Below are 143381 nucleotides of genomic sequence, written 5' to 3'. Positions count from 1 at the left end.
CAATTTACAATTACACAACAAAATCCCAGGACGGCAGAATAATGAGTGATTCATTTGAAGTGTAAAATAAATAGGCAGCTCTCTGGTGAGGAGGAAGGCTAAATGGCATTTGGCGATTAAATTAAATAATAATGGGCTGGTGGATAAGATGCTGCGGGACTGAATTTTGGAGGGTGATATTTTCATGGCACTCGAGGCTGCTAAAGAAGGTGGGGGAGAATTAAAAATAGCCACGTGCTAAAAATGTACCATTTACCAACACCCCCTGCACACCTGCTCCAAACCCAGTCTTCCCTTTGTCACAATGCAGGGCAAATGCATCTGTACTTCCCCTCTGTGGTACAGCAAGGGCAGCCACTCTAGACTCCAGGCTCCCGTGGCCATCGCCTCTCTTGAGTGGAGACCAGCAAGACACTCTACCTACGCAGGCCTGCTCACTTACTCTTCAGAGACTAACAACAGTAATTGGCCATGGTCACTGCCCATTTCCAGTCACCACACTTGCCAAGGAGATCAGCGTGGTCCGTTTTTAAATAGCTCCTTCTCGAGGGGGGAGTTTTCTAACTAGCACAGAACCAGTGCCTGCAGCCAGCCCAGATTAGACGGGGGCTGACCTAGAGAGGGCTTTGGGCATCTCCTTTGCTGGACAAAGTGACAGACACGACACATGGGATTCAGCAGGCCAGGGAAATCCCAGCACAAAAGGTGAACCCCCAAAACACCACAATGCGTCAGAACCAGAACGATCCTCCTAATTTCAGGGATTCCCTTTTGGAGCATTCCCCACCCACCCCCAAAACTCTGATTCCTGACATGCCTCCAGCCACCCATCAGGACCTTCACTCCTTGAACCTCTTCTCTCCCACCCCCATTTCAGGGCTTAGGATTTCCCAGCTCCCTCACTCCCCACAGCCGCTGGTATTATGCTGGTATTACTAGAGGATTATGTTATCAGGCCTTCCCGGGTACTGACAGCTGTTGTCTCTTGACCTGCAATTCTGAGCTTGTTCTTTCACTTATCAGCTACAAACAGAGCTGTCAGCGACTTCTGCTGTCATTACCAGCTAAATCCAGCTGTGTCCCAAGATGCCCTGATCTCATACTCCACCATCACTGCAGCCTGTCGGCCACTGTGCTGGAAAGCAGATCACTGGAGATGGTGGTGCTGCTGGACCCGGCCAGGGGTGAAGTGTGGGCCCCTCCCTCCACCAGTCCCCATAGAACTTGCCCATTAGTGCCTTGTAAAGAGACCCTTCTCCTACCCTAGAGATCCTCAGTAATTTAGCCGGGCTTTCTTGAGACTGTGTCATACCTAAGACACGAGCGAGCCACCTCCTCTCCTGTATTTAGACCATTGTGCAATGTCATCGAGAAGACACTGTTCATAAGAATCTGGCTGCGAATAGGTCTTTGCACCAGAAAGAAATGAGCGAAGCGGGGAGATTGCAGAGAACAGCCGTGAAACTGACTACGCTCTGGAGCAGTAGAGTCTGAGGAGGTATTCAGAGAAATAAATATATAGAGCTTGGTCCCATTGTTATTACCTTTAGTGTGGTAGTGCCCGGAGGCCCCCACTCAGATCAAGGCCCCGATTGCGCTAGGTGCTGTATAGACACAGAGTAAGACATTCCCTGCCCTGAAGAACTTACAGTCTAAACAGACCAGCCAGTCAAAGGGTGGGAAAGTTAATGCACTGCTATCCCAGTAGCGGACTGAGATACAGGGAAGTTAAGGGACTGAATGGGAGCCTATTATTTCTATTGAGTAAGTCGGTAATATTTCTTGACACCGAAGGGTTCATGCAATCTGGCCCTCTGTGACTGACCCAAAGGTCACGCAGGGAGCCGGTGGCAGTCAGGAACTGACTCCAGATCTCAAGTGCCTTAGCCCCAAGGCCATCCGTCCTCTCTCAGATATCTAGAGGAGGAGGAAGTGGGGGGTATTCAGAGGGGTGAAGGGGAGTATAAATAACCCAGAGCACCAGGAAAAATGTCTAATATACTGGGGAACCATCTCCTGTAAGGAGTGTGGGATCCCCAAGCCCTGAATCGGTTTAAGCCTGGAGCACTCCAGACACAGGGGAGAATACACTGCAGGGACCAGGGACACAAACTAGCTGCCTAATAATTCTTTCCCATCTCAGATTAGAAGGCAAGCGGAAATGTTACCATGGGCTGATATACACAGTGCTGGGGAATAAAGCATCACTCAAGGTTTATGGAGACTGAATTTTTAAATGACAAAGCCCATTAAAAGAAAATATATATGGAAAAGGCCCTTAAAAAGATAAGTAGCCTTAATAAGTTTATCGTAGAAATTGATTTGGTTTTTTATGCTTGTGCTACTCTGAGGCGCCATTGTATTTCTATCGTACACGAGGGCCCTGGATCTGCACTGCTGAGCACAATCCAGCGTCGTGCCGCTGATTTCAGTGGAGTTATTCTGTGACTGATGCTCCTCTGGGCTGATTCTCCTTTCCCTCAGCACCGCGTCGGTCAGGAGGAACTCCATGGGATCAGTGGGGTGCAAGCGCGGCTCAAGACAGAGTCAGAGCGCTTTTTAAAGGCACACAGCTGGTCATCAGCAGACCGAGGTTCTATTTCTGGTTGTTCTACAAGTTTCCAGTATGACCTTGGGTGAGTTAAGGCCCAAAGATAGAAGTGAATGGGGAGTTGAGAGTGCTTGGCCTTTATTAAGACAATAATCAGACCCTAAATATCTCGAGCTGGGCATCCCAAAAGTTTCACAGATGCTTCTGAAAGCTGTGACCTTAGCCTCCCCGGGCCTTATCTCCCTCATCTGTGAGCTGGGGATTATGTTACTGCTCAGGGATGTGCGAGGTTCAGGTCATTCAAGTTTGTAAAGTGCTTTGAGACTCCGATGGAGGATGCTGTACAGATGCAAAGGGTCCTCACTGCTGCAGATACAATATTTTGTTTGTTCGGCACGGACACACCATGCGCTTCAGTCACCAGCTTGGGTCTGAGTTAGCCCTGTGGACTGTGATGGCTTTAATCCTGGTTTACACTGGTGTAAATGAAAGGCGCAGCAGGTCTCTCAATTCTGAATCCCTTCCCATCCTGAAGGATCCCAAAGCACTTTGAAAAACTTTCCAGTCCACCTATACAAGAATTAGCTCTCCCACTACTAAAATGCAGCCACTTCTGGGCTGAGACATGGCAGCTGTTCAGCACCTCAGAAGCAAGTATATGAAAGGGGTTTGGATTCGTTTGCTGACTGAGCGTTCTATTTAAACACACCGCTGTCCAGAACCCACCTGCTGTATTTTTATCCAATACTATTTCATTCTCAATCGGGTTGAGATGTATTTTAAAAATCCCTTCTAATTATCCAGCATGTTACCCAGCTCATATGTATCTGCTTTCTCCAGGTAACACTACACTCGCTCCCTTTCCTGACCAGACAGACTGCCTTTCCATAGCTTTTTAATTGTTCTTTTAGGGTAAACTGAGAATACCTGCCCTGCTTGGCTGACTTGCTTAACGAGGCTTAGCTGCATCTCCTCAGACCCAGACCAGCTAGGCAGGAGGCATTTCTGAGCCCAGGGGAGTTCAGAACAAGTTCCCAGGCAAACACCCTGTGCCGTACAGCTGCTAGCAGCCTACGGTCATAGGAACATAAGAACAGTCATACTGGGTTAGACCATACTGGGCCCGTCTAGCCCAGTATCCTGTCTTCCGACAGTGGCCAATGCCAGGTGCTTCAGAGGGAATGAACAGAATAGGTGATCATCAAGTGATCCATCCCGTCGCCCATTCCCAGCCTCTGGCAGACAGAGCCTAGGGACACTTCAAAGCATGGCTTGCATCCCTGGCTAGTAGCCATTGATGGACCTATCTTCCATGAACTCATCTAGTTCTTTTTTAAACCCTGTTCTAGTGTTGGCCTTCACAACATCCTCTGGCAAGGAGTTCCACAGGTTGACTGTGCGCTGTGTGAAGAAATATTTCCTTTTGTTCATTTTAAACCTGCTGCCTGTTCATGGCATTGGGTGACCCCTCATTCTTGTGTTATGAGATGAAGTAAATAACATTTCCTTATTTACTTTCTCCACACTGGTCATGAGTTCATAGATCTCTATCATATCCCCCCTTAGCTGGCTCTTCTCCCAGCTGAAAAGTCCCAGTCTGCTTAATCTCTCTTCCTACGGAAGCTGTTCCATACCCCAACCCCACAGCGAGGGTACTGAGGATGGAGACATACCCATGGTGGAGGAAGAAGAGCAGTACAGGCGTCAGTTTCCAAGGGATTCCCCAGTAGGGTTTATGCAGATCCTCACAGCTATGCAGATTTGGATACTAGAAAACAAAGGTAATGGGCCAAACTGTGCTCACAATTTCACTGGTGCAAAGCCAGTGAAGTCTAACTGGAAGCAGACGACTTTTACACTAAAAGAATCCTAATTCAAGCATTTATTCAGCAGGAGGGCCCATAATATACAGCAACACTTTGGGCCCTTCTTCTCCTCATCTGAATACCCTGGACCAGAGCTGGTTATGACCAGAGTGGAGGTAACTTGACATGACCGGCTGCACATCTGCAAAGCAGCGGAAGGGGATTTAGCTATAGAATTCCCGACAAAGTTAAATCCCTGCAACACTCAGTGTAAAGCAAAAACCAGCCCCGTGGCTGCATCCCAGGGCATCTCCTGTAAAGCCAGGCTGAGGAAACGTTCCCAGGGGTCTCTCAGTAAAGCCGAGCCAAGCTGCAGGGCTAAATCGCATCACAACGCACTGGACAGAAAGCGAACATGAGGCACGTGGCTAAATCCTCTCAGCCCATTTTGTGACTCTCCTGCTGACAAATCCAAAGCCTTTGCTCGCTACAATCCAATAAGCACGAAGATGGCTATTCCCCAGAGGCAGCCGGGCCTCTCTCTGTACAGCCTGAATGGGAAGCTCTCCCCAGCTCTGCGGGAGGGAGGCATTCAACAGCCTTCTGGAAGGTGGGGGCTCCTCGTCCCTTCCCTCGATTTCCTAGGGCCACCACTGCGCAATGCCACGCACCAGTCAGAGGTCTCCCTCGGAGATGCAAATGCACCACAGAACTTTTGAGCCAATGGGTTGAATCCCAGCCAGTCATGGGGGGGTGCGGGGAGGAATAACTGGATTAGGCGGCAATTTGTAGGTATCTGTCTTTAACCCTGGATTGCACCTGCACGCTCATGCAGCCACCCGTCCCCCGCGGCCGTACTCCATTCCTTCTCTGCCACCTTCTTCCTCCCTCACCTGCTGACCCCCTTTTTCATTCATTCTCCCTCTCCGGCTGTCAGGCTTCTTTCTTTCTTCATCCCCACCTCCCACCAAACTCCTCCAGTCTCTCTGAGTCTCTCTCTCTCTGCCCTGGTGCACTATGGTTTCCCAGCACAGCCCAGGAGATTAAAATCCCTGACAAGAAGCACCTCTCATCATGATGAGTTAAACAAACCAACCAACCTTTATCCATGCAACAGAATGAAAGAGATGAAAAACAAAGCCATTGTTAAGGCTGGATTCTAAATCCAGGGCTTTCTCCCTTTGAAAGGTGACTGTGGGAGCTCCCTCGAGACCCTGCTGCTTTCTGATTTAGCAGCTCCTCCTGCAGTAAGACCTGAAGAGTCAGTAGCTAGAGAGAACCTGGACTGATGGCACCGGCTGCATTTTGTGGGAGTTGCAGACCACAGCGCACCAGAGCAGGGAGGTTGGTTGTTGCCCCATTGGCTCTAGGCTTGGCACAATGCCCCATGCCATGCACCAGCAAAGTGCAAGCAGAGAAAGCTTCCAGCAACCATCCTAGCAAAAGGCTTGCAAGCTCTGACTCACAAGCAGCCCCGACAACAAATAATAATTATCCTAATAAAATAAAGAGGCTAAAATCGCCTGAGCCAACATCTAGCGGGGAAGGGAAATTTAACTGGAAACGTCGCCTTCAATTTAAATATCAAAGGAGAAATCATTTCCGTGCTTCCTGCTGTCTGCAGCTAGAAACTGGCAATCTCAGGGGCTGAGGAGAGGAGAGAAGGAAATGTCAAGGAGGTGTTTTGCAGATCTGCTGCCTTTCAGCCCCTTGATCCTGGCTCCAGGAAGTGAGGAGACACGCCCTGCTCAGGACTGGTTGAGAGGGACGGAGGGAAGAAGAGCACAAGGCAGGGGGTCAGATCTGAAACAGGGGATCGTGCTTCCCTGGCTGCTTCTGTCTGGGCAGGTTTGCGTGTGAACGTGGCGGCGCCTCACCCTGAGCCTTCACTCCACCTGCTGGTTTCATTCTACCGCCTAGGAGCGAGACGGACATTTGTCAGCATCCTGGGAGGGTGAAACGGAGGGCTCAAGGCAGCAGTAACCGGCTGCAGAGCCCATCACCCATACGCCACCAGTTCCCATCCATCTGAGTGGGTCATGGCATAGAGCTGTTGCTAGTCATCAGGTTTGACAAGTCCCAGGCCTGTTCCTAGCACTCGGGCGTTTACACCATAGCAAGCGGGTTGGTCTCACTCATTCATTCCTGTCGATGGCCAGGGACGAGGCACATCGCTAGGGGGCCAAGCAGGGTCAGTTGCTCTGCTTGGACTGGACACACCGAGGACGTCAGTCTCCAGGGCTGTCAACGCCTTTCCTCAGCAACAAAAAGGTGCTTGTTTCTTTCTGCCCCCCTCCGGCCACCCTCCAAGCAACGCCGCTCTCTGCTGTTTCACTATCCGGCCTGCCCACAAGAAATGCAGAGGTAAGTGCCACGCCGGAGCGAATAATTCCCAGCAAGTCACGTCGGCTGGATCTTGCCTCTTGATCTGCTCACAAAACATCCCCAAAGTTGCTTGGGGGCTGGGTCATGGCTTTAGCCATTCACCCAGCACTGGCTGCCGTGCAGAGCTGCACCCCCGCCGAGAATCACAGAGGAGACGGCACTGCAGACAAGCACGGCGTTCCCCAGCGCAGGATCCCATGCAATTCTCCCTCTTCCAGCACACTCTCTATGCTCTGCAAGCCAGTCTGGGAGAGAGGGGTGAGGCCATCGCCCCATTTTAACCATGCTTGCTCCCCCATGCTGCCCCAGGAGCAGCACCCAGCCGGGCCCTTCACGCCACTTGCCCAGCTTTTGTGAGCAGGAACCACAAGCCAGCTAGCAGCATGATTTTTCACTCCCCCTTCTTCCAGCAGGGTCCCTTTAATAAGAGCCACCATTCTTCTGCCCGTGAGAGCCCCACTGCAGTCAATGGACTCACCCGGGCTGTAAGTCAGCACAGACGCTGGCCTTGCACCTGCCAAAGAGCTAAATGAAGTAGTAAATAAAACCACGAACGTGGCCCTGTAGAAGCGTCACATCCTGAGAAGCTTTTGATTTACTTGTCAGTGTGTTGCTGGGTATTTCGACAGAGGCTGACTATTTGTTCCCCTTTTGAATGCTGATGACAATTACATTAAACCTCCTTTCTTTCAATGCCTCCTCTAGCTTCGGTGTACAGTGTCTGGCATTTGTTCCTTCAAAGCGGAGGCAGGTGCAGAGTGAATTCGATTTTGTGACCTTGGTAGATGAGAGGGAGCAAGTGTGTTACCCACCCACGGATTTCTGCCATCCGAGGATAAACCCCAAAACTATGTGAGGTGTCGAGGCCTCAACACAGTTCAGCCAAGCATTTAAACAGGTGCTTGTAGGTACTTATTCCATGATCATCAAAGCCAGGTGGGAATGGATGTGAGGAATGGGGTGGGGGCGTCATTGATCAAAGTCACAAAACCAAGTTCATTTAAAAACCTGGCTCTATTTGTACTGATTGACGTCATTAAGTCAATGGGACGCACGCACGCACTTCATTTTAAGCACATATTTAAATATACTTTGCAGAACTTGGGATATAATTTGGCCTTTGCACATGTTCTCCCCACGCACTGCCCACTCAGGACCGGGCTACACAGCAAGAGTTTTATTGGCATAACTATGTGAATGAGGCATTTTTAACCAACAAATTTATGCCAATAAAACCCCCTAGCGTGGGTGCAGATACAGGGTACAAGTGGGTTGCAGCCCACGAAAGCTTATGCCTGCAGAAATGTGTTAGTCTTTAAAGGGCTCCAGGACTCTCCTTGTTTTTGCTGTACACAGACTAACACGGCTACCCCTCTGGAACATTACTCACCGGTGATGAGGCCACAAGTGTTACGGAATAGTCAGGCTGTGTGAAAGACGAGTTTCAACCGTAGGCCAGTGGTGCGGAAGCCTGGGTTCTAAGGTTGTATAGAATTGTTTGTAAAATTCAGCAAAACCAGCCTTGTTCATTCCAGTCTAAGCTCAAGGACTTGAGCTAAGGGGTTGTCAGGGCGCCTAGTTTACAGTCCTGGGAAGCACAGCAACAAGCGGAGAGATGCTGGAAGTGCGAGGAAATGATTTTGGCTGCATTTTGACTGGTGAACGTTGGTGGGATGAGGCTGAACATTCCTTTTGGAGCATTGTTTGGGGGGGGTTGTCACTGAACAGGAGCAGTGGGGGCAGAGTAGACTGAAAAAAGGGAGCTTTATCATCAAGGCTGCCACCTCCACATCTTCCAGGACCCGCAGTGCCACTGTTGGACCTCCATTGTCCTGATTCTAGGCATCCAGACCAGAGCAAGCCAGAGAGCGAGGCGAGATCATCTGGGTCCCCTCTCCATCCGCTTTGGCTACATCCTGACCGCCACCTGGGATGGGAGATTTGGGTTCCTGCTGTCACCCCCTCCTTCATGTGGGTTTTTCCCTTCCCAGTCTTACTTCTCTTGTTTCCTCTCTCCCCCCTTTACATTTCAAAGGCTGGAAGTGTTTTTAAAACGGTTAAATAGATTTTAATGGTGGCGGTTACCAGGGGAGTCATTAGCAATAACTGAACATGAAACCCCAACGCACGCAACTGCTGGACTTTGCAACAGTGACCAATGGATTCATTAACCTCTTCTTCCACACTGGGTCACAGACACCCCCTTAGCCGCACAAGAGGCCCCAACTCAGCAGTCCATCACCGTTCAGCACATGTACTTCAGGCACATGCTTAGGTCCCTGGACTTCAGTGGAAACGAAGCACGTATTTGAAGGCCTGGCTGAAATGGAGTCTTCATGATCATGATATTAATGGCTGATGCGGATTGATTTACTAAAATGGTCAGGTGTGTGATGGATTACATTCCCCTCCTCACCCTTCAGATTTTACTTCTTTCCTTGGGCCCCAGTCTTGTGGGGGGAGGGCGGGGGGACGGGGACGGACGGACACGACACACAGCTTAAAAAAAGATTACTTACACACCTCCAGTTAAACGTGTGCGTAAGGCACTTTGCTTGCCAGATCGTTGGGGCAGGGACAACGTGATTTAGGAGCTCAGGTCCCCTTTCAGTACTCACATCGCTTTTGAAAATAGGGTTTAGACACAGGGCAACGTTTTAAAGAAAACCTTCTTGCGCTAGGCATGCTCTAAACAGATTGTGGGCATTGCTGGTCAGGAATTTTAGCACTCACTCAGCTACTCCATACAAGTGCGCCGTGCATGGGTCCAACGTGCTCTGAACACAACGCAGTGGCTAAGCGTTATAACTATTACTAATCAGGGTCATATTTAGTCCACTAGGATGTTTTCTTACATTGCTTTTGATCCAGGCAAGTTCTGAGGTGCCTCTCACCCCGGAATCCAAGCCCCTGTTACCATCCCCCCTTGTCAGAGCCATATCTGCTGAATTCAGAGTCAGCCCATCATCCGCTCGCAAAGCAACGCCGGAGGCTACTGAACCGAAGCAAAGCCAAAGACCAAACACTAGATCAAGTTCCGTCACAACCAACCTTTTCAACTATTGTAACGTGGAAACAAATTGTGCACACTCAGCGACGATGTGCGCCAGTGAAGGTTAGTTATTAAAATGCACAACTGAATTACAATGCTATTGAAAATCCTGAGGAAAACCACAGCCTCGAAGATTTGACATAAGTGACCTGATTCTGATCTGAGTGACGCCTGTGTAAAAGCAGGAACAGTTCCATCAACTTGGGTGGAATTATTCCCCCAATTTGCACCCAAGCAACTGAGATCAGAGCCTGGCCAGTAGAGAGTATAAAATAGAGGAGTTTTATTCATAAAGCCACCTGCCCTGCTAAATCATTGCACACTAAAAACAGAATTAAAATACAATCTATCATCATAATAAACCACCCCCATTCAAATTCAGCAGATCAAACCAATCGAGTGCAGGAAATTCAAGTAGACAAAAAAGGAGGGAGGGTGATAAATAGGGGACCCAGAGACACTGCACCAAACATGCCCTTTAAATGATTTGATCTCAAGGTTGGGTGGGGAGGGGCATCCAGAAGGCGGGGAGGGAGGAGATGGGATTTCCACACCCTACAGCAGAGTCCTCCTCACCTTCTGACGTCACGTAAAACGTTTCGACTCCAAAACATTGCATGAGTGCGGGTAGCTGCCAAGAGGTGGCTAGAAGAGGAGGATTAAAACCTAGACAAAGCCTTGTGAGGGCTATAGGAGCTGATGCACCACCATTGAACTCAGCGGGTGCTTTACCATGCATCGCCAGGAGTGTAGGATGGAGCCCTGGTGGGAGCAGAATGGTCTAGTTCTTCAGGCACTAGACTGGGACTCTGGAGATGTGGGTTCAAGTCACAAAGCAGGCGGTGTTCGGAGGTCAGCTGGAAGGGCTCAGAGGTTGCTGGAAGGGGCTCCAGTGGATTCTTCCAAATGGCACCGTAAGTGCCCATGAGAAGTTAACCACAACTGCCCCTGTTTTTCTCGCTCTGGCGGGATTCACCCGCCTCCCCCGCACACCCTGAATAAATAGTCTTTTGCTCAACAGGACATCAGTGTGTTTACAGATTTAAACGAACATCTCCTCTGTAAGACAACAATTAGCAGTGCTCCAAATTTATGAGTGTAATCTGCAGTGCTATTAAAGCATGAGCGCCACGGCTTTCACACGACATAGCTGTCTGCATCTCTATAAACGAGCAAGGCAGGACACACTGCTGAGCTGGGAAGATTTCTCAGGGGGCGGGGGAAGGAGACTGTTGTCCTTCGCCTTCCATCTGGAAGAGCCTCCCCAAGTGGGAAATGGTACTAGAATCATAGAACTGCAACCTTAGCTGATGCAAATCACCAAAGCTGATCTGAACGCAATAGAACCACCTGCATTTCCAGCAGCTGAGAGTCCAGCCCACGATGCGTCAGTGTGCGCCCATACACACACGTGCACATATACACACATTCGCACGCATGCCCCCCAAAGCCTCTTTTGTGGGGCTAAAATGAAGTGTAGCTATAAGTCAGCATTTGCCATTTGCACTGTTTGTACAGCACCTAGCGCAACGGGGCTCCGACCTGCATGAGGTTTCCTGACTGTGGCCAACGTATGGCAGCCAGGCAGGGCCAAATCTGCAACCTGGGGACTTTATTTTAGCATTTGCACCCAGAACTGTTGTGCCTCTCCCGTGGCAGAGATCAGACGGTGCTTCCAGTCATTTAGATAACGAGGCCAACGAAGCAAGGCAGGAAGGCACTCACTGCATAGCACGTCTCCCCGGGCTGACCATAACAAGGCTGCACTCTGTGCAGAGAGAAAGGAGCAGTACACGGAAAACAAGACACCAAACAGTTGCATAGCAAAACGTGTCACAAGAGCTTAATCCACTGGGCCTCCCTTGGCATACCCTGCACATGTGGGGCAGGGGGGTGTGAGTTCTGCGCTTTGGGGTCTAAGGGATGGGGCGCGAGAACACGTTACATGTGGAGTCAGACTTGCGTTGCTGCCCAAAGCTTCTCATCTTCTCTTCCCATTACAATGGCAGCAGCCTGGCCCAGGCTCACCTCCCGCCGGGAGATGGATGTAAAGCCCCTGGCAGCACATCCTGCCATCTGACATCAGCTGCTGAATTAGCCAGGGTCACCTTCTCTCTACCCGGGCCATCTTCTACCATTTGGCCCAGCAGCCTCCTGTCCTCTAGCCGGGGCTAGCACAGCTACACCCAGGCCCATTGCACCCGGCAAGGGCGGTCTGCAGTGAAGACGGCCTGGCAGCCTGCTATGACTGCAGCAGAGATGCCAGTGGATCTATCAGGAAGGAGGAGGAAGCAGCAGCAGCAAGTCTGAGCCCCTGGGAGCTGGGGGGGCACTGATGATTTGGCACAGAATCCTTCAAGGTGGCACCAGGCCAGGAGAGAGATAGGGAGGCCAAGGTCAATGGGGTCCCAAGGAACTATTAATGACAGCGGCTCCAGCCGACTGCCCTCCCCTCCATTTTTTTTAAGAACAAAACAAACGTTGTTTAGGTCTCCGGCTTTTTAACGGCACCTAGGCTGCCGTCACCAAGGTTACAGCCAGGCAGCAACGGAGGCATTCCAGGAAGGGGGCGTCAAGGGTGAGCCTGGCTTTCTGGATAGGACAGTGGCAGAGAGAGGCCGAGGTCAGGTTCCCTTGCGGGCGTCTCCTTTCCTTACCGCCACTGAGTGGGCAGCAGGAGTAACCCTGGGAGAGGGGGGCAGAATTCGGTGGGGCTCCATGGAGGGCAGGCAGCCCCCCTGCAGTGCAGGGCCAAGCCGGTACCTGCGGGGCTGGTGGCCACCGACCTTCCCCACCTATTAGCCTGAAGTTGCGTCTGTGGATCGTAGAGGGAAGATTCCTTCCAGTGACCAGCAGAGATGCTTGTGCTGGAGAAAGAACTTGCCCTGCAGCCTAGCGTTTCTCCAGGAGCATTCTTGCCCCCCCTCTTCCCTTTTCTTCTCCCTCCCCCTTTTTCTTCACCTTCTTTCCTCATCTCCCCATGCACATCTTCCTCTTTGCCCTCTCATGGTCTCCCTCCTTTCACGGTCTGTCTTGCGTCTCCTCTGACTCCATTTCCCCAATCACACGCTCCACCTTGGCCTCTCCCCCACCACCTTTTCCTCCTCCCCCCATTTAGCCTCCCCATTTTCTCCATCCACCGCTCTCCCTCCCTCCTGACTGTGACGGGCACCACAGCTATAAAAAGGAAGGGGGCTGCACATTGTCTAATTTCTCTTCCCTTCTTTCCAAGGGGACCAGCCATTCCCGCCGCTCCCTGCCTCCGATCGGCAGATAACACCCCTCATTTCAGGAAAGCCATTCGTCGCCTTTTTGGCTGATTCAGAAAACAGCGTCGGCCTAGCTCAGCGTTTCCATGAAACAACACCAATTCACTGCGAGCGCTAGCACATTATCCTACCAAGGGCTGGAGCGCCCGCTGGTGTCAATCAGCATAATTGGACGGAAGGCAACAGACAATAGTAACCCCCCAGTTCTTACGCAGCACTTCTCATCCGTAGATCTCAAAGTGCTTTACAAAGGAGGTATTGTTTATCCCCATTTCGCTGAGGGGGAAACTGAGGCACGGACAAGTTGCAATTTGTCCACGATCACCTAGCAGACCAGTGGCAGAGCAAGAAACAGCTCCCATTTCTCCCACTGCCATACTCACTCGCCACACTGCCGCCTGCAGATTTGCTCCCTCTGACATCTGGCCCATGGAACCGGATTTTGTATTTCACTACACTCATGCAGCCCCACCAGATTTCAGGGTGGGGGGGGGTGAAGGAAGAGAACTGGTCTTTGTATTTTCACTGCTATGTTAGTCAACCTGGGTTATATTAACATGAATTAACAGAGGCAGCTGCACGCCAAGAGCAGAGCAAAAATGGACTTTTCATTTAGAAGGAGGAAGAGGAAAAAAGTGACATTTGAATTTGAACATGAAAGAAAATGTTTGGAAATGGTCCCCCCCAGCACAGTTCTTAAGTGAAAGTCACTGGGGTTTTAGAAGAACCGATTAGCTGTTCTCCTGAGAGGAGCTGGGTATTAAGAGAGAGAAGCCTTGATGGAGTTCATGGTTTTTTCTTGTTACCCAGATGCTTGATGAAAATGACAGTTAATTGACACATCCAACCACTCAGCACCAGTCCTGCATCAACTAACCATCAGTCCTGACCTGAGAGAGAGACAGGGAAACAAACAGGCAGAAAGGGAGTTGAAGTAAAATAAAAGTTTCCTTCCCATATATAAAGGCTGCACTGCTGCATACTGTTCCCTGAGCCAGACAACACGGATATGCATGTGGTACTTCTTCACATTTCCACAGGTTGCCTGTGTGTTCTCGTTACCGGGGACATTGTGAAGGTCAAAAGTATAACCGGGTTAAAAAAAGAACGAGACAGTTCATGAAGGATTGGTTCAACCATGGCTATTAGCCAAGATGGCTAAGCCTCTGACTACCAGAGGCTGCAACCAGACCTGATCACTAATGGACTCGTAGACTTTAAGGTCAGAAGGGACCATTGTGATTATCTAGTCTGACCTCCTGCACAGCGCAGGCCACAGAACCACACCCACCCGCTCCTGTACTAGACCCCTAACCTATGACTGAGTTACTGAAGTCCTCAGATCATGGTTTAAAGACTTCAAGGTACAGAGAATCCACCAGCAAGTGCCCCGTGCTGCAGAGGAAGGCAAAAATCGATAATTGCCCTGTTCTGTTCATTCCCTCAGAAGCACCTGGAACTGGCCAGTGTCGGAAGACAGGATACTGGCCTAGCTGGACCTCTGGTCTGACCCAGCATGGCCGTTCTCATGTATTAAATCTGGTACTTTAACACTTTGGCTTGGGTAGTGGAATATGGAAGGGACAGCTGGAAAAGTGGTGAAACCAAAGGGCGTTTGTTTGTTTTGGTTTTTTTTAAGGCATGTGATCTCTCTGGCTCTGTCTTGTTCATAGCGGCAAGGTATTTATCTTCATATTATATGTCAAGTGCTTGCCAGATACTCGTATAACAGGAGCTACCCAGAGGCCCTAACCACTGGACCATGCGCTTCCTCTCTTCTACCTCCATGTAGACCCAACTCTTTGGAATGCACACTTCCAATGGCATGGCTGAGCCAAAAATCCCTGGGAGACTCCCCCATTTGGTTTTGGATCAGGACGCAACCACTCACGATGGAAAAAGCTCGATTACCCCACGCAGGCTGTTCGGAGGTCAATATTCCCATCTTTGTCCCAGAGCATTTTCACATGAGCCTCCCCAGCCTCCTCAGATCCCAGCATTACAGTTGTTGGAACAGGGCCGTGCTGTAAAGGAAGCACCTCTGATGCAGCTTTCGGGAAGCGGTCCTTCTCCCATCTTCTCCACCCCAGAGGAGAAAATCAATCTGGCTAACCCAAAAAGTCAGTCTTTACATATTAAGAAGGCAAATAAATCTCAGCAACGGTAGCCTCCAGTGGCTGCAATCCATCTCTCTCTGCATTCAGCCACACAGCCTGCCAGAGACTGCACTGGGCTGAAGACAGATGGTCCTATCAGGTCACAATTCCTGTGGACTTGGAGTTTATGTCTGAAGCCAAAAAGGCAGAAATAAATCCAATGCATTTTAATGGGAGAAGGAATTTACATCAGCATGGCCAGAGAAACCACTCAGTCACCTCCAAGGGCTTGCAGGATGCACAGGCACAATTTCACACAGAAACTCAGACATTTATATCTGCAATGCATGGCAAATTCTCCTCTCAGCTACACCAGGTCAACCCCGCTGACCTCTCAGCCCTTGGAATCAGTGGTTGTTATGTCAGTGGCTTCTCTAGAACAGGGCTGAGCCATTAGGAAGACTATGGAGGTCAATAAAAAGACTCCAATGGCATTCAAGGGCCTGCTCCAAAGCCCATCACATGCTACCTGCGCAGGGTGAGAAGCACTGCAGCTGGACTGCTCTGGCTGGGGGAAGTGGAAGAATGAAACTGATACGGCCCCTCACCAGCTTCGGAAAGGGATCAAAATCCATATTTCACAGGCTCCATCTTGCCTCTCTTTGCTCAAATGCAGCCACTAACCTCAGACCCAAGCCTGCTCTCAGATGCAGCTGCTAATAGTAACACGGCAACTCCCCTTACCCCTCACGCTATAGAAAACTCACCCCCTGTGCACAGCACCAGCATCTGGTCTATGGGCCACTTACGACTTATATAGCATTCAGACAGTGCCCAGCTCGCCTTTGTGCTGAGCCTCTGCTCTGAGGTCAGTTCTATCTTCTGCTCTTGGAGACTCACCGCCCTGCCGGCCCCGCTCCCCTGGGCTCTCTGCACCTCAGGGTTCTCCTGCCGCTGCATCTCATCTCCAGCACCCACATCTTCCCCTGGCACCATGCCACTTCTCTTTCATTTCCCCATCATAATCCCCCTCCCCCAACCTCTCCCTGCTGCTTTAATGGACTCTCACCGTATAAAACACATTGTTCTCTTTCGCACAAAGATATAGCTATATAAATAAATAAATAAACTGTATTTTCCTGTGCTGAGATGGGGCATTAAATCATTAAGCTCCTCTTCATACACATCTAAAGGCATCATTTTTAAATGGTAGGAGCATGTCTCCAGATTTATGTGCATCGTTAAGGTCTAATTCACATTAAAAAAACCACATGTGCAGTGCATTCCTTATGCCCTGGAGGTACAACAGACACAAAGAGGACATCTAATAAATTAAGAATGTTTGGATAAAACTTATATAAAAACTCTTACATATGCTAATAAGATGAGAGACTATAATTATGAGCTGAATTGTGTACTCACAGCAGTGGCTCTGTGCAATCAGCGATAGAATTTTTCAGGGTCCTTGAAGCCTAAACATATTGTGAAAAAGATACTCTCTCATAAATCTATCCCTGCAAATCGTTTTCAACACCTACGGACAGCAGGAGATGCTAAGGGATGCTCTTCTCAGAGTTAGCATAAATTTCATCTTCAGAAGGATCACCCCTCTTTGAAGGCATCTTTCTCACTTTGTAAACAGCAATGATATAAACTAATTACAGGAATTGTGTTTCAGATCTCTTTGGTGGCTTTTATGGGAACAATATATTTGAAAGGATAGGGGGGTGCGCAAAATTCTCTCCAACTTCCCCCGCTCCCTCCTGGAATACCCACTCTTCTCATCCCATATCAATTTTTAATACAGGAGGAATTTAATTTTGTTATACAAAGCTTGGAAGCAGGAGAGTTTGTGTAAACAGCAAGCCATAGAGCGATTGCACTTCACAAATATGTACTGCCAACAAAATCTATTTCCATAGCTGTTTAATTCACAAGTCACTGTCCGCGGTGCTGAAAGTACACTCCTCAACAACTCTCTAAATTAAACCTAAGTCTCCATCCATGGTGCTGAATAATAATAGCCTGACACAGCCAAGGCGATTCTCAATTTATACCACAACTCATAGTCCCGCTGAGGAGGTGGTTGAGTTTGTGATCACAGCACTTGACTCAAGGGATAGGTGTCTGTTCCCAGATCTGCCAGAAACTTCATGTTGTGATCTTGGGCAAGTCACTTAGGCCCAAATCTTCAAAAAGGTATTTAGGTGCCCAACTCCCACTGATTTCAATAGGAGTTAGGAGCCTAAACACCTCTGAGGATCTGGGTCTCTCTGCTCCTGAGGTCTGTAAAATGGCATGAGAATTTCTTACTTCCCATAGGCTCAATTCTTGAATGATGATAGGTACCATATATAACCACACGGCAAGAGTGTCCAGATGTTAGTGTTGCCCGTGTGAACCTGGAGAAAGGCCATTTAGGGCAATGAAATTACTCTGCATTTACACTAGCAGGATCAGTGAGCAGCCTGTAACAACTGGCCAAACTGAGAGGTTAATTGTTTGCCTTACAGTGGCATTGGTCACTGTATTAGCATCCAGCCTTTGCCCCAGAAAGCTTACAACTTGGACAAGACGGAACAAGGGGAGGGGAAAAGGGAGACAGAGGTGAAGTGATTTACCCAAGCTCACATACAGAGTGGGGAACAGAACCCAAGTATCTCAACTCCCATCCAGTGTCCTCTCCACCAGACCACACTTTTTTTGCTGCATTAAATTTAGCTTTTCAGCCTTTAGCTGACAAAATAATGCATGACACCACAAAAGAACTGACCTAATTTTAGCTCATGCTCTTCTAATATTTCTTCTAAATCTTACACCCTTGGGCTGATCTCTTATTCCCAACAACTCGGAAGCCGTGCAACAACCACTGAATTATTTTAATGTTCTTGTGTTGTCCCCTTATAGCTATGATTGCAGTGCTGCTGAATAACTTTTAATAGTCCTGTAAATTGCAAGGTTATTTAACAGTACCAAATCAACTGGATGCATTAGCCCATTGCCTGGAGTTAACATAAAACCAAAGGAAGTTATTTTTTTAAAAGAGAAAATATGCCAAGGTTGCAACATTGTCAAGAGTTCTTTCCCACCCCCCATGCCCTCTTGGTTCTACTGATAGAGACAGTCAGCACTTTCTCTTTATGCAGATCAATACAGCTTTCGAATGTGATCACCAGCCCAATTACTGTTTCAATTACAAAATGAAGAGTCTGTTCTTGCACACCTACCCCTTTATTAAAAATCACCAGGACTGTTGCCCATTTTAAATGATACCCAGGGGAAATCGTTAACCCACTAATTTGAAATCAATTTAAAGTACATTTGCCTAATGACATGAGAATTGTAAATTATCTATAAATTGTTAATTTAGGGGAACGATATGCCAGATTTTTTTGTTTTGTTTTATTAATTGGCTTTTCCAGATGCATGTTATTTTAAAGCTTCAGAAACCACGTCGCTCGGTGAAAACACATTAAACCCCTTTAATAAGAGGCCTCTTAAGAACAAGAGTAAAACAAATGTAACCCACTCTCATGAACACTATAATGTGGAGGCTTTATTTATCCAGCCTGCTAATTAGAGCAAGAGAAATCATGGGAAGAAGAAAAAAAAATGTTCTGTGAATATCTGTTCAGGTTTTTAAACCAAAAGTTGGTTTCAGTCCAATTTGCATTTTTGATGCAATTCACCGCTGTGCAGAAAGCCACCACTCCTGTCCCATTCATGCCCTATGCATTAAATAGGCATAAATTTCACACTGGCCCTCTGCACAGGGGCGAATTCCATCTCTTGTAAATATCTGAGTGACAGATTTTTCACTGGCCAGAAGCAGGCACAGAAAGTGAATTTCAAAGTTTCAATCTAGGGTCCATATCGCAATTTCTAGACTGACAATGGGCAACTGTTATTCACAGGAGTATTCACACCAACTTCAGTAGATCCACTCCTGTCAGTATGGTCAACAGAGCCTAGCCCAACGTTCTTAGACCATGTTGTGGTATCCAAATGTCTCATGCACTGTCTCTCTCTCTCTCACGCACGTCAGAATTGCTTGCGCACTCCTCCAATCTGTCCAGTTGTAACTAAGCAACATTGCTAAGATTTGGAATATTTATGTCAATATGCAGAGTAAAAAATAAAAATGTGAGAACTATTGATTAAATAAGTTTAAATAGCAAAGAAATCAGAGGAAACTGTGAATTGCTCTCAGATATTCCACAAGCTGAAAGACAACAGGCACGGAATAAAATTATTTGTTGCAAATTGTTTGCTTAGCTCTACTTCTGGTAACCATATGTGAACAGTCAGGAATGAGATCTGAAGCTTTCAATATTCTTGATGGCAAGGGAGGGAGGCAAAATCATTTAACTTTAGCTGTAATTAGAAACATTCAGCACATTATTAAACACAGATTTTCTGGCTATTTACTCTGTCTTGTTATACATTTTCAAAAGGGAAGGGCACTGCAGGAGCTAGCTAGCCAGCTGCCATGTTGACTATCAACGGACCTAGCTGGGCCAGTTTGGGATGGATCTAGGTGACAGGGAGCTCTGTGACTAAAAGTCTCAGAAACAGGTGCCTGAAGTTAGAAGCTTAAGTCCATAATTAGGTGTCTGAATAAGCGGGTGAATTTTCAAGAGTGCCAGGCACTCTGCTGCTCCTTCGGAGGTCAGGCTCCACATCTCTGAGCTCCTGGTCTTAGGCTTCTCCCTTCAGGCACCCATTATTTCTATTCTACAGAGGTTCTTCTACCACTCATCATGAGTGTGTGAGCGCCTTCCAGCGCTGCAGTGAGCAAAGCAGCTTACATTTGTCACGTGTGGTCTGTTCTCGCTCATCCTCTCCAACAGGGAGAGCTGGGCGTCCAAGGTAGGGTTCTGGTTTGCTTTTATAAAAATCTTCCAGGCGGCTCTATGCTTATGCTGGAAAAGGCAAGGTCAAAGAAGTGTGTCTTGCACTTGGAATTGAAAGTGGAGAGGTTTGTGATGGGCCTTAACCCTGGAGGAGTTCATCCCACCATCTTGGGCCAGCCACCGAGAAAACTCGATCTCCTGCACAGACAAGCTTTACTCTGATGGTGGAAAGGTCCATTGTGGAGCTGTCAGCGGTAGCCCTCCTTCTGGAGCTGCAGGAAATTATCAAATGGCTCAGCCTATAAATGCAAGATCACGATCACTGATGCTGGTCAAAGCTTCCTTGTTCCTCTTCACGCACTCTCTCCAGCTTCTCCCTGCCCTGCAGGTTTCTGACCAGTACAGCAGGGAATGAAAGAGGGACAGAGATATTCATGGCCCCAAAGCCTTTGCTAAGGAGGTCTCACATGCGAGAAAAAGAATTCATCCCTTTTCCCATTGTTCTGTCCAAACGATCTAAGTTTGTGCTTCAGTTCAATAGGTCAGACTCTGCTATCAGCTACCCTGGTAGAAATCCAGTCACCCCACCGAGGTCAACAAGGATGCTCCAGATTCATCCCAGTGCCATTACACTCCTGTGGGCAAGTTAGCTCTCCAGGCGTGAAATGGGATGATCTCACTTCCACCTTTTCTCCAGCTGTTAGGATCTGATCCAAAGCCCATTGAAGTCAGTGGAAAGACTCCGATTAGCTTCAGCAAGATCTGGATCAGAGCTTTAGATTGTAAACTCTTTGGGCAGGAACAGCCTCTGACTATGCACCCGATATGCAGGCCCAGACTTGGTTGGTGCCTCTGGCCACCCCTGGAATATCAACAGCTGCAATCGGGTTCCATCCTCTCCGATTTATGCTTCGTTCAGACTGGATTCCCGGTCTAACTGACAAGGCCCTGCAGTGGTGAACAACCCTACCATCTTTAGCTGAAGAGATGCTAAGTACAAACGTGTGCTGGGGGTGGCAAGTCGAGAAGCTTTGCAGGTTGGTTTGGAAAGCTCTTTTTGCACATGCTAGAATAGGGGTTGCTCTGTTGTTTCTTTTCCCAGCTCCCGAGTAGTATGGCAGATCCTCGGCTACTTTAAATCAGCACAGCCTCATCAATTTCCACAGGGTGATGCCAGTTTTGCATGAGCTGAAGATCTGGCCCCTAGATTTCTTTTCTCTTGCAGCTCCTGACGATGCTCAGGCAGGCTGGATGATGGATGTAATTTAGTTAAAAGAAAAATTGCCAGCTGAATACCAGCCCTGGTCCCCTAGTGAAACCAATCCAACCAGAAAAATTCCTGCCTAATATGCTAATATTGTAAGTAAGCTTTAATTGGCTTCCCAATGCTGGTGTGTAATACAGTTCCTCTGCGGGCTGCATGTTGAATTCCATTTACCTGCCCCAGTCTGACTGCCCTGTTCTGGGTTTCAGTCTGCGGAGCCTGCAAAGGAAAGGAAAGGAAGGTTGCTTTCCACCAGCCTCCGTTGTCCTGGCACCCAGTGTCACTCCAACACATATTTAGTCTGGTGTGAAATCACAGCACCACCTGTTCTGATCACTTCACAGTCTCAATTTAAGAGGAAATATGCTTACAAAAAAAAAAAATCCAATCATCCCCATGCCAGCTGCTCTCGAAAACAGGAGGAGGCGAGGTGCGTGCATGCCTGGGGAGAAAAGTGGTGAGTCACACCTTGTGAAGTTAGATAACCCCAAAACACCCACTACTTTCACATGATTCCTTTAGGGGCAGGCCCAGAAGTCCACTGAAGTGTCTGCACTGCTCTTAGATAAGCTTTAGATCTGGCCCCTTGTTAACATATGGGAACAGAACTGTATCTAGTTGTGTCTGCTCAGAAGCAGAGGGTTTGGATCTCAGTCAAACCTGTTTAAATCCCGACTAAACTCCAGTTTACACTATGCAGAGCTCTTCCAGATTTACACGAGACTATAGTCTGGCCCTATAGCTGATTCCACAGGGAAGTGATTGCTAAAACACTCCACACATGCAAAAATGTAAAGGGATAAAAGCCATGAAACCCGGGTGGCTCAGGGACTGATCAAGCCTCTCTGCATTGCTGAGAGAGAAGGGAGGGGATTCCGTGTGTCTAAAAACCAACATTACCTAGGATCTAATCCTGCTCCCCCTTGAAATCAATAGCATGGGCCCCCTTCAATGGGATAGGATCAAATATCAAAGCCGGATGCTCTCCTCCCACTGAGCCAATCCCATAGACCCAGCAAGCCACACAGAACTAAGGAGGCAGGGGAAGCATGAATCCCACCGGTAATGATGCCAGTGATGGGCTCCAGTCTGTATCAAAGAGGCGAAAGGCATCTCAAAGTCACAGCCCCGCCACAGAGATGGCCCCGCTTTCCACCTCCCCTGATCATCCCTTTGGCCTGTCGGCAGCTCCAGCCGGCCACAGTGAGCCACAGGGAAGCCTGCAACTCCTCAGTGGGCTGGTCCTATATTGCAAGCTTCCCCGCTCGGATGGGGTGAGGATGCAAGGACCGTTGGTCCCTGCGGTTTCCTGGATCACAGAGTGACTCAAGGACATGCCCCCTGACCGAGAGCCAACCCATCCAGCTCTGGGGTTACGTCAACAGGCCCTGCTTCTGCTCCAACTACCACGGGATTTTTACACTGAGTTCAGTGACACTCCTCCTGATGCAAGCGAGAAGAGAGTCAGGTCCGTTGGATTTACACCCAGGCTGAATTTGACCCTCTTGCAGCTAGCAAGAAACTTTTCATGTGAGATAATGAAAGTGGCTAAGCAAGTCATTTCCACTCCCTCCCTCGCCTCGTTCCTTCCTCCCTTCATTTTCCAGTCTCCCCTCCCCGGCAATGTGTCTCAGAGAGAAGATAGCGTAACTAATAGCCTACTGCAGAGCCCTTTGCGCGGCTCGCACCAGGGGGTTTTTAAGTGGTCTTTCCCTTGGCAGAACGAATAGCCGTGGCTTGGTCTCTGGGAACAACTTGTGGTTTTATGTTTATTTTTCCATGTGATCGTGGCGAGAAGAGACTCATCACCATCCATCATGTGCTTCATTGTTTAGTAATAAGATGTATTACCCCCGTGCAGCAAACTCACATTCCCGCCAGCTCTCCCATTTGTTATGATCGAGCTGACTGGGGACAGCTGTTCATGTCAATTCGGTAAATATTCCATTTGGAGGCGAGACAGCGCCTTTTAACGCTCTAATAAATAGGATCGCAGACTCCTGCGCACGCCGGGGGTTAGCAACTTTTGTCATCCCGGGGCTGGCTGGATTCCTCCAGGAGCGCAAAGTGCTCAGCAGAAATATTTGCATGGCAAAGCTGGTCAGAGAAGGAGACGGGCACTGTGCAGCTGACTGGGCCGCTTCACTGTTTATGATTCCCTTTAACCGAGCCCATGGCGGCCCTCCATTGGGGGCGCGCTGGCACATGATCAGAGCGGGTGGACGGCCCTGAGAATTCCTGGGCGCTCCTCCCAGCTCTGACCAACTGATCAACTTCTCCTCTTTGTGCCTCTGCTCCCCCCCCATCTGTAGTGACAGGTTCTGAGCTTGCAATGGTCAGTGCCCCATAAAGTGCCTGGAGATCCTAGAATTAAAATTGCCATGTAAACGCAGAGGATTTGTTACAGCAATCGGTCATTTTGGCCAGAGAGCCTGCAGGGTTTGGCGCACCGACGCACAGGGGATATGAACACCTCTCTAGCAAAGTGACAGCAGGGTGCTCTCACCCTTCCCCCACCCACCACCTCTGGAGGGTCTCCTCATCCTTTTCAACCCCTGTGCAACTCCTGAAGTGCCAGGGGTCCTGATGAACAGACGTAGTACGGTGGCATGGTTTGCCCATTTTCATGTTTCACTGTTGTTCGCAGCAGCTTATGCCAGCCGGGGAGATTCTGAGTCAAGACTGAAACCTCCCCATGGTCAGAAGAGTCTCTCCAGGTCAGATCCACAACTATGTTACAGCTAGGAAAACCCCACTTTGTATGTTGTGGGAGGTGGCCGGGGGGGGGTGGGGGGATCAAAACTCCCATGCACCTAGTGACCGGCCAGTCTCACGTTCTTTCCATTCACAAAGCAGGAGGCAGAGATTTGATTCCATCTGTCCCGCTCTCCAGGGACATCTCTGGTCACCAGCTCTCGCAATGGCGAGGGTCGAATGACAGGCGGCGGGGTTGGGATAGGAAACGAGGCAGAACGAGGACTGAGAATTAACTCCTGCTCGGAGCGCGGCAGGAGGCGGAGGAGGGCAGGCTCCGACTGGCAGAGTCGGCACCGTTAGCCCATGGAATGCGTCTGGCATGCTCTGCGGAAAACAGCCCCCAGCTCTTACAGCAGGGCCAGCGCCAGCACGCCCCAGCAGCCAGCGTGGAGCCCTGCCGACAGGCCTTGCCCAAGGAGGGAGGGACAAGCCCAATTTCCTGGGTGTGAAATGAATAGTTACAAACAGCAAATCTGCTCCCGCCCTCCCCGTCTGGCTGGGGAGAACCTTGGCTTTGAAGGTCACATTCTGCCCCAGCTACAACTCGATGCATGGCAGGCGCGAGTACTTTTTCCCAGCTCAGCTGGGAAGGGGCAAACAAGGAGCCCACCCAGCTGCCGTCTTGCAAGGGGTTCATTCACTGCAGGAGCATCTCCTTGCGGCCGGGTGCGGCGCGGCGGCCGTTTCCCCACAGGGTGCCTCCTGCCCACAGCCGTTCCGTTGCTACCGTGGTCTCTCTTGCCGCCATTTGGCCCTCCGGCCAGGTCAGGTTAGCTCACCCCTTCTGGGGTAATGGAGTCCAACGCCCTTACAGCAGTCTTCCATAGTCCTTACACCCCTTAGCTCAGGGGGTTTCACTCCACCTTCCTCAGTGGCTGGTAGGGAAACCCAGGCCCTCCCTCCACTCTGGGTTCCAGCCCAGGGACCCTAATGCTGACGCCTCAGACTCCTTGCTGCTTCTCAGGATACTTCCTACCTCTTGTATCCCCCAGAGAGTGACTGCAGCCTCTCTCTGCTAGAGGCTTCCTGGCTTTATCACCGCCCAGCCCTCCCTCGTCATCACTTCAACCTGGCTCTCGCAGGCCAGGTGCCGCCAACTGTAATAGTTGGCGTCTCAGGCCCACATTGAAGGCCCCCTTCAAGGCCTGTGTGAGGCGGTTATCCCATCTTGAAAAAGCAGAAGCCTCATCTCCCATGAATTAGACCTTGGGGACCAAGGATGATCTTGTGCGGGAGGCACTGGACAGTGACTTGGGAGATGTAGGTTCTCTCCTTGGCTCTGCCACAGACTTCCTGTGAGACCTGGGGCAGGTCACATCATCGCTCCATGCCTCAGTTCCTCATCTATAAAATGGGGATAATAGTTCCTTTCTCCCATGCTCATCTTGTCTATTTAGACCGGGAGCTCTTCAGGACAGGGACTGTTTCTTACTATGTGAATGTACAACACCCAGCAAAATGGGGCCCCTGACCTCAGCTGGCCTCCTTGCATGACAATATAAGTAAGAAATAACTGCAGGCAACAGGCCAAATTTAGACCCAGTGTAAGGGGGTCTGACCTGACCACACTCAGTCAGACCAGGCCGGCACTTAGCACATCCCTTCTCTAACAGCTCTGATGACAATGAAGTCACCCCAGGAATGAGTCTGACCCCCCGTGTCAAAATTGCAACACTGGACTAGATGCCAGGCATCCTGCCCAGCTTATCGAGGGGCGTCTGGGCACCCTGGGGTAAAGGGAGCTGCCTTTGTCCTATGGAGGTTGGCTTATTGGAAACATTCTTAGCAGATCAGATGGGGGGGAGGGGGAAGCATAAGCCGGCGACGCATTTCGCAGGGAGCATAGGATACAGTCCTGGGGAGGAAAGGATTACGTGCTTAGCTGGCTGGCTCTAATCAATCTGGATCCACGGACTCACCGGGCTAGAGGAGGGTTCTGAGCTGCAGGTTTGTTACAAGCTGCACGGACAACTTAGCCTGGACGCATCAGGGAAATGGGCCCAATCCCCCACCACTGAAATCCATGGGGATTTTGTCGCTGAGTGCAGTGGGTGCAGGATGAAGCCCCAAATACATTGGGGGGGGGAGGGGGAATTGCTATGTAACAATATATTTCATTGCTTATTTGGGTTCTTTTTAACGTGCCCACCACGCTGGCCTGGGAAAAGCCACATGGAACAAAACGGTGGTTGTATAAACTGCCTGCAGTAGGCCATACAAACAGGCCAAGCCCACTCCACAGCCCCCAATCGGCTACAATAACAATCAAGGGCACCCCAGAGGCATGGGTGCAGGAAACAGGGGCTGCATCTCCACAGACAACCAAGTCATCGGCAGGGACTGGGCCAAGGACCTTGGGTCCCAAAATCTCAAGCCTCCAGCTTTCGAGCGAGGGACCGGATCCAACTTCTGCTGAAGGGAGCGGGATTTCTGCCACTGACTCCAAGGAGAGCTGGATCTAGCCCTGGAAGCGTTACTGCACTGGCTGTCAGGGACTCCCCAGCTCTTCGTCTCATCGGGGTCAGCCACTCCGAGACGTAGCTGCACACCCGGCAGCAGAATTCTGCGTGCACCTCGGCCTGAAGTTCAGCCAACTGCCTGCAGGTGGAGCATCACACGGGGGTGCCCCCCGCTGAAAATCCCCACCAGTCCCAGGGAGGGGCATTCCAAACAGAGATGGCGAGCCCAGTTCAGAAGACAGCACACCTGCTCCTTCCTCCCTCCCCTTGAAAGTCTTTCACCTACTTTCCCCCAAACAGACTAAGCCCAAAGCTCTGGAATTCCTGGTTCACACCCTAGGGGTTCTCAGACTTGTTTTCCTGGGATCCCCTTTGAAAGTATTTCAGGCTCTGACGACCCCACCCCCATACCAGGTCACTTACCACCTATGCCACCCGTACTTCTGCACTGCCGCTGGGGGTGGCACTGTCTTCACAGCACCTGGCCGGCAGCCACTGCTCTGCAGCCAGCCAACTCTGAAGGGCTCTGGCTGTCAGCCATACACGGGACTGACAGCTCACAACCCCCCCATAATAACCTCGTGACTCCTTGAGGGGTCCCAACCCCCGGCGTGAGAGCCCCATCACAGCAGCTTTTCTGCTTCCAGCCCTGCTCAAGAGTCTGGTTTCACGGTATTTCCAGCCAGGAGCAGAAGCGCTGGGATCATTACAAGGAAATCCGTGCTCAGAACAGAGGGCTGCAGAACAGAGGGCCAGCCAGCGAGTGCAGAGGGCACAGGAAGCTCCGAGTGCAGGGGAGACGTGCTGGAATTTAAGAAGGGTCCTTCAGTGGATTTCACTAAGATCCTGTCTCTTAGGGACATTGACGCAGTGTCACCGTGCAGGTTAAACACCGATTTCACTTCTGTTTCCCTGCCAGACAAAAGCCACACAAGCTGCGCTAGCCACGAAAAGTGCCGTCTTTGCACTTAAAGACGGAATAGCAGGGTTCGTTGCTGCTGCTAAACACATTCACATTTACATTTTCCTTTCCTCGTGCTGTTCGCAGGTGATCAGAGACGAGAACAGGGCTGGATCCTGCTCTCACTTACACCTATGGAGACCAGATGGAAACCAGGTTCCCCGCCCATGACTCCTGGAGAGCGTATGGCCTCTTCTAGTGCATCAGCCAACCTTGGGCTTGAACTCTGGGCTACCAGGTGCATTGCTGCCGCCGCTGTCTCTCTCCATCAGAAACAGACTCCTGAGGCCCAGCGTAGCATCAGCGGCAGGCAGCTGACCATTAGCGGGAGACAACTCTTGCCTCCCTTTTATCATCCTCTACAGTAGCCAACCGGCCTGGCTCCCGCAAGGCGTGCTGACCGCTGATGAGAAAGCATGCTCGAGTCTCAGGTAGGCATTTGTAAGCAGGTAGTTCGGACACTGAACTCTCATTCTCAGCCCTCCACATATTTTTCTCCCGGGTGCTTGGTGGGATTGTTACTCGAGTCGGATTTCGTTTGCAGAGCGAGTTACTGCTCCAGCACTTTCCCTGGAAGATCCTCAACATAAAGCGGGAGGATCACCGCGCTAACGTCAGCCTCCTCACGGAGGCCAACATCTTCAGTGTTGAGGCCCTGATGATCCAGCACCGGCTAAGCAGGAGTAGGCACTGTGTGCACATGCCTGACGCACGCCTACCCAAACAACTGCTGTACGCCCAACTAGCCAACGGAGAAAGGAAATGGGGAGGCCAAAAGAAACGCTTCAAAGACACCCTCAGGACAAACATCAAGAGATGCGGCACCGACATCACACGCTGGGAGATAGTAGCCCCAGACAAGGCTAACTGGCGAAGACTTGTCAGAGAAGGAACGACCATTTGTGAGGCAAATTGCTTCACCCTGGTCACAGAGAAACACTGGAAAAGAAAGGACGGACAGCTGCCGTGCGGTAATCGTGGCCAACCCCGCCTTCCAACACCACCTGCAACCTCTGCCAGAGAGATCATCCTCGACTCAAGGGGTCGCCAACAACTGCTCCTTGGAAGAAAGGGTGTGAGAAGGGATCATGCCAGGGGATAGAGTGAGGGAATAGGACTCAGGAGAACTGGACTTTTTTTCCTAGACAAAGCTAGAGACAATCTTCACTGCTGCTGTTTTCCCTCCCGATTTCCTTTTCCAGTTGTAGAACCTTCCTCATACAGTTATGACGTGGGATTTGTATCTAGACCAATTCTACCACCCGCCTAAGTTCCAGCCTCTGTTTTCACTAGGATTCAACACCCTCCACTTCTGGTCTTCAACCACTGTTTAGCGCTGCTGTCAAACAGCTCATGCATTTCAGCACAGCAACAGCTGCATTTCACTGGTCAGTTAAAGCACCGCTCCTTCCCCATCCCCCTGTATCATTGGGAAGTGCTTTGAGATCCTTCCTGGGAAGTATGCTGTGTAAGTCCTCTCCAAACCAGCAGCAAAACTCTCCCAGCTGTGAGCATGCCTCATCCCAACTCAAGGTTTGGAATCTGAACCCTTCGATGGGCCCACAGCCGAAGTCAAAGGCCCTGCAGATCCTGATATTAAACGTTACTGGAGCTACTTTTTATCCCCCGTCTCTTTGATTGCTTTTCCCTTGACAAGATGCCAGCTTAGCTGTTAATATTTCAGCAGCTGGCCTCAGTAGCCTTCTCCCACCACCTCTCGTGTGCAGTGTTATGCAATATATTTTTGTGCCTAGCTGGGCGAACAATACGCTGTCTGTAACTCAAGACAAAAAAGAAAGACTGGAATTCTGGACTGGCACGCAAACAAATACTTGTCACAAGCCCTCCAACTTTCCCTACGTTGTCTGCCAACCGAACGCCAGCCTCCCAAATCCACGTCCCTCACCCTTTCATAGCCGAAGGCTTCAGTGCATGCGTAACAGCTGGAAAACAACCCTGAGCTCCTCTGGAGAGGGAGGAAATGGAGAATTACGAGGGCAAGGTTCCCTCAAAGTGCACCTGAGCTCTGTTGTGCTCCCTTCGAAAGCTGTTTGTGCCACTGAGATGTGTCATCGCTGAAGTGACAGATTGCCAGGGAATGAAAGAAAGTGAATCATCCTCTTTGCCTGACCCCGTGTCAATCATCAAAGGAAGACGACACTTCCTGACTCACTCAGATGCTGATAATGAGGCATCCAGGACTGTACGGGAACCGATGATTGACTGAACTCAATAACTACTAGATGCAACCGTCTGCCAACCCACCCACCAACTCCACACCACCACTACACACACTTCTGCTGGTGTATAGCAGAGAAGGAGTGCATGCATGCACACACTCACAGTTATCACACAGAGAGGTTGTGCATAGGTTTATGTACTGGGGGGGGAGGAGGGTTATGAAAAAAATGGGCAAGTGAAAAAGGTTAGCGTGTAGAATAGAAAGGGAAAAGTGTCATTACAAACGCTAGTGCAGTGGGTCCCAACCTGTGGCCAAAAGTGGCCTGCGGGGTCTTTCAAAGTGGCCTGCCGCTCCCCTTCCACTGACTGCAGAAGGGAGCCACTGTCCAAGGACCAGGCAGAGCACGTTGCTGCGGGGTTACAAGACCAGTGCAAGCTCCTTGCTGCACCCAAGGGGACGGGAGATCAGGGCTCCCCTCCCCCGGCTCCAGCAGAGAGCAAAGCACTCTGCCTGGGTCCCTAGGTGCTGGGTCCCTGCTGGAGCCAGAGAGAGGGGACCATCGATCTCCCGTCCCTCTGGCTGCAGAAGGGAGCCACTGCCTAGGGACCAAGGTGAAGCACATGGGGCTACAGGATGCCTGTGGTTTCCCTGCTGCAGCCAGGGAGACGGGAGATCAGCAAGGAGGCAGCCTCCTCGCTGAACTCCTTCCGTCTGGCTGCACTGGGTGGAGGGGCTGCTGGTGGAGCAGCCAGGACCCACCACGCTTGAGGAGGGGCAGGATTCTAAAAATCAGTCCCTTCCACCCACCATGACGCAGCTGGCAGGCCACGTGCTTCAGTGTGCAGTGACAGTCACTCGTCGACACTAGTGCTTTGTCTGCGAGTGTGCGACACACAGAGTCAGGTGTAGGTGTAAAAATGAGCACAGAAGCATCCAAATGTTTACTTTAAATAAGCAGTGATCTGCAGTCCTGACGGGTGTGTGCGTCGATACACTTTTTATGAGCTGATAGACTGGGGGCCCTTCGTGGCTGTAAACATGATATCTGTGGCCCTTGATCAAAAAGGCTGGGAACCACCGGGCTAGCGTTTGTGTAAGTGTGAGCAGGGAACCACCGGGCTAGCGTTTGTGTAACAGTGCGACCAGGGGGCTCCGCACTCATTTTAGCGGGTGACGTCAAGAGACCATTTTGCGGTATGTGCAGCGTAAGATTGAATCGCTCCAGATTGCTCTGCGTAAAACACATGCGAACGCCGGGAGGAGAGCCAGAGAGGCAGAGTGGGGGATTTGAAAATGAAGAGCTGGGGGGGATGGGATCTTGGGCCCAATTCTGTTTACACAGATGTTGTTGTCAATCTAGATTAACACCCAAGTCAAACTCTGGATTAACCCTGGTGGAACCCAGCGTGGAATTTGCCCCTAAGTGTAGAGCGGTCTCTCTCTCTACCCCGAGGGCTGCTTTAATCCCTTCCAGAGTGAACATGCCCCTGGGTCTTCCCTGGGAGAGGCGCTGTCTGGGTGGGGTCCCCAGAAGCACTCCACATTGGCCAAGCTCTGCTCCCACTGTACTCAATGGGATTTGGACCATCCGCTGCAGTGATGGCCAGCACTGAGTGCTTCTGGAAATCCCACTCCGAGGCCTGGTCCAAAGCCTGTCCCTTTCACACCCCTGGGCTTCAGAGGGGGCTCTCTGAACACGGCCCCGCCTTGCACCCCGTAACACAGCCTGCTCTGAATAGCACCAGTGTCGCTCACTCTCCCCAATGGCACCACTCTGGATTGACACCAGCATCAGCAAGATCAGAGTCAGGCCCTGCAAACCGGACTGTGCGGTGAGATTAGGAGCCACCTGGGCCCATGAGATGGGTCATCGCCATCTTCCTTCCAGATCCCTCACTAATAACCCATTCCCAATCTGCTCCGGCACACAGAATGCTGGGCTAACCCCCCCTGGGGGAGCCAAGCAGCTCCCTGCCAACCGCCCTGCTGCTGGTTCCGAGGCCCATCTGATCAAGGCTGGATGAAACCAATTAAAGGACTGATTCCTAGACAAAAATACTGTCAAGCATTCCAAGGGGGTCTTCAGGAAGCATTTGAAGGAGATAGACTCCTCCTTCCCCTTTACCTCCCCCCCTTTTCAGCGGATGCCTGGGGCTGTAGCCGCCCTAGTCTAACTGGTTATTTGAGGCCACAGGGGCAGCAGCCCTGACCATTTGGGGTTTTTTTAAGCCCACGGCTGGCTGGCAGGCCGGCGCTGGCACCAGAAATAACTCGGGTTTCATAGCACACAGTGCATTTCTAGACAGAGGGCTGCCAGTGGGGTTTTGGGTGCAACGTGTTTAAAGATCCCGGCGTAAGTCTCCGAGGTGGTTCCTTTTTAGGCTCACGCGACTGATACAGGCAAGAGTCACCATCCACCTGTCATGGATTCGAGAGAATGGCAGGCCCTGGCAAAGGACGAGCTCACCAGCTTCTCTGCAAGCCAACAGGTACAGGCAAGATTCCCCACCCCCTTCACCCAAGGGCTTCAGACTGGCCATTCCCTACTCTCCAGGTCCCATTCAGTATGGACCAGTGGACAGAACAGCAGACCGGGACTTGGAGACCTGGATTCTATTTCCAGCTTGCCACTGGCCTGCGGGGTGACTTGGGCAAGTCACTTTCCTGCCTTGTGCCTCAGTTTCCTCCAACTGTAAAATGGAGCTAAAGATGTGTGCGCTGCTTTGAGAGCTATGGATGAAGAGTGTTAGAGAGAGACAGGTGGTGTCTGCATTTACCATCACTCTCAGAGGATGCCTGGTCTCCCAGGGTACATCTGCTCCGCAATTAAAAGTCCGTGGCTGGCCGGTGCCAGCTACCTGGGGCTCACGCGAAGGGGCGGTTTAATTGCAGAGTAGATGTTCAGGCCTGGGCTCTAGGACCCTGCAAGGAGGGAGAGTCTTGGAGCCCAGACTCCAGCCTGAGTGTCCACACTGCAATTAAACAGCTCACGTCCCCCATGAGCCGGGCCTGGCCACAGGTTTTTAACTGCAACCTAGACACCCCTAGGGTTCAGGGCCCCCATACTCCTAGAAAAACTTGCTCTTAACCCTTTGTCTCCTCTACAATCCACCAGATGACACCGCCAGATGACACCGCCCTCAAGGAGTTGCCAGGTGCTCCTTTTTAGTTTAATGGCATCAGGAGCTTTGATTAATGCAAGAGCCACACCTGGGAGAGGCTTGGCACGACTGCTTAGCCCAGCAGGCACGGCTGGCCAAACAGAACTGCTTTTCAATAAGGCAATCACTGTAAAGCTAAGGCGAAGAACACAATACACCTGTGTCCATGCCCCTGTGCATTACACTGGAGGTCTCCAGACAGGGCAGCAAATAATCCTGCAGCACTCCCCATGCGGCAGGCTGGAGAGTCCGTGGCAGCTTTTGATATGTTTTAAGGAGACAGAGGTTTTTTACTGAATTAAAGATGAGAATGAATAACTCAATCAGCACAACATATGCCTGCTGGTATTTAATGTGATAGTCGGTTCCATTTATCCTACACGGGTCCCCTACATTTTTAATTTTCAGCCTGCTGCAGAATTCACCGTTTTGTTTTACGCAAGTTGTCAGGGAGGAAACCAGAGGGTTTCAACCTTTGAGGAGGGGGCAGTTGGGGCAGGAAGGTGGGGGAGGCAGTTTGGGGTTGCAAGAGGAGGACACACATCGGATACTAACACAAATCAGCAGTGAAGTGGCTAACAATGCAGATGCTATAATCTGCATCAATGGATTTCACTCTTCTGGGAGCCACTTTTCAAGCCGCCCACAAACTCAGGCAGGCCTCAGTCACAGTGAGTTCACGTGTGGAAGCTTTTCTGACTGACCACGAGGGGACAGAAAGCTTAGGATGTGGAGTGCCAGCCTTCAGCAAGGGATAGATTTTGCGTCTTCAGAAGCGTGAGTTAAAGGACCCAGGCCTTTGTCTTACTTTAAGCTGAAGGAACAACAAGAACAAAGGAGAAGCTCCATGAGGAAGAGAGGGCAGCGTGCATCTCTTGCTGCAACACTCGGAGTAAAACAGCTGCTGTTTGCTCACCAAGGCCAAGTCCTTCGCAATGTACAAGTGCAGTGCAGGGAAGACAGAGGCATCGCACCTCCACAGCTAGGTAAGGCAGCCAAGAGGGACAATGCAGCATGGTGGCAAGACTAAGACACAGCACTCACCAGCAGACACCTTGCCCTGAGCAGGGGCTGCCACATCACGGTCAGCGGGCGCCAGCACACTCTGACCGTCTCCAGTCCCACAAGCACCTCACCCTCCACGAGCCACGTCACTCTGCAGAGGAACCTCAGAGTCCTGGCGAACCCAGGCGCCTTTCTCCCACCGCCCGCCCTGAGCTTAGACCCACAGCAAGGGAGCCACTGCACCTGGGCAGGTTTCAGCCAAGCAAAGGGCAAGCCAGGGGTTACTCACAGAGGTGCAGCAGCACGTGCTTCCCTCCGCACAGTCCCCATGTGCCTGCAGCAGCTTCTCCACCGGCTGGGCCTGGAGCCTCCACCTCCTTCCTGGCAGCCCCGGCTTGCAGTCCATAGGGCCCGTCAGCAGCTTCCCAGCTGGCAGCCCTGGGCGTAGCTCCTCCCACTACCTGCACCAAGGCAGGCCCACCTGTTAAAGGCACCAGGCCCTTATTGCGCGGGGAAGAGCCACATTCTTTCCCTCTTACTAGAACCCCTCCCCCCATGTAAGGCACTGGGACTTTCCTCCATGGCTTTGGGGCGCCGTCCTGGACACTTCTCCTGCGTGGGGCGCTGCGGGCTGCCAGTAACGGGCCAGACGTGTCCGTGGGCCCCTGGCCCCGCTACAAGCACTCCCCTGCTGCTGGCCAGCGCCTGGCCAGAAAGGCTGCAGGGGAAGCGGGGCTGGTCCCGTGCGTTGTTAGAGTTCGGGAGTCCTGGCCGGCCAACGACTCACTCGCACACACCAGCACTCAGGCTCATCGTCCCCGGGACACCATCGCCGGCCCCAGGGGACGGATGGACACCGGCTGAAGGGGTGACCTGGCTCCAAGACTCCTGCCCCAACCCAGCCCTCCACGGTCCTGCTCTGCCGGTGTCTCCTTCCCTGAAGGCTGGCTTTGCTTCTCGTGCTCAGGAGGGCAGCACACTAGCCGGGCAGAGCTGAGTGAACTAGCTGGGGTACCTTTCCCTGCCCAGCCAACGCCCGCCCCCAGGAACCCGTCTACACTGCACAGTTCATGCAGGTGACTGGCCCCCGAGGTAACCTAGCCCAGGCGTGAGCGTCTCCACTGTAAGCTGGGTCCTCTCTGTGCTCACCCGTGTCTGTCTGGGGCCATTTCCCACAGCGCTCTGAGCTGAGATGCGCTAGGATTTTTATGGGAGAGGTGGCCTATTTCCAGCGGAGGGGCCTGGGGGGATGGAGAGAGTGAGCCTGTGTCCTCACTGCAAAATGGGGAGGGCAGAGGGTAAAGCAGAACCTAGGCTCTAGCCACCCACCTCCAGCCAGTAAAGCACCTCCAAAGCCAGCTATAAGGTTTCTGTGGAGGGGGAGGGGTTGGGGCTAAAACGCAGTCAGAGCTCAGGTTAACTCAGCAGGGGAGCTGTGCTCTAATCTCATAGTGCCAGGGAAAGGGGAATTGTTGAGTTCACAGGAAGCGTGGCCGAGGGTTTCAGCACAGCACAGGAAGTCAGGAGATCTGGGCTGTGGCCCGAGCGCTGCCTTCAGTCACTCGATCTCTGTGTGCCTCAGTTTCCCTGCTTGTAGAAGGGGGAGAACATCTATTCCACAGAGGGGCTTTGAATCTGCACAGAGGTCCACCAAGTGCATGGAGATTGGTGGATGAAACTAGTGGCTGCTGTCGGGCTCCGTGTCATGAGCTGGGTGAAACCTTGCTATGGGCTGAATTAAAACCCCAGACAAACGGATGTGGTTGGGTCCGCCCTTTAAAATAGTTGGAGAGACAGTTAAGGGGCCATACCCAAAATGAAACTTAATAGAGACTGCCCAGAAACTAGCAGCACGCGGGCAAAGAGCGTGAGGGGGTTATTATCTCCTCGGTGGGTGGGTGGATGAGAGAGCTCTCAGAAACTGAGAAAAGAGGGGGAAAGGCAGGAGCTAAGCAGGAGCCTGTGATCACAAGGTGACCCTGGAAAAACCTAGAGAGCTTTGGGGCTGGTGGTGGCTGTAGAGGGCTGGGGGCTGTGAGCTAAGAAACTCCTCCTTTTGATCTTGGTTTCTTCTGCGTTCACAGACGCAGGCGTTTTGTACAGTCCTTGTAACTCAATAAGATAGCATCAAAGAAAAGAGCAGACGCCCTCTCCATCGATTTCTCCTTCCACGGGGAATATCCCCAGAGCCCCACACTTTGATTAGCCGCTCAGGTCAAAAAGGAGTAACAATATTTTACTTCCTTGTGAGGAGATGGGCAACTTTGGGATGAACTTTAATGTTAATGAGAGACGAGGACGAGGCGGCCCCGTGATTGTTACCAGCATCCCTCCAGCAGGTAACTGGGTAATACAATGCTCTAGATAACAGCTATGCTCACTGCTGTGATCCTATAGGACTCCCATCACGGCATAACATGGTCATCAGTCACCCTGAGGGGTGTTGTGAATGGGTCTAGGAGGCCTGGCTTCTCTTACCAAGCTCTTCGACTACAGTTGAATCCTCCCCCCACCATGGGCTCATAACCTCTGGCTGAGATGCTGAAGTCCTCAGATTTTGATCTTGGCCTGATGCCTGTGGAGCCCTTCACCCCCGTGCAAAGGGAGCTCCATGCAGGGGTGAGAGCAGTAGATCAGAGGGTGCGCTGGCAGGCACATTGCACCGTGTCACCGGTCACAACATGCAGGGCACTGGAGAATCTGGCCTGGAGTCTGCTGAAGTTTTCCAAGAGCTTTTCAAAGATCCCAAAATCTCTCCCCGTAGTGGTGCGAGCACCGGGACAGACAGACCAACGGAGGCACCAATGTGAATGTCAAAATCTCTTTATTTACACCACTCTCCCGACGTCAAGAAACACTGAAAGCCAGGAAGGCAGGAGAGACCCTACAAAAGTAGTGTGGGTACAGGACATTGGGGATTGTGCTGTCACGCAGGGCCAATGACCAGGGGAAATGCGCCATAGCCCCCCCTCTCCCCCCGCTCCTCTTTCCCGAAGTCATCCCTTCCCTCCACTTTCTGCCCACCCACCTCCAAGTTCCCTGAACTCCCGGGCCTGGCCCTTACCCTGCCCTCACCACGACACTTCCCCAGTTCCCTTTGCCTTCCCAGATCACAAGGGCTCCCCCTTCCCTTTGCATTCCAGCAATCTTTCGTGCCACGAAGAAATTGCCACACTGCCCGAGGTGCAGGGGAGGGGGCGAATGCAGGACAGCTGCCTCTTCACACTGGACAGAGGAGACCAGAGCGTGATGGACACTTGGCCCCCGGCAGCAAAGACAGCTCTGAACCGAACCCGGGGTAGACGGGGAGTTATCGAGGTGCCTCCTCCCCCCACAACTGCATTAGCCAGGGCCCCAGCTCTGTGGCTCTCAGGCTTCATGCGCCCCCCTGATTACAGCGTGTGAGCCAAGATGTAAATGTTCTCCACCGTGCGGAGTGATTCTACAGGCCATAACCAGGCAGCTCTGAGTTCGCCCTGCTTGGCTGTAAATCAATAACAGGGCTCAGCTGCTGGGGAGGCCAGGAGGAGTTTTGTCAGTTGGACCGGTAAATAACAGGCCTTTTATAGCCTGCCAGGGAGCAGGATTCTCTGGCAAGAAAACTCTCTTTACAGAAGGGGAAATCATGACATAAAACCAACCAACCAGAAGAGCCAAGGTCAGGGCCAAACTTCCCTTCTTCCCCCTCTCAGCTGTTGGTCTGTCCTCCTACCCACCCACCAATATGGCCTTGTTTTCTCCACTCCTTTTTCCTGCGGTTCATTGTCAAGCTGGCTTTACGGCCTTTCCCATGCCCTATGCCCCCACCGGACAGGGCCAGCCCCACAAGCCAGTGCCCACTGACCGGCTGGGGGAACCCTCTCTAAAAGGGAGTTCAGACTCCATAAACCAATCAGCTCTTACAGTCTGAACCCGCCACCAAAGGAGGCCCACTTCAGTATGGCTGCTTCTCGCCTAGATCCGGACTGAGACCAGCAGCTCATCATGGAGGCCACCAAGTAACTCAAGGGAGGCAGTGCAGGCAATGCACCAGACTAGGAGGGAGCTCAGGGTTAGATTCCCGGCTTTGCCACTGCCCTAGTGCATGACCCAGAGTGAGTCACTTGCCCTCTGTTGCCCCTGCCTCATTTAATGAAGACTAAGCTCTTTGAGGCACAGACTGCCTCCTACTGTCTGTCCGTGCAGCGCCTAGCACAATGGAGTCCTGCTCTGAGCTGGAGCCTCTAGGTAGCACAAATAATAGTTACATTCATACTGTGGCTAGTACAGCCGTGCCACTGTACAACAAATAATAATAATAAATAGCAACACCCTTCAACCCCACCTCTGGCCCAGTGGTGGAAAGTTCCTGCTCAGAGCTGGGAAGGAACCGGGTTTTCCATTTTACAGGAGATTCTATGTTTTTGGAAGTTTTTCCAGGCCAAAACGTAATGGAAACCACCAGTTCTGAAATTTTCCTGTGAAACAAAATTCTGAAAAAAATTGTCATTTTGGGTCACTTTAAACATTTCATTTCAGGAAAGTCTGAACGTTTTGTTCCAATTTTGACTTTTTAAGGGGTTTTTTTTTATATTACATAATAAACATTTTTTAAAATGGTTTTGAAACAGGATTATCAAAATGGTCCGGCCTGAAAAGACCAAAACAGAATCTGCACCATGGCAGAACAAGTTGCTTTCAGCGATGATCAGACGCACCCGCAACCACATACGGTCCCTCCCTGTGCGTAGGTATGGGAAACGCCCACACCCCAACAGCAGATGGGCCTCACAGCCCTGACTCCTTGGCTCAGGTGGCCCTCCTACCCACAAGTGACCAGACAACGGTTGTCTAGAGGCTGCCTGCACTATGCAGGTCAAACAGCTTTCAGCAGCTCCCCACAGGCCCTGTGCGCCCCGGAAGCTGGTTTCTTTATTGTATCATCTACCAGAGCCCTGTCTTGAGAGGCACCAGCCACAATGGAGGGGAGAGCAGTCGCGGCTGCCCAACCCCAGGCCTTTAAAGAGGTGCAAACAGCCGAGCTGGGTTTCTAGGCCCTTCAGCTGTCCCAGCCCCGCATCACTTAAGCAGCAGAGGCACCGTGTTCACACAGAATGAATGGCCTCGGTCAGTGCCAAAGGCTCCCCTGCCCCGCCTTGACTCCATGGTGTTGTTAGCTGCCCTCTTTTGCCCCACGGGCTCCCTCAGGCTTTGACACCCCCACCCTTCCTCGCCCTGTGCAGTTACCTATGCCACGAACGGCCGGCACTTTTACAGCGGTTTCTGACATCTGTTTTGACCAAAGGGCTTTGCAGCAGAAAATGCCAATTTGGCAAAGCCTCAGTTTCTGCAGGAACGATTGCTCACGTCAGGAGGGAATTTCTGGTGAAAGATGGAGTGACCAAAACCCACCTGCCCCAGAATAGCCAGTCACCTGGTGGTCAGGGTATTCCCCTGGGAGATGCTGGTTCACGGCCCCTCCAGCTTTCTCAACTGCTCCTGTTGGAGCTGTTCCACTTTGTCTGAATAATGAACTATTCATTGGGCCACGGGGCGAGACTGACCGGATAGCCGGTAGGTACGGCACTCACCTGGGACGTGGGAAACCTCAAAAAGATTTGCAGGACGGGAAAACCGTTCCCTGCCCGGCTCTAATGGATTTCAGTGGGACACATCAGGCCAGCAGGCGATGACTAGTCAAGCAGTGAGTTCTCTAGGAAAGACAGAGATGAACCCATAACAGGCTGCACATTCCCCAGCAAGGAGATTACAGGGATGAGAACCCAACAGAGCCTGTCTCAGGTACAGCGGCAGAGGAGCCATTAGGGGAGGGAGACCGGTGAATATGTGGGAGGGGCTGATTTAGACACAGCATCTGCTGAAGGGATGGTACCATGCCAGCAGCTCCTTGGTTCCCAGAGCTGTGAGCATCTGTTTCAGGGCTCCATTTCCCAGTAGGGCAGGGTCAGACCCACCTTTGCATTTGCTCGAGCAAACGGGTCATGTTCTAATCTGGAGGGTTTTTTTATTGTTGTTCTTAAAGGAGATATGGTCAAAAGCCTGGCTCCCTGGGGCCCAGCTACACATTTGCCACTGAGGGGCCCTCTCCTCAAACTCTTGGGGGGAAGTGGAGGGTCGTAAGCACTTTCAGCGGGGCGCTATGTCGCTCCCGCTCCATTACACATTTAGGGTGGCATTTGCGTAGAGCCTGGTCATCCTAAAGGCAGCCAGCAGGTTGGGCCCCCAGCAAGTGAGATCACTGGCCAGCTGCTTACAGCCAGCGCTGGGGGGAGAGACGGCTGGGGGCACCTTTCAGCTCATGGCTGAACTGAAATATCCATGTTCTCCTTTCAGGTTTGTTGGAAGCCGCTGGAGGACAGCAGGGCTGCCCCATAAAAGCAAGAGGGGGCCCGGGCTGTTGAGGCTGGGCCTCTCAGGGAAGAGTCGCTAAAAGCAGGTGGATACGGGAAGTGAAATTTTGGTAACACCGAGTTGGGGGAGGAGGGATGGAAGAGAGGGGCTAGATGATACGAGCTGTGGGCTCTAGTGGATAGAGCACTGGTCTGGGAGTCAGGAGATCTGCATTCTAGTCCTGGCTCTGCCCCTGGACTGCTGGGTGAGCTCAGGCAAAGCACCTCCCCCTCTTTGTGCCCCATCTCTCTGGGGTCGGTTTTGCCTCTCGCTGTGCATTTATACAGCACCTGGCACAAGGGGGCCTCAATCTCCTCACTTTTCAGTTTATTCTAATTTTATTCTGCTGTTTGCTCTCACTTCCCCCTCCCTGCCTAACGCCTTCTAAAGCCGCGGGACGGTCACATCCTGCACCTGACGGCAGCCAGCCGAACCCCACGCCCCTGCTGGAGCTGGGATGGAGAGAGAGAGAAACAATGGGAACCTCTCTGCATTCAGACCCAAGCACTCGGAGAAGAGGCCCAAAGAGCCGTCCATACATTACATAACCCGTTTTGGTGATTTTGAAGATCTGCCCACCCCTGGTAACACAAACACACACAGTTAAGTGCCTCTCTACCCACGTCCCTCCTGCACTGCATAATGTATGGACAGCCCATAATCGCACTAGGTCCTGAGTGCTCTCCAACTCCCAAACTGCCGTGGGAGTTGAAGACACGTGGCAGACCCCCAACACCGCACCAGACTGGACCCAAGAAATATAAAAGGTTTCCAGCTGCTTTGAAGTTTATCTTCATCTCCTGGGGTGGCTGAGCTGGCAATCCCAGCATGCAGCTCCAGGCCCCAGCTGGAGGGGGAAGGACTTACACTAGAAGTCTTCATATATATACACAGCAAAAATAAAGAACACGCTGGACTTGCATTTGCGCCCCATGCACCGTTTGCAGGCCCAGACGCAGATCCCTGTCCTAAGTCAGACACTCTAGCCTCTCTGCCCTTACACACATAGCGGGTGGACTGTCTCTGTTTCTCTTTCACGCCTACACTCGCCCCCTTTCCCTCTTGTTGACCTGGAAACAAACAAACAGCAGCTTTCATCAGCCTCAGCCGGTTAAAGCATTTGCTCAGTTCAAGTCCTGGTGTCTGCAGCCCTCGCTTTGCTGATGGGATTCAGTTCCATCTCCCCTACGCTCGCTCGCGCCCTCTCCCCAGCGCACGCACACACCCTGCCTCCCACTCATGCTGCCACTCAGTGCAACTAGCAAGGGGCTAGTTCATTAATCTGGACGCTGGGACGTCGGAGCAAACTGGTGTTTGGAAAGCAGCACTGCAAACAGGGGGACAAAGGGCGCCGCAGGCCCACAGAGCAGAGCACGCTTCAGAGATACAAAACCTGAGCTAATGGGCCCGGGATTTATCCAGTGCCCAAGCAGCTGTCCTTGATCCATGGCAGGCAGCATTAACTCAGCTGCACCATGAAAACCCTGGGCCTGATTCTGCTCTCAGACCAGCAGGACTCCCCCACCTGCAGTATATTTGTTCCTCATTTCCCCAGGCATCAGGGCTACCACGAAGCTGCCTTCAGAGCTGGGCTACCTCTGAGCCACGCAGGAGACATCTGGCAGGTGAAATTTTAGGGAGGGAAAGGAGATGAGTGCTGGGCCCTCTCCCCACTCCCATTCAAGCCTGTGGAAGCTGAGCACTCCAGTAAGGTGTGGTCCTCAATCCGGTTTCCCAGGGAAAATTCTGCCCTTTAAAAAGCATTTTAAAAATAAATGCACGAAGCGAATTTATAATGGACTCTGCCAGGGCCCTGAGCTGGGGACACGAACCCGAGATGAGGGAGCTGCCAATCTCTGCAGCATGGTCACCGGTCCAGGCAGCGAACGGGGGATGGAGAAGACATCTAATCCCACGAGGCATTTACGTTTTTAGAAAAGGGCAATGAGAACCTGCACAGCAAACCCAAATCCACCAGGGACTTGGTCTCTGCAAACAAATGAGCTCCCGCCCCGTTCCTGTTGCCGCATCGCCCAGTAAATAATGTTTAATGCAGATTCTGTTGGGCCCGACCCCTGCCCCTTCTGCCAGGGAACAGCTGTGCCGCACAGCAATGCGTGCACTGGGTTATTTCCATTTTAAGAATATGATGGAATCAGTGATGCTTAAAATGTACTTGTTAATGGTGCTACTTTGCAATTTCATTTTCCTTTAATACGAACCATCTGCTCCAAGCAGGCAGCTGCCCGGGGCCGCACCAAAACTGGCATGTAGGAGGAGCCCCCCCTTTATCAATGGGATGTGGGCCTGACCTTCGCAATACCCTCGCTACGTGCATTATCTTGTCACCCTAGCGGCAGGATAAGACATTGCTACCTGGGGCAGAGGCTTGTGCTGTGGGGTTGAAGGCCCCCGGTTTCCCCCCTGCTGACGCTGGCAAAGGAGAGACGTTACACCGGCCGAGTGGTGCAGGGGAGGAGCGGTAGGACTGGTTGTCACTGCCTTAGCCCCTCTGCTGTGACTGGAGAGAGGCAGAGCAGGGAACTGCTTTCCAGCTCGTTGCATTACTGACTGTAAATACACCCGTGATCTTCCTGCAGAGTGCTATGGAGGGTCCCTGCCCCGGACGGGAGCCAGGAGCATCGGCACCATCAGCTGGAGCTGGGGGTTAGAACAGGGGGGGCAGGCTCCACCTCGCCCCCGTGAAAAGGAGACTAAGGGATGCTCCCCACTGACGCCCCCCTGCCAGTGCCCCCCGCAGCAGCTTACTTGACAAAATGAACCTGGGATGGGTCAGAAGAGGCAACACGGGTGAATGGGGAGGTAAAGAGAAGGGGTGGGGGCAGGCAGATAAGCCGATGAGCCTGTGGACTTCACCTTCGTGCCAAGAGCGGGGAATAGGTCCATAAAGTACCAGAGGGCTCCTCCCTGGCATACAACACGTGCTCTGGGACTGCACCGAAATGGACACCCCAGCAGCTGCCTCCAGGCAAACCAACTGGACAGAGACCCCCACGTCAACAAGCGAGCACATCCAACAAGAACTCCCACCACAGCCAAGCCCAGCCCGTGTACGTTACAGACCCCACGTGCTGGGGCTCGAACCAGTGGCAGTAGGAGCTTCCTTGGGGAACCACTGACCCTCGCCCAGCTCCAACAGACTTTTCCCCAATGCTCCCCCCAACAAAACCCTCATCTCAGGGGGCCAGACCCTCACTGGGTGTAAATCAGCAGCAGCAGATTACCCCGGCCGAGGCTCAGGCCCAGGGGATGAAATTCACAGGGCCTACACCCCGCTTAAGTCCTATTTTGAAGGATTAAGCGGGATGTCAGTGGTGACATGGAGATCAGGGGATGTCACATGGGGGTGGAGCAGCAGGGTCTCCGACCCCTTCATTCATTAAAGAAAAAAGGAGGAGGTGGATTTCCCCCCTCGTGAGTTACTGTGGCCCTGGCGCACCCTCACCGCCATCTGTTTGTCCATCCATCACCGCCAAAATAAATACGAATTTAGAGAAAAACCCATTAGAAAATAAAGTGCCTCTGGAGTTGAAAAAACTTCCGGAAAAAAAGGGATTTCTTTTTTTTTTTTTTTTTTTTCTCTTTTACAAAAAATATCCTTTAAAAAAAATAGGGAGAAAGAGAGACGGAGGCAGCCCAGTGCGGGGATTACAGGGACGTCCCGTTGGGGAGGGGGATCTTCACGCCACTTTGCAGTAGCGCCAGGCCGACGCACAGAGCCAAGACGCCAGTCAGGAGAACCCCCACCAGGGCCTTGAGGAAGGAAGTCCTGCTCCGGGTGAAGGTGCTGGGCCCCAGGATACCCAGCAGGGCTGTGCTCACAGTCAGGGTGTACAGGATGGAGACGCCCGTGTTGAGGGCCACAATCTTCCCGAACTTGGCAAAGGGGGCAATGATGCAGAAGAAGAGCGGGACGGTGGCGATCACCGTGGTGACGGCGCTGGAGACGATGGCCACGCCCACATGCCGGACAGCTTCGATGGTCCTCCACTGGCGGCAGGAGGTGGGGTCCTGGCAGGACAGATGGCAGCATTAATGGGCAGCCAGGGCTTGCACCCAAGAAGTACATGAGGGTGGGAGCCTCGTCTGCATGGGGTTTTTAGCCCCGGGTGCAGCTGCAGCAGCACAAGCCGCTCGCACGGCGCTGGTGGAAGTCGTACGCTGACAGCCGGCACCTGGGGCTACAATCCCAGCAGAGAAGAGACCTGGAAAGCAGCATCTGGTCTCAGGGAACCCAGCATCAATCTGGAGGGACTGTCCTGAAGCCAGCGCAGTTATTCCCGTTTGAAGGACGTAACTGAGCCGACTCGGACCCTTGCGTTGTAAATTCCCCAGCATCTAGCCCCAATCACCCCCGGTGTGCATTAGAGTCACCCTACGGCCCTTCAGCTGTCCTGGCCCAGCGCAGCCAGGCCTGGCATTTAGGGGGCGGCCGTGCTGCAATACCAGACCCACAGCAGTGAGTCTCAGCACCCTGGTTGAGTGGCTCGAGCTCGCAGGCCTACAACCCGCAGCGGAGGTGTTCAGGCTCAGGCTGGAGCCCGGGCACCGAGATCCTCCCCCCTTGCAGAGTTTCACAGACTGGGCTCCAGCCGCAGACAGACCAGCTCTGCTGCGGTTGCTAGCCCTGCAGCCTGCGCCGGGCGACCTGGGCTCTGAGACGTGGCGCTGCGGTGTTTCAGTTGCATGGCAGATGGCCCCTTAGGGGGAGAAGAGGAGAAAGAGACCCAGGCTCCAGTGACATGTGGCAAGATACTGCTAGGCATCACCCCTCCGCCAGTCACAGGGCAGCTGAGTCCTGGATCAAAGCCCTAGGACACAGCCTGGCCACTAGGGAACTCTTCTGGGGCTAATGGGGGAAAGGAACCCCCCCTCCATGTGCTGGTCCAGCCCAGGGAGGGGGCAGCCTCCGTGCCGCTTGCTCCCCCAGCTCCATGTGAGGGGACGAGGGTGCCCTACCGTGGCGCGGCTGCCCGTGCCCTCCTCACCTCTGCCTGGTGAAGTGGCAAGTTCTCCCCCGCCAGCAGGTACCCCTCCACCAGGTGCACGCAGTAATCCACAGAGGAGCCAACAAGGATGGAGAGAGAAATGGCCTCCACGGCCCCCATTTCCCAGCCGGCCCAGTACATGATGGTCACCACCAGGCAGACAACCCCTGCACAGAGATGCCAGAGGGAAGCGTCAAACAAAGGCAGGCTTTGGGCTAGATCGAGCCTGGAGTCAATGTAGGGGAGGCATAAATCAGAGCAGCGCCACTGAAGCCAATGGGGCCTCCAAGCCAGTCTCCTTCCTCCCTGCATCCGTCAGACAGAGACTGAACTGGAACGGGGAAAGACACCCTCCTCCCGTCCCACCAGTGGCGTGCTGAGGGAGGGGGCCCATGCCCTCTGGGTGCCGGCCTGAGGGGGGCGCTGGCCAGGCCCTCCTTGGCGGCACTGCCTCCCCTGCTCACATCCCCAGCGGTCACACCAACCAGGTGTAGTGCCAAAAACTCTGACTGGCAGAGGTGCTGTGGTCCGGGTCACCGCCGGGGATGGCAGCAGGGGTCCCCCCAGACCAGCACCCAGGTGCATGGCCCCCTCGACACGCCACTGCCGCTGCACCCACCACACCTGCCCCACAGTGGGGGCAGGGGAGTAGAGGAGAGCAGAAAACGGGCCCAAGACACCCCTCTCCGCAGGGCGCTGCCGCTACTGCCACCAACCGTGGGGGAGGGGGGTGGAGCGTGGCCCACAAAGACATGCATCCTCCCCCAGGCGCCAGAGACGCGCGGTAGGCCACTGCGTCCCACGACATTTTACGAGAGTCTGAACGTTCTTACCATTGGGATGAAACATCAAAATCTTGAAAATATTGGGGGCTTTTTGATTCATGAATATTTTCAATTCCAGTCAACTGAAATATTTTAGTTTGATTTTGACCTTTCAAATTTTTTTCATTCTCATTAGCTTCAATTTCAAAACAAAAAATCCTTTGGGGCCAGAAAACTAGAAATTTCTCATTTTTTACATTTTTATTTCAAGTCAGGAGAGTCTTCAAAACTGAGCCTGTTCTGCGAAGTTCCTGGTTCTGCAAATCTGTATTTGTTTGGTGAAAAACAATTGGCTGAAAAATTCCTCACCAGCTCTACTGAGAACCGAAGGGAAAAGCACCCAAATTATGCTCTCAGATTGTGAGTCACTCAGATACTAGGGTGATGAGGGACCACAGAAAGACGGACTGTGTATGGGGATACACAAAAGGGAGGTTGGGGCGCACCCATGTTACAACACCCCCTTGGTTTGCTTGTCTGAGTTATACACAGTATGTTTGGTTTCCAGAAGAAACCGATGTTTATTCGTGAGCCATGAGTGGGAGACGAAGTCATTTTTAAATGATAGATTTGCTTTTTAAAAAGGAAAGTTTAGCAACATGCTCAGTCCATAATATCGTCAAATCACCAGCCAGGGAGAGGGAGGCTATTTACAAATTGGTTTAAAATACTAACAAACCCACTAAAATATTCAGTGTTTATAATTCCCCACTGAGGATCTTTGGAAAGGAAAGTGATTGTTATTCAGGGCATGTGGGCCTTAATCACATTATACATCAGAGGCAGGGATGGACTTTGTGTAGCTAAACCCCTTATTTAAACCAAGAGAGGAGATGGTGTAGAGAAATTGCTCCAGACACCAGAGAGGCAAAAATCTACTTTCAAACTGGGGACCCTTTGCACACGCAGGTCCACAGTCTTGTCCCACTCACATGCTGGGAAAAGAGGAGTGATGCAGTGCGGTTACTAAGGTGGAAGTGAGATCAGAATCAGGCCCATTGGAGTCACTCTGCAGTAAATCAGAAGGGACTCTAGTGCCATCAATAGTAGCACAGCAGCGTAAGCGAGAGGAGAATCAAGGCTTGTACAAGGATTCCTGCCGGCAATCTGAAGGTGAACACGTCTGGGGGCTTTTTACCTAAAATGCTGAGCAGCACAGGCAGCAGCAGCAGCAGGTGGGTGGTGAACACAGCGACTGCAGCCACGCATATAAGCAGCGAAAGGACGAGGCCGTACAGGGCGCTCTGCACACCTGGAAGAGGACAAGCAGCATGGTTACAGCCTCATGAGCTGAGCCGAGCAGGGCCTGGATGTGGGGGAGATTGAGCTAGTTCCCAGCTGGGTGAACTGGGACAAACGTGAAGGGGGGATGAAAGGGATGGGGCAATGGAGCAGGAGTCAGGGGAGTCAGGTTCTACCCCTGCTCTGCCACTGACTGGCTGGGTGACCGTGGGCAAAATCGCTTCTCCTCTCTCTGCCTCGGTTTCCCCTCCCAGCCTTGCTCTGTCTGGTCTCTTTAGTCTGCTCTGAGCTTTTTGGGGCAGGGACCATCTCGACAGGTGTTTGTACAGGGCCCAGCACCATGGCCACCTGGTCTTGGCTGGGGACTGCAGGTGCTCCCGCAACACACAAGACTAATAAGAAAGTTGGGGTGAAGATCTGGGACAGAGCCGGGGTGAAGGTAGGGCAGGGCAGAGGGGGTGAGCGGTGCTGAAGTTCCCTGCCTATAATCTCCATGAAGATCTGCTTCCAGTGCTCGCAGGTCTGGAATCCGTGCCGCAAAGCGGAGCTGTCAGGGACGAGCTGGAGTTGCTGCTGAAGAAAGGTCTCCCACTTCAGGTAGTCGGAGTAGGTCTGGAAGGAAGACTTGCCCTTGTAGGTCGTCTGCAAGGAAGCAAATGGGATGATGTTACCGACTCTACGGACTGACCTGTGTCCCCCATTCACAGCTCCCCTCCCTGGCTCTCCCCACTCATCTGGGGGTGGAAGGGCCGGCAGTCGGCTGGTTCCCCTGCTCCAGAGCCCAGCAAGAGGAGCCGGTGTATTGGTCTGCAGACCCCAATAGGATGTGACGGCAAGAAGAGAGACCGTGCAGGATGGCACCTTCTGACTCAGCCTGTCTGCTCCGTGCACGCCTGACAGCCAAACCACGGGCGTGGCGCTCGGGCTGCTGTGAAGCCAACGGAATCCAGTCCATCTGATGGGCCACTTCACCATCCAAACAAAGAGTGATCTCAACCGCCAAGGCAGCTCTTGAAGATACAGGAGGCAGCTGGGTTTGCAGCACCCAGGTGGCGTGAGCAGCTGGAAAAAAAACCTTGGGGATCCACCAGCCAGGCCTGCAGCCTGATCTCAGCCTGGCCTATTCTGCCAGGGCCATTCTGCACCGGCGCAGCCTGGTGGGCACAAGTGGCAGCTGTAAGATGCCAGGTCAACGCCCACCTGCCCTGGGGGCACAGATATTGGCAAGTGCAAAATGACACCTGCAAATAAAGCAGGGCTGAAAAGCGGAGACTCAGGGTGAGCAGGGTTAACACATGGCCGTCGGGGAGAAGCAGTGAGGAAGCCATTGACACCACTTGGACAGCCAGCATGGCTGCCCCTTAAATGCTGCTGCTTGCTTTTCTCCGGCCCCCCTACGTCTCACGCGGGGCACCGGTAGCAGGAGACTTGGCCCCCCAAGTGGGGGAAGGAATGGGGGAACATGGAAGCGCCCTCACCGATTCAAAAGCCATGGAGATCCACTGCACCTTGCCATCCTTCACCCCCGCCGCCCCATGGGAGAGCTGCCCGGGGAGCAGGTTTGGCTCTGGGAGGTTCTTACACTCCGGATGCAGCATCTGCAGGAAGGAGGAGATGCTGTAGCCTGGAGAGAGAGAAAGAGAGGGAAAGAACAAGGGCGGGAGGGACACAGAAGACAGAGTTGCAGTTCTTGCTCATGAACAGCTGCTTCTCCCATGGCCTGCTCTGCCCTGCCTACAGACACCAATTCTTGGCACCACAGGGCCTGTCCCTACCAGGGCTGAGAGCCCTCAGCTCCTGCTGGCCTCCAAGGGAGCGGAAGGCACGTGATACCTCCCAGGAGAGGCTAGTCCCGCAGCGGGATGGGGTCCTAACCCGGTGACCCCTGCAATCTCTGGGCCAGGCCCTCCGCCGATGTGGATCGACGGAGCTTGAATGGAGTCGATGCAGCGGCACGCAGTGCTGCCAGCTTCCGATCAGCCTTGCTAGCTTTTCTCCTCCCTTCCCCAGCTTGGAGTGTGTGTGTGTGTGTGTGTGTGTGTGTGTGTGCGCGCGCGTGCTGGTCCTCCGGAATCCCTCTACCTCCCCCCCCCCCGAAGGCAGCTCCTGACCACTCGGGGGCACGTACGCTGGTGCAGGAGGATGTTGCATTGGGTTGTGAAGCTGCAAGGTCAGGAGATGCCCCTAACCAGCGGGAGACGTGTGTCTGCGGGGTGAGTGGCAGATGTTGGAAGGCAGGGGTGGCCGTCTCCAAGGACGCCGCCAGCCTTGGCCTGGGTTACGGGGACACCAATTCCTCAGCGAGGTCTAAAATCGGTCCGGGGGTCCCCCAAATGGGGGGTTAACTCGCTGCTCCCTCCAAACTCAAAGACGTTTGCTGCATCATCGCCACCTTGGGCTCCCTGCCCCCCTTGCCTAGGGAAACATCCCCTCGGAGTGTGAAATGCCAGGTGAGCGGCTACAAAGCAGTGCCACTGACCCAAGAGGAGTTATCAGTTCAATATCGGATGTTTCCACTATTTGGGGACCGTGAGCCAGATTCTGCTCTCCCCAGCACTGGGGTAAATTGGAGGAACTCCCCTGACATCAGCGGAGACACAGGGACGGGGAAGGACTGGATGATCCAACAGACCAATTCCAGCTCTGAGCTCCGCACTGCAGCTTCTAGGAGCGAATCCAGAAAGATATAAACAGCCCTGGGAGACGGAGGGAACTGAAAGATCCCCCGAGGCTGCAATCACTTCTGCAGCTTGCCTGGCTAGGGCCACATCTCGATCAAACCCGGTTACAACCACAGCAAAAGGTTAGCAGCCCCATTGGGCCGGCATCTTTCATTTAACTGCTCCCCAAAGCATCAGACAGAGCGGATGGAGCCAAGGGTCAAACAGCCCCTGGGAGCAGAAGGCAGGAGGCTCAGGAGTTGCGATGTCGGCTGAGATTTGCAGAGAGACGGGGAGCGGGGCAGGAAGGCGCAAGTTCTGCGGCTCTTACCAAGCCCACCTTCATCTCAGGCTCAGCCTCTACATGGGGACCTGTCAGTGCACTTGTCCCCGGGGTCAGGCCGGGCGGCCTGTGTCCTACTTACCTGAGGGCAGGCACTGGGCCCCTCCTGGCTTCACCAGCTCAGCATTGCCGGCAATGGCCTTGCAGATGCGGCACAGGTTGCCAATCTCTTTGAAGAGGTCAAAGCTGTCATCGTAGATAACGCTGCCCTTTCACAAGGAGACACAACGGCAAGAGCGAAACACGTGAGGCATGCGGCCAGGGCCTGGCAGGGTGGGGGGAAGGGCGAGGCGGCGGCTAGGGCAGGGCCCGGGCGTATGACTGACCACACAATGCCAAGTGCCCATTCTCCACCCCTCCACCCGGGTGCACAGACCGGAGCCCCAGCTCTGGGCACAGAGCACAACAGCTGCGCCCTGGCATCCCAGCTCCAGGAGCCAGAGCCCTGCCTTGGAAACCAGGCGCAGTGGGAAGAAGAGACAAAGTGGGTTGCTTGGCAGGTCAGTCTGGGTGCCCCATAGCCCTGCCCAGCTCACAGCAGCACCCAGACAAGTTCGAGCTCCAGCCAGGTTACAGCTACGCCCCAAGGGCTTTTCTGCCTGGAAGACAAAGCCCAGCCTACACACACCCAGAGCACCGTTAGCTAGCCCTCTATAACTAGAGTGGCACCACCTCTACAGGCATACAGGTGCTTACAGCTGTATCACTGATTCCTGCAAGGGAAGGGGACTCTTACACTGATATAACTGCGTCCACACTAGGGGTCGGACTGATTTAACTACCCCTGGCCCAACATTATCCTGGTACAAACCCAGGCTCGGACTGGGCCCTACTGGCCAGCAGCTGAAGACAATCAAAAGCCCAGGTTAGACAAAGGAAGTGTGGGCAAGTGGGCAGCTACCAGCCAAGCACTGACACATCCTGGGTGCATTCCCAGCACGTCTGATCCTCAGATGCTGAAAGCGCAAACTGGCCCCCTGCCCCTCCTGTAGAAGCAACCCCAGCAGCTCCTCACTGGCCTCCAGCTCCGTCCTGGCTGCATTCCAAGCTGGCTTCTAGGACAAAAGTGGCCAGGGCTAATTAGGCCCATGCTGCTCCCGCACTGGGACGTAACTGCAGTTCAGGGGCATTTACCTGGAAACAGGTGTGTTGGGAAAGCAGCATCCAGGTGTCAGGCTAGTGGATTTGGGAACTAAGCTGCACATGGAGAAAAGCCCTTCAAGCGATTTTCCCTAGAGTAACTGAGTCGTATTTATTTAATCTAATACCTCACCGTAGGCTAGATGATAATTATGCAGCAAAGGCTGCTGCTCCATAGCTAGCTAAGCTTCCACTCTAAGCCTGATTTTGGTTCCCCTCTAAAATCCACGATCTCAAAACGCAAGTGGTTAGAGACTTGGGGGAGCAGGGGAGGTTCTGGAAAGTTTGCAATAATTTGAACAAGGAGATCGTGATTTACATCTGTGGTAAGCTCAACAATAATGAACATGCATTATTAAGTGCCTCATCACACCTCTGCTATTTTTTTCAGTCAAAAGCGAGGAGAGATGGCCGGGGGCAGGGTGGGGGGTGCCTGCGAGAATTCGGGGATGTGTGGACTGTCCCAATATAACTCGGGGAGTCCCCCTGCAGCAGCCACCCCGGAGCTTGCCCAGCCCGCATGCAGGAAAGCGCGTGTACCATGTCTCCGATGACGTGGTTATCTGGGCGTCGGGTGTGATTCACCCCGTGGATGCCAAACACAACAAACACCATCGCCCCCGTGTCCACCAGCGGCCGCACCGCCGGCTTCCCGCAGCCAGTGTTCACGCAGGGGTTAAAGCCCGAGGTGGCTGACAGCTTTGCTTTGGGGGAGGCTGTCAAAGAAAGAGGGGAGGGTTACAAGCCAGGGAAGCAAGGAACTGACCCAACACTCAACCACGCAAGCCCTCCTATTACAGCCACGGCCATGTGCTCCCAGCTCTTCCCCTGCAGCTCTCCCCAGCTTACCCTTCTCGCTGGGCACGTAAAGGAAGCCTTTGTTGGGTCCATCCGGGCTAGAGCTGACGAGACACCCTGGGGGCGCCACACACACACGGCCGTGGTAAGGGGGCTTGTGGGACTGGGCGAAATATAGCTTCCTGCAAGGCAAACAGAGCATGAACGAGAGTCCAAGGCAGCAGCGAGGCGGGTGCGAGAACGCCATCACCAAGTTCAGTTCTGCAGTGCCCTTAGAAAGCGCCTGTAGGGGCTCGGCAATGGAAACACACCAGGGGAGGAGAGGAAAAAAGGAAAGGAGGCACTGGAGAAGCAGTGAAAAAAATCTGGGGAGAAAGCAACTCAGATGCCATGAGTTTATGGCCACAGGAGCTGCGTATTCTGGGCTGCCCACAGCCAGGCAGAGCAGAGAGAGCAGACGTGGATGGAAGAGATCCGAGACAAAGAGCCCAAGAGTGTGATTCGTCTCCGTCACACAAGGAATCCACCAACAACCCTCCTCTCATAGAATCATAGAATCATAGAATATTAGAGTTGGAAGGGACCTCAGGAGGTCATCTAGTCCAACCCCCTGCTCAAAGCAGGACTAACCTCAGCTATATCATCCCATCAGGCATTTGCTACACTAACAGCATCAATGATCTCACGCCCCTGGACGGCACCTTCCACCCTGGGACCCCGATGGCCTTTGCGAAGGCGGGAGAGCATCGCAAGAAACTCAGGACTTCACAGATCTCCCTAGGCAGGGCACCACGACCACATGCAGGCTGAGAAGAGCGAATGCCAAACCTCCTGTTCCAAACACACAGGCCTCTGCCACTTGGGCTGGATCCTCCATTAGCCGTAAGCAGGGCAGGGGCTACGGTGCATAGTTGAGTAATTCCAATTCTACCTAGCAGAGGGCAATGGCGCACAGTCCACAGCAGAACTAGCCCCATTTTGCAGATGAGGAAACCGAGGTGCAGAGAAACGAAGCCTCTTGCCCAAAGTCACACACAGTTTGCAGCAGAGCTGAGAAGAGCCCCGGGCATCCTGACGGCCCATCCCCTGCACTGACCACTAGGCAGCACCCCTCCCTAGACGTGGAGAGTTTGCGGCTCAGGACAGTTACCGCGTTCGCTGCTGCTCCTGGGCCGCTACGTAGAAACTGAAGTCGAACTTCCAGCCTCTCTTGGCGTCACAGGACAAGCTGGTCATCATCCATTTCCGGGGGCTCGTCTGCCGAAGCAGCCCTACTGTGGACACACAAGCGGTCAGCTTCTTGGTGAAGTTACCGAAAGGAACTCTATACACCTAAGCAATGGATTAATGAAAACAGACACTTAACCGCACAGTGCCGCAGCGGAGCCACAGGTCAAAGAGACGTTAGCATCAGACACCCCTCCCCGCTTTACGCTCAGCCCTCACGGATGCTGCAGGGAGGAGCTAATCCACTGCCACACAGGCCTCACCCTCCCGCGCCTCTGCCTCCTCCCCAAAGGAAGGGAGCCGGGGGGCAACTAGATCCTGACCGGCAAGGGAGCTGAGCTCCCACAGGCGGCAGCTGGAGTTGTGGCTGCTCAGCCCCGCTGCCAATCAAGGGCTAGGGGGAATCGAAGCTGGACGGCCACGAGGATCCTTGTGCCCCTGACTCAGCCCCTTGGGCTGAGTGGATTTGTCCAGCCGCCCTGCCTGCTCCTCGTTGCACGTGGACAGGCGGACAAAGAGCGAGAATTCAGCCTACGTGACTGCAGAAGGCACAGAAACCTCCCATGGGTCAGTTCAGCCGAGGAAACCAGGCCCATTTGTCTGCCCAGTAACCCTCCCCGCCTCCTGCCTGCTGGCCAGCAGTGGCTCTGGGATGAATGATGGCACGAAGGCATCCCAGTATCGACACCTAGTGGCCCAGCAGCGCCGGGTAGGACACAAGCAGTATCCCGGTCAGTGCCAGCTGGGAAGCTAGTGGTGCAAGCCCCCTCCCAGCGGTGCCCTCTTGATCTCATCTCTGAGCTCCTGCTGTCTGCCTGTGGAGCGGCAGGCTCTGCAGATGCAAGCTCCTCACTGGTGCACGCTGTAGAAGGGTCTGATGCACCCGCTTAACTCACCTGAAACGAGGGCACCTCCCCATCTCCCGGGGACACCATCTGCCACGGGGCAGGAACGCTGGCATTGAGGGAGAACCTGTAGACGGCAGGCCTGTCCTGGCCTTTGGACTTGGAGACATACACGGTCCCCTGGGGATCTAGAAAACATAACAGTCATCAGGGGGGCGGTGAAAGACATTTATCGGTCGGCTAATGCTACAACCAGGGGAGCTAACGCAGAGGGCATCCAATCTGGCCTCTCCCCAGCACTAGCTGAATACAACCCTCTGCCTCGTGACAGCACTTTTCCAATGTGCTTTAGGAACATGGGGCCAGGTCCCGAGCTGGTGCATGGTATGCTGACCCCTCTGGGGCTATGAACCTTGGGATCTGCCCGCTATTTCATCCTCCAACCTCTCGGGGTGCGGGTTGAGGAAACTGGCAGGTTCAATGACCCGCCCAGAACCTGGCAGCAAGTTGGTGGCAAAGATGGGACTGGGACTCAGCTGGGCACCTGCCCAGCCCTGCCTGAAATCGGCGATAGACGAGAAGGACCGCCAGCCAGTCCCTGGGGGCAGGCGCCTTTGTGCACTCACCCTGCTGCACGGCATCAGCCACGCCCCCTCTGCTCCCCCAAGGCGGCCCTGAGCCCCGTTTCTTCTTCTCCAAGGAGGTTCGGATGTTGCTCTGCAGATTGTGGGGCTTTTCCTGAAACAAACCTGTCCCACAAGGTTAGTCAGGGAGGAAAAGGAGAATGGCTCTGTCAGAGCTCGGCATGCCTCTGCACCCTCCTGGGCAGCGAACACACCAGGAGGGGTCAGCTCAGCCCCAACCCAGCCCGGGTGGAACAGGGGCACTGCCCCCCAGCTGACCGGGGCTGGGTACCCTGGGGGGGGGGGGGTAGGACGGAGGAGGTGGTGGCCAGCTGTCACAGCAACTTGGGTGGAAATGAAGAGAGGGTTTGGCTTAACCTTGATCTCAACCCCCAGCTGCGGTGGGGCTGCCCTGGAGTTCCCACGGTGAGGCTCCCAGCTGGATCCTTACTGAAGTGGCTGTTTCTCGCTCCCAAAGAGACTGTCCCAAGCACTTACATTTGTGTTTGCCCTCTCCAGCCCCGGGAGCTGCCCAGGCTGCCATCCCTGCCCTGCCCTTCATGGGAGTCTTGAAGACAAAGAACTTCAGAGCACGGGCCTTTGCCTGCTGCCCACTAATACACACGGACTCGGTGACAAAACTCACCTTCCTGGGAACCAGGCGAGTCCAGGGGCGACCCCAGCTGTCCACAAAGAGGCAGTTCTTGCTCCCAAGCGTGGGGCAAAAACCCATCCTCATGGCAGGAAAGGAACATTTGCTCCCTAATCTATGGACTTTTTCCCTCCCATGCTTCTGAGCTGGGATCACCAGAGAGCAGGAAAAGGTCCAATGCTGCAGGAATCTCTCGCCCGCCTGAATTCTCTTGGGCGTCTCCAGCGGGCGCAGTGCAGAGGGGCCAGGGGGAGAGAGTGCAGCCAAAGAGGCTCAGAAGAAGGCAAGAGAAGTTAATACCGAGAGGAGTCCGGGCTTCCAACGGGTGCTCCAATGCCCTGCAGCTATTCACCCCACACCGGCCGTGCCGGAGCAGCAAAGGGCTGCCCCCAGCAGACCCTTAGGAACTCTCACCTGAGCAGGTGACGCAGGAGATGCCCTCGGCGCTCAGGTTGTACTTGAGGTCCAGTAGCACCTGGATGTTGGTGTCCGGCCGGAACAAGAGAGGAGCACGGCTAGCTGGGCGGAGGCGGCTAGCGAAGAACATGGACAGGATCAGGACCGTGACAAAGAGCCCTGCAACGAGAGGCGCAGCCAGCGTGTGGGACGCCGCACACACAGATCTCTCACCCGCACAGCGGCCTCAGACAGGCACCTCAGGCAGAAGGGTGCCAGAGGATTCCCCAGGCTAGCAGGGAAGCCCAGCTCCATGGGGAGGGAATGCCATCCACAACGGCACCGTCTCTTCCCTAAACGCAACGTGGCTGGCAAACCCCCGCGGGGAGTGCTGTGCCGGCTGGGAAAGGCCACGCACAGATCTCTGCAGACGGCAGAGAAGGAGCAGGGTCTCAGGACACATCGTCGTTCCCCTAGGGGAACAGGAGGTGGGGAGATCTATTTCTCTTGTGCTGCTGCTAAGTCCAACCATTCACACACGTCCATAGGGGCAGGGGTAGCGATGCTGTGTCCAGCCTCAGCCTCCCCTCCCCATTAATCCAGGCTGAGGAATTCTGGAAGCGCTGCTTAATCCGCTCAGGCTTCTGAATGAGAGTCTGTGGGACGCATCCCACGGACGGGCGTCCCGCTGGCCATCCTTACCCACAATCACCCATCGGCTCTTCACCGCAGACCACAGCACCCAGTGCTGCAGCAGCTCCTGCAGATGGGCGATCAAGTGACCCCGGCTGACCTTCTCGGCCGGGAGCGGCAAGTTCTCAGGCAGCACAGACACCAAGGGCACATCCCCCATCTCCAGAGCAACTAGGGGAGAAAGAGACCAAAGGCAGGCTCAGTGCTTGGCTCTGCCCCAAAGCCCCTCACGGGGGCCCAGAGCCAGGATCCAAAGGAGAATGAGAAAGGCAAGTTCTCCTGGAGCCCAGAGTAGCGAGGCAGATGGACAGACGAAGGGACACTCCCAGAACTTCAGTCAGCCCTGCACCCTCGAGTGCATCGAGCCCACTGCCCTGGCTGTAGCAGGAGCCACAGCTGAGCAAGGCAGAGACTTAAAGTTCCTCTTGCAAGTTGATGTATACGCCCAGCAAGCCTCTACCCACTGCTATCATCTGTATTCTGATAGCAGTTACAGGCTCCAATGTGCTAGGTGCGGTACAAACTAACAATCTAAGCTGACAGAGGGTGGGAGGGAAACAGGTGCGGGGAGGTGAAGTGGCTGCCCAAGAGCACACAGCAGGTCAATGGCAGGAAAAGAAGCCCTCTTCCCAAGTCCTTGCCCTATTCACTACGGTACGTAGTGGACTGCTAAGGAGAGCAGCCGACAGGCCTCCAAGAGGGTTGGTTTGGAGAAAAACCCAACAGCTGGGCTTCTGATCTGAACCATCCAAACCCTGGGAGTCTGCAGAGCCAGGCTGGAGGTTTCAAGATCTCTGATCTGGCTTGGGATGCCCTGACAACAGCCGGTCTCTCTTGGTGTTTAGCACTTCCATGGTTATTACCAGTCGGAACCAAGAGCGAGGGAATAAATGTTACATTACATTGTTTTTTTAATAGATTTGGCATCAGTGTAGGTCCTGGGTGAAGGTTTGGGCGAGTTCTTAAATCCTAATAAATAACTCAGCAGGGCTATAGGATCTCAGAGCCCTTTAACAGCAACGTTTCAATTGGGCCCCGCAGCACCCTCGTGAGATAGGGAAGTATCATTATCCCCTTTTTACAGATGGGAAAACTGTGGCACAAAGAGGGGCAGCAACTTGCCCAGGGTCACACATTTAAATCAGAGGCAAACTGGGAACAGAGCCCAGCTGTCCTGAGCCCTGATCGTATGCTTTAGGCACAAGCTCATTTCTTCCCTGCTTTGGTTTGAACTCTGCCATCGATACAGCATGGATCCAGACACAACCTGACCCTTTGCTTGACCCTGTATGTCCGGTGCACCGGGGAACTTACCAACCTAGGTCTCCCTGTAATGGGATCATCCCACTGAGACCCATGGCCTCAAACGACCACATGGGAAATAAGAGAGTCCCCATCCTGCAAAGTACTGACACCCTCCACTCCCACAGCCTTTGCTGGGATGTGGGGGCGCTCAGCCCTTGACAGATCCAACTCTACACAAAGCAAAGCAATCTGTGATCCAGAATGCTGGGGTTCAGTAGGAACCCCCGCCCCACAAAAAGAAACAAAAGCCACATCACACCACACTCCCTAACACTTTAAAAGGAAACCACCACCCTCCCCCCCCCCATCCCCAGTATAACCTGGTCCCCCGTGCCCTCGCCCCCCAGGGCTTTCCTGGGGCAGCAGACCCTCCACTCTCTTTAAAGTGGCAGGCGAATGGCTGCATCCAATTTCTATCAGACTGCCACGTGCCACCTCTGCGCCCTGGAGCCCATGGAGCATCAGCCTCTCATTTGCAAATGGCAAGACGGAGCTCTCTCGGGTAGGGTCAGAGAGGGCACCGTGCGCCTTCCAGCAGCCCTGGCATGCCACAAGGGGCCTTCACACACAGCCACGGTCTTGCCTCGTTCATGAGCTGCCCGAGGGGCCCTCCAGGAAACGTTCTGTGTAGTATGTTCCAGGGACGTGGAGGACGAGCTATTTCCATAAATTACCATATCCTGTGTGGCGCTGGCGTAGCGAGGAAGCTCAGCACTTGCCGGGCAGCATGTGAAGAGCAGCCTGACCTCTGCTTGTTCTGAGACTGCTCAATTCACCATCACGGGCCTGGTGGGGACATTCCCAGGTGGAGCAGGGTTAAACCTGCCCTAAGGAGCCGGCGGCACCATATCTCCATCTCCTTTGCTCACCAGGCCAAGTCTGCTGCTATCCCTGAGGGCTTGTGTCTGAGTGGGACTCTCCAGAGCTCAGGGCTGCAGTTTCGGTCAGGCAGTGTCAAGGGCCAGCTTTAAAATCCAAGGATGAGATTTCCAGTGAAATGCCCTGAGCTCCACCAGGGCTAATCGGACGGCCGGGTGATTAAGGCATTGACATGCTATCAGGACTCCTGAGTTCGCTGCTCAGTTCTGAGCTCATGCAAGTCATGGCCCCTCTCAGTGCCTCAGTTTCCCCGTCTGTACAGTAGGGATAATAGTACTGACCTGCCTCACAGGTGGCCGTGAGGCCTAACTCCCTCTGCATATGAAGTGTTCGGAGGGCCTCAGACACAGGGTGCTGTAGAAGGATGAAGTACCCTTGCTCATGTGCTCAACCCTATGTTACGTTAAAGCCCACAGAGGGGACTGGGATTTTAGTTTAATATTGCCTTCCACCTCAGGAGGGTCGTGCTGCTGCCCACGTGCTCTAGGCCAGGTGTTTCCTGGGTCTCTTCATAAGGTAGTTAGTTATTCTGGCCCAACCTGGATCCTAATTGGACCCCTGAGGAACAACAACAACAGTCATGCCTGAAGTAACATCCAGCCAAGGATCTCACGGGCGCTAGTGAATTCAGATTCACAGCAAAGGATCATTAGCTCCAGTTCACAGACAGGGAAACTGAGGCTCAGAGTGGCTCAGAAGGCCAGTGGTGGAGCCCAGGAGAAGCCAAGGCTGCCACACCCTCAGGGGTGCCCCTGGTCCCCGGGATGGAACACCTACCCGGCTCCTCCTCCACACTGAGCAGTGGGATGTCGTCATCAAGGTACGGGAGCGACCCCCGACCTGGCCCAGCTGCACCCTCCGAGGCGAGTAACAGATCATCAGCAATGTGCAAGGTGCTCGTCTTCATGCACTTCTGACTGCAGCTGGAGGAGGAGGGAGGGAGGGAATCAAAATAAGCAGCTCTGGGCTACATACCCTGCCAACAGCTGCTGCCTGGTCTCCTTCCGAGAGCAGGAGAGAGTTGATGGCCTGCTCCAATGACCCGATGTGCACTCAAATCCCAACGTCTTGTGAGCCATTTCCACTGCTAATGAGCCAGGGGTATCAGGAGCTCAGCTGCTGCCAGCTAATCATCAGGCAACTGGGCTAGATGTGCAGGGTAGGGGGGAACCCCAGGACCTGAGTGTGATCTGCCTGGGAGCATCTGCTCTTCATCACCCCGCTAAGGAATTATACCAGGCCAGCGGCTGTGCAACAGCGGGGGGGAGGAGAGCAGAGATGCTGACTTTCACACAGATACCAAACTGCATCCCAGGGGCGGGGCTGTCCATCCGCAGGGCCTGTGTACATACAGCTTGCAGATTAGATCCTGGGACAAGATCTTTTCAGGTTTAAGTCAGGGAAACTCCATGGAAGTAGTCAATAGGACTGCACCCACAGGTGCCAGCAGAGAATTTAGTATAAATCTGGAGTCACTCCACAGCAGCTGCCCAGGGCCTCCACCAGCAGAAACGAGACCCAAACCCGGCCCTTGACTCCCGGCCTTATCCCAAAAGTAAAGAATAAACCTCCCCCCTCCTGGCCAGGGCTGAATCCTGCTGGCCAGAGAGTTTTGAGGCCAGAGTCCATCCCCTCCACTGCCCTGGGGGAGGAGCAGCTCAGCGCATGCATCACGCTCATCACCAGCATCTCGCACGAGGCTTCGGTGCATCCCCGAGTGAGACGAAGGGTTGCCACCAGCCATTGTGTGCACACGGCAACTGGCAAAGCCCCAGTGCAGGACACGGGAAAGAGGATGGGACCCTCCAAGCGACCCCTCAAGCCCAGCACTCCCTATGGCCACCTGGGACAGGCCAGAGAGAGCCAGGGAAAACCGGACGTCATTTTCAAAGGGGAAACATCCCCGGTGGGAGGGAACAGCAGAGAGACGCTTCTCCCCACAGCCTCCTCCCCACCAGCGGGGGTCCCCAGTCCCACGGGGATGAAGCGGCCTTCTCTAGTATCCAGAGCGTTTAGAGGCCCATGTGTAAAGCCTGAGCGGGGGGAGTGGGGGTGTTGCTAGGCGACAGGGATGCATGGCGCTCGTCGTGCTGGACAGGCCCTTGTGCCCACACACAACAGCGCTTTGGAAGCGCTGGTGGCAACACCTGTAGCTCAGGTCTGGCGGGGAAGCCTCAAGCTGCTTCCAGGCAGCCAGTTCTGAATTCGATCCCACAAGGCAGTGCCTCGCACAACGCAGTGCACTGCGGGACAGGTGTTTCAGAATCCCCGGGATGCCGTGGTCCAACCCGGCTGCACAAAGCCTGGAGGCACCCATACAGCTCCGCTACGTGGATGCGCTAACCCGTGGCTAGGACGACGGAAACGACCAGCTGCTCCACGGAATCAATGCCCATGCTGTGGTTGCCTTGCCCGGTGTAGGCAGGCTGCTGTGCGAGAGACAGAAAGAGTCCGCACCCTGTCACCCCAACGGGGACTCTCACCTGGCCTGACAGGAGCTCTCCAGGGGGGACACGTAGAGGGTCCAGATTCCAAGAGCAGCCGGCATGGTGAAGAGCACGGCCACCCAGCAGCAGGACACGATCAGTGACATGAAGAGACCAAAGTCGTGCACGGCTGGGATCTGCAGAGAGAATTCTCAGCTAGGACGGGGGGCGGCTCAGAGACGCTCTAGCAGGGAGACCTGGCCCAGAAGCCATGGAGCCAGCTGCCCCTGGTGAAAGCGGAGAGCTCAGCTAACATCCGCCTGGGGCTCAGCCGCTCCATTGCATCTGATCGTTGCAGACACTGCCCATGTGCTCGGGGCGCTCACGGAGCAGGTGACTATTGCATTGCTAACAGGCCAGGGGAAGCTCTCCAAGGGAGGAGCGTGTGTCTGTCTCCGGGCACATGCTGGAGAGGGGGAGAAGGGAGCTCGCCCCAGTGGCTCAGGGGAAGACCTCACCCTATTCCCTCCTTGGGCTTGGTGAGCATAGGGCTAGCAGAGACAGCAGCCCCAGCGTGCCCAAAGTGGAGACATATGCTGGGATTCCTCCCTCTGCAGGTCAGACACCAGGGCTCCCCCGTGTCGCTGATAAGACTGGAGTCGGTTTGTGGAGGGACCCCGTGATCCTTGGCTTCCCACCAAGCCTCTTCCCAGATGGAACTGGGTGACAGACCAGAAAAGCCGGGCATAGCTGGTAATGTCAGCAACGTGCCCCTTTTGCTTCCCAGGCCCAGCACACCGCATGCGCCACACGCCACGGGAGCAGGAGTCCCCTGCACATCACCTGAGCTCCGGCCCCCTACAAAGCTGCATGGCCCAGCACACCAGGAGAGCTGCCTTTGCCACCGGCTAAACACAGAACTGGCCTCTAGCGAGGCAGTCTCAAGAGGGGGAGAGAACACAAGGATGAGCGTGAGAGTTCGGCCACCCGTGGTTACTCTCTGGTAGGCAGGGGAACCGACGTAAGGCTCAGGTGATGCCACGGGCGGCCGTGACATCAGGGTGGCCGTTGCAAAGCCCTGGCGCACCTGCGAGAAGATGTTGGCAGCGTAAGCTGCAGCGGTGGTCAAGGAGGTGAAGAAGGTGGCCTTCCCTGCCGTCTGGATGGTGTGGATCATGCGTAGCTGCAGGTCTTTCAGGTGGGTGGCTTGACGATAGGTGTTTATGAAGACAAAGACGTCATCGACGCCTGTGGGGGGACAGGAGGGAGGGTCAGAAAAGCCGCTCGCACTGGGGAGAGATGCCTGGGGCCAGCTGCTGAGCAGGCGTAAGTCATCACAGCTCTGTTGAAGCCAGAGGGGCGAGACAAACTCCCAAGGGCTGAGGACCTGGTCCACCAAAGTCTAACCTCACCAGGGAGTCTGCACCTCCCACCGCCCATCTCCCAACAGGGCAAGGGCAGACCTGTCTGCAGGCTGGAGCGGGTGTGGCCGGCACAGAGGAACGGAAGGAGAAGGCTAGGAAAGCTTACCAATCCCCACGATGACAAAGGCAGCCACGCCATTGAGGATGCCCAGGTACCGGACCCCAAACACCACGTGGTACAGGAACAGCGCCACCAGGCAACTCAGCCCGATGCTGGCAAGGCCGAAGAAAGACAGGAACACTGCGGGAGGAGAGCAACACTAGGAATCTCTGGGCAGGAACTGCACAGGGCGCAATCCCCACTTGCTCTGGAGGGTTGGCCATCTGGCATGCTTCTGCCCTGGGAAGAGCTTTGACCAGGCAGGGAGCATCTCGATCAGGAGGGAGGGATTCCAGTCTGTGCTGGCTGGGACAAAGCACAGTGATGTTTCCAAAGGCCAGTGCAGCGTAAGGCACCGGGACCCTGCTATCCAGAGGCGCTGAGCAGCTCCCCTACGGTGAGCTGCGGGCACTCAGCACCGCTGGGTATTAGATGCGTGGAGTCTCGATTCGGGCACCCAGAGTCAGAGGCTGCTATTGGCCATGTCAGCCTAAGCGCCCTCCAAGTGGTGGGGAGGGTCCAGGACAGGACAATGGAACATGGAGCCTTCCACTTCACACCGGTTCAACTCATCCAGGTCAGTAATGAGAAAGGCCCAAGCTGGATCTCCATTACACTGGGGTAAATCTATACAGGTTCTGCTGAACTTGATGGTGTTATTCCAGATTTACACCCAAGTTAGTGAGAGTAGAAGTTGCTTCTGCATTGGCCACATCCCCATAAGGGAGCCTTTCCACTGCCCTCCCCCACCCCCTTAATTTCTGCCTGGGACACTTTGGGTTGTATCTCTGCAGCCTGGGGGGGGGAGGGTTGTTATGCTACTCTGCCTACCAGCAAGCTAGGGGCAATGCATCCCTGAGCAAGCTGGAGAATCCCCTGCCCAGGGATTGTCCTGGGACCCGGACACCATCAGGCTGCTCACTGCAGACCTTGCTCTGCTTAAGAGAAGGGAGGAAGGGTTTGAATGCAACCTACCCGAGCAAGAGGTGAGGATGTAGACCAAGACTGCTATGCAGCTACTGCTGATGAAGGCCAGCAACATGTCATTGTTGAAGGTCCTCCTCACTTCATAGTCGAACAAATCCGTGCCACCGTACAGCACCTGCACTTTGCTGGGGTGGGGAGGGAGGAGGGAGCGAAGGCACAGAGGAGAATATACAGTGAGCTGTGCCAGAGGATTGAACCACAAGCATCTCCTCCAAAAACAGATGGAGGTCAGCTGGGTGAAGCGCCTGGGAAGCAGCGCAGGGGGGGCGGGCCAGGGTTGCAGGAGGAGAGCAGGCAATAACAAAGAACAGGGCTTGTATTTTTTAAGTTCCTCCAGCACATTGCTGCCAGAGGTGTAATAGAGACCTCACTGCCAGCAAACAGCTCCTGACGCTTCCACAGCCAATCCCATCTGGAATCTTCAATCACTGCTTGTTATATTAAGCACACACGTAATAACGAGCGGATGCAGGCAGTGCCCGGGCCGATCCACTGCTGCTGCTGGAAGCTGGCTCTGAGCAGAGGGAATCCAAGGGAATTCAACAGCCCTGCACCGCAGGAGTGCACCCATAATCCAGCCTTTTGAAGAGCTTATACGCCCCCGCTCCCGTATAACTGCAACACTCCTCCAGCTCCTTGCTGAGAGGGCTTTCCCACCGCGGCTTGAATTTCAGAGCTGACCCCGGACTGGCTGTACTTCACTCGGCTGCTGAAGATCAGAGCCCCTGAGGTCAGGAGTACGGGGATCCGGAAGTTACACCTGACAAGCAGGCGGCCCACTGGAAAGCATTCTTCCAAGCCACTGCCCAGCCAGCCAATTCCTGGGACTGCTCCCCCGGACTGACCAGACGCTTCCCCTCCTACGTCTATTGCAGGTTTCTCCTCCAAGTGCTGGAGCAGCCACAGAACAAAGCCCAAATCCGATCAGCTGGCCCCCAGCATCACAGAGCCCCAGAGGGCAAATCCTGCTCCCTCTGCTGGCTGGCTCTGTTAGCGTCAGTGGCCTACCTCCAGACTGACCCCGGCAGCAAGAGGAGAATCAGGCACTTAAACTGGTGCCTTAAATAAGGCTCACGCACCCCTTTTAAACAGACCAGTACTTCACCAAGGGTCAAAGTCAGACCTGGTGTGAACAGAGACAACTCTGCCGAAGCCAGCGGAATTAGACCAGCGCAGGATGGATGCAAATGAAACTAGTAGCCTGATGTATGTCTACATCTCCACCTGATGGAACCGGGCCCTGCAAGGACAGCCTCATGTAGGGCCAGGTTCTGCAGTCAGCCACGCCTGTGCATATCCCTGGGCACCCCACGGACCCAGGCCCTGTCCCCACACACAAGTTGTCCCTCCGTAACTGCCCTGGAATAACTGAAGCTGCATAGGCGCCCCAGTGTGGATGCAGTTTTAGCAGTGTGAAGATGCTTAACCTGTTGTAGCTACTCCCGTATGGGAAAGGGACGAAGCCGTACTGGTGAGAGGCACCTTTCTGCTGGTTTAACTGCAGCTAGGCTAAGGGCTGTACAGGTATCATTATAGCAGGAAAAACTCATTCATGCCACTGACTGAAATACACCGGTACAAAATCTGTGCCGAGATCAGGCATCTATTGCGGCTACTCCTGATCGACATCCTGGCTGATGAGAGCAGAATCCAACCCTCCGGACTGGAACACCCTTTGTCTGTGGCGGTAATTCTGCCCGGTTCGTCCTGAGGAGCTGCGCAGGAACGGCTGCCCTGGACCCACAAGTCAAACCCCACGCCAACTGAAAAACTGGCGCGGGATTCCAGCACGAGCTCCTTGCACGGTCTCAGATCCGTGGCTGGGGCCACGGGGCATTAAAGGGAAGGGGAACGGTGCGAGCCATTCGCTGTCATGTGTTCCCTCTGCCCACGGCAAGGCATCAGTGCAAGGCTGTTCTGGAGCCCTGCTCTCTCTCCTTCCTCGGAAGTATCCTATGCTGGCCGCTGCCCCAGGCAGGAGACCCCCTAGGCTGGCTGGTGGTCCCAGTTCACCTTGCCAAATCCTGCACTTCTCATTGCAATGCGGAGGAGAGCCACCTACTCAGACGTACCCCGGCAGGGGCTAACAGGAATGCAGCTGCAGAACCTCAGAGCTTTGCCCCCCCAGCTTCAGTGCAAAGAGTAACAGCGGACGGAAGCTGGATTAACCCCTTGTGCACCTAACACGCCAGCTGCTCCTCTAATGTAAGAGGAAGACACACACCCCTCCAGTCCTCTCCCTTCCCCGCTGGCTGGATGCTAAGCCATCCTGGCCACGCACCGTCCCTCTGCCTCACCTCGTCGACTGCTTGGCCAGCATGGCCACGTAGGTGACCACGAAGCTCTGGAACTTGCGGCGCTGCTCGTCCCACCTGTCCTCCACCGAGTAATAGTTGGGCAGGGGGGCTCCGAAAAGGATCTCGCTGCGGAGGAGGGAGCTCTTCATGTTCTCTGCCGACAGCCCCTCATCCACATACCAGTAGAACTCCGGGTGGGTCATGGCCAACTCCAGGGACCCTGTGGGAGAAACCAGCCCAGAGCCTTTTAAGTTGAACTCTGCCGGCTGGGCGGGGCACAAGGAGCAGCCTGACGCTGACAGCCAAGTGTGTTCTCGCCCCCCTCTCATCCAAGAGCAGTCGGCTCAGTGGGATCTCGCCCATCCATCCCTGGCCTCTGCTCGCCCAGCCAGCCCGACCGGAAAAGGAGAGGGACGGACTGATAAGAAGCCTCACGGCCGGCCGTGTCAGCCATTCTGTCTCCACGCAGCTGCTTTGCTCCCCCAGGGCAGCCACGCCGGTATCAGCCACAGCTGCTCTGAACAGGCGGCCTGGAGCTCAGAAACCTGTGGCGCCCTCCACCCCAGGCAGTGTTACCTAGACAGGAGCCTCTCCTCAGATCACCTACGTGCAGTGATGCGTGCAGCACGCCAGCCAATTCCCCCACCACTGGGTGCATCTAGCACCCCCTCATCTGCACTGACACCCGCCTGCTTCCCTCCCCGCGGCTGGGAAGCCCATGAGAGTGAGATGGAGCTAAACATTTCAAGGGGGAGATGGGGGGGCCTTTAGGAAATCCTGCCGCTGCTGCAGCCCACTGGCTCTGCAGCCCGACGGGATCAGGATGGGATAACCGGGAGTCCCGGCCTTTATGGTGGGATGGGCGCACTTGCAAAAGTGGGACCCTATGCAGCATCGTATATTGTGTAGGCCAAAGGCCACCACTGATCGTAGGGTTGCCATGGCCAATAAAGTGTGCAGAGCCTGCTCCACCCTACTCAGGTGAGAGGCTGGGATTTCCATGCCTGCTGAAGAACACAATCCTACAGAAAAGGAGAGTACGTTTCTTCCAGGGCACTGCACAGAACAGTCACGGATCCCTGAATTCCAGGTTGCAAAGGGTCCACAAGGCAGGGTCCAGCAGCAAGGACCCAGGGCTTAATCTGGAGCTGGTACCAGGCAGCAGAGCTGCTGCTTGCGATGGAGCAGATGGAGTTAATCACTTGCCGGCTCCCTGTACACTGGATGGCTTTCAATCCGCAGCATATGTCTAGGAGACGGACAGATGGAAGCTGCTTCCCACAACCCCATCCCTCCCACGGACTAGCAATGATTCACCTGCAGCTAAGCTGAAACCCTCCCCTGCTGGAGGGTGGCATTAGCGTTGCAGTGCTGCAGAGAGGAGTCGGTGCTCGTCTGCTGGCCCCCCCAAGCACTTGCCTCCCGCAGCCAGCAGACCTATTTCTTCAGCTCCAGCTGCACTGAGATCATCTGTGCCACCTCCCCGGGATCTGCCCCAGTCCTGACAACCCCCTTGCCCAGACACAATAAACCCAGCTACCAACGCTTAGCCAAGGAGAGAAATCACTGCAGAGGTCAAGACGTCCGACCCACTCCCATTGGTCCGTTTCATCTCCTGGCTGGCTCCAGCCCGACAGACCGGCGACGTCCACACTCCAAGCCAGGAGTGCGACCGCAGCTTGTGTAGACCTCCTCTCCCCAAGCTAGCATGCTGCAAACAGCACAGCAGCAGCGAGCGGAGGCAGAGGCTAGCCGGCCCGAGTGCAGACCTACGGGCTCCAGGCGGCTCTGTACTCAGCCCTGCCGCCTGCAGCTCTGTGCTCTTGCAGCTACGCTAGCATTTGTAGCATGCTAGCTCGATGAGAGCTAGTGCACGCAGGTCTGCGTGGGCTGGGAATCACCTCACCAGCTCCAAGTGTAGACAGAGCCATAGACAGGAGGCCGTCCGGGGCAGACTGTCTGTACAGGGCCTAGCGCAATGGGGCCCTGATCCCTGACTGGGATTCCTAGGCACTACGATATTCACTGGCAGCAGGTCCAGGGCCCATTGTCTGACGTGGGGATCGGGCGGATGGCAGGGAGGAGAAAGGGCCTGATCCCCCTTGTGCTGGCATTGACATCAGTCGGTGCAATTAAAGCAGAACGACACCCGCTTTGCACGGGTGTACGTGGCAATCCAAGGGGCAGGGCGGCAGAGGGGCACGCCAACAGGGTGTCAGAGGACTCAGAGCCAGGGTCCTTGCCCAGCAGCACAGGCCTTCTGCCTCGTCCCCATCTCAGCGGCATGAAGACTGGTACCAAGCCTTGAAACAGGGACCCCGGGCCAAATTCAGTGTTGGTTTCGCTGATCCAGTAACGAACCCAGCTTTACGCTGACACCTGGCCAGGGTGGGAAAACCCACGGGTCATGACCACCCAGACTGGATGGAAAGGCAGAGGGGGAGCCCCGTGCACTAGAACCCTGAACTTCTCATTCCCCGGACAGGCCGGGCTTCCCCGGGGCAGGTGGAGATCATCACTCCCGCATCTATTCTAGCCGGGCCCACCACGTGCGAGGTGCTGCCCAAGCACAGACCTGGGGCACGTGCCAGTGCAAGTCCACCCAACTCACGGGGCTCACCTCGGATGTCGGCCAGGTCTTGCCCCATGCCATCGTAGTAAATCTTCCCCCCCCTTTCTGTGGGGAAGAAATAGGTCAGGAGGGAGCTGGGAGGGGAACAATAGGAGTAGGACCCTAGAGGAAGATCCTTCAGGACCTCGTGAGGCTTCCAGCAGAACTCTCGGAAGCGGGGGTGATCCATGATCTTCCGCTCAATCTCATGGATGGTGAGCAGACGCTCGGAGGTGAAGATGTTGTTCTCGGCGTCCCCTCGGGCCAGGAAAATGAGTTCGATGCGCCAGTGGGCGTGGGTCTGGGTGTTGGCGCTCACGTAGGTGCTGGAGTAGTCCCAGTGCGGAGCGCCCCGGGCAAGGCGGGAGGTTTGGTTCACCGGGATCCACCGGGCATCAAGTCCAGCAGGACTGGTCCTCCCTCCGCCCCCAGGCGGCGCCGCACTGCGCTTTAGCCTGGCCGCCCCGCCCAGCTGAGAGGCATTGGGGTGGAACTGCTGCAGCTGCTCGAAGATCAGCCTCTGCAAGGTCTCCGAGGTGAAATCGGCCAGGTCCCGGCGGTTCCGGCCCCACGAGCCGAACTGGGACTTGAGGGCCAGGGTGAGCGCATCGAAGCGCTGCGAGGACTCGTGGTTCCTGATCTCAAAGGCGTTGTAGGAGATGTCGATGTCCAGGGCAGGGTAGTGGAGGAACATGACGATGGCCAGGGTGGCAGGGATGGCGCAGCCCAGGAAGAGGATAACACCGGCGCAGCACGGGTTGGTGAAGACCCAGCCGAGCACTTTCCAAAAGCTGGAAGCCGGCAGCATCTCTGGCAGCGGCCTGGGGTTCCACTGGCATTTGCCACACAGCTGGGGACCCGTGCGCCTCTTCCAGGGGCCGAAGGCAACCTCCTCCTCTTCCTCATCAAGCCAAGCATCTTGCAACAAGGGGTCATCCTCGGTGTCCATGTCCAACGCCTGCACCAAAGGAGGAGAGAAACAGGTGTCAGCAGCGCACCTACGAGGGTGAGAGAAAGCGAAAGGCTGCGCCCAGTACCACAAAGGGGCTGGAGGCGGCAGAGGAGTTGTCCCTCCGCAGCAGAGACAGACAGACAGCCCAACAGCCCAGTGCAAGAGTCACAGCAACAATTGCTGGGCCTAGGCATGCCAGGGCTGGGGGGAGGGATGGCGTCCCAGTCCCAGCCCACTCAGGCAGCAGAGAGCCTCTCTGTTTTGATGCCCCTATACCCTGCCACTCCATGGATACCGCAGCGCCAACCCCTGCGTCACTGCTAAGCTCCCATAGCAACCAAATGCTGGGACCCGGCCCGGCTCCACCTGCACCAGGTGCCAGGCGCTTCAGATGCAGGAATCGAAAGCAGCCCAGCAACTTCCAGCACTGTGTCAGAGGGGCCCTGCGTGACGCCAGTGGCCATCGGTCACAGACTGGAGGGAATCCTCTGGGCACACAGCTCAGTTCCCGCCTGGACTGCGGCTGCAGGGCCATTTAATTTCACTGACCTGCCCTTCATACTCAGGAATAATTTATGCCTTCAGATGAAAACTGCCAAGGATTCCTCCCATTAAGGCTGAGAGTATATTTCCCCCCAGGTATTTATAGCCTTGTTATGTATCTTCCCCGACAGAGAGTGAGCACACACAGTGGAATTCACCCTGCTCCTTTGTCTCAGTCAGCAAACCTTGCCGGCGCGGGGAATGGGCAGCCGGGCAGGAATCTCCCCTGCAATACGTGAAAAGTGCTTCTAACTTCCAGGAGACAATTGCAACAACATGGTCCCCGAGGGCAAAAGCTTCAGGCTTGTTTACCAGGTGTTACACCCACACTTTGGCTTAGAACGGCCCAGCCTTGGGCGTCCCCCCCGGCCTTATCCATGGGAATCAGTCGCCAGGGTTTACTGCATGAACTCGTATCCCTGGATATGGAACAACCAGAAACTATAAGCAACACCATTGGGGGAAGATAGGGGGCAGGAGGGAGAGAGGGGCAAAGGGATGCAAGAGCGTTTGGAAAGGTCCTGGAGATGTCAGAGAGGGAGTGGATCTGGGTGCAGGATCAGCTAAGGGGTTATTCAATATTCACTGGCACATTCCTAAACAGGCAGAGCACACTTTAAAGTTTCACGGAAAACATCTGTGCGTCACCACGAGGAGTTGAGGCCATGGGGCAAAGCCAAAAACACATTAACAACGCAGAGCAGTGAGGCTAGTGTTGCTCACATGATCAATTTCAAGTCATGCCCCACCCACCCTGTATTTGTGTCACACACACACGCACACACTACATGTGCTGGAGATCTTTGGTCCAAACCTGCTGATGACCCATGCAGAGACGATGCTAAATACATGCAATTATCTATCATGCCATTCCTCTGACCTCCCTTCCCACTGCCCAGACACCTCACATGGGTCCCTACTTCCCTCCCAGCGGATGGGAGTACTGCAGGACCCCGCCCAGGGCATGTAGAGAATTTAAAAAAAAATAATCTTAGCAAGAAAGCGAGATAAAGAGCTATAATCATTCTGCATTTATTGAGCTTCTGAGGAGAGGAGGGAAAAGCCAGGAATCCTAAACAGAGGTGCCTGTGCATGACAAGAAAAGGAAGCGGGAAGACAGACAGAGACAGAAACGGAGATGGTAACAGTGCAGGAGAAAAAAAATAATCACACCCTCTTATTTTTGACCAAAGCCCAGTAAGCTGTAGACATGGCCTCAGATTACACTACACTGTTTGGTCGACTCACGTTACTTCAGTGTACAGCCCCAAACTGTAGTCGATTGTTCAGGAGCGCGCACACTTGGCTGCTGGCATTGGTGTTGTGTGTACCCACCACAAGTGACTCTGTCAACAGAAAAAACCATGCACCATGGGGAGGTTATCCAGCGTGTCCCAGGGACATTTTCGCAGTGCTTTGTGAGACGCCCACAATTCAGCCAGGGATTTCTAGGAACTGGAGGTCAAGTATGCACAATGTCACTTTTTACATCCCATGATGGGGGGCACTGTGGGACAGCGGCTGGAGGACTGTTAGGGTCGACACAGGTAATGCAGCGTCTACACTTGCACTACATTGCTGGAAGTAGGCTGACTGTGCCTCTGTCATTGGGAGAGGTGGTGGCATTGCATCACTGGAACAGGCTGCTGACGTCAGCAGGAAAGAAATGTAGGCATAGACACATGCCCTGCCCAACGAGGTGGAGAGAAATCGACTTAGGCTGACCTAACTTTGTAGTGCAGATCAGGCCTGAGGCAGGATATCAGAGATCAAGTTCCCCACCCTACCCGTTGCTGCTAGCCCAACCGGGGCTGGGAAACGGCTTATAACGGGGGAGCTACGTTGTATCACGGTCTAGTGACACCGCCTCTTGCCAGACGTTTGGGGCCAGAGTCTGATCCCTCTTAGTGTAAATCCAGAGTAACTCCACTAACGCCAGTGGAGTTCCTGCTCCAGGATGATACACACCTGTATAAATGAGATCAGAGTCTGGCCCCAGGGTGGGATCCCAAGAGAGCTGCCACCAGGAAGTGGATTGGAGGGGAGGGGAAAGGGCAAGAAGGGGAAATCGTCAGGGCCTAACTTCTACTCCCAAGGAAAAGGAAGTACCTGGAGGAGAGAACAGGGCTGTTCTGTTGGACAATTCCTGCTCCTCGCTGCATGTGGAGGGGCCAGCACACAGGAGCATTTTCCCCTCGCTCATCTCCGCACCTCCTCCTCTGCTCTGAACTCCCTTCAAAGGAGAGTTCAGCACACTCTGTGTCAGCCCTGGAAGCTGGCTCTCCTCACAGCTCCTCCTCACCTCGGTCAGGATGAAAGCTGATCTAACCCAAGACGCTGAACGGAGGGGACAGGGAGCGTCCCTCCAAGAGCAGATAAACCCTGGAACAAGCCCTGAGCTGAGAGAACTCTGCTCTATTACCGCTCAGGGGCAAGTCTGCCTGCCTTCTACTGGCTGCGGTGCTGTCTAGGGACTCCCGGGCTGAGATATGGCCATGCTACCTTTCCTTTAGCATCAGCATCAAGATAGCGGGTCGGATTTCACAGCCCTAGTCAAAGCTCCCTCCAGCGGGGACTTTGCCCGCATTGGGATTGCGGGATCAGAGGACAAGGCCAGCACGACGGCAGCTGCCCTGCAGTGAAATGGCTCGCTTCCTCCCCCAGCCATGCCCGACCCTCCCTCCCCAGCCACGGATCCCGCGCCAGCCGAGCAGTCGCTCAATCCAGAGAGAGCCACTTGCTGTCTGCAGTGACGCTGCTGCTGAAGCGCACCCACGTCTCCTAAAGAGCCTGCCAACTCCCCGAGGTGGCGCAGGAGTGGGATGGCGGCTCCGGGACCTAAGCAGCACTGGGCACAGTCAATGCGGCCCACTGGCAGCTCGCCGTGTGAGAGTGTTGGGGGGGGAAGGATGAAGAGGCACCAGGCAAACATGCCCAGACTAGGTCCACATCTTTGGGGGAGACGAGACACTGACACAGCCCACCCCTTGTGGCACCAAAATGGCAGAGCGGGGCGTCTCAGGGGGATTCTCTCTGCCATGTCTGTGCCCCCAGCTAAGCTGGCACCAGCAGGGATCTTCTTGTAAGGGCTACACTAGAGAGGGAACAAACTGGTGGTGTTTGGACACTGGGCTTGGGTTAGAGGCCACACCAGGGCTAGGGTTAGGTTAGGCTTCAATGGACGTGGGATCTCCTACATTGTCACTCCCCCTTCCAGCTTTGGAACAGTCCTGGACCCCAAAGGGTGGATGAACCCCCTGAAATCAGGGGAGGCAGCTCCAGCTTGTCCTGGAAGATGCAGGGGGAACGTGGAGATGTGGAAAAACAAGTTGACTCCAAAAGCACTAGAGAAACGCACAGACGGCAAACATCTCTAGCCCTCCCCACGGTACCCGCTCCACTCTTGACAAGGTAGCCACCGCGTCCTGCGTAGCTTGCTCCGCTGCATTAGACTGCCAGCTGTCAGTCAGGGAGCAGTCCTTTCTGTAACAGCGCAGTCCAGACACTTGCTTCCCGGCTGCATGTGGAAGGCAAGTGCTGCAGCTGCAGGGATGTGGCGAGCTCCGGTGTCTTTGACCAACTTACACCATCCTGATTCTCCAGTGATTTTTACACCAGCAATGGCTGAGTGCAGGGAGAAGCTCCTTTGTGCAAGGGGAGGAATCAGAGTTGGGGGCCTGGCAGCCACACACACGTCCCCTTTTCTATGAGGGGCAAAGGAATCCCTGAAAACTGAAATGGTCCTGCCACTGCCACTTAGCACCAGGACATGAAGGATCACAGCTGCTGCCTGCAAAAACAGGCACAAGCCGTGCAAAACACTAGTTCAATTTGCAAAAGATGAAGGGCCCTCTAGAAATGCTCGTTCCTATGGCACAGCCACTGCACCGTGCCGCCCCAGTCTGCCAGGGAATGAGCCCTGCACCGCACCCAACAGCCCCTGCTAAACTCGCTCTATCCCTCCTCACACCCACAGCCCACCCTGCCCAGTCCTCCTCTGCGGCGGCCGCTCACTATATTCCCACGCAAATGCACACAGGGCGAGCGGTTAGTTTTGCAGACAAAGAGGCACAACGACAAGAGAAGCCAAGACACCATTGCACTGGGCCCCATTCTCTCCTGCCCTGCCTCAGGGTCTCGTCCCCTGCACCTGGGCAGAGTCACACCCCCGCAGCATGGCTGTATGTGACAACACAAGGGGCAGGGCCAGGCAGAACCAGGCCCACAGGTTGCTTGGGACCCGAATCCACCCGGACTGTAAAGCCCACACCCCACCGTTTTACCCAGGAGCAGTCAATCTGGCGTCTTGTTGCCATTTACCAGGGTGACTAATGAATTAGTCATTTAAGGGGCTGCAGAGTTGGGAAGAACTAATGTCTGAGTAATTATCCCTATAGCTCTGTAAGCATACCCAACATCCAGCAAGGAGGAGGAGGTTGGGCCAAATTTTGGTGCCACTAGAATCAGCCAGAGATTTACCAGTCACTTGAGCGGGCAGAATCTGCCCTACAGCTTGTGTAGCCCCGAAAAGATCTGTAAGCACAGTTATTAATTCACACCCAAGCCCAGCAACGCCTCCATGCAGCTTCTGCATGACAAAGGAGGATTTTGATTTAGTAAACTCCGGAATACAAAGCAAGCCATCACCAAGTCAGAGAGAGGTGGTGACAGACAAGGAAACTAATTAACCTGACCTGACTAATTAAGGCCGACTTTCCGATTAAATAAATCCTTGCCAGTGTTCCATTTCAATTACTCGGTTGTTCCTTTTGTAGGAAAAAGGGAACCGTGCGCACCAGTGAGACAAAAAGAAATGGAGACAGAGAAAAAGGCTAGAAGTGGGCGGGAAAGACAATTTCTGTAATATGAGAGATCCCGATCAACAAAATAATTAAACTTCACATTCCCTGCTCCCCCTGGACAAAGCTTCCAGAGTACAGCTAACAGTTCTGAGGTTGAATTTGTATTCTTGAAACTTCAGAGTTGCTACTGGAGGCAGCTTTCAGCTTCTTCGTCATCTAAATAAAGTCTCTACAGGGGGAGAAGGGGGGGTTGCGCCTTCTCACACAGCTTGCAAAATCATTTGATCAGCTTCCAGCTCAGATGAGTAGCCGCATCTCCAGGCTTAATGGCCAGCACAACCCTGCACTGAGGTGGTCCAGGGTCTTCACTGGTCTCCACGGCAACATGGCCGTGGCTTGATGAATTCATTAAGCCTCACGCTGCCCTGTGAGGTAGGGCGGTGTCACCCTCATTTCATGACTGGGGAAAAACGAGGCACGCAGAGGTTAAGGCCACATTTTGAGCATCCCTAACAGGAGACACCAAGAGTCAGATTTTCAGAAGTGCTGAGATCCCCTTGGCGTTGTGGAGATTGGCACAGGTGTAAGCCAGGCACCCAGAAAAACTTGAAGCCCACAAAATATTTTTTTAAATGGTGGCCTAAGTTGGCCGGAGCCTGTGGTTGAGCTGGAAATACAAGCTGGGGTCCCAGCTCAGCGAGACTTGCCCCATTGACGTTAATGGGGATAAGCATATGCCTGACTTTAAGCATGCGAGTAAGTATGTTGCTGCTGAATCAGGTCCCAGGTCTCCTGTCTTCAAGCTCTGTACCGGTGCCACCCATGCCCCCTTCCCCTCCCCCCATGTTGCAAGCCATACAGATTCTCTTCTCTTCTCCTGCATTATGCAGATCAGTGACAAGGTGTTAATTGATTTTCCTTCTGGGCTCTTTGTTCCCTTTCCTTTCGCTCCAGATCCTTTGGAAAAGATGCACACAAGCCCCCAGGCACTTTACAGATCAGAACCACATCAAGATGCCCCAGCAGCACACTGGTGTCAGAACAGCAGTGCAATGATGCGAACACGTGTTTGCTGGGAGAGAAGTCAGAGGGAATGATTTCCACTCGATTTTTCTCTCTCTTTTTTTTTTTTTAAAAGGGGCCGTCTTCCACCATCTAAAGGCCCAAGACTTCACAATGGGCCATATGCAAGAGGGAAAGCTGACTAACCTCCCAGCCCTTCTGCAAAGAATTAAGCATACACACACTCCTAACTAAGGCCTTCTCTTTCAAGCCAGTGACCATCCTGGTCTTATCTTTCCCCTCACTTTCATTACTACCATGCCTGGTGCACTGAATGGAAAGTTTTCATCCTGGTGAACATCAGCACAACTAGAGATGGAAGAGGCCAGTTAGATCTAAGGTCCTGTCGCCACCAGGCAAAAAGTCTGGTAGCACCTGGAGCTTGCAACACTGATATTCTTGGTATCCGCATGCAGTCACCCATCCTAATGGTCTTACAAGTGATGATTGGACCTATTTGTAATTACACACAAAAATCCTACCTTAAAAGAACCATACGGTCACAAAGTCAAACCCTCAGAAGTTAGGAAATGCCAGAATTAAGGTTGCTTGTGTAACCTTAATTCAGCCCCCTTCTGTGTATGCTTTGATTAGAATAACCAGCTGTCCTCATTTTATAGGGACAGTCCCAATATTTGAGGCTTTGTCTTATATAGGTGCCTATTACCCCCAGTCCCAATTTTTGACACTTGCTGTCTGGTCACCCCAGCTTTGAGATAGTCTTTAATGCCATGGTCACATATCATTTCTTCTACAGGTTCAGTCAGTGCACTGGATGGATGATGCTCTCTGATGGAGCAGCTATTCAGTATTTTGTTTTTCACTGTGCGGTCTCAGGCCTTATTTACTGCATGCTATTCTGAATATTCTTATCTACAGCACTGCTCTGAAGACAATCGTTAGAGTCCTCATGGACTTTTCTTTGGAGATCATCACTAGTGTATCTGAGCGCTTCACAAACGTGAATTATTTTATTTTCACAACACCCTGTGAGGTCAGGGTGATATTATCCTCATTTGACTGATGGGAAAACAGACACACACAAATGAAGGTCAAAAAGTATTCACAAATTTTGGGTGGCCAATTTGAGACAATTAGGAGCTGATTTTTCAGAGTACTTAGCTGACAGTTTGGGGGTATGTCTGTGCCAAAGCGGGAGCTTCATTTTGTTGGGTGAAAGCCATTTTGATTGTAACTTTCCTGTAACCTTCACCTTGTGGTATAACCTCCAGGTTGGATGAAGGTATCCAGCAGGTGTTGAGAACAAGTCTAATCCTGACCAGAGCTGTCTATACTAGACATCAGGGGCTCATGCTGGAGTGTGGGAGATCAGAAAGTGCCAGCAATGAGAGAGCCATCAAAGGCCACCAACTATGATCATTTCAACTATCAGCCCATTCCCAAGAACAAACTCTCTGCACAAGAAGGCTGGCTCCTGGTCTCCTGGCCCAGTCTCCCCTTCCAGTCCTAGTTTCTCTCCTCCACTTTGCTAGCCTCCAGTCCCAATTTCCACCCCTACATCTGTTTGTCCCATTCTTCCCTCCCAACTCTTGTCCCCTGTATATTCTAATCAGGCAGCTTTCTCCTCACAGGGGCACAGCAGAGCCAGGCTCTTTGCCCTCGGTTCTGGTGTATGAGCTGAACTAAGTACGGCCCACAGCAACCCAGCACTGCGGTTGCAGGGAAAGTCCTGCTCGGCCTCTGGTGGGAACATGCCCGGCGTAGATGGAATCCTCAGGGAGAATCTAAGAAATCAGTACTGAGCATATGAGAACTGGGATATTTTTTCCCCCAAAGATTTTATAATGGCCAAATGTGAGTGGATTTGCAGAGAGCCAGCAAAAAGCACATCCATGACACAAAGCACCCTCCTGTCACGCGTCAAGTTCCTGCTCCAAAGCGTGGAGGTGCAAGAGCTCTTCAGACATCACCAGCATTTTTTTAACGTGGGAAAAACAATGCATTTTTCCCCCTCATTTTCAAGAGCAGCTGAGCCATTTGGGCTGAAATGAAAAATAAAAATAAATCAGCAGCAGCCTGAGGCAGACACTCAGCATGGACAATTTCAGCCCAAATTATAGAAACCTGGCAAAGTTATAAGAAACTGAAAATAGGGTCTTACCATGAGAAATGTCAGAAAACCTCATCAGCCCCACCTACAATATCCCATCCCGATGGATCATTCACTGGAGTGGGAGTCAGAAGATTTGGCTTCTGTTGCCCGCTCAGTCGCGGACCTGCTGTGTGACCCCTGGGCAAGTAATTTCCCCTCTCCTTGCCTGGCTTAGTCTATTTAGACTAAGTTCTTTGGGGGCAAAGACTGCCTCATTCTGCATCTGTAAAGCACCTTGCACCATGTGACCCTGATCTCCATTGGAGCTTCTGGGCACCAACACAGTACAAAGAATAACAGAGGGTGGACTATAATCCCCCCCATAGAGAGCATTTTAAATCTTAAACCACACTTGGTTTTAGGAAGTGAGCCGGATGTTGGCTAAGAAAATTCATCGTGTCTCTGAGTTATTGCAACTACTGGGGGTGTTGAAATGTTGCACCCACGTTTTAATCACATGAAGGCTCTACTGCTGCGTTTACTACAGGAGTTATGGATGTACTGTTTAATGCTAAAGGCTCCCTGTGACTCAGGCTTGTGACACTTCAGGCATGTCTCCACTGCGATGGGGGTTAGTGCGGCTTGCACTAGTGCATTAACAATAGCTGTGTGGACGTTGTGGCACCGGCGAGGGCTCTGGCTAGCCACACAAGTTCAGTGTGCTATAGGTCATGCTGGGGTTCCGCTATTTTTAACGCGTGGCCACGAGTCTGTCTCCCGGGCTGGAAGGCTCATTGCCAGCTGGAGTGTAGACAGACCCTGACAGGCTTCCCCCCACCCAGCAGCACCAAGCAAACGGAGCCACCGATACGCTTTGGAAAAAACAAGCTGGGTTACAAAGTTGTTGAGATCACGGCTGAGCCATAGCCCCACACCGTCGCTGAGCGACGTGCTCGGCCACGTGCATCTGGGTGCTCTCAGGGCCCACGCTAACAAGCTTGTTAAGGGAGGATGGATTTTGGTGCTCCAGTTTCTACTCCCCACATTCCTGTGTTGGTAGCAACACCTTGGTACATCATTAAAAAAACCCGGCTGCTGGATGAAAGCCGCCCATTGCCACGTGGAGGTGCCTCACTCCAGAAAGGAATCTCACACACCAAGTTCCTCATCTGATTCCTAATTCTCTACAGTTCTTGCTCCTTCCTTATGGGTAATCCCAGAGCTCCCTCTCCACCGCCACCCTTGACAAGGCCGTGTGCTGTTGTCAGCCCATTTATTATTCCAAGCCATGCTCGCCAGCTCCCCAGTTTACGTCACCATGGGCAGCAGTGCAGTTCTTTGCTCAGCTGCCTCCTCGTGCATGCTTCTAAGCTCTGACCTAGCTCCCTGGCTCCTGCTTCTCGCAGGGCTGGCAGGGGGAGCACAGACCAGGGTGCAGGCGGAGACCGGGGGAGCTGTGTATTGGCCTCTGTCTGCAGCTCCCCTGCAATATTGTGCTCTTTAGTGTATGGTGATTCTGGGGCTCATCAATACATCATCAAAAGTTCCCCTTCTGAGAGTCTCCCCATAACCTGACAGCAGAGAGAACAACCTCCCCCTCCGTCCCCCCAACCACTTGCCTACCAACACTGAAGGCAAAGAGGAAAATGGGCCCTGATCTTTCAGCATAGGCCAGTGCTCTGCACTGTGTCAGTAGAACAATCAGGTCCTCCACCTACCTCCTACCACTCGGGAAGAATCACCCGAGCGTTAGGGACTGAGACCCAAACTAGGGGTCCTCCCACCACTCGACCCCTCTACTGCAGACGTAGCAGGAGAACATGGGTTGCCTGGAGAAGACAGAGCATGGCCACGATACCCCTCCACCAACCTGGGTGTTTTTTCACCCCATTGCTCTCCTTTTCACCCTGTAACACAGTGCAGGAATAACAACCTTCACTGTCACCAAGCCTTCTGGTTTTATGGCGAGGCTCACCGTATTTGGCGCTTTTCTTAAAGCCCCAGCTCCTGGAGTCCTGTGAGCATGTAAGACTCTCAGCTTTCTTTTAAGTTTCATGGAAGCAGAGAAAAGCTGGAAAAACGTGACGGCAAGAAAGCTCAGAAACCAAAAGGCAAAAAGAAAAAAAGTGACCCTAAAATTTGTTATTGGTTGGGAGGGAAAAAAACCAGGATTTTTTTAAAATCTTGTGATTTTGAGAGCCCTCACTCATGCTGTTTGAATGCTTGGAGCTGCTGCTGCCATACCCAAGGTGCCAGCAGTTGCACCGCAAAGGAGGGTCTACAGGCCATTTGTGCCCCGCCTCCTGACCGGCTCTCGGATGTAGATCACCAAAATCTTCAGTGTTCTGGGCCCATCTCGGGGGCTGTCTGTACCAGCACAGCCACACCGCAGTGCAAGTTCTACCGTAGACCTTGTCTACGGCGTGGGCACGACCGCAGCACTACTGCAACGCAGCATGTATGAGCCTGTGACGCCACAGTGCAGCCCCTTCCGACCTCGATGGGAGGGGGTTTTCCCATCACCTCCCAAACCGCGGCAGCTAGGTCAATAGAAGATTTCTTCTGTCAACATAGCCACCTCTACACCACGGGTTAGGTCAGCTTAACTACGGCACGCAGGGCTGTAGATTCACTGCCCAGGTGTAATTCAAGGCTTGCAGTTTGACAGCTTTCCTCGATGCAAGACATTTACCCAGCAGCATAGCTACACAGCGACAACAATCCTCAGTACAGGCCTGGCGTTAGACATCAGCCATTGCCTCTCATTGGAGCAGCAACCCAGCCTCATCCAACAAACATATCGAGGATTTTGTCTTCCCTTTTTTTTTAAAAAACAAAAACACACCACCACTTTTTCTCCTGTCGAGACAGCTCTGCCGGTTCCACATGCCCCATACAGAGGCCAACCCCCTTTGCTTCCCAGGTGTAAAAGGCCTGAGAAGACAGTGACTCATGGGGGGTGGCGCGTCTGAGCCACACACATCAGCAATCCCTCATTCCAGACACAATTTAACCTCCATTCCACATGGACTACCAGGTCTCGCTTTTATTGCTGTAATTTACTGACATCAGAAATGTTAGACTCGAGACATCAAGGTTAGAGGGAACGTTCTCTGTGCTAGAAAATTGATCCCAACGGCACTTTAACAGCGCTCGGCTCGGCTCTGGCATTTTCCATCCCTGTATCTCACAGCGTTTTACAAAAGGGTGTAAATGTTGGCAGAGCCGTTCTCCAGAGGAGGAAATGGAGGCACAAAGAGGGGCAGGGAGTTGTTCGAGGTCTCATAAGGCAGCCTTCAATCTATCCCAGTCCCACGCACAAGCCAACAGACTGCATGTCTGTCTGCAGCATTTATCTACCCCACAAAACCGTAGCATCTGAGCATGCCACCGTCTTTAATGTAACTAGCCTCACTGGACCCGTGCGAAGCAGAGAAATGTTACTACCCTCTTTTTACAGAAGGGAAACTGAGGCATCGAGAGACTGAGCTGCTTGCCCTAGGTCACACAGGAAGTCTGTGGCAGAGCATGAACTGAATGCTGTTCCCCCAAGTCCGAGGCTTAGGGCCCTAATTCCTGGCCCATCTTTCCTCTCAACCGCCCCAATAATTCTCGTGTGTCCCTGTGTAACCCACTATTCAGTGCCCGTCTGTGGGGTTCCCCTCGATCTGCTCAACAACAGAGGAGAAGAGTCTCCTATGCTCACCAGGTGATCCCTTGAGCTCAAATGAAGGAGACTCCGGCGTTTAGTGCTGAGGTCCTGGATTCATTCCCCAGTGACCCCTCATCGTGACAAATCGTTACAGCTGGTTGGAGGTCACCGGGACAAAGCTGGCTCTCACTGAAATCAATGGGCTGCTCCCTTTGGACCCAGGAGGGCTCGCATAGTGTCCTACATTCAGGTCCTGGCAGCCTGCAGGACGGAGACAAAGTAGGCACACGCATCCCCTGCCCTTCCCCTTAGCAATGTATTCAGCCAGCTGCTACCCTCCCATGGAAACCTCGCACTTCCAGAATTAGATCAATTAGCACGAATTCCTCATCTTCACAGGCTCAGTGAGAAATCTGGACGCAGGGGCGTAAAACCCAGCGCCTGGTATGCCTCCGCCACCACAGCTCTGGCCAAGTGCGGGAGAGAGGCAGGGTCGTGACTCACTGAAAACTTCCCCAGGGAGGGGGCACTTGAACAGCACATCGGCCATTGCCTGGCCACACCGAGAGTTTAGAGCCAGCTGCACCAGCCATGCAGAAACTCGCATTAAGTGCTCCCACCGCAGCTCAGAGAGCACAGCCCTACAGACCATTCGCAGAGGGCTGCAGGAGGGGACAGGCTGTTAGCATAAGCAATGCTGGGGGGGAGGGCGGGCAGGGTCACATCCTCCCAGATTTCTGCCAGCACTGGGGAGGGAAGGGACCACGCTGACAACAGGCCAGGCTTTGGTGCGAGCTGGCACAACTGGGATGGTTGGGGTTTGGCCAATCTGCGATCGGTGTGGATCTCCCTGCTTTGGGTGTGGAACACCAGGCCAGTTCTGCAGGGGACAGATGCCTCCCACCCTCCCCTACGCCCCAGCACACACGCAAAGGATTACAGGGAAGCCGCACCAGTCCAGGCTCATGGAGTTTTCTCCTAACCCTTATGCAGGGCACACCCAGCTCAAGGGAAATGAACAGAACACACGACATGGTACCCAAGGGGATCTGGCCATGCGATGCCTCCCACTTCTCCACTGCACCCCCCCCTCTCCCGAGAGCCCTTCACGGGCTGAGAGGGGCTGCTTTCCCCACTTAAGGGCAGAGGCAAATGCTGCAGTTACTTGAGGGATGATCTTGTGGCTACGGCCCAGGACAGCAAGTCAAGGCAGACCTCTGTTATCTTCCTGACTGGCCCAGGTTTTCCTGCAAGGCTTTGGACCCATCTTTTAAGTGACCAGGCTGTAATTTCCACCCTTTGTCAAATCTGACAGACTTGTGGCTCTTTAACTTCTACCCTTTCAGTGCTTTCTCCCAGCAGGTGTTGACCCAGGGTAGCAAGGAGCACTGGCTGGATGTGCAAGCTGCAGAGACTGGTAACCTGAGATCCCCCATTTCCTACTGGAGCCAATGGGAGTTGTTGATGTCAGACCACTCGGTTTGTCTAGGGCAGCAGAATCAGTGGAGCCAGCCCCTACTGGAGCCCCCTGTCCCCAGCTGGGACAGAGGAGTGGAACAGACAGACAGCCTTCGGGGGCATGCGTCTGATCCAGAGCACATTGAAGTCGATGGGATATCTGGAGCCAAACTCATCCTGGTGGAACTCCGTTGATTTCATTGGAGTTGCATCAGGGGTGAATTTGTGCCAAAGCTTTTAGGTCAGTAGGGGTGTCTTAACCCAGCGAGTTACAGGCCACAGGAACAAAAAAAAGAGAGAGGGTTTTCCAGTGGAAATATAATCTGAGGCTTACTATCAGTGCAACTCCTAGCCTAGTTCTCAGTTACTGGGATCTAAATAAGGTCAAACGCTTTACTGTGTCAGTTACATGGCAAACTGCTCTCTGAACTCTGGAGTAATTACGCAGTAACGTTCACAGTGGAATTCTCTCCACGTAGCAGCATTAGATTTATAAGAAGGTGGCTTCTTATCTACAGTTTAATCAGTTCCATCAGGAATAAAACGTTTACCTGCTGATGTATCGTGCTCCTGCACAGTGCTTTATTGCTGCATGGGACGCCGCAGAATTTTTAATCACGCATTGTGCCCTGGTCTAGAGACACCAATGACCAAAAAAAGAGACCACCAAAGATCACAGCCTTCCTCCAAGAAAACACACATGACCCGCTATAGCTGAGATGGGGGGTCGGTAGTTGGGAAGGGGGCGACTGATCTCAGAACATCAAATTCATTTGACTGTGTAAAAATGATGGCAGTAAACACGCATTTTACCAGAGACTGTGTGAACCTTTCACTAACACCTATTAAGCTTCACAACCCCCTGGGGAGGTAGGGGGGATTATATCCAGATTAATAAACGAAGGCATTAGGAACTTGCTCTCGTTCCCACTGAACTCAGCCAAAGCTTCCGTCGACTTTAATGAGAACATGATGAGGCCCAACAGACAATGGCTAAAATGATCAAGTAGCCCCATATTCCAGCTGCCTCCACTTTAGGGTACCCAACTCAGGACCTTGGGCCTGATTTTCAAAAACAATAGCATCCATCACTCCAGTGAAGGGAGGGCCAAATTGGATACCCCTGAAGTAGAGGCATCTAAAAACCAGTAGCCATTTTTGATATACTGACCTCTGTGATCCACCCAACGTCACACAAGCTGGTGGCAGACTCTAAACAGAAGCCAGGAATCTTGACACCCCACCAAAGCCCAGGCACAACAGAGAGTAAAGCAGTAATCAAGCAAAACCTTGATATGCCTTGAGCTGGATTTCCTTCTTTGCTATCATTTTGCAAACCTAAGGTTTTTTTCAGTACAGTTTGAGGGGAACTGGCACGACTCCAGGGATGTAGTTTTGTAACTAGACTGTGAAAGAAACAACATACTGGGCCAAGTGATCCTTGGCTGGAAAGTGCCATGTAAATGCCATTTATTATTTATTAAATTCACGGCTGGCATAAGCAGGTGCAACTCCATGGAGTCCAAAGCCCATGGAGCTGTGCCTATTTATGCCAATATCCAAGCTGGGCCATAGCATTGATAAAAACTTCCATTCAGCGAGAGGGAGACAGAGCAGAAGAGAAGAGCCCATGCAAAGGACACAATTTAGTCACATGACAGTCCGCCGCTGAGTGGATCATCCCACAGGTATTATTAGGGCTGATAATCCTGATGGGCATCCCTGCTAGGAGAGACAGTCACCGCTGGCAAGAGAAACACCCAGGCACACAGAACTCAAACCTCCTGCACAGAACCTGCCTGGGCAGCCTGGGATAAGTCCAGCCAGAATTCCCTCTCCCCCAAGGGGCAGGACTGGTCCCTGACATTAATCCTTCGAAACAGCAGCAGCATGTCCAGTCTGTGCTCTCCTGACCCCAGCATGGTTCCCCAGATGTGTGTCCTCTTCCTCCACCACAAACACCCCTGCTGACTTAGCAAGAAGGAAGCGAAGGCAGAGGTTGGTCCTAAATTTGATAGGCCAGACACCCCACGTGCTACCCCCTTGCTCACCTGCATGAACTGTGGTGTGATGTGGATCGCTACCACCCTCTCCTCTCAACAGCTCTAAGCACTTTACAAACCATTTATCTAATCAATCTCCCTGTCAGTCAGCAAAATGTGTCATTATCTCCCCTCTGCAGACAGGTAAGGAGACTCTGGCAGGGTGGTAGGTGACTTGCTCAACGTCAGTCAACAGAGCTGGGATTCGAACTCTAGACCCAGGGCTAATTAAGAGTAAGGACGGCTCTCATACCAGCTACACCAGAGCCAGGCAAAAGCATGCTGGGCGGGAGGAAGGTGGCAATCGCAAGCAGACTTCACCAAAACCCCCTACTCAGGGCTCTCTTCCAGTGATCCAAGGGCTGGATCCTGAGCTCCTATCGCCCATGTAAATCCAGAGTGACTCCACTGATGTCACCGGATCGGCACTGGAGTGAGATCAGCATCTGGCCCCCAGCTCCAGTAATGTCCAAGCCCCCAAGTCCAGAGTGTGCAAGTAAACAAGTCTCGCCTCTGACGCCCCACATGAAGAAGCAGATACTTGGGGCAAATCAGCAGCTTAAAAAAAACCCAGACAACTGTCAGAGCCCATTTTTTTGTCCCCTGCACGTACAGACACCTCCCCACCTCCACAGTGTCTATGGAACGAGAACTGCCTTCAGTTCAGCAGGAATGTTCTCTATTAACAAGGTTTGGCAGAGACCAGAAATTAATGGTGCCAACTCGTGAGTCTAATGCCTTCAGGCAGATGGCAGGGAAAGAACTCCAGCCCGGCTCCCCCCACCTCCTCTCCCAGCAAACAGAGAACTCTAGACAAAAATAAAGGGGGCCGGCGTCCAAGGTTACAGCTATCTGTGGAATCCTGATTTCAGTATCCAGCATTAAACATATGCAAGGGCCTCTGGTCTGTGCCATGCACACTCAGCTCTGAGCCGTGGGGCCCATAAAACCCTGCCTCTTTCAAGTCCCGCCGGGATTATGGGATGATTGCCAAGGGCATGGGACCCTTTAGAGGTCTTTGCTGGGAGCTTCAGCCACTCTCCACTAGGGAGACAGAGATCCTGCTAGTCTCGGGAAGGAAGACAAGGATGTGACGCTGCTCCCACTAAAGGCAGTGGGGGTGGCGTGCCAATGACCAGGAGAACTGGGCCCTACATTTGGGGGAGGAAAGGAAATCAGGCAGCATCCAGATTCATACATTCCTCTTTTTACAGCTCCTGCTAATCCCAGCAGGACTAAGACACGAGCTAACCCCATGTGAGGGGCCCAGGATATGCTGCATCCTCAGCTTCCACTGAATATAAAAGCTGCTCTGCAACAACAGTCATGGCCTACTGGATCCAATGGGAGTGGAGGGCGCTGTGCTTCCAGAGCACAATGGGTCTGATCCTGCCTCCAGCCAGCCAGCTGGAGCATGGCCACGGACATCAGTGAAAGCAGGCAGGGGTCCCCGAATTACATCCTGCTCTGTCCTACGAGGTGTTGAGCACCCAGCTCCCAATGAAGACAAGAGTGGGGAGCATTCAGCGCCTTAGTGAGCGAGTCCATTATTCTACATTAATCTGCTCACAGAATGGCAGGCTTTCCTGGCATTCCCAAGTACCACGCACCATGGGATCTGAACTCAGACCCCCCAACCCCTCATTAAAGCATTGTCAAGGTGAAGTCCTCTAGGGAGGAGCAGGGGAAGCTGCTTCCAAAATGAGAGATGCACAGAGCAGTGCCACCAGCAGACACAGTTTAAGAACTCAGAGCTCCAAGATGAGGAAGGGACACACTCCAATCAAGGGCTGTTAAACCCCAGCACTGCTGCTTGTCCCAGCTGCTGTCTGGATAGAGCCATTTACTCCAGAGACCTATGGAAAATAAAGCTACTCCACATGCCTTAATAGCCGGAAGCGCAGGCTGGTGAACGCAATATAAATAGCTCATATTCAGTAATAACCGTAGCCTGCTGATTGTCATCTCCCCATCCCATGTAATTCCACCCAGCCAGACGCTCTTTCAAGTCACCCAAGGATCAAATTAATATCACAATGGAAAAGCTGGACGTTTCTACAGAACAGGGCCAGAAATGAAGCGAGGTTCGACTCTTTCATCGCTGATGAACAGTAAATCACAATGCCACAGCTGTCTCTGCTGCACAGAAGCCAGATTGCCTTCCCAAAAAGGGAAGGGCAGGAAGAGATATGATACCTGTTTGTCATGCCGGTTCCCAGAATAGCACCCTCACACGCCAGCTGCAACACTGCGGCAGAGCCATAAACCCAGAATTACACCTACATGCCATCCTCCTTTCCCCAAACTCAATGAGAGCCCCATCAAGCAACGCTCCTCTTGCATCTGATCTATGGGGCCGTCAAGAACCTCCCCCCCACACCCACACACATGCCCACGCACTGCAGCAGTGATATCCAGAGCCACATCTACACCCTGCAACTCCTCAAAAAAATAAACCCTAGTGTTGCCAACAGGTGCTTTTTCTTCCCAGCCCTGAGCTAAAAAGCAAACACTTCCTCATTCCCTCTCCCTCAGCTCTGGAATGCTCTTCTCCTCACAAGTGAAATGAACGTGCTGGGTCTCTGTCCCAGCCTAGTGGGCAGACATCCAATGTGAAAGGATCCAGGCAGTTTTCCTGCACATCAGGGCTCCAGTCCTTTCCATTCCACCCTTCCCTTGAAACAGTGGGACAAACCTTGACCCCATGAAAGACTGCAGGGGGAAAAAACAAAACAAAAAACCACTCACCCAGTTCATCCTGATAGTGAATCAAAATCACCATAGTTCCCCTACGGGGCCTGAAATGTGTGTGTCACCAACACTGCTGCCACAGAGACAGCCATAGGTCAAAACAGACCATTATTTGCAGGAGAAGCAAGCCCCTAGATGTACTCCAGATGAGCAGGTTTCCAGCTACCTTCCCTAACGGACCCCACTCCAGCCATAGCAGGTTTCCAATTCACTAAATGGTTGTGCTGCTTTTGAACAAAGTCACCCCCTGCCACCACCATCTCAATGAGCAATCTGCAGAGAGCAGGCACGTGGCCTGAAACGTGGCCCGGGAAGGGAATGGACTATGAACCCAAAGCGTGCCGGACAAGCCACAGAGCTCAAGGACTGGGTCTCTTTCGTGCAGCTCCAGGATGGACGGGAAATCGAAATGAGTCACAGCACAGCATTCAGAGATGGAAAAGCCCATTGGAGACCATCTCCAGACCACCCAGTCCCACTCTCACTGAAATCCACGGCAAAACCAGCGTCAACGAGAGTAGGAAGAGGCCCACAGACAGGACGTATCTTAGCCAAAAGGCTAAGAGCCGCTAGTTTTGCATACGAGTGGAGTCTCTCCACACACGACGCTACCACCTTCAAGATGGAACTTCCTGTTCACGGCAGCGCAACTAAACAGTCAACCCACTTGACAGCCCCAGCTCTCAACAGCGAATGCTCCCACTCAGGGCCCAGATGCTGCTGTCTTCACTCAGGCCTCCCTGTTGCAATAAATGGAAGTTTCGCCTGACCAAGGATAGCAGACTCAGGTCCCGAGCTGTTCGTTGCGATCCATGCACAGGTTAATGGCTGCACTGTGACCATGTTGTCTCTCCAAAGGCGCCGGGGGTGGGGGCAGAGGCGGGTGAAGGACCCTGGAAGTCTCTATACTGCTCATCTGAGAGCACATTTCCTCCACCAGCCCCACAGGAGCTCAGAGAGCCTGCAAACACAAAACAAGGCCAGGGATTGGACAGCTTTGATTATACAACATACTGTGACAATACAGTGGAGCTTTGTTAAACAAGCAAAGGAATATTGGGAGACAAAACCAGGTCCACAGGTCAGCCCCTTTCTAAAGGTTTTGCTGTTCTATTCAAGATGGGACACAGAAAACGTATCCATTCCAAAGCAGATCTATTTCTTCAAATGAGATTGGCAGGTAGTAGTTAAGAATGGCTGCACCCAGGAGGCTCTGGTTTAACGATCGGAAAACAGTCTTTTAAAACTAGTCTGTTCTTTCAGTTCCTTACCCGAACCGCATCAGGTTCTAGAAGAGTCATTCCACTGACTGATGATCATTGCGGCACCCACAGCCCCCCACCAAGATTAAGTTCCCAGTGTGCTAGGCCCTGTGCGCGTGCACACGCACAGTAAAAGACAGTCCCTGGGCCAAAAAGTTCACAATCTAATTGGCTTCAGAAGAGCCCCTTATCTGGCAGTACTTTAAAGGGGTGGAATGGACATATTTTTTGCCCCTGTGCATCTAAGCACATGCTTGAATCCATTCCTATTCATTAATGCACAAGTATGTGCCTAAAGTTAAGCATGTGCTTAAGTGCTTTGCGGAACTGGGATGAACTGTGGAATCAGAGCCTTCACTTCCAGTGACAGAAATAGGCATAATCCAGCACTGAAGAAAATATGCAGCTACAACAACAAAAACCCACACACACCTTTTCTTGAGACATTCTTTTTTTAGCCTTCATCCAGTGGCTGGAGTGAGAATCTGATCTGTTTTTCCCATCAATGAGCGTTTTTAACTTCTCTAAAGGATGCTTCCAAGGACTAGACTGCTTGTATTTTTATCGCTTGTTTAGTATTTTTTTATTTATTATTTCCACAAAAAAATTCCTGCAGCTCCTACGCAACCAAAATTACATATTTGTGGCTTGTTTTGACAGATTTTATTTTATTTATTTATTTATTTTTTTTAAAGATCTCTATTCCCCCCGTTTCTGGTGCACTCTAGTTACTCATCTCTCTTTTTATATATTATTCTGGATGACTCAGAGATCTCACAAAACCCACCTCATGATGCTGCAGAGGTATATTAATGACAGCACCATGTACCGTATCATCATCAGTACTCTTACAGCAGCCCCAGGTCAGAAAGGTGTCTAACCACATCTAACGTTAAGCGCATGGCTTTCCGTGGGATGACTCCATGCTCAGTTAAGCACATGCTGTTTTCTATTCTGAATCAGGACTGCAGAACCCAATCCAGCTCCCACTGAAGTCGATGGAAGGGTTCCTACATCCTTCAATGCGAGTGGGATTGGGCCATTAGTGCTTATCCAGTCATCATCATGTTCTTCAGTCATTAACATAGGGCCAGATTCTGCCAGCCTTACTTGCACTGGAAGTCAAGGACACTTCAGCGAGCGCTGAGTCACATCCCCGGCATAGTTCCTGAATTCAGGAGTACGGTGCTGCCCGACATGAGAAAGGGAGGCAGAATCTGGCCCTCAGAAAAGATGTTCCTGAGGACTGTGACTGGGTAGCAGGGAGAATTCACCCTGGTGTGTAACTCCATTGAGATGAACGAACACGTGCATCTATACATGAAATTAGCCCTTTAGAGAGAGAGTATTAGGGTATCATGGCAGGGGCAGGGGCAGCTATAGGAGCTAAAGTTTCATTGCTCAGCCTCATTACAGAGTCTGGACACACAATCCCCCTGCCCTTTGCCCCCAGACATACAGATGGGCCGCAGACATACTCCTGGTGGTGGCTATGTTATCTCTCAGCATGTTATCTCTATCTATGTTATCTCTCAGAATTAGGGCACTGCCTGCTCCTCTTGATAGAAATAAAGGAGACAAGAAGTAAATGGGACTTCTCCCCAGGGGGAAGCCCAATTCCAAAACATGTGGAGCACCCACAGCTCCCACTGTTTCCTTCATCTGTCAAATCAGCAACAGCACCAGATTGTCAAGAGCTGGGTGTGCCACACAGACCTTCTATCTCATTCGAACTTTGCTGGCCTTAGCTCTGAAAGCAACTTAAATGAATACTAGATAAGCCGACAGAAGAGGTGAGCCAATGACTCTCTTTCACCACCAATCCCATATCTATAGTTAGAGACTTTTAGACAAACAATGGATAATGAAATAAACCTATCAAGCGAACAAAAGGAGAAATCATATGCACTACACAGACAAACATAATAGGGTTTGATTTTTTTTAAATGAATTAAACTGTTGAGTTCTAATTTATGTCATCGCTTGATAAGATTAGAGGATTAAACCAACTCAATGCTAAATGTTCCCTGTTAAGAGAGCTATGCCAAGGCTTACTGTGCGTTGGCACACAGAGAGATCACAGCAACATCACTCAGACACGTGGACTCACGGTATGACCAGCTCCAACTTCAGAAATTTAAAAAAAAATATCACAGTTTATCCAGATTTTCCGTATGCAGTCAGGGCATGAACTCCAATCCCACTCCAGTTTCAGTGAAGCGGATTCATTAAACACCAGTACACACTAGGCAAGTTTTTGTATAAGCAGTGGGCTTTTTATGTTGGATCATTGGCATCATAAGAGGATTTTGGAGTAGCAGGGGGGTGAGTGTACACGTACACACACACACACACACACACACACACACACACACACACACACACTTAAACAAAATGCTCAGCCTTCTGATCTGCAGCTGATGAATGATAAACACCCAACTATTCAAAGTTCTGCTATAACTGATCATCCTTCTCACCTGTCTCATAGGCGTGTCTGTGATGCTTAATGTTCTTAAAACAAAAGAACTTTGGATGGAATCCATTATGGAAGCGCAAAGTATTTTTTATGTATGGCAAAAGCATTTCTTTAAGAGCAGATAACAAAACATGTGACAAGAACTAGACAAACCAAGCCAAGGCTTTGTCCACATTAAATCACACTGCAATACTCAAAAAACTAAACTAAAGGGTGGCCAGGTTCTCCCACCCTTACTCGCAGTAAGCAGTGCCTTAGTACACTCAGATCAAAGGAACTACTCACTGAGTAAGGTACTTCTCACTGTAGATGGGAGTGGCAGAATCCAGTCCCGAGAGTTAAATCTATCTGTGGTATAATGAGTGACTTTTGCTATGTTACACCAGGGATGAATTTGGCCCCATGTATTGCTGAACCTGAATCATTCTTTATCGCAGTGGGTGACTGGAACAATACAGATACTATTTTCCAATACCCCGTCAGGATCACACATTATATCATTATATATAGCTCTGGGCCATCTGTCCCTTAGCTTTTCCCAGTGTGTTTCTAGGGGAAAACAGTCAAAATACTGACGGCTCGATTCCCTTTGAATGATTTTTCTATTAGATATGAATTCCCCCTCCCCAATGAAGTGTTCCCCTCATCGGAATAGCAGTCTTTGCCAGGGGGAGCAATGGGGAGAGAGGCGCAGATCTTTCACTGTATTGAAGAGACTTATTCCATCTGTTGTCTCTCTCACCAACCCACGTCTGTATCATTCCAAGCTCTGAACCCATCAACCCATAAGCCTCTGCAAGGTGCTAAAGAGACCGGCTTGATGATTCTAACCTCTGAAGATGTTCCGAGTATGATAAAAGAAATCCAGCTATTGAAACATTTTCCCACAATACAATTACTGTGTTGCTAGGTTTCCATCCGGACACAGCCTAAAAGAGCAATCAGAGAGAGCAGGAGGCTGCTGCGGTGAATATCTTTATCAGTGCTTGACAGAGGTTGTTGGGAGGAGGGATGGGTAGATGGAAGGGTCCTGAATAAAGTTTGGTCTCATAAGCAAGAGCAAGTTCCAAAATCTAACCCCGATTTTAGCTAGACTTGAGTTCAATAGTGTGGTTAAATTATATGTATGTGTTTATTCCAGCAATTGCAGTGTATTTGGATTCAAGCACAATAGCAGCAAATTGATAGAATTATGCCCCTAAAACAAACCTACTGATCCTGTTTCATTGATCCTGCGTTCTCCAGATGCAAAACCAGACATGCACCAGCCTTATTTAAAAGGCTCTTATTTGCTGGTATATTACATTAAACCCTAACAGACTCGGTTCAGCTGTCAAAATGCTATCCCAATAATTGCAGAAGCAGAAGCAATATCACTGGCATGCTACTGCCGGGAGCAGTGCATGGGTAGCTTTGTGTGGGAAACAAACAGCACAGATCAGAACCAGGGCTCAATGCAGGGCAAGTGTAGCATCCTGCACCTGTCCTAATGGAGAGCTGATTTTCTCTTATTCTCATGTGTCCCCATTCACCAAAAGCCTTTTCCTAGCCACCCTCGAGGCAGATTTTCAGAAGAGCCCAGCTCCCAGCAGCTCCCATTGTTTTCTGTGGATGCCCAGCTCTTTGAAAAGTCGGGTCACTAAAGCCCAGTCCCACACTTGAATAAACCATAACAAACAGTAAAACTCTTGGGGACAGGGGCTCTTTTTGTTCTGTGTTTGTGCAGCACCCAGCATCATGGGGTTCTGATCCACAACTGAGGTTCCCAGGAGCTAGTCATACAAACAAACAATAAAATACAACACAATAATAAACAGAAATTGGTCTAGTTTGGGGGGCACACATTAAGATCCTGATGAAGTCAGTCTCTTAGGGTCTGTCTACACTGCAGTGTAAGCCCAGGGTTAGGAGAACTCAAGGTAGCAGATCCTGGGTTTGTTAACCTAGGGCTTGGGCATCTACACTTACTTGTAACCTCAGTTTAGAATTACACCCAGCCGTGGCTCCCAAGGCTCCAGCATGTGCACTGCATGATGCAGGCCGGAGTCTAAGCATCCATATCCCAGACTTCCCAAAACGTGGTCAAGGCGCAGTGTGGGAAAACTTCACTGTCCATCAAACTTAACTGTCCGGGGACAAAGAAAGTCAGCTCATGGAATGGAAGGATGCCCTGGGAGTCCACGGAAAGTACCAGTCCGCTGAGGTTGCGTCTACATTGCAAAGCAGTAGGGCTTGAACCCTGGGTCCTGGCTTGACACAGGCTTTGATCCTCCACCCTCATGGGGTCCCGGGACCCTGGGTCCTAGCCCTAAATCAGTCCAATTGGTGTGTTGACGGAAGGGGGGGGGTGTTAGGCATTAGCCAGAGTACAAACCCTGGGCTCACACTGCAGTGTAGACACAGCCTGACCTACCAGCCTCCGAAACATCCGGGCTGGCCACTGTCCAAGACAGGCCAGTGTCCTACCTGCCCCTTGGGACTCGCCAGTCTGGATGGGAGCCACATTTACCCTCCCACCCACACACTCTCTCTCTCCTGCGCTGTCCTGACCCGGTTTCCACCCTGCTGCGACCCGGGATCTGCACCAGCTCTCCCGCACCGCCGGGGACCCAGAGCTGCTCGGTGCTGCCGCGCCACTTGGAGCGAGCCGAACGAGCCCGCCGCACCCCCAGCCCCAGCCCGACGGGCGCCTTACAGAGTCACCCCGGGAAAACAGCCCGCCGGGCAGCCGAGCGGGCCCCTCCCCGGAGAGCGAGCCGGCCCCACGCTCACGGGGCTGGGGGAAAGCTGATCGCCTCTGCCCGCTCCCCTGCGAGACCCAGACCCCGCAGCCTAGCCCCACGCGGGGAGGAGGCGAAGGGCTGGGAGGCAAGTGACCCAGAGGGGCCGCGGGGGCTCGGAGCCGGGACAAGGCGGATCCTGTCCCCCACCGCCTGCAGCTGGGGGTCCCGGACTCCTGGCACTGCCCGCCGCGCCGTGCATCCCCCCCTCACCCGGGACCCCCGCTGCCCCCCTGTCCCCCTTCCCCCGCGGCTGCTCCCCTGCGCGGCGTCGGGACGGCGCTTACCTCGGCCCAGCCACGGGGAGCAGCCGGGGGCAGGAGCTCGGCGGGCGGGCGGGCAGCGGGATGCGGTGCCGTGCCCAGGGATCCGGCCGCCCCTTGCTGCCGCGGGACCGGCGCTCGCGTGCTCGCCCCACGCCCCCGTCGGGCACCGGGAGCGCAGCGCCCCTGTTCTGCCGCGGCACCGGCAGCGCCCCCGCCTGCCTGCCTCGCAGCCCCGCCGCCAGGAGCTTCTCCCCCGCGCCCAGCCCAGCCCGGCCGCCGCCGCAGCCTTTTATTGCCGCCCCGCTTTGTTTTGGTGCCGGCTCCTACCATCGCTCCCCGGCACGGCAGGGGGAGGGCAGCGCTCGGCGCCCCGCGCTGCCTCCAGCCGCTGGCCGCGCCCACCTCCGCTGCGGGCCGCGCCCCGGCCGCCGGGGGCTCCCTCCGCGCCGCCGGCTCGGCCGCAGTTGCGCCGAGCCCGCCGCGGCGTCCGTCGGCCCGGGCTCGTCGGGTCTCTCCCCCCGCCGGGGTGGGCGCGTTGGTTCAGCCGAGCTCTACATTCCGCTGGGCGGGGGCCGCGGTTTGCACGCGGGGCTCGCCTGCATCTAGGAGTTGCCCGGCCTGTCTGGTCCCCTCCAGCGCAGCGCAGCGCAGCGCAGCTTAGCGCTGCTCGCTCGCAGGACGAGCCGAGTCGAGTCTGCTTCCCTGCAACGCGGCAGCGAGCCGCTGAGAGCGGGAGCAGCCTTGCCGCGCTCGAGCTCGCCGAGCAGTGCAGGAGTAGGAGCCCTTCGGGGGGGTGTCGGGCCTTCTTCACGAAGCAGCTGGCTGGGCCCCCTTAGAGGCGCGGTGTGGGCTACAGCCGCCTGCCCTGCAGTAGCGAACCCCCCCTTCTGCTCCTGGCGCCCCCACTTCTGCTCAGCACCCCTCAGGCACTTCGCCTCTGACTCAGCTGCCTGGCCTGTAAACGAGGGGGAGTTTTCCCACCTCTGCCTTGGACAATCTCACACCCTCTCCCCGCTGGTGAAGGAAGCTGCACAAACACCCCGGCAGGCAGCTCAGTGATATTCTGAGTCTTTCCTGAACCATCCACCCTGGCTTGGAGGGCAAACAAGGGCTCCTGGCCAGAATGGATTCCAGAACTTCACTGAGGATAGGTGGTTGGCTTCTCACTCACTGCTCAAGGTGGAGGGCCAATGGACTGCTTTTCAGCTGCTCCCGGCTCTTCACCTTGTTCAATTTGGGAGGCCCAACAGGAGTGAAAACTCCTGCCCGCCTAGCTGTCAGGATCATCAGACCAGCTGAGCCATCCCACCACCTCCCCAGGGAAAGCACTAATATTACCCCTATTTTATAGATGAGGTGACTAAGGCAGAGAGAAGCTCTGTGACTGGCCCAAGCTCCTACAACTTCCTAGCTCTGACACCGGCTGGACCCCAGTCTGCTGGAAGTTAGCCACAAGTGTCTCTTCTCCCCCATAGTGTGAGGATTCACTGGTTAGTGTTAATTCACCATTCATGGTGTGCAGAGCTTTGAGAGGGTTAAGTGTTGTTATTGGCCACTGATGGAGCAGGGCACTGACAGCTTAGAGGGACCGGCTGCCTGCTCCTTTAGGGCAGTTCTTTACACAGCCTCTAATTCTGTTGCAACTTCTCTCCCAGAGAGTGTGAATGGCAGGAGAAGCAAGTGGAAGCACCCTCTGCTGGAGTAAGCCCCAGTTGAACTCTGCAGCTCTCTGGGATGAGGAGTGCCCTTTCCTTGCTGAGGCCACATGCAGAGTCCCTTCATCTCAGAGGATGGCAGAGAGCACAGAACTCGAAGGACAGAAAGATTTCCAGAGCAGTGAGCAGTTAGACAGTCTAGTTATTGGTGTTGCAAGTGAATCTCTTCTGCATCGTGCTGATCTATCCTTATCCTGATGTGGGATTTAATGCAACCTTAGAACAAACATTTGACAGTCATGCCCTAGCACTGTGGTATCATGATAACACTGTGAGCTGTTACTCTTAGGATTTTTGTAATTTTTTTTTTTTTTTTAAAGCCGCAGGATTACCCACTGACAAATGCTGAATGAAACACTTAATAAAGAGGTGGGAGACCATGGTTATTAGCTCAAGTGGTGGAGAAAGTCCTTTCACCATTCTTGTCCATCACTAGCACAGCTAACCAGCCTGCACAGCTTCTCCTATAACTCACGCAATGGTCACTCACCTTGGGTTTCTGGAATCTAGTGAGTCATGTTTGTAAGACAGACGTTTTTAAATGCTGGAAGGGCAGGAGGGAAGGTAGTTGATGGGAGGTGCTGTAGGGAGAGCACTAGAAACTGGAGTCATGCTTTAATCTACAGCGCACACAGGAGAAATGGCATCTGCCAGGATCACTTAGACCTGGTCTACACTAGGAAAATAGGTCAGTATAATTACATAGCTCAGGGATGTGAAAAATCCACTCCTCTGAGCAATGCAGTTAAACCGATCTATTGCCCTAGCACCATCTACACTGGGGTTTAGGAGAATTCTTCCATTGACCTAGCTAACTCCTCTTGGGAAGATGGATTATCTACACCAATGGGGGAAGCCATCCCATCAGCATAGGTAGTGTCTTCACTGAAGCCCTACTGCAGTGCAGCTGTACCACTGCAGCGTTAAGTGTAGACAAGCCCTCAGCCCTGTACCTGGAGGAAGTGAGAGTGCAATCCAACCTTCACTTCCTAGTTCCTGGCCTGTCTGTTGGGATGGCCAGTAACAGTGCCAGTTACAGGGGTGTGAACACCTGCAGAGAGGAGATTGGTAGCCCGTGGGATGCAGACAGCCATTGGATGGTAATTGGTAACCGCTTTTAATCAGTTCTGGCCTAGGCCAGATTGGAAATGGGGAACTAAAAGCGTAAAGCTCCAGGTTATGTCCAGTCATCAACTCCTTGAGCCTACCAGGGGCCCCTGGTGCTTTCTACACAACACCACCCAGCACCTAACCCATCACCCAGAGGTGTCAATCAGTAACACCCAGAGAGCAGCATAATAAAATGGGAACAGACCTGAGTCACCATCTCCAAGCAGGTGGTCCATACGGGAGGTATTGAACTCTTTCCATCGGGTTACCCCCAGTGACTAGGAAGCTGTGCAGGCAAAGCCAGACCAATCCTTGGCTTGCAGAGGCTCTAGTGAAAGGGGGTTTAATGAGACTCCTGAAATAAAGAAAAATCACATCCCAGCGGCTCAGAGCCTGTCTGCCAGTGATGGAAGTTTCCGCAGAGAGGGTGGCACTCGGAGGTTAGCTGTGCCGTTGAAAGCTGAGAGTGGGCAGTAAATGGGAGCAGGAGAGGGAATCGCTTTTCTAACTTTCAGTAACACGAGCTGAGCCAACACTGATGCGAGGCACAGTCACACGGCAGAGCCCAGCAAACCACCGTGAGTTATCTCAGGGAGGCCCAGTGCAATTTGAGTTGCCTGACCACTGTCCTACAGGTGTAGCATAGCTTCAGCTGCTTGCTTGGCTATCTTGCCCCTGTAGCAGGACATCTTCCAGCTGGCAGAGATGAATAGGACTACTGAGTAACCTTGCAGAGGTCTCCGTTTCTGCACACCATGGCACATAACAAAACGAAATACACAACACGTCTGCTTGCAGCTGCACATAGATAACGGTGATGGGAACAACAAGTTATCTTTCATTGGCCGGGGGGTACACTGTCTCACTGCCCCTTCCCATCACCAAATGTTGTTTTGATGACCCCAATTATCATGGTGGGAATGGAATGTAGTCAAGGGTGAGAACCCAGTGTAGGTCATTAGCTTATATGATAATGACTAGAGAACTAATTAGATGAAAGCTGTGTATTGGAGGGTATAAGAAGTCACCACTTAGACAAAGGGGCATGCTCCATCAACGCCTGACTCCGCGGGAGGTGCTGCCAGTTGGACCAGAGGCCATTGACTCCCTGGCGGGGTCCCTGAAGAAAGCCATTCCAGTATACAGCCTTCTGAGTGACTGCTTAGCTCTCCAGGCTTAGGGAGTATGATCTATTGTAGTTAATTTTAGGCTTTGTATTTAACTAGTATATTTAGAGAAAACCTTGCACATTAAACCTCATTGATCTGCAAATCGGGTGCAGCATGTCTCAGTTCACACTGATCATTAAGCGTCCAGTATCAACACACACAGCATTCAGCCCAGCCCAGTCCTCCTCAGCAGCAGCTCTCCCAGCACATGCAGGCACACACCTGCAAACCCAATCTCCCCCTGTAAACCCAGCCTCACCCAGGCATTCTCTGTGCCTCTCGCCTGCTACCATAGACACCATCCAACAGATGTAAACCCATAGTCCCAGGCCAGCTCATGCATGCACCCACAAATTGTATCACAATCCTCTGTATCACTTCGGGCACCTCACAACAACACACAAACTTTGCACACTCAGACATTAGACATGTTTTAGTTTCTACAAGATAATATGTACAATGCATACAAATGCCTGAGTGTTCTTGGGGTGGTATTAGAATTGATCACACTCGCATGCACACACCCTACCAGACACAGACATAAGAACTGTACCACAGTTCCCAGTGAGCTCAGTGATACTCCAGTGCACACTAACATATGCCTGTTCAGACATTCAAACTCAAGCCATAAACTGCACAACAGATACACAAATGGTTCACATGTAATCTCCTCCATATTTAACCACCCACTGATATTAGAAATGCATTGTAAACCTAGTACTAATACAACTGCTCACCCACACAGCTAGGTAATAGAACTGTATTTTAAACATAGTACCATTAAACAGACTGTACCCACACCTTGGAACGGTATCCCAAACTGCATTACCAATATACATTCGTGCGCACGCACGCACGCACCCCCTAATCTACATTAACAATACACATACACTCAGAGCTATGAGCCCTGTATTGCAATCTTTACTGAGAACACACATACACAACCACGTGGAGAAACAAGAAAGAAAAGGGTTGTCAATGGATAAAAACCCCATTGAAACTTTGCTAAAGAATGTCTTTAGCGTTAGGAAGGAGGGAGCTTAAGGCTTCTAACTGGAAGCATTTCTCAGCTGGAAACATTTACTTCCTCCGGGCGCTTTGATCCTCCCCGCCTGCACCCCCCTTCCCATTCACTCCCATCATGACCAGCTTCCATGCTGAAATGAAGCACAGCTGGGTACTGGGCGCACTTATATTTCTGACTTCTTTTTGAAATTCTGTCTGCTCATCTATGCAGAATAAAACTACCCAAGCAATCTTGCCTGTTCAGGTGCTCATTATCAAAGCGTTCAGTAACCCCAGGCAGGCTCACTCAGGCCTTGTACATTTTATCTGGGGGACATTCTGCTTCCACTAGGTCTATTACTACCCGATTGCCTGAAAGACTTTCAAGCTTGTATCCAGCCAGCAAGCCATACGGAAAGCTGGGTAACATCCGAGCACTGAGCATTATTAAACACCTTGGTGGCATGGGAGCCAGCCGTGGATGGGTGTGTGCACTTGTGAAGGCTGCCTGCGTGCCCCTGGAGTGTGGAACACAGGGCTACAAGTGTTTGCACGATGGAGTGTGCGGTGCCTGCCCGTTGGAGGGAGACATCTCGGGAGGAAGGTGATGGTCCGCATGAGTGAGTGCAAGATGGTGTGAGCGTGAAAAGGAGCAGGCCAGTTTCTGGGCTCAGCTAGGCTAACGTCAATCTGGAGTAGCTCCAGTGAAGTCAGTAGAGTCACTCTGGATTTACACCACAGCAACTGAAGGCAGAGTCGGGCCCTGGGAGTCTACAGTGCTGCTATTTGAATAGCTTTAGCCACCTGCCAATCACATAGGTAGTGCTTAATGTTACTTGTGGCTGCAGCTAGGGCTCAAAGCCAGGGGAAGGGAGAAGGAAATGATGCTGTTTGAGTAAAGCAATAAGCTCAAACCCAGGGTGAAGTCCTGGAGAAAAAGCAAGGAGTCCAAACTGCCAGGATAAGGAGAAAGGGCCCTACCCACAAACAAAGGGAGGTTCTGCTTCACAAGCAGCCGGCAAAGTGTCCCTGGATCCTGTGCAGATGACTCCGGTACCCCCAGAGGTTGGGGGCTGCTGCAAAAAGACACTCAAAACAACCCCAAACCAAGCACATGTTTAGGAGACAAACACTGAAGGTGGGACACCTTGAGAGGGGGCAGAATCTCTGCTCAGAAACCAGCTTCCAGTGCACATTTCAGTCCCCAGTACAAACTCAGGCATTGTGTGATGGGGTTTCTTTGCCTCTGCACAGCTCCCCTGCCTCCCCTGGCCACTCATCTTTCTAAGAGTGACTTTCCTGCTAGATGGACCAAGATGGAGAGCAAAATTCTCTGTCCACAACACACAGAGCTGCAGTTCAGGCTCCCCCTGCATGCTGCCTATGAACCTCAGCCCTGACTGGAGGGACCCACATGTAGCAGTACCGAGGTGCTGAGTCTCCATGGCTCACCCAATCCTTCCTTGGATCTGCTGAGTCTCAACAAGGCCAGTGGTGGGACCTGCACTCAGTCCAGAAACTCATTTCTCACCAAACAGCCAGCAAGGGGAGCCACTTCCTACTACAGACTGAGATCTGGATTCGAGTGCCAGCCTATTATTCAGATACAGGGAGCACCCGATGTGTGCTGGGGGCTTCTGAAACACAGACAGCCCCTTCCCCAGAGAGCACAAAGGTGAAAGCCCATCAGCTGGCCAGTCCCCATCCTGACTAGGAGAACATGCTTCAGATAGTTCAAAAGAGCCAGACGGCACCCCGACAGGCAGCGAGCCTGCAGCCCCTAGCCACATCCCTCTCGACAACACGTGTGCCCGACCTGCACGCACACACAGCGCCAGCTTCGGCTCACAGGTGAAATACAGACCCTAGCCTGCCCTCGAAAGTGGGGCAGCAACCATTGCTCAGGTCTGAAAGGAGTACCAGGGCAGCAGGGATAGGGTGAGTAACATCTACAGCTGCCAGGGGGGAGGTCGTCATGGTTTACTACTCACTGCTGTGGCATCACTTGGTGGCCACATCCAGGGATTAGCTCTCGACCAGTCGGACAATCCCACCTTCGGTTGCTCCCTCCATCTTGCTCTCCCCGGACTCTACTGCTGTCTCTTCAGAGCTCAGGGGGCTCCCTCTTCATGGCTTGGCCCTCCAGCCAGCTCACTCTAGTTCTCCCCTTCTGGGTTATCAAGGTCCCACTGAACGATCTGGCTCAGGCATCCCCTGCACTGCCCAGACTGTGCCACTTCCCCAGTGACTAGCAAAGGAAACCGGGTCAATCCACTACTCCGGGTTCCAGGGATCCTGTGCCCAGCAGCCACAGTCTACCCAACCTCAGACCCTGTCACGGCTTCCCTAGGCTCTCTCCAACCTTTGTCTCCTGGCCCCCCCGGAGCCTCTGCTGCTCACTGTGGCTAGTCCAGCCTCTCTCAGGTTCTTCCCAGAGTCTGCATTCCAACCAGCACCCCAGGGCTTACTCTCCCCTTAAGACCTAACTCAGCCTGACCTTCTCCACCCACTGACCACAGAGCTCCTTCCTGCAGCCCTCTCTCTTACTATTAACATCCTCTCTTTATGCCTGGCCTGGCCTGGCCTGGCCACCTGTTGGGTACCATTAGGCCTACAGCAACCAGATGTCCTGATTTTATAGGGATCATCCTGATGGGGGGGGGGGGGGGGGGGGGGGGCTTTGTCTTATATAGGCACCTATTACCCCCCACCCCCTCCTGATTTTTCACACTTGCTATCTGGCCACCCTAATTAGGCCCAATCAGCCCTGACTCTCCTCCAGGTGCTGCCTGTCCCGGGGTCAAGTGGCCCTTTTTTTTACCTGCTCAGGGCTTGAGTGGGGTAGACCCCCCATCACAGGCTGACACCTGACACCCCAGTAAAGCCTTCCCAGTGGTGCTTAGTCAAAGGGAGAATCTCCTGTGTCCTGGGGCAGGGATACCCTCCAAAGAGAGCATCAGAGACAGACAGAAAACAAGCCAGAGAGCAAGACAAAGTATGTTCAAAACCCCAGCTGAGCGCAGGGCTTTTTCCTTGCAATTAAGTCAGTTTAATGGTTTTATGTGAGTTGTTTGTTTAAAAGGCCTTCACTGCGCTGTTTAATGGAGTTTCACCAGCACTCCCCGCAGACTCCAAGATTCCATTAGTATCCCCCAGCTCCCATCCTAACCAAACAACCCCCACCCCAATGTGTTTACCCTCCCCAAAGCGTGCATCACAGCAGCGGGGCTTCCACGCCGCCTGCACTTGCTTTTCCACTGGAGTCTCGAGGCCCCGAGAAGCAATGAATATTCATGGCCTAAACGTTAGCAATAAGTATTGTGCAATTTGCCCCCAAATATATTTTAGACAGAAGAACCGAGAGCAAGAGAGAGAATTTTTTATTCCCGAGCTCTGGGAACGTCTGCATGGCGTTTTCCTGAGCTATAACCGGTGGTTTTAAAATGCAAATCGCTCTCTGGGTTTTGAAAGACGCTGTAAAAAAGGACAGATGCAGCAAAGCTTTATCATCTCGTAACAAACTCAGGGTTTATTGAGCCCTGTGTGTTCCAGGCAACAGAACACACACCAGGGAGTCAGGAGATTGGAGTCCTGTGCTCAGCTCTTCTGCTCGCTCCTCGGCAATCTCGGGCGAGTCATAGCCCAATTCTGTGCCTCAGTTTCCCCATCAGTACATAAAGGGTGGGATAATGATGCTTGCCCTCTTCTGCTTCTTACTGAGGTTCTCTCTTATAGGTTATTATGAGACAGAAACCAGCGGAGGAGCTGCAGGAGCAGCTTAAACAGGACCGACCGACAACAATAATATTTTCTATAGGTTTGACTGGTCTTTCTCTGCCCTGTGGTGATGGGCTGCTGGCTCCAACCCCCCTGTTGTCCACCCTCCCAGTCTCTTCACCTCAGCCTCAATTTACTCCCTCCGCTTTTTCTTCTCCTCACCTGTTCTGTCCTCTTTGCCCTTTTCCCTTCCCTTGTGTTTCTGTTTAGTTGATCTCCTCCCCAAGTCCCACCCTACAAACAAAACCTTGAAATTAACATGATATGAGTCACCATCCCACTGATCCCTCTGCTTGTGCACTGTACTCCTCCCCTCCCCTTGTCTACTTCGATTGTAAGTCCTTTGGGGCAGCCCTGTCTGCTGGTCTGTGTCTGTGCAGCACCTTGCACAATGGGGCTCTGGTCTTGGTTGCTCCCTAGCCATGAGTGTAAATAACAGGATTACTAATAATGTACACTCACCCACCAGGGTCACTTTTCACCCACCAAGCGGTGAAACCTGCACTAAGGACCATGTCCAATGGTCAAACCCTTTCCCTGTGCCCCCACTTGGAAGTAGCTAGCACCACTTTATTTGCCCTTTAGTTAAAAACCTACCTCTAATTATTGAGAGGCACCGTGGCCTGCTGGAATGAGAATAGGAGTGAGGGCTTGATCTACCACCGACTCGCTTATCCTCTTGGGCAAGTCACAGCACTTCTCCCCATCTGTAGGAGGAGGAGAATAATTAGAGATCAGCACATAATTCAGACTGAATAATCTCTGGAATGGAGCTGTTGTGCTGGTCATGAGAAGCTCCACTGTACTAATGCCAAAAGAAATTGAACACAGAAGAGGTACAAAGGCAGATGTAACAAATACAGCTTCAAATTCAAATTATTTAAAGAAACATTATTTATCTGCTTATAAAATAAATAATCCCAGGCTCTGGGCAGGCAGCACAGGCCAGTGGTATTGAAGTGGAAGTCAGGAGAGGTGGGATCTCATCCCAGCTCAGCCACACACCTGCTGTGAGACTTTGGACTACTTCCCCAGGCTGTGCCTCTGCTTTCCCTCCCAACCTTTATCCATTTTGTCTATTTAGACTGTAAATCTTTGGGGCAGGGACTCTCTCATACTATGTGTTGGTACCGCGCCCAGCACACCAGGGACCTGATCTCAGTTGGTGCCTCTGGGTGCTAGTGCATTGTAACAACAGCCACAATACTAAAGAACATCTGTCTCAAAAGAAGGCTGGGAAGCCAAATCAATGAACTGGGTAAAGTGCTTTGAGATCCTCAGATGGAAGGTAATAGTGAAGGGCAAAGAGCTACCGATGCAGCACACTGGGCAAGAATGGGGCAGATCCTGAGCTGGTGAGAGAGGCCTGGGTACTTTTTACTGTGGCATGTTTGTCATCTGTTTCCTCCTCGGAGGATCTGTCTGTACCCTACCCCAAAGGAGTGACGTGTAGGTGCCTGGAAGGGAGAACAGACTCAGTGGCCTCTCTGCCCACAAAAGCTCACTTTTCACCCCCACACCTGTGACATACCCATTGTACACTCTAGACTATTGAGTAACCGTGTCACCCCATCCTCCAACTTGGGATGCCTTTACACTCCATTGCTGCTATTGCCTAGCCTGCTCACAAACGGTGTGTAGCATGTAAGTCACTCCAAGCTAGGTTTGTGTTCACTTGCAACCTGCCACTCACCCCCAGACTTTTATCAGCTTCAATGATGCTGTCGGGTGACCCCCACACACTCCCAGCTCCAGACTTTTCCCCAGAAATGTACGTCTTGTACTGCCCAGCCCTTTCCTGGACGATGCAAGCTCATATAAAGTCCATCATTTTATTATTAGAAATGAAATACACAAATCCTTCTTATCCCAAGGGGAGTTTCCCCCAAACGCTTCAGTTCAAACAGGCTAGTTGGGATAAAACAATAAACCAAGTTTATTAGTTACAGAGAGAGAGATTTGAAGTGAATACAAGTAATGCGGTATAAAAGTCAAAAGTGGTTAAAGAGGGAAAAGACAAAATGCAATTAGAGCCTAGCTTAACCAACTCTGTTAAATTTAAAGCAAAGTTTCTCTCATCAAATGCTCTCAGTAGTCTTGCTGACCAAACTTCTTCTGTGCAATGGCTGCTTCCTTTGCTCCTTCTGGTGCAGTCAATTAATGGACAGAGAGGAGGAGGAAGGGTGCTCAGCATTTATAAGGGTGGCTGAATCTGACCTGTAAGAACTAAACTGAGAGTTCACTGCTAAGTTTATTCCATAGAGGTCACTGAACAAGCTCTCAGCTAAAAATGGCTTGCACTCATTACCCACAAGAGATGGATGTGAACTTGAGACCCAGAGGTGAAGGGCTGTGTCTGCCATTACCAGTCCCTCAAGCCACTCAAGAGGGAAAGCTGTTAACTGAGCTACTCAACTGCATTTTCACTGACAGTGATGTCCTAGCAGCTGCCTGACCTAAATGGAGTAGGAATCTCGGATTGTCTCAGTTGGTTTGCACCACAGACTGATATATTTCCAGACTCATGGAAAAGTCCCTGATGAATGGTAGAAAATAGAAATATACATCTATTAGAGACCAAAAAACCCATAAGAATAATCTAATGTTAAAGAAAGAAATCAAACCCTGAAAAGACAGCACATTCCAGAATTTAAGAAATATTTTCAAACCAGAGTGTTTAAAGTTAGGTTCCCAAATCCATATGTAAACCCCTAAGTATAAGTGGCCTGCAGCTCCCGTTGACATCAATATAATTTGTGGGGGCTCAGCCCGTCTGGAAATGCAGATGCCTAAATCTGAAAGTAGGAGCTTGAGCTGGCTGGAAAACGTTTTATTTCCATTTAAATCCTCAAAAATTGTGGTTGAAATCTAAATATTTCAATTCTGGGCTGAAATATTTTGGGTGTTCGCATTTTTTTTTGACAAAAAAAAAAATCAAAGTTTTCCACCAACAGACTATGACTTGGGCGGGGGTGGGGATTTAGTCAAAAACACAACTTTCTATAAAAAAAATGAAAATGTTTCAACCAGCCCTCATAGGCGCCTGCCTTTAGGCTCCCAGATTTGAAAATGCCGGCCTTGATTCCCAGCACATTCTGGCTCTGATTCAGCACTGCACTGAAGCACATGCTTGAGTCTCGTTAAGCCAATGTGGCTTAAGCATGTGATTAAAGCTAAGCACGAGTTTAAATGCTTTGCAGAACTGGAACCGAAGAGCCTGATCCAATGCTCACTGAGGTCAGTGGGAAGACTCCCGTTGACTTTAATGGGCACTGAATCAGGCCCTAACTCAGCTACACTGCACATCCCATGTGTAGAAAGAAAGAAAGAAAGAAAGACTTTAATACAATCACACCTTAAAGGAAACATCCTTAAATGAGATGCCCTTAACCCAACCATCCTTAACTTGGATCTCCTTAACTGAAGCATCCTTAACTACTGGGAGGGTGTTGCTGGAAGGGGTGCATTGGAGGAGCAAGGGATTCCTTAGGAGCAGGGAGGAAGGGGGAAGGGAGTGCTGGGTGTGGAAGGGCCAAATGGCAGAGTCAAAGACCAGGGGGACGAGTAGGGGGCAGAGGAAATAGTGAGTGAGAAGGTGCAGCAAGACAGAAGTGGGTGGGCAGAGGGAGGTAGGGGTAGATGGGGAAGAGGCGAGCAGGCAAGGGAGAGCAGGAGTCCAAGGTGTTAGGTGGTCATGCTGTGGGATGGAAGAGAAAGCAGGATAAGGAGAACTGGGTTCAGGATGAGCAGATGAAACAAGTAAAAACCAGCCAGCCAGGGGAGCCTATCAAAGGACTAGAGGTGTACCAACCAGGAACAGTAAATTACAGCTTCCTCTAGGCCAACATTGGTACATCCATTGGGAGCCATGCTCTTGGACAAGAGGATGCGCATAACAGTTAGTGGGCAAGGACAAAGGGTTGCTGGGTAAGGGGGAGCCAGGGAGGGGAGGAGCTGCTGATCTGGTAGGAGCAGGCTGTTTCCTGGCCAGCTTTGTAAGATGGAGGAATTGAGATGACCCACGTGCTGAAGCCTGTTTGCATAGCCTCCCTGACGCAGTATGGAAGTGGAATGTCAGAATAAAAGGGTCACCAAGGCATCCTTAACTCAGCCATCTTAACGTGTGCTTGGCCTTGTCTACACACCAACATACACCGGATTAACTGAATCAGGCATAGAATTGCACTGGATTAATTTAAGGTGTGATTTTTAACCAGGGCAAAAGGCTGCGTAGACACTCAGTTTGCTTTAAACTAGGTTTATTTTGAAGTAGCTTAAGTCAGTTGGGAACAGATTTACACTAAATGAAATAAGCACCTCTCACACCATATTAAGAATATCCACACAGGGGTTTGCACCAGGTTAATTAAACTAGGTTGACTGAACTAGGGCAAGTTTGTGAGTAGAGAAAAGCTTGAGCTGCCTGTGCCCATCAGCTGAAATGTCTCTAGTTGAAGGGCAACATGAACAACTGCACAGAAAATGCTCTAATAGGCATGAATGAACCTGGCACTTTAAACATTCATAACTCTGGAGCCGGTGAACTGATTTCCTTCAAACTTGGATTGCATTTGCTCTCTCAGCGAGGACTATAAAACAAACCCAGCTTGACACTTCCAGCCTCGGCCATCTTTGAGTGATGGCAGCACAAACCTTTTCATCAGAACATACAGGAAAAGGGTCTCTGCACCCCAACACCTGCATAGCTCAAAGCTGGCAGAACCAATTTGGCTCAGACTTTCCAATACAAGTTCACCTCTGAGCTGAGACAGAGAGTGGAAAATTCCAGCCCCAATTTTTTTTTCAATTTCTTTTTGAGCCACTGTGTTGAGGAAAAACCGAGTGAGGGGAGCAATGTGATAGTGTTTGCTGTCTGCAGATGCGGTCAAACACAGACGAGGGCTACATGCAACCCTTAGTAATACCTGTGCAACTCTGTTGACTTTAATGTAACAGGGCAGGAGTCAGCTCATTAGGTGATGAGACACCAAATTGCAACGGCTGTGTTTCACATGCACTTTGCACTGGTATAAATGACTACGCACAAGGCTGGGCAATGAAATACCAAGAAATCAGTGCTCACAGCCTAGCCCAGGTTTTCAAAAGAGCACGACATTCTGGGTACACACTGGGTGCAGAGCTCTTGAAAATCTGGCTCGAAGTGAGGGGTGCTAAGCACTCAGAAACCTGGCCCTGAGCGCTTTGGAAAAATCAACCCCCCCCCCCCCCCCCGTCTTCCGGCATGTCTTTTATAGCACCTATCACATTTGGGGGCTAATGCAGTATAACTCATACGTCACAGTAATCATGATCCTGATTTTCAGAGCTGCTGAGCGCCACCTCCCAGGTGGAAGTCAACGGGACCTGCTGGGGTGCAGAACCTCTAAAAATCAGGCTCACTAATGTGTCCGTAAGTTAGTAGTGCCCTCAGCATTGCTGGACGGCAGGCACAAGGCAAAGAGGGGGTTGCATTGTCCACTATCCTCTTCAAAGGCCACTCATTTGGGTTGGGTGTCTATTTTATTCTTGTGGGAGAATTTCAAATGAAAAACACCCTGGGCCAGCTCCACAGCTGGTGTAAAGCAAACTGGCTCCTCTGACTTCAGCAAAGTTAGGCCAATTTGCACCATGTGAGGATGTGACCCCTTATATATCTAGTGGGGAGGAAGGCATTTTGCATGGTAACTGTGTTGCTAATAAACCTTTTGTCCCATTCTGCGATAGGGGAGGCAGTTATCTCAGCCACAGCTATTTATACATTAAGCCGCTCAGTGGTCCTTTCATCTCGGTGTCCTTCCACCTCACCAAGGAAAGCCTGCCTTAGAAGATGAAATGGAACAAAAACTCACACTGTTTCCAGACCCGGTGCAAGCAGGAAATACCGTCCAATCCAAACTTTCTGCTCATGCACAGTCAAAACCTTTCGTTTCATTTCATGCAAACTTTTCCATTCAAACAGCAGCTCCGGCCCCTGCTTAAGGCACAGAGGTGGGGAAGGAAATGCTCTGTGCTACAGAGGAGGAAACCAAGGAGCGTTTACTGGTTCTCTACCAGGAAGCAATGAAGGGGTGTGGATGGCTGGTGAAGGGAGCATGTGAGTAACTGGGTGTCTCAAAGGGGGGGCTGCCTTTTGCTGAAGAGGACGACTTGGACTCTTGAATTGGAGAAAAGGGCCCGTGGAGAGTGTCTCCTGGGATACCCCCAGCCACCTCGACACTACGGCGATTGGTAGTATATAAATACCATGGATAGGAGATGAACTGGATTGATACAGAAGAGACAGAGAAACAAGCTAGATATTGGAGAGATTAGACAAAAGATGGACTAACTGTAGCTAGCTAGCTAACTAGCTAGATAAGATATAGAAAAGAGATCATGTGTAGCTACACAGAGAAGATAAAAAGTTAGATAAAGGCCAGAGCGAGAATCTATAGCTAAGAAGATTAGACAGACTGATTCATGAAATGTGGCCACATAGACAGACAGATTTAGAACCAACTTTGAGCTTCAAACTTCATTTAGCTCTTGGCTTTGGATTTGTTTATTAATTGTATTCCCTTGGCCAGCTTAGAAGCAGGCATTAGAAGGACTTGTTTCAGTGACAATACATGGGATGCTTCCTAAATTCAATGCCCCTTTGGAAGAGCAATGGTTTGAATTAAAGGTGAAACTGCTGTGGAAAATTCCAAGAAAGTTTGGCAAACTTCTTAAAGAAATAAGGAGTTCGAGAAAGCCAGCAAACCCCTAGGAAACTAGCCCCAGGTTCTGCCATCCCGCAGTGAAAGATCAGCTTTGTAGCCAGAAGGTCATAGAGACCAACTGCAGTCTCATTACGGTCTCATTACTGCCTCTTGTGTGGGGACACGGGGGTCATTATGGAAATGTGATCCGTCCAGCCTCCCTCCGACAGATGGCAAAGCAGTCAGAATGGCCGGAGCCAGTGTGGAGCATGGATGCATTTACCTTAATTAGTGCCTGAGATTAAAGAAAGCTCCAACGTCAGCCCATCAGCAGCCTCTTAAATTAATGTATTCAGAGTGCTCTCCCTCGTTAGTCTGCACTTAGCATTTTTGGGTTGAGGCCATTTGGATGCTCATGTTATCAGCTGACTTCCTCCCCACCTCATCCCCCCACTGCTGGTCACAGGGCCCTGTCCAAAACCAGGGCATACTCCATTCCTAGCGGGTTTCCCATTGGAATCCAAGCCAAGAATATCAGCCCCAGGGCCACCGAGTCTCTCCTAGAGGAGGCAGGGCTGAGGATCTACCAGAGCTCCTTTGCTTTGGTCGGGACGTCCCCTTCCTCGCTCCCCCACAATACACTGACCCAAAGAGGCGGTGATGCTGCAAGGGAGGGGAAAGGGGCCTCTTCATTCAGTCACATTTCCCATCGTGAGAGGCTGACAGGCAGTTTAGGACTGAGACATCATCTCCAGATTGAACATCTGGGGTCTAGCTGGCTGACAGAGCACCCACCGGCTTTCCAAACAGAGACCGGGTGGGGTGATGGGGAGAGCAGCACAGTGGGGGGAAGGAGAAGGGAGTGAAGAGGAAAAAATAGGGGAAACAGAAGGAAATAAACAGTGTAGGGGAGAAAGATGCGGGGGAGGCAGAGAGAGAAGATAGCAGAAAGCAGGGAAGCATGGCATGAATCTGGTACCTAGACACTATGCTGAAGGGTACACAAAAGAAACCCAGGAAGACAGATAGACAGAGGTGCTACAGACAGGGGTGCTTGGCTCATGTCTAGACTGAAAAATCTAAGGAAGCTTTCATTTGCGAGAAAAAGGAAAAGCAAATAACGGAAAATAAAAGGCACAAAAACCAGCCATTTAAACACCCAGCAAGCTCAGGTTTATGGATGCTCAGGACGCCATGAGAATCCAGGGCTGACGCTGCTGGTGGGTTCGAGAGGAGTCTGGGGAGTCTGATGGCTGCTAGTTCAAATGCCATGAAAAATCGGTAGCTGCCAGGCCTAATGTGCTTCGGCCGCCTGTGAAATCTCTGTGCCGAGCACCATCCATTTCCCAGGCACGCCAGCCCCACCGAGCCATACTCTCCTAGGTGCTGTTTGCATTTGATAAACGCTGCCGTGACACACAATTAAACCCTGGGAAAGGGGACTTTATTAGAGTCTGCAAAGCAGGGGCTGGCGCTCTTCAAACCACTTCACAGACCAATCGGTCTGGCTTGAGCTGCATGCCAGCCCCGGCTACGGTGCAGGGGGAAGCACTGCCAGCCCCTGCAGGAGCGGCCCCCCTCCCCCCCCGCACATACCCCCTCCTCTGACAAGGTGCTTGCACCCACTCCTGGGCCTGCCGGGGAGCTTTAAATATTTTTAAAGGGAGAGTCTGGAATATGCCTAGTCACCCTCATCCCTTTCTTACGTCTTGTCTCGTCACTGGAAGGCTGGATGCACCCCCACTGCTTTCCTCACCAGCCTGTATGGAGGGGGGCACCGGCCATCATAACAGAGGAAATAAAGAACAGCACCAGGAAACAGCCAGAGCCCCTCTGACTGTGCAGGGCCCGGCCCATCCTGAATGGAGCATAACAGAATCGCAGCCTTTCTAGTGTAAGGGACTCAAAGCATCACAAGAGAGCGCTACCCTGGCAGCTTTGCAGTGGGAGGCTTCTGCCTTTCCCGGTCAGTCCCAAATGGACTTGGAACGCGCTGGTTAGCATCAGCGCGGGTGGAATTGGACCCCTCTCACCTCTTTGGGATTTTGGCACATTCTACTGGCCTGCAAAAGAGGACAAGAGACCTGCTGCTACTGAGAGGTGATGGACAGTCTCCCTGCAGCCTGGCAACCTCTTCTCAGGTAGGGAAATCCCATTATCCCCATTTCACAGGCAGGGAAACTGAGGTGCACAGACATTCTGGGATCATGAGCCAGAGGCAGAGCCAGGACTAAAACCCAAGTCCTTTCCTTTAACCACTAGGCCCTGCTTCCTCCCACTTTAGCTGGCGTGGGCGAGGAGCCGCACACACGCCCTGTGCACATGCTCAGTTTGGCTGGAGGTGGAGGTTAGAGCTGAGTGAAATTCCAAAACTTTTTTTTCCCGCCCTCCATTGAAAAACGCAGATTCGGCAGCAGTGAAACATTCCGTGAATCCGAGTTGGTGCAAATTGTGCCAAGAGCCCCCAGCTCTCGAAAACATTCAGGGAAAAAGCAAGACGTTCCAGGCTGACATTTTTCAAAACAAAAGGCTCCTTTCAGAAAGTCCTTTCCTTTCGTTTAAAATTCCAAAAAAAAAAGCTAAGAAACGGTCAACAGTGAAACAATGCTGTCGCTGCCTCAGTTCCTCAAAAAGTTCAACATTTGTTGATTTCAGTCCAACCCAAAGTGATTCTTTTTGAAATTGCCAGCACAGCCCAGAATCTGTAGCTTGCCCAGCTGTGAGGGCAGTGCTGCTCCGAGCCCATAGACCCATCCCCAGACTCCAGGGGGAGGTGCATTCGTGGAACAATGAGGACTCCACTTGCCACAGCTGCAGCTCCACAACCCAGACAGCGACACGAGACAGATGCAGGGACTGCGAGAAGCAGGGACTTCTGGAGCTACTGGTTGCACTAGCAAGGACTTGCTTCAACCCCTGGATGCCCTGCAGTCTGGGAACGGGGCCTGCCTAGCTATGACCTGCCATTCAAAATCTCCCCAACTCCCAGCCGCTCGCAGAGGTTCCCGCCGCCTGCTCCTCTAATGAACTGCACAGCACGATATGGAATTAACTAAATCCAAGTTATTAATTGTCTACAACAATTAGCCGGGATGCCTGGGCCTTCAGGCACCTTGGTTACGTGTGGGAGCCAATTAGAGTCTCATACATATTCAAGTTTAATCCACACTCAGAGCGCTGCTTCCCCCGCCCTCCCCCAGCCTCTTCCCCTGCCCCGAGCCAGGAAGGATGGGAAGTTTCCTTTCCTTTACCTTTCGGCTGAAATCAAATATTGGATGTGGCCATAATTAAAGGGCTGCGCACATCTGAGTGGGCGGGGCTGGAACGCTCTAGGGATCCCCAAATCTGGGTCAGTGGGTGCCTGTGCCCAATTCACAGGCAGGCCTTATTCCCAGCCACACGAGAGGAGACCAAGGAGAGAGAGGACTTCTATACGTGCGTTTTGCAAGGCCTTTCGCTGGACTCCTCTCTGCAGCCACCCGGCTCTGCTGCCCAGGTCAGAGAAGTAGCAGGCCGCATTGCCTCTCTCTAAAGACCTCGAGGAGCAGGAGACCCTGTTGCTGCTTGCAACATGGCATGGATTTAACCCCAGTGAGACCAGACTTCCAGTCACCTAACTAGCAGCACCAGGGGCTGATCCTCCGCTGGTGTTAGTCAGTGCAGCTCTGACAAATTGCATGGAGTTATGCCAATTTCCACCCGTAGAGCCCTGGCCGGTAAGTACAGTAGAGTTAGCACCTTCCCACCAGGGAGTAATTAACGATTGGCCAGGCCCGTCCAGCCAACTCCAAATGGCCTTTAAACATGTGCAGAAAAACTCCCTCCAGGGGAGGAGGAGGTTAGGGTGCTGGCGGGCACTTGCTGACAGTGCTGTATCCCTAGGGCAGGTGGTGACAACGCTCAGCGGGGAACAGAACACACAAGGGCACTCCCAGTGCTGTACGTGGAACGACCCGCTCCAGAGGATGGGGGTGCGCTGCTCACGCTAGGCAGGCCCCCACAGCGCCGCATAGCAAAGAGGGGTCACTCTACTATGGCTCAGCCCTACGCTCTCGCAACTAATTAAATGTCTCTGTGCTAGAGATGGATGGGAAGCTCCCAAAGCACAGGCCCACACAGGCTTGCTGCTATTAGTCAAGGCTGAAGCCAGCTCTATTAGTCCCTCACTTTAACGAGCCCTACAGGCACTGATATATTATTGAGGAAATCAAACGAGAGGAGCTCCCGAGAGTCAGCTGGCAGGAAGCCAGGGGCAGAACTGAGCACTCAGCTCCAGGAGAGCCTTCCCAGCCATACGGAGGTGCCAGAGTCCTTTGTGCCCTCTCCAGAATGACGCTCTTTATGAAACACTGCCGTGCGTGCTTTGTTTGGGCTGTTTTGGTGACACATCTGGCAGATGTGCAAGGTGGATGCAGTAGGAATGCAGAACTAGTCTTAGTGAGAACAATCTGAGAAATCAGACCCAGGAGCCAGGCTAATCCGAAGGCTGGAGAGTTCAGCCTTCTCTCTGTGCTGCTGAAACTGCAGGTCAACCCCCAAATGAGCTGTTTTGTTTCCCTGTCTTTTAATTCCTCCACAGGATGGAGCATTTGCAGCAGGTGTGGCAGGGTGGGGCCCAAAGCACCTCATTAACCCCTTGTAGCCCAGTGTGGGGTTTGTACACCCCATCACGCTCCCCCGGTGATGTTCAGATTCCTGGCTGAGTCGCATCTGCTTCCACCCTAAAGGCTGCACAGACAGTTGCGTGGCAATGGACTTGCCTTGTTCTTTCCTTTGCATGCCTCCCTTTGCCACAGTGATCCCCCCATGCCAGCCTGCTCCCACCACTGCCCTTTGCAGATGCCCCCTCCAGCCCTCCTCTCCCAAACAAGCTCCCATCGGAGCTCAGCTGTGCTGCTCCCGGTTCCAGACGGCCAGGAAGTGTTGCGCTACAACTCTTTGTGGACCTCACTTGTCAGAGAACAGGATAGGCCTGGGGGCTCTCTGACCTCTGCCTTCATTATCTGGAACATGCAGCCGCTGTTTAGGGTTTACACAGGCAAAACGAGAAGTTAGAAATCAAGACGTGCTGGACAGGCTGCCCGCTAAGCAGAGGCTCAGCCAGGGTCCGTCTGCTCCGGCGTGGCTCACTGTTGGCTTAGTTGTCAGAGTTGCCCATTTATAGCCATGATGCCAAAGCATGTTCGGGAAGTTTAAGACCAGCCATAAGCCTTCCAAGTGGCCGCTTTGTGGCAACCTAGCGCATGAAGCAGACAGAAGGTATCCATGAACTGGGGTCCCCGTGTCACCATTAACACCTGTGCACAGGGGCCATAGCAAAATGGTAGCGTTTGCCTCTCCCTTTGCATAGCTGTTAATGACACAATGCACAAGGTAACAGAGAATCAGGCCTGCCGACTTCACTTCTTGCTCTGAACCACTGCGTAACGTCGGTGTCGCTGTTTCAAACGTGCTGTGTCCCTCCCAGTAAGAGGCTGCCTTCTGATGAGGGTGAAGTGTTTCCCGAACACATCTGTAGTCTGTGAAGCATGTTTGAATAAAAGGAACTAAACAAAAGCAAGATATTATTATAGGATTCTATTCCTAGACAAGCTAAATAACAGAGCCTCCTCTTTCTAAATCTGCCACACAATGAGAAGCAAATGGAAAGTTACCCTGTCAAACTGAATTGCTTATAGACAGGTTTATATATACAGCTCTGAAAAGTCTGAGAAGCCTCCTTCCCTATGGTTTTCTTCATATTCTTACCAAGCCAAGATCTTGCAGTCCAAATTTTTTTTTTTTTTAATTCTTAATTGGAGCTAAGTGGAGAGAGAGTTCCAAAATATAGTGCATGAATCATGTTTCATGATGAACAAAATATGCCACTCAGGATATTTTGATCCTTTTCAAGTTATAATCCGGGCGTTTTTACCATTAGGATAATTTTTGATGTTTTCTTAAATTTGCCAAAACGTGTGGTTTTCCGCTGAGCTGGTAGCTTTTGTTTCTCTCCTCAAAAGGAAACTGAACCAAGGGAGAATCTCGAGATGAGTTGAGACTGGAAGTTTGTTTCAATTTGACAAGAATAAGGAAAGGAGTGGCCTCTTATCCTAAGTTTTTTTAAAAATCTGAACAAAAATACACTTAGGAGATCCCAGATCTATGCAATCATCACATTCCCCCACTTGGAACTCTTCTTGTTCCTTCCCTTTCTCAGGACCAAATTCAGAGATGATGCAAGTGATGGTACAAACAAGGGTGAGTGGACATAACTTACTTACTAATGGGGCAGATAGGCAGGGCTGTCACAGGAAAAGCAGCTAAGCTGCGGGTAAAAGAAGGTGCCCTGGAACTGGTTGGGGTGAATCAGGAGACACACAGTATTAGTCAGTCAAGTCCTTTCACCAGGAGCTAATCTCTATCACTGTAACCCAACACCCCCTCCACCCCCCCAGCCTCAGGTTCAAGCCAGTCCTTAGAACCAGGATGCCAACCCATTCCTTCCCAGAAGCCATCTCCGCTTCCAAGCACGCCAATAGCCAATCTCATTAGCACCTGCCGTAAGTCCCTGTGTGAGAGGAGGGAAGCCAGTTGACCCCTTGCTCACCGGGGAGCGGGGATTGCCCTGCGCTGTGTCATACCCCCATGCTTTACCTTACGCTTTCCTCTTGGTTAGTTTCTTGCCATAGCTTCTGCCCTCTCAGGGCATGAGTGACGCCAGCGTCCACACACACCAACTCTCCGACGAGCAACGTACCCGCCGTTCAGACCCCCTCTGAACACAGCCCTCGACCTTCCCTTTCTCGGGCCGTGCTCATGCTCTCTCCCGACACGCCCGGGACGGGGAGGAAGGTCTCAGCATTGTTCACCTTGTGTCACTTTACATTTTCCCTGCTCTTTCCAATGAAAGGGGATTCTCCAGAGCTCCAACCATCCCAGCCCACTGGACTGCCATCCGATCCCAACTTCCGGCCCATCAATCCACAGCCTCTCCGGGACAGCACTCTCTCTTAGAAACCAAATGCAGAAAATGAATGAACCCAGCTGGGAACACGCTCCTACGCACAAGCCACCAGCTCCTCAGCAGAGCTCCACTGATTTCTATGAAGCTGCCCCAATTTCCACTGGCTGAGGAGCTGGCCCAAGAAATGCAGGTAGCCACTCAACGGCCCCCAATCCACCAGGAGAAGGGCAAGATCCCCATTGCACCCTTTTGAAAATCAGACTTTTGAAAAGCGGATTCTTCCATCGACATAGCTACCGCGGCTCAGAGAGGGGGATTACCTACGCTGATGGGAGAACCCCTTCTGTCAGTATAGGAAGCAGCTACAACTACAGGGCTGCAGAAGCACAGCTCTGCCGCTGTCGTGCAGAAAGACTTGGGGTCTTCTCCTGCCATAAACTCCCTATGTTACTCTGGGCAAGTCATGTAGGCCAGATCCTCAAAAATATTTAGGCCCCTAACTCCAATGGGCCTTTATCTCTGTGCGCCTCTGGTTCCCAACCCGTAATGCGCAGACAGTAATACTTCCCAGAGATGTCGTGGAGCTAAATCTAGAAATACCTGTGAGGTTCTCAGCTACTGGGGAGCTGGTGACCATTTAAGTACATTGATCTGACCATGTCTGAAACCCTGTGTGCTTGACCTCAATGGCAGTTAAAGCAGGCCTGTAGGAATGGGAGTTGGATGATGAGACCCTAACAGAACAGAGAACAGTACATGTTGATTTCAGTGGAACGCTGATTTAAAATCTCATCACAGAGCCAGCCAGCAGCTAAAATGTTAAATCCATAATCTGCTCCAGAGATTTACTGTCCTGTGGACCATTATGATTTTTGTGGGCTTTGGTGTGCACAATAATGTTACAAACAAACACATGTTATTTATCTGACACACCAGAGTGACTCCTCAGTCATCACTGTCTGCTGGATAAATAAATCCCTGTTCCATGTTTAGGAAACAAAGCTATTTTTGTCACACAGCAACCCAGCTGAAGCTTTTGAAACCATCAATTTTTAACGTCACTAATGTCTGCCTTTGTCTTCTGTACCCAAACGGCTTCAAAAAGGGGCCCAATTGATTTTGTCTTTCAAATAGCTTGAAATAGTCCATCACTCGCATCAGGAACATGCTGGCCAAGAGATTCAAAAGCAGCTAGTGATTTTGGGTGACTCAGTTTCTGGGGGGCCAATTTGAGATGCCGGGAAGGGGAGCTGCTTCTCAGGAAGTGCTGAGCGCCTGCTCTCTGGAAACATGAAAACATCTCAAACTGGGCTCCCAAAATCATGTTTGAGAATCTTGGCCAAGGTGTTCCTCCTTCCAAATTTGTCCACACTTGGCCCTTTTCCCACTTTGGAGCAGGGCCTGTCTTTTTGCTCTGTGTTTGCCTGGCACAATGCGGCCCTGACTCCTAACTTGCACCCACAGGCACCACCTCAGTACAAATAAATAATCCAGTAATAATAAAATAATTATAATAATACAGCAACTCTTGGCTGGGCAAGGCAAAGTATTTAATTATTTAACAAATAAAACAGCAATTGAAAGAAGAGAATTGAGCTTTAAGCTTCGGCTAGCATTGAGCAGCACCCCACACACTAACATGCAGGTAACTCGCCAAGCCCTAGCACCATAGGTAGCATCTGCCCTGAGTTTTTTCTTAAAATTTCCACTGGTGATGGTGGACGTCTAGTGTAGACACGACGCTGGTGTGTTACCATCTTCAGTGTGCTGAGACTTAGCCATTAGGGTGGCCAAAATGCCAGCACCTTGGCTACACTGTTGGGGGAGCAAGGAACAATGAGGCGCACAACCGGGGCCTTGCTGATGATTCATTGTTAATCCTGGTTTACACTGTGATTCCATGGACATCCGTGGAGTCACTCCTGATTTACGCCATGTGACTCCATGAACCCCAGTGGAATCACTCCTGGTTTATGCCATGTGACTCCATGAACCTCAGTGGAATCACTCCTGGTTTATGCCATGTGACTCCATGAACCCCAGTGGAATCACTCCTGGTTTATGCCATGTGACTCCATGAACCTCAGTGGAATCACTCCATGCCATGTGACTCCATGAACCCCAGTGGAATCACTCCTGGTTTATGCCATGTGACTCCATGAACCTCAGTGGAATCACTCCTGGTTTACGCCATGTGACTCCATGAACCCCAGTGGAGTTACTCCTGGTTTACACCATTCTGTGTTGCAGTTGGGCTCTGCAAAAGGGGTAGGGCCTTGATCTGGCCTTGCTCTACTCCCTATACACACCAGCCAGGCGAACAAGGTCTTTGGCGCGTGCTGGATCCTGTCAGAGGACGAAGCAGGGGCTGCTCAGGGCTTCACTCCCATAGGAGAAGATGGGAAGATTCCCATTCACTCCAATGAACACTGGATCAGGCTCCTAGTGCTCCTCAATGCCTACCCCGGGTATCAGTGCCCTGACCCTCCACACGCTCCCACACAACACCGGCAGAGTGGTTCAAAGGCACCGTCTTGCCCATGGAGGTTCTAGAGGCTGCTGAGCTCAGTGCTTAATTTATAAGTTGGGGTTTTACAGCAGTTCCAATTATGTTGCATCCACAGCCGGTAAATGGCCTCCTTTGATCTCTCATCAATTTCATTTAACTCCCCAACTGGCTGCTCCTCTCCCTCCACTTCCTGGTTTATATATAAATATATTTCCTTCTATTGCTAGGCTTCTGCCTATTAGTGGAGCTTAACAGAAGGGAAAATAAACAGACTATTGTTTGATGTTGTGTTCTCTGTTTAGAAGTTTGTTTCCCTTTCTTCTTCCATGGCATCAATATTAACATGTTGATTCATAAGCAAAAAAAAAAAAAAACCAAACCAAAACACACTAAAAATAAATTCTTTTTTTTAATATATAAATCAGGAAAGTCAAAGTTTTGGTTCCCACAGCAACTGAAACGTGGCCACGTTGGCCTCATATATTAAAGTCTGGGAAATTATCACCAAAGGCAGCAATCAGCATGAGTTACCAGCGCTGGAAGGGCTACGTTACTTTGAAATCCATAGGGGGCATGGAAACGCTCACGCATAACTCTGTGTTAGCATTTAATACCAAGAGATCATGGACTGTCAGGACACAAATGGGTCCAGATCTCACAGACACATACAGAACCACTTGGCTGGGGGCAGAGAGGGGTGACTCACTGGAGAAGTGGTGTCACACCATACATTGTACTCGCAGACACTAAGCCATTCCTAGAACCAGAGGTGCTGTCATAGAACCTATAAGTCCGAGCCCTTCACCTGTACATGCAGCCAGTGAGAGAGTCAGACATTCAGCTGTACATGGATACAGTGAGAAGTCACAAGGTGCCATCAGACCTGCAGATCAACAGCATGAACCCTTCAACTGAGCCAGCAAGGTGGGGTCCCAGGCCCCACCATACCCATGGAGAATGCCTGTGTACTAGTCACCTGTCTACAATGCCAGGGGAGGCATCACTGGCTCTGGGACGCTCGCACAGCCAGGCTGCTCTCCATTCCCCCATTCCCAAGCGGGTGTGTCATGTTCACTCTCCACAACACTCGGCTCTCAAAAGAGGCCTGACTCAGCCGTTGCTCCTGGCAAAGGACCGGAGCCCTCTGGGACACAGAGAAGGTGACAGCAGCCTCTGAAAGCAGGAGTGTCCCCCCATCAGCTCCTCTGGGATCAGGCTGTCAGAGTAGCCAGCCATTGAGGACACTTGCCTTAACCTGGCGCTGCCTCTCAAAGAGCCTGGGTTAAGTGAGTCTAATTATTTATACAATAAGACGAAGGAGCAACAGGCTACTTTCTACTATTGGTTTCAGCAAACAGAGTCCACCAGGTGCTGAGGCCCCTTTCCAAGCCCCAAGAGCTGGGAACTAATTAGTCCTAAATTATACCCCTGACAACTACACAGCAAGCATGCGCGAAAGGCGAACACGCTGCAAATGGCTCCGTACAGGGCAGATCAGACGGGTGCCACCACTTCAGAGGGCCGGCGGTGCCGGGAGCAACCTGGTCACATTTACACCGCGCAGCAAGGCAGAGCGGAGTTTGGAGGAGCAGGAGGGCCCAGCCGAGACAGGGAACCAAGTGCAAAACAGCCAGATGGTGCTGAGTCCTTCTTGTGCCGCTCTGCCTGGGCAGAGGGGCCTTGGCACGGCCAGGAGTGACAAGGAGCACCCAGCAGAATGGGGGTGTGCACAATGGGTTCTGGGCACGCTTGCTGTCATGTACCACGAGATATTCTGACCAGGCGTGATGGCCGGCTCTCTTCAATTAATGCTGCAGTCACGGCCCGGAGATGCACAGTTCGAACAACAGCATGCCCCACCTGATCGACTGCGTTATGCAGGAGATGGTGGGTGCTCCCGGAACGAAATGCTGAGTGACAGTGCAGATGAGTTAAAGCTCCTCCTCCAGCCGTCCCTTTCACGTTTCCTGCCTGCTCCAGGATGTGGCAGCGGCTGTCCTCTTTGCTCTACTGTCCCCATTTCCCACCCGCGGGCTGCGGCATGGAGAACCCTCCTAGAGCCCCTGGAGAGGCAGGAATTGACCCAGGAATTGTTACAACACAGAGACATATTCCAAGGCTTTTATCGGCCACCCGCCCATGTCTGAGAACCCCGGCCAATAAAAGGAGCAAGGTACAGGAGTTACACATGTGGTTAATCAACCAGAGCAAAGCAATTATACACTGCCAGTGCTGTGCAAACGACATCAGGGGGTTCGCAAAGGAACTGACTGGACCTGTTGTCAGTGATTGACAACACTTCCCCTGGCAACTGCTCTTCCTCCTCACCACCACTAGCATCTCCATTCTTCCACACCCTGTCTCAGTGAGGCGCTTGGACCATTCAGCCACTGAGCTCTGATACTGGGCCCTGGGGCAGCAGAAGCAAAGAAATCTGGCCTTGAGACCTGGACCACGTGTTGCCAAACTGGTTCTGTATCAGCAAGGCAAAAAATTGAAAAAACAAAACAATCAGAAAAATCCCCCAAAAGTTTGATGGCAATTCCAGTGGTTTGAGATGAAATTCACAGTCAGTACAGTCACAGCCGTGAATTTAGATGGTATTCTGCTAACAAGGGAGGGGGCAGGTTTGCTCAAGATGTTATTTCAGTAAACGTCTGCTTTAGCAACTTACCCTTCAACCATTTCAAATATTTCATTTTTACCTTTTAGAGATACAGACAAGAAGGAAAAACAGGTAAAGCATTTGAAATGTAATGTGTTAAGTCAGGCTTTCATTTTAACAACATTTCTTGCTCCTTTCTCCTTTAGTTGGCAGAGTTTCAGAAGGAAAACCTCCCTTGTGGGACAGTCTCTTCGATGCTATTAAAGGTGGTCATCACCATCCTTTTGGGGAAAAGAGACGAAGTTCGTTGAGATAAGCTGGAGCTGTTGTTGCTGCTGTTGTGAAAGTCCCGTCCCGTTCTGTCTCGGGTGATGTTTGGAATTCAGCTGCAGCTAGCAGGGGTGCTGATGCCATCTGGATCCTCCTCTTCGGTCAGGATATCAGGATGACGAAAGCCCAGGGTTCCAGGAAACAGTGGGGGTGGTAGCGAGGATGGAGCAGCTCTTGCCAGTAGCTTCCATCTGTTCTTCCCTGCTTCCCCCCACTCCAAAGTCTCTTTCTTTAAAGACCCACAAAGGGGGTGATGTGTGGAATAGCCCATGCCCTCATTATTTTGTCCACCGGTTAGGCCTAATATCCAACACACCCATTTTGGTTCCTTAGTTCTGGTTCCACATCTTCTGTTTTGACCAGGCCTGATTTTAACACAGTCTCTGAACCATACCAACAGGCCATTTTTGTTGAGATTAATTCTATCCGTCTGTCTCCCTTCTGTACCTTTTCCCATCAGCGTTTGCTATTATTGGTTATTGTGACATTTTCTGAACAGTCACGTACTTTTACAGAGGAGCTCACAATTAGAGTCAATTTGTCGGCTCCATTATTGAAACAGGTGTCCCCTGACAGAGAGGGGGTGGGGATGAGCAGCTAAAGAACGAGGTGCCCTCCCTCCCCCCTCATAGAGGAGAAGGACCCAGGCTAACAACCCTCAGTCCCCAGTATCCTATCTGAGGACAGCCCAGCTCACCTCCCGTGTGTCTGCAAAACACCCCATCTGGTGCCTTCCTGACCTTCCTGCTGCTTTCTGCCTGCCTGGGCCCCAGCACCTGACTATAACTATTATTGAAGTGGGCAGTTAGATCATTGCTGTGATCATTATTATCGGAGAATGCATTTATATGATGAACACTGTGCAGTGTGTTTTATGCTTCCCTCTGAAGCACCGAGAACTAGAATACTGGACTAGAGAGATCACTGGTAATTCCCTGGGGCCCAAGGCTGATCTCAGTTACCCGGTTGTAAATTCAGAGTGACTCTCCTGACGTCAGTTCAGTTACTCTCAATTTACAGCAGTGTAAATGAGAGCAGGACTTGGCCATCCGCTCCTAAGGTTCCCAAATGAAGAACTCTCCCAGGTAGGATCAACCCAGCTATCCCTGCAGCGTCAGGCCGTAACAAGGCAGAGTTCCCACACTGGGACAATCATCTCCAACGTGAAACAAGACACTTCTTCAGCAACTGTTGAGGCTGAGTCACGGTTGGATCTAATTCTGGCTTGATGGTCATTGCCCTCACTGGGAGCTGGACTCAGGGGCCTTGAGGGCAGCACTGGGTCCAGGGCGGTGCTGGGGGCTCTTTATTATCCCACTCAGTAAGTGTGGTTTTTTCTCCTTTTTCCTCCTGCACACCTGGGATCCATTAATCACTGTATCATCTGCTTCTCCCATCTAGACAATTCTCTGCTAAAAGGCAAGTCTCAGGTGCACTGGGCTAGGATATTAATAGCATCCAAGCCAATCTACAGCCCTTTCTGTGACACTGTGGTATAGGAGATGGCACTTTAGTGAGTAGATTCCAGCTCAATGTCTCAGACTCAGCCACGAGAACGCAAGGTGCTTAGCAAGGCAGATGTGTCCCACCAGCCTCATGTATTATTATTTGTAGTTGTATTATCATAGCACCTAGGAGTCCCACTCGGAGTCCAGGACCTAAAGAAAAAGGCCAGATTTTCAGAGGTATGTAAGCAGCAAGAGATGCATTTAGGCACCGAGGGGAGTTAGGCACCTCACCTGCTTAGGTGTTTTAGACCTGGTCTGCCCTTAAAATTTAGATCGACTTAACCACGTTGCTCATGGGCTGTGAACAATTTCGCATCCTGCGTGGCACACTTAGGGTAACCTAGCCTCCAGTGTAGACATGGCTAGATCAACAGAAGAATTCTTCCATCAATCTAGCTACTGTCTCTTGAAGTGGATTAACTACATTGATGGAAAAACCTCTTCTGGTGATGTAGGAAGCATCTACACCATGGCGCTTTAGCACAGCTGCACCATGACAGCTGTGCTGCTGTAGCAAATGCAGTGTAGACACAGCCTTTGTAGATCCCACTAGGCACCTCTCTGCAAGTTTAGGCACCTAAATCTGGCCCAAACTCTCCATCCAGGAAGATGGTCGATTCCCTGTTTGATATTGCATAGCATGGTTTTTTAGAGCATTTTCAAAATAGATGGGACAATACATATTGGACAGCACCTGGCTCCCCTTCTGCCAGCCAGCCCACCCTGGAACGGTCGGTTTCTCCCTACAACACAGATCCCCTATTCTCCCCTTCGCTTGGAAAAGCCTTAGCTACAGTCTCTTCACTAATATCTCCTGACTGTCCTGTCTTGTCTCAGTCATTTCCCTGCTGTAAAGCAAAGCTCCCAGGGCTAAATGCCACTGTGGCATGAATCATGTTTATGATAAACAAAAAACAAAGGAAGGAAGAGAACAGAGGGAAAGAGAAGGAGGGGAGGGAACAAGGAAGGGAAAGACAAACGGAAAAGCGAAAGGGAGGGGAATAGATAGATCCATTCATTTTCCCTCTGTTTGCTCTGGGATTTTGACAACAAGCTGCTATGTCTAAGGATTATCTTGGTTTCTCAGCTGTGAAACATGCTCTGCTCCAGCATCTTCTCAGCTTTAGAGATTTGCCAAGGAGCCGAGACTGAAGCAGGAGGCTCAGCAAACAGAGATAGCAGCAGCAGCGTCACACATCACACGCAAAGGAAACTCATTCCTTTCAGCACTGCCCATGGGTGAAATTACATTATATCCTGTTCAGATAATTGGATGTCAGATACCACCCGACTTGTTATAGGATGGCATTGCCTTCCCTCCCCAGGCTGTTAGCAATGTCCCGGGGGACAAGGCGAAGGTTTCATACAGTGTGGGGGAAAGGAGGTGTAGATAGACAGGCCCTGACTCTGCCTGGTCCTGAGCATTCAGCTTCCACTGATTTTCGAAGGAGGTGAGAGCGCAAAGGAACAGGCCAATATGGGGAGAGAAGGAAATACCAGACAGAGGCAAAGCAGACAAAGCGAGAGAATGAAAAGGGAAGAGAGACAAATATAAAAGGGATCAGAGAAGGGGGCAAGAGAAAGAGAGAGAGCTGGAGAAAGTGGGTAAGGATAGACAGCGAGGTCCTCATTTTCAACGCACAGCTTCTGCTTTGTGTACAGTTTTGTGCACAGTCATGCACACATGCAATTTTTGCACATTCTATCATTTGCGAGCCACAGAATTGACACACCAGTCTTCTCTGTGCGTGCAAACCCAGGCTAACACAGTCTGCACCCGCACGGTCTAACGTCTAAGCGTGCACATGGACAGCAATTTAAGGTCTTTTGGAAAATGTGGCCGATTGTGAGTGGTGGAATGAAAAGCGGAGAAGAAAGTAAGGGAAAAAGACGAACACAGCTAGAGGGAGCTTCTCACACAACAGAACAAAAATGACTGAAGGTCTAGAAATCATGACCTATGAGGGAAGATTGAAAAAATTAGGTTTGTTTAGGGCTGGTCTACACTACAGAGTTTTGTTGACAAAAGTCACCTTTGTCAACAAAACACTGGAGGTGGTGTGCACACTGAAATGCTCCTCCCACCGATGTAACTCCCCTGCTATGCAGCATAATTAAACCAACTCAACAAGAGGTGTAGAGCTTATGTTGGTGTAGTTAGGGCGATGCAATGGCAGTGTAGACACTGTGCTACTTACATCGGCTGTTGGCTTCTGGGTGGCCCCCGGCTCCCCTGGAGAGCTGAGTGGCTGGACCCCACTCCCAGCAGGGAGCAGGGCAAGAAGCCCCCGGTGGCTGGATCCTGCTCTCGGCAGGAAATGGAGCAGGGAGAAACCTGGGCAATTTCCTCTGGCTCCTGTCGGGGAACTGGGGGGGCAGCCCACCAAGAGCCTGTGAGCCTGTGTGGAAGCCAGGCTCCCGCCAGGGAGCTACCAGCAGAGCTGAGCTCCCTGCACTGGCCCTCTTAGCTCAGTGGACATGCTCCTGGTGAGCCCAGGAGGGTTGTGTTTTTTTGTGATGTGACAAACTGCTAACGAATGTGGGTCTGAACTGAACTGGCTTATGGAGCCTTCCCTCGCCAGCCCAGATTCTTCTGTTCTGCTCCAGCCCCCCTGGTACTCAACTGCAGTCAGATCTGGGAAATGGACTAGAGAGGGGATGTCCGGACAACAGAACTGCTGCCTTCAGATGGCCTGGCAGGCGCTGGCCCCTGGCAAACACTAGCTGAACAATGGCTACGTGAGAGGGAGAGTCGTGCTTCGGTCACAGCTATGAGCATCTGTGCAGTCCCTGCCGCCTAGCCTAGGCCATTTCAGTGACCACACCCAGCTTTATTCTAGAGACCATTGCTCACATCCCGGGGCCCCCATCTGTGCACCCTAGGAGAAGGACTTTTAGCCCAACCCAGAGCACCCCTCACTCTGTAACCACCTAGTGAGGCCAATGCTGATCAGCTGCAGGCTTTCTTCACTGGTGACCTCACCCCACAAAGCATATTCCTCTTCACCCGTCAGCGCAGACGCAAGGACAAACATCTGGCTGGGCATATTTATTTAATTGTTAAATGCACGGAAACAGAGATGTAAATGAGAAGCAATGCCTAGGCTCCTGGAAAAGTGCCAACCCAGCCCTCGGCATTGCAGTACTGGATACCCTGATCACCAGTAGAGGGCCTTCAGGTAGCTGGGCCTGCCCTGTTCTGAGTCCTAGATGATAGGGTTGTTACCTGCTGCTTTCACGTGGCCCTGAGGGCACCTTTCCATGACACTTTTGCCCATCATTATTACCTGTATTAATACAGTGCCAAGAGACCTAAGCCAGAACCCCTTTGTGCTAGGGCAGTTGGCATCAGTCTCCAGTGTCCCTGTTTCATCTCATCTGCTACTTCTGCAGGCATGTTAGGGAAGAAGGAAGGTCTTGTGGTGAAGGCACTGGAGTGTGACTTAGGAGAGTGAGGTTCAGTTCCCAGCTCCGCCACAGACTCACTGCATGATCTTGGGCAAGTCACCTCGGCCAACATTTCCAAAAGTGACCTGTTCTTAGGTACCACATTTCTCCAGGTGTCTCACCCTGGGATCCCAAAAAGCAGACACAACCGAGACAGGAGGCCACATTTGAAGTGTTAGGCCATCACCTCTCTCCATTTCATTTTGCCCATCTGCATAACGCTAGAGGGTGGGGTGAAGAGCAATTCCTTTCTTTTCTGAGGTGCTCAGCTGCTACGGGTATGAGAGTGGGGCTGCATAAGTCTCAGCTACCTGCCAGGGTTTCCAGCAGATGCGTGGAGGACCCCATAAGAAAGCTATCAAGTAATCTCTGCCTCTGAACCCTGGTAGATGGTCATAAGCAAATCCTCCTGGGAATACTGGTCTCTCTCATTTATGGTCACATGGGAATTTACAGGCTCCCAACCACATTTGGCAGCCTTTCCCCTCCCCTGCCACCCTGGGTTTTGTCTGAAAGCCCCTGAATTTTCCCCTCCATCTCACTGTCTCCCTTCCACAACCCCTACCACGGGTTTCTTTGATGGCTTTTTAATAGCACATCTAGAGTCATCAACAAGCCAGAGACCCATCTCACATATCGTCTTCCCAGCGCATCCCAGGAACTCCAGCTGGCTCGTGAGGACTTATTTGATTGAAATAATTTCTGCTCGGTTCTACTAGTTATTGAATCGTCTTGGCTCAATGGCCTCGCTCGATATCAGCTTCCCATGCTTAATAATTAGTTCTGGGGAAGAGAGTTGCATTGAGTAAGTGTTTGATGTCACACATGATTAGGAGACCTGCAGATGACCTAACCAGACAATTCAATCTGGGGCTGGAACTGTTCTGATGAGGGACAATTAGGGACACAGTCTGCCCTCTGGGTACAAGCCAGTCATTAAGTGTGAAATAACTCACATGAAATAACCCCTCTCTCCCATTCCCACCTGCCAATCTCAGTCTTGTTTAAGCACTATGACCAGCCACGCTCCCTGCTATCTCCCCTGAACTGCCCCACCATCCCCAGCCAGGCAGTGTAGAAACTGAGAGTGCTATAGGCACATCCTGCTGGTCTTCATAGAGCTTAAGATATTAGCGGATGGCTGCAGTGATTCCCAGTTTAGTCCCTATGGGCTAAACTGTGGGTCTTATTGAACCGGCCAGAAATTGAGCCTTTGACTTCAGTGGCCCCAGAACTGGCCCTGAACTGCACCACTGGCATGGGCAAACCTTCAGTAAGCACTGCGCCTGGGTCACCGCTGCAGGGTTGGGTCCTATGAAACCTGGGAGGCACGAAGGGTGGCGGAGCCATCGCATACGTCTATCTGTCTATGGCCCACAGCACCAGGGCATCTGAGCACCTCAGAATCATGGCTGTATTTATCCTCACAACACCTCTGTGAGGTAGAGCTGGGCTATTATCCTCATTGTACAGAAGGGAAACTGAGGCACAGAGTATCTAAGAGCTAGATTCACAAAGGCACCTAGGCAATCCTGGGAACACACTGGGATTCACAAAAAGCTGAATTGGGCACCGAGGCTCCCGCTACACTGAAAGTCGGAGCTGAGACAGAAACGTGTGAAAGCCAGCCCGCTAAGTGAGAAGCCACCTTAGCCGGCCAATGGGAGATGCTGACACCAGGGGTGTGTGCTAAGCCCTGCCCCTCTCCTAGAGATGGGCGCCTAAGTCCAGGCTGCAGGCAGTCACCTAGCTCTGCTCATGATCCATGAAGGGATGTTTTTGCAACATGCTGGTGCAGGGGGGAGATAACTGGAGGAGCTCCCCTTGACCGTTAGCCCAGGGGGTAGGGTGCTCACCCAGCATGCAGGAGACCCCACGTTCAATGGCCCAGAATGAGCATCTGCTACCTCTCAGAGGAGTCCCATGAAGCTCCTTCAATCTCTTCTGTTGAAGCCGTTCCACGAGGTCTACATAATCAAAGTGTCACTGGAATAGGGGGACTGGAGCCTGGGACTGCCACGGCCTAAGTGAGTGAACGAACCCCTAGGCCACAAGGAGCGCTCTCCTCCGCTCTGGCCCAAATGACTAAGTATCGAACCAGCATGGAACAGCTTCAACAGGAGAGATTGAGGGAGCCCCGCCTCAGCCTGCCCAATTGCTAGATCGCTCCCTTGCGAGGTGGTAGATCCCTGTTTAATCCCGTCTCCTTAGCAGCTGGAGGGGGGACTTGAACTGGGGATCTCCTAGATCCCAGCTGAGTACCCTAACCACTGGGCTAAAACTCACAAGAGAGGGCTGGGCTGGGCTGGGCCAAAGCTGTGTGAAAGCACCTGAGGGGCCCAATCTGGTGGGCAGCCTGCACACCTACCAGACTGGGCCCCACAGATGACCTGCTCATCTTCCCCTTGTTTGCGAAGCGTTCTAGGGCTCAGGCAGGAGGCGAGGCATCCATGCACCTCCCTGGAGGCAGCAGTGCGCTGCTCCGAGACAGAAAGAGAGGCTCTTAGGAAACTTTTATTACAAAACCTCAGGCACTACTTGAGTTTGGTGCCTACAGGGTTCAGTGGTGAATCGCAAGGAAGCCTAAAACTAGGACTTAGGTGCCTCAGTGACTTGCCTGAGGTCACAGAGCAGGGACTTGACGCCAGGTCTCCTAAATCCCAGGCTAGTAAATGATCATGTAATTAACCGGTTATAAAATACATTGGAAAATAAATCACTACCCCTACTTCTAGCTCTTGCAATTCATTCATGGCAGCCTTGTACAAGTCACACATCTTTTATCACTGGTGACAGGAAAACAACCTCCTAGCTGGAACCTAAAGTCACGCCTTTCTCTAACTCCCAGATCCCGCTTCACACCAACTCCCAGCCCCTACCCCACCTCTTCTCGTGCACCATTTTCTCAGCTGTCTCCCCTTTTAATCTGAAACACGACCCTCGCCTCTCCTCCCCCCACCCACGGGAGAACACTAAGCCGTCCTGCACATGGTGTATTTCATTTTGCTGAGATTTCACAGCCACCCCAGGAGAAAATAAAAATGGCCAGGTGAGAAATCTGCTCCTGGGTTATGGCAGTATTTTACATGTCAGAGCTTGATGTGCTGGGAGAGCCACCAGCTGGCTTCCTGCAGGGCCACCCCTGTGGTGCCCCTCTACCGCCCCCACGGCTTTGGGGCTGGGTGAACACACTGCACAAAGGCCAGCTGCAAATACAGAGCAGCCTTCGGCCCCATGGAACAGAGACTCTGGGCCGCTCTCTGCCTGATCGTCGGATGCAAGGGGAAGGTCTGCATCCCCTGGCCAGAGGAGGGTGGGCACAATAGCAGCCTTTGCACGCAGGGTGCACACAGCCTGCATGGAGGCGACCGCCGCAGGCTTCTCAGAGTGGACAGGGGGTGGTAGGGGGCAAAGTGGAGCCCAGGTCACTGTAGTCTCCCAGTCCTGCTGCTGGAAGGGCACAGAGGGAAATGGACATCGCCACCCCAAGGGCAGTGCAGCAGGCGAGCTCCCTGGAGCTCCAAGAACTGCTGGCACAATCCCTCCCATGGGGCAACGCAACCCCACACAAGGCTGGGTCCTAGGGGCCTGATCCATAGATTGCTGCAGTGAGTAGAAGTGTCCAATGACTTCGGTGGGCTTTGGCCGGGGCCCTAAAGGCATGCGATTGCCCTATATGCTGTACATAGGAATCACTGCACTCGCCCCGTGAAAGGCAGCCACATCTGGGATGGACACAGGAGCTGTTTAAACCGCGCACAGCACTGCCGCACACCATGGTGCAGGGCAGTGGAGGTCTGATCCTGTTCCATTGACCTTAGAGGAGGGGAGTCAGGCCCTACGTGAAAATGCAGGGGAAACACGGGCAGGCAGGAGGCACTGACTCACAGCAGGATTGGATGTTTAATACCGGCCTCCCGCAAGAGCAATGCCAGGAGCTCTTCAACGCAGGTTGGCGGGCAGGAGGCTCGGTGTTCTCACTCCTGTGAGTGTAGAATTGCTCCTGCGTAGCCCCATGCTGATGTGGGGAGGAAAGCCCAGCCCGCTGAACAACCTATGCCATTCACCTAGCAGGCCTGGAGCTGCAGATCAGTGCACGATCTATTGAAATACGCATATGATTTCCCTACTACCCCCTGGAGAGCTCCTGGCCCAGACCTGGCCCTGCTTAGCTCACAGGAGCTGACATGATCACAGACCAAGGAGGCATGTCTGCAAAGATAAGGGCACTCGTGTTCAACCTCCATGAACCTCGTCTAAAAACGTCTGTGACCGACCTTCCCAGAAAGCAGTCTCCGACCCCAAGCCCTGATCCTGAAGTCATATGCTACTAACAGAACCGCTCCACAGCTCATTCAAGTGAATGGTAAGACTGCCATGGATTTCAGGGGGCTTTAGATCAGGCCCCGAGCAGCACAGTGCTTGCCACCAATGAGAAAATCCATTTACGCCAATGGAGCCTCTCACAAAAAGCCCAGTAATGGGGAGTAAGTGTTTGCGGGATCCAGCCCAGCCAAGGAAGCCATCTCATCGCTTGGGAGACATGCTATGTCAATCGCACAGAGCTCCTAGATCACACCCAGAAACTAGGAGCCAGAGGGGGAAGGGAAGACGTGCACTTTGCTGAGCTGGACTCCTCAATTGCCAATTACAGAATAATGAGTGCCAAAACACTGGAAGTCTGAGACTGGCTGACAGTGCCCTGAGGGAAACAATTCAGCCTGCACCAGCTGGCCCTCAGCCTAACTGGCTACGCCGGTATTGTTCAGCCAGCCCATTCTCACACTGCACTGCATTGCGAGGGATGATCCCCGCAATCAGCCAGGGGGATTTGGGCAGCCCGCACAATCCTCCATTACCATTAATATTTAATTTTTAATTAAACAAAGGAGGAAGTCTTCTATTTTGTTAATTTCCTCCTAGTCCCAGAGCTGCAGCAGAGGAAAGGTGGAAGGGGGCAGGGATGGGGGAAGCACACCAGGGTTGTCTATGAAATGCCACGGGGAGTGAGAGCTGCCTTCCTGAGAAGTCCAGCAGGCATGAGTTTTCCTAGAAACAAATCCTCCCTCTCTCCCTTGCTCAAGGACCATGGCCAGACTCAGAGCTGGGGAGAATCATTGGCTCCAATGGGCTATGCCAATTTACACCAGTAAAGAATCCAGCCCCATGTGGAAAAACACATTCTCCCACAATTTGCATGATAATGCAACGTGGCTTTTCATGCCTCCCTCGTCATACCGGGATCTTTGGAGACGAGCAGTCAATAATTATGCACATGCGTGCACACGGGCATGCGCAAAAGAAGAAGAAAAGAAACCCGCTTTCAGATCAATAGGGGCAGTTATTTCATTATTTATTTGCAGGGCTCGGAGCCTGGCACCAGATCAGGCTGCATCGTGCATAGAGATGAAACACAAATTTCAGATTTCTATAGCACTCAGCCTCAAACAGGGGAAAACCTTGAAAGACTTTGGGTAAGGGAGAGAAAGAAAGAACTAAAAGCTATGGTTCAGGACTGAGAGGGGAAAAACAGCACGAGCACTTAAATTTTTTAAAGATCTGTGAGATTTTTATATACATAAATTGGGCATTACTTCAAAGGTTTTCAGTTTAAATAGATATTTAATGAAATTAAGGAAACTTGCTGATAAATATTTGCTTAAGCTACAGGGGAAAAAATTATGCCAAACACATCTTGAATTTTACAGGCAAATAAATCATGAAAGCAAGAGGCCTCAATTATTTAGACTCAGGGAAAACCACCTTGCAACAGAGAGTTTCCAAAGTATAAGATTGAAAGGATTCCTCCACTAGGCGCCAAGTCCTCAGGTATTCAGCTCCAGAGTCATTTATGCAGCATTAGCGAATTCTACCTACACTCTTTACCACACTGGCATCAGAGGGCTTTACTTGCCTTGTGTTTCTGCTGCAGGTCATGGAATCAGGAAATAGCAAAAAGGCTGAGGGTTTCAAAAGTCAGGAGTGTGTTTGGATGCTTTAGTTTTTGGGGTGCCCCACTTAAGACATCTTAAAGGGGCCTTTCTCAGAAAATGCTGGAGGTAAAGATTTTCACCCTCTGAGAAAACAATCTTTCAAAGTGTCTTCAACCCCGATCCTGCAAACACTGATAGCATCTCCGTAGCAGCACGTTGGGTTCTCCGTCCCCAGCAGTCTTTAAGTCCAGATGGGATGTCTTCCTAAAAGACATGGCCTTGCTCAGACAGGAGTTGGGGGCTGGATTCACGGTTTACAGGATGAGGTTATCTGGCCTGTGTTATGTTTAAGATTAGATGATCACAGTGGCCTCTTCTGACCTTAAAAATTTGTGAATCTAGGACTGTGCTGAGCTATTCCAACGTGAATAGTGCTCCTGAGAGTAAAGTTGAGCTTGTGCATAAGTGTCTGCAGGGTTGGGGCTTTAAACTGGCATCCCAAACCATCACTAGTCAATTCTGAATCTCTTAACTAAAGGATGTTTCCAAAGAGTCTGCCCTGTGCCAACTTAATTAGCCAAATAAGCTACTTAAGAACATAAGAATGGCCACAGTGGGTCAGACCAATGGTCCATCTAGCCCAGTACCCTGTCTTCCGTCAAAAGCCAAACTGACCCGAATCTAAACCCATCACGTTATACCAGGGATGAGTTTGGCCCATTAGATTTTCTCCCCTACGTCTAATACTATAAGTGACTGGACCTTTCAGGCATTGGTCAGGCCAGATGTAGGGGCTCTGGTGGTTTAATCTGCCTTTCAACTCCAACTCATTTCCATAGTAAGCAACTACTGAACCTTTTGCTGCCCTAGGCAGCCTCTTGCATGACCCAGTCAGGCCAAGGCCCAGCCCTTTCATAGGCTGCAAATGCCAGTTTTATTATAGGAATAAGAAAAGCCTATGCAATTCAACTTGGGAAGCAGCACTCAAATTACGAAGGCTAACTGTTCCCATGCTTCAGGGCATAACTGGCTCGCCAGCTGAGATCAGGAAGAAACGTCTCTCTTGGGATAGGACTGCACAATGAGGACTTTCCCCTTCTTCCGCTGCATCTATCATTGATCGCTATTAGTGACTAGGGGACAAGCTGGACCACAGGTCAGCTCTAGGACAATCCCTGGGTAGCTGGTAGCTAGTCAACACTTCACCAGCAGGATACTCATGTCTGCACCAGCAGTGCAAAAGGGTAGAGTGAACAGGGAATCGAGTGGCTTTCCAATCCACCACAAGTGGCTGCCGGTTAGTGTCTGATAGACTGAGAGGCCACACTGAGGAGACAGTTAATAAAGGCAGGACTAGAAGAATCAATGTGTTCTGACACACGGGTGACAGATTGGTGAGAGGGACAGATTTAATATCCTAGTGCTATCCTCTCCCAGTCTAGGGGCCCTGAAATTGATTGAATAAATTAAAGCTCAGCTGTGCGTGACACTACCGTTAAGGTCGTCTCAGCATTTCCATCTTAACTCCTTTTTCTCCCTCGCTTCTCTTTTTCATGGCTTGGTACAGAAATTTTAAGTCCGTGCCATTACTTGGTGCAGAATATCTCAGCTCAGTAGTTTGGTGTACAAGGTAAGGGGCTCTATCCTGTAGTCCATTGGAATTCCTGGATGTACAGGCCATGCTGGATCACTTCTCAAATTGCCAAGTGATTATTCCGTGGTGTGGTGCAATCACTGTTTGGAAATACTAAACAAAGATAGAAAAAGCAATACACTTCAATGTAAAGAGACCCTGGAAAAATTAAAACCAGGGGCCAATATTCATCTGTTTAACTACTGTGTGCAAAACTATTCTTCCCTGTATTACTAAAAACAGCTCAGATTATTGGAAATGAAGAAGTTTTTTAATCCAATATATTCTTCAAAATAAGAACAGCCAGACTGGGTCAGACCAATGGTCCATCTAGTCCAGTATCCTGTCTTCTGACAGTGGCCAGTGTCAGGTGCTTCACAGGGAATGAACAGAACAGGTAACCCTCAAGTGATCCATCCCCTGTCGTCCAGACCCAGGTTCTGGCAAACAGCAAGCTCTGTCCATCTGGCTAATAGCCATTGATGGACCTATCCTCCAGGAACTTATCTAGTTCTTTTTTGTTCTAGTCTTGGCCTTCACATCATCCTCTGCCAAAGAGGTCCACAGATTGACTTTGCGCTGTGTGAAGAAATATTTCCTTTTGTTCGTTTTAAACCTGCTGCCTATTGATTTCATTTGGTGACCCCTAATTCTTGTATTTGAGAAGGAGTAAATTACAGTTCCTTATTTACTTTCTCCACACCAGTCATGATTTTATAGATCTCTATCATATCGCCCCTTAGTCATCTCTTTTCCAAGCTGAAAAGTCCCAGTCTTATTAATCTCTTCACATATGGAAGCTTTTCCATATCCTTAATCATTTTTGTTGCCCTTTTCCGTATCCTTTCCAATTCAAATATATCTTCTTTGAGATGGGGTGACCAGATCTGCATGCAGTATTTAAGATGTGAGTGTACCACGGATTTATAAATAGGCAATATATTTTCTGTCTTATTATCTATCCCTTTCCTAACGATTGCCAACATTCTAGTAGCTTTTTTGACAGCTGCTGCACATTGAGTGGACGTATTCAGAGAACTATCCACACAATGACTCCAAGGTCTCTTTCTTGAGTGGTAACAGCTAATTTAGACCCCATTATTTTATATGTGTAGTTGGGATTATGTTTTCCAATGTGCATTACTTTGCATGTATCAGCATTGAATTTCATCTGCCATTTTGTTGCCCAGTCACCCAGTCCCTTTGTAACTCTCTGCAGTCTGCTTTGGGCTCACTATCTTGATTAGTTTTGTATTGTCTGCAAATTTTGCCACCTCTCTGTTTTTACTTTCCCTTCCTTCTTAGCCCTTCGCTTAAGGCCAGATTCAATCCCCTTTACTCATAGTGAGTAGCATTTTACTCCACAAGAAATCCACAGTTGATTTCAATGGGGACTTCTCACAAAGTGAGTGAGTGAGTAAATGCATCAGAATCTGGCCTTCACTTGAGATAATCAAATGTGCTGTAGGCATTTCTAAGACACCCATCACCTTGGCATCGAAGGGCTGAATCTTGCAAGATGCCTAGCACCTCCTGTGAATCACCAGGCACCCTCAGCTGAGAGGTAAGGCCACCCCACCATCTCAGAGAAGGTGGGGAGGCCCCTTCAGGAGCAGGCCCTAACCCCTTTGGCAACACTTTCCATTTTATAGTCTAGACTATAAATATAGTTGATATTTTATAGTCTATAGTCCATTTTATAGTCCAGTTCTCCTGCACAAGCCCAATGCCCTGGTGTTGAAATCTCAGATGTTACAAGAGCGCTTCATGAGATAGATGTATGCGGATGTGCAGGGAATTCATCAATAGATAAGGGGCCAGTAGAAGGCGCTCCAGAAGATACAGCATCCTTCACAATAGAACTTGCTGTGCACTGCAAACGGTCCCCTTGGTGCAGCGCTACGGGGGCATGTTTATATCTAAACACCACCGCTGCCATGTTTTCTCTGATTTTTTAATTTCATGGAACTCTCTGCACAGAACCCCACTCCTGAGAAGCCCTGCACCTCTCCGAATTTGCCTCTATTTTGCAGACAACCCACACCTCCCCCACTCCTCAACCAAGCCGACACCGGCAGCAATTTTCGCATCTCCCTTTGTGAAGAAGCTGGCGCCCAGCAACTTTCTACAGCACAGTATTTCATCTGGAAACACAGCATGGAAATTTACCACCCTCCTAGGCTTGGCGAATGCAGACATGCAGAATGGCTCCCGCTAATCACAGCCCACGATGCTCTGAGATATATTTATGAGTGAGATTAGCCATGTGACTGCCTTCGTCTTTAATGGGCTACTTTTATGAGCCACTTGGAAAATTTAGAGGGTTGCTGTTCAAATTCCAGAGAAGCACACATCCACCCCCTCTACTCAGCTCAGCACAGATGCAAGGCAATGAAGCTAGGTCTTGTGCATTCAACATACTCCTATACTCCCCACCTCTTCCCCAACAAACCAGCATGGGTTAAAGTCACAGACTCCAATTCACTCCTGTGTCACTCCAGTTTTATGCCAGTGTAATTCCATTGATTTACTGGAGTAAACATGTTGGCGACTCAAGCCCAGGGCATGAACCTGACTGGGAACCTCACCGATTTTGTCATTTTGCATCTTTCTCCACATGCTGTTTGCCCATAAATTTAAATATAGATCAAGCCTCAATGCCTCGATCCAAAAATCAAGCTCTCTCATTTAAAACAGAGCACAAGTGCATGTGAAATACAAACTAATTAGACCTCAAAGGGAGGACAAGTCTATTTTGATTAGTGGGATATGGAGAAAATTCATGCAGTGCTAGGGTATAATAGAAGGGAGCACTGTACCCTGGCTAAAGTGTGGGAAGGACAGGACTCCTGGGTTCTATTCCTCGCTCTGTCACAGACTCCCTTGGGTGAGTCACTTAAACTCGTTGGGCCTCATTCTTCATTGCCCTGCACCTGTATCATCATGTACATCAGTGGACAGAAAGTGCAAACCACTAACCATTCGGAGATGGTCAGGTTTCACACCCATTGTGCACTGGTATCAGTGGCCACACAAGGTGAAAGAGAACAGAGACTCAAGGACGATCTTGCAACCTTTTGTGAGTAATCGGAGCCTTCTGAGGGGTGTCTCCAAATATAATCGAGCGTAGCTGGCCAAAGTAATTTTTGCAGGTGACTCTGAGCATCCCCAGTTCAGAATCCTCAGGTAATGGAAGTTAATGTGCTCATTAGTTCTAGTCTGCTAGGGCAGATGGAGCATCAGCCTTGCCTTCCCTCAGATGCAGGTGGTAGAGTTGGTGCTGCCCACCATGAAGAGCCTTGAGGCTATTAAAGAAGTCCAGAGTTGATCGGAAGAGTAAAGTCTGAAGATTTCTCACCTATAATGGGGCCTAGCTTTCACACCATACCACTTCCTACTAATCGGCAAATACAGCTCAAGGGGAAAAAAGGAGAGAAAGCAGCTTCCCGCATTCAATTTTAATTAGACCCATGCAAAGATGAAGAAATCTCAAACCAGGCAAAGCTCACATGCTAATTTGAGTTGGGCCACAAGATAAACACCGCCCAGGCTCAGCCACAGATTTGCTAAAGCCTGTGAACCTTTCAAGCAAGCCTGAGCCCAATGTCAAGATCACCAGAGACCTGGTTCTGTGCAAACCTCTGTCCAGCTTCAAACTGGCTCCAATTTTGATCAAACCTCATCAAATTCATGATTTCCCCTCCAAACCACAAGAAACCGGCAGTTTCGCAGGTTTTCTGCACAAAACCAGATGGGACTGTTCTTTCAGCTGGGTTTCACTGGGAGTATTTCCACACATTTGCAGTCAGAACTCAAAGCAAACTTCAGGAGGCGCTAACCTAACTGCACCTGGATCAGAAACACAGAAGAGGTCCCTGAATAGAAACTAACAAACTCTGCAGAGCTCTGGTTTTAACCCATCCATATTCCCTTGGACAATATACAGCTGAGCCACACTCTCCTCTCATTCCAGTCTCATGCTGGTGTGATTTAATTGAATCCTGATTTATACCAGCACAACTGAGAACAGAATCTGACCCCAATGTATCAGTGTAAAATCATGAAGTGGACCCAATTCTGCCCTGATTCGAGGTCTGAACCAAAGTCCATTGAAGACAAGAATTGACCCCAATGGGCACTGGATCAGGCACTTCCACCCCATGAAACTCTTTTGACACCAATAGGGCTGTCAAGAGAGATTTTGATGGAGTTAAAGATCAGTCATATTATGACCAAAACAGTGAGAGCTCTTCCAATCCCATCAGCAGTACCCTGTGTAATTATGCTAAGCCCTTCTAATCTCCCATCACCATAGTATCTGGGTACTGGTGCCTTTCTGCAAAACTTCTACAGGAAGGAGCATGCTAGGAAGCATCCCTCTCTGCTCCAGAGGACTGCAGTGCTGTCACCCAGCATGCAGCCACTAGCTCAGGGGCATGAAACATTCAAAAAGGTAAATGAGCCCACTGAGGCTCAATAAAGATATTGGGCCAAATCTCTCCCCCACATAAATCCATTTGTGCCAGGGGAGAGACTGTGGAGAATGTGGCTTTATTTATTACAAGGGTTTCTCTAACAGATCAGCTGGGAAAATTCACTCTCCTGTATTTCCCCTAAGCAGTGTGGCCACAAATGATGCTAGCTTTTACAGAGATTTTTGCATTGCCTGCTATTGATCACTAAATGGATCTTCACTTCAAAAGGTCCCTCTTCCCCCAGCACCACATGGCTTCCTTCACCTCAGATGTCAGCCAAAATCTAGCTCCTTCTTTCTACCATTCCACTCACAGAGGCCTCAGATCTGAACTCAGGAATCACAGTCAGGTCAATGGGAAATTTTCAAACACCAGGAGCTGGAAGTTAGGATCAGGTCAATGTCTTGGGTAAACAGGCATTGGGGCAGATTCTGCCAGGGCCCCATTGATTGGATCAAGTTCATCTGTGTTATGAATCTAATGGAAGACAATGGAGTGACAGCTGAACTGAAACCAGCTCATATTCTTTACCTGGTGAAGTTGGAGGTGACTCACTCTGGGAGAAATCCACCTCTACGCACAGGCCAATACAAGATATAGGCACTGCTTTAGTCCCACTGAAGACTTATCTTGAGGACTTAAGTGGTGTAAACTGCTTATGTGGGTTCCTCTGCACAGGGGTAAATTTCATCATCTACCCTGTAAATAGGAGCCTCTGTAGAAAGCTGTCCATTCAGATTCAAAATGATTCAAGTTCCACCCACAAAACACTACCCATAAACCTCATCAAGTCAAAGTGCAGTTTAAATTCAAATTGATTTTTGCAGTGGATGTGGCAACTTCAGTGGGAGTTTGGCCAGGAGATTATTAATGAAGTTGAAGGAGTTTAAAGGGGTGGAATAGAGTTCTCTGTTTATGTTTGGCGTTAATTTTCAATACAACTGACAGTGTTTGCAGATTTGGTGTTTTTTCCTGTAGTTTGACAAGTTTTGCAGGATTCACAGGGCTTTCACCTGAGGTGGTGGGTTCTGAACAGAGGGCTGCATCTGTATTAATAGCACTCCATTTCTCAGTAAGATACATTTCACTTTTGCAGTCTGGGTTCTTAGGTTGAGTCAACAACCTAGAAGCCACCCAACAAGTTACAGAGTAAGGAGGGTTGGGCAGTCAATTCCTTTGGCCCTGTAGACACACTGAGGGCATTCCTATCTGGAGAAGAACAAGGAGTCAACACAATCCCCATCAGCAGGCGTTAGAGGCCAGACCCTTTGCCCCAATCTGTGCAAAGCTGTCCTAAAGCCAGTCTAGCCACCCCTTTGAGGAGTCCCCCTGTGTTGGCCTCAGGAGTCTGCCCCACCCTCTCGGAGCTACAGAGCAATCTTATCCCACCACTTCCTCCCATCTTGTGCTGAGCAAAGCATGGCTAGGCTAAAGGGTCTGGTCCTGGGATTTCCACCTGATGGAAAAGTGAAACCTCAATGGGAATGGACTGGTGACATTGAACCCTAAAAAATGATCAGAAGATCGGGTCCCCTGTTAATTACTGCAGCATCCTACAGCAACAAAAGCTACGGTGTCACCAGAGTAAGTTGCCATGTTTGGGACTATTGGGATGCAGTGTGGTCTAGTAGATCCAGCATGAGACTGGAACTCAGGAAACCTGAATTCTGCTCCTGTCTCTGCCACTGGCCTGCTGAGTGACCTTGGGCAAGTCACTTCACAGCCCCACCCTGTGTCAGTTTCCCCATCTGTAAAGTCTCCTTTGTAGACTGGCTTGAGATCTAAGGATGAAACGTGCACATAAGAGTTGGATATTATTATAGAACATAGTAGTACTTTTAAAAAATGAGGTTAATCATCCTGAATGGCTGAGATGCACCAATTCATATTTTTCTATCGATCAGTCACTGGGATTATGAAGTCATTAATAGAGATGTGTGGAGCAAAAATAGATGAGAAGTAAATTTACTTAGCCTTTGCAGAAGCCAGTTTTTAAAACGGCAATAATTCAGCTACTTTATATTACACACACACACACGCCACTGAACCGCAAATAAAACACTGTTCAGAATGCCAAAGAGCATCTACGATGACATGCTGGTTCTGTGGTGTCCCTGTTATTTAATTGTGGCTGTACAGATTGATCAAAAATATGTGCCCTTGGGCTGAACCCTTACATACAGCCTGCCAGGAGGCTCTATTGGACAGATAGGGTAAAGGATAGTTATGAGGGAGACCTGGGTCTAGTCTCATCTCTGCCACTTACTTACTGGGTAAACTTGGGCAAATCACTTAATTGTCTTCTGCCTCTGTTTCCTGGGCTGTATAGGAACAATGCCATTTAGTTTTTCCGGTGCTCTTGTGAGGCTGTATTAATTGATGTCTGTAAGATCACTGAGACCCTGTATGGAGGGTGCTAAGCAAAGTATTCTAATTATGCCCTAAAAATGGGGCTTCATACAAACTGCAGTGATAGTATGAATGGTACCACCCAACCAGGTGCTCCTCATATGTCCTGCTCTTACACCACGGCTCCAATGATCAAGGGAAGGTTCCGTCTTCCAGTCTTAATCATTCCTGCCTTTTAGGATTCATCACTGACAATAATTAAGCCTCATAAGAATGAAATTTAAATGAGCGGTAGCCTTCAGGGATGATATTACAGTGTTAACTCTGTTTGTGGTTTAAATATTAATATTAAAATGTAATTACCATCCCCTACATTTCAGGCTGGTGTTTGAAAACACATTTAGCTAAGCACGAGGAACAAACCCATACCGTTACAGGCATCTGTATGGAACTGGGGACTGGAGGAACTTCTCAACCAGAACAGAGCTCAGGGGGAAATAGAGCTCAGGCTGGGTGGGAGTTCTTGGTGCAAACTCATGCATCAGAAAAACTCAGGGGCCTGCCAGCTGCAGTCTGACTCAAGGCTGAATGCCCAATCCCTGGGATAGGGTCCTCTCTTGTCCCATTGGGTGGACATAGATAAACAAGCACCTAATATATGGCTACCTTGCAATTGTTACGTTATTTGTGCCTGCTTCCAAAGGAAAAACCCTCACCGAGTTCACGATTAGTCTAAATTCCTTTACCCCCAGCCTCTTTGCTCTTCTGGAGGAATGGGGGCTGGGGGTGGGGGGATGTCTCAGATCACTCCAGTTTGCTCCAGGACTCAGTGATTAGGGACATAACTACCAGCTCGACTGATCATGTCTGCATCATGTGGGCATCCACACAGCAGGCACTGCCTAAACTCCCCACATCCTCTCCTAGCCCCGTGGGGGATCATCAGGGTAAAACCTGGAATGGATTCCTGGGAATGACCTTTCCTTTGGTTGGTCCAAAGTTCTGGCCAGAGACATGAAGGCGACCTTGCCAGAAGCCAGGGCCCAAGATAGATTAGCCCTTTCTATCGAGTGGGACTCCAAATGGAGGTGTCACTCCACAGCACACTCCACCTAAGGGCAAGACGTAAGAAACCAGGGTTCCGGTGCCAAATCCAGCAAGCAAGGAAAACTCCAAGGGTGTATGAGCAGGTGCTGCTTGACACGGGCACTAAGTGCAAATACTTGCATCCATCAGGGGACTGACCGCTGCGAATCACACAGTCCTCGGGTTCTCATGAAAGGGGCTGAGCCTCAGGGCCTGCTCCAAAGCCCAGTGATGTCAATGGGCATCTTCCCCTCAACTTCAACAAGCTCTGGGTCAGGACTGCCACGGGAACCCACAGAACCTGCTCAGCACCTGGTGGGATCAAGTCCCGTGA

The 143381-nt window shown here is 51.8% G+C and overlaps 1 protein-coding gene across 5 annotated transcripts; it reads right to left on the bottom strand.

Moving 5' to 3' along the window:
* Positions 1-42804: 42804 nt before the first annotated feature.
* On the bottom strand, positions 42805-101769 carry DISP3 (dispatched RND transporter family member 3). Of its 5 annotated transcripts, none has more exons than XM_067567421.1 (20): positions 101761-101769; positions 68681-69629; positions 66061-66280; positions 63752-63888; positions 62783-62917; positions 62340-62500; positions 61310-61449; positions 59604-59749; positions 56652-56813; positions 55968-56129; positions 54905-55027; positions 54330-54466; positions 53357-53538; positions 52258-52388; positions 51949-52124; positions 50351-50477; positions 48744-48889; positions 47748-47907; positions 47162-47275; positions 42805-44222 (listed from the first exon to the last, which is right to left on the bottom strand). In XM_067567421.1, exons 2-20 carry the CDS (start codon positions 69618-69620, stop codon positions 43678-43680), a joined length of 4044 nt encoding a protein of 1347 aa, XP_067423522.1. In that variant the 5' UTR covers positions 69621-69629; positions 101761-101769; the 3' UTR covers positions 42805-43677. The 5 variants fall into 5 exon arrangements, with proteins under 5 accessions (XP_067423522.1, XP_067423521.1, XP_067423520.1 ...); XM_067567420.1 differs by lacking the exon at positions 101761-101769 and adding an exon at positions 94792-94845; XM_067567419.1 differs by lacking the exon at positions 101761-101769 and adding an exon at positions 45200-45366 and having other exon boundaries at positions 43811-44222.
* Between the last annotated feature and the right edge of the window lie 41612 nt (positions 101770-143381).

This window comes from Emydura macquarii, unplaced genomic scaffold (genome assembly GCF_026122565.2).
Source record: "Emydura macquarii macquarii isolate MOO-44397 ecotype Brisbane River unplaced genomic scaffold, CSIRO-AGI_Emac_v2 contig_2768, whole genome shotgun sequence".
NCBI classification, from domain to species: domain Eukaryota; kingdom Metazoa; phylum Chordata; order Testudines; family Chelidae; genus Emydura; species Emydura macquarii.
Note: the sequence above shows the minus strand (reverse complement) of the source record. Positions and strands in the feature narration are given on the sequence as shown.

Coding starts and splice junctions, on each gene's coding strand:
- DISP3 (XM_067567421.1), bottom strand. CDS start 69,620: ATGGACACCGAGGATGACCCCTTGTTGCAAGATGCTTGGCTTGATGAG. Junction 63,889..66,060: donor CTGGCCAAGCAGTCGACGAG/GTGAGGCAGAGG, acceptor TCCCCACCCCAG/CAAAGTGCAGGTGCTGTACG. Junction 62,501..62,782: donor CTTTGTCATCGTGGGGATTG/GTAAGCTTTCCT, acceptor GTCCCCCCACAG/GCGTCGATGACGTCTTTGTC.